Source organism: Electrona antarctica (assembly GCF_951216825.1).
Source record: "Electrona antarctica genome assembly, chromosome: 15".
Classification (NCBI taxonomy): Eukaryota; Metazoa; Chordata; class Actinopteri; order Myctophiformes; family Myctophidae; genus Electrona; species Electrona antarctica.
The window spans coordinates 13,581,481-13,725,659 of NC_136796.1; the positions used below are offsets into that span (position 1 = coordinate 13,581,481).

General features: G+C 41.9%; 3 protein-coding genes across 4 annotated transcripts in view; all 3 read left to right on the forward strand.

Moving 5' to 3' along the window:
• The window catches only part of prdm1b (PR domain containing 1b, with ZNF domain), a gene marked incomplete at its 5' end in the record, with an annotated part of 14,637 nt that extends 13,067 nt beyond the window's left edge, over positions 1-1,570 (forward strand). Inside the window, one exon of the mRNA XM_079522566.1 lies at positions 1-1,570. This exon is cut by the window's left edge and continues 459 nt beyond it. Within this exon, the coding sequence (XP_079378692.1) occupies positions 1-117 (117 nt within the window). The 3' untranslated portion in view covers positions 118-1,570.
• A 4,499-nt stretch (positions 1,571-6,069) lies between these two features.
• crybg2 (crystallin beta-gamma domain containing 2) lies at positions 6,070-80,027 on the forward strand. Its single transcript, XM_079521785.1, has 24 exons — positions 6,070-6,467; positions 17,357-17,462; positions 25,879-26,037; positions 26,271-29,557; positions 46,899-48,057; positions 48,710-49,567; positions 58,133-58,180; positions 66,349-66,467; positions 68,471-68,720; positions 69,207-69,346; positions 69,844-69,970; positions 70,105-70,140; positions 71,278-71,417; positions 71,874-72,000; positions 73,594-73,754; positions 74,335-74,461; positions 74,567-74,599; positions 74,798-74,904; positions 75,092-75,221; positions 76,404-76,543; positions 76,763-76,886; positions 77,246-77,404; positions 77,650-77,809; positions 78,829-80,027. The coding sequence occupies exons 1-24, from the start codon at positions 6,268-6,270 to the stop codon at positions 78,915-78,917; spliced, it is 7,986 nt and encodes a 2,661-aa protein (XP_079377911.1). The 5' UTR covers positions 6,070-6,267; the 3' UTR covers positions 78,918-80,027.
• A 1,207-nt stretch (positions 80,028-81,234) lies between these two features.
• Positions 81,235-108,659, forward strand: anxa14 (annexin A14). Of its 2 annotated transcripts, none has more exons than XM_079523462.1 (13): positions 81,235-81,352; positions 81,687-81,726; positions 83,325-83,421; positions 84,144-84,232; positions 86,684-86,797; positions 88,164-88,254; positions 88,630-88,709; positions 89,136-89,174; positions 89,613-89,703; positions 90,737-90,832; positions 91,633-91,688; positions 91,961-92,068; positions 108,587-108,659. In XM_079523462.1, the coding sequence occupies exons 2-13, from the start codon at positions 81,700-81,702 to the stop codon at positions 108,644-108,646; spliced, it is 948 nt and encodes a 315-aa protein (XP_079379588.1). In that variant the 5' UTR covers positions 81,235-81,352; positions 81,687-81,699; the 3' UTR covers positions 108,647-108,659. The 2 variants fall into 2 exon arrangements, with proteins under 2 accessions (XP_079379588.1, XP_079379587.1); XM_079523461.1 differs by lacking the exon at positions 108,587-108,659 and adding an exon at positions 92,268-92,423.
• The last annotated feature ends 35,520 nt before the right edge of the window (positions 108,660-144,179 follow it).

The following is a 144,179-nucleotide window of genomic DNA, read 5'->3' on the forward strand; positions in this document are numbered from 1 at the left end:
AATGCTCCGGCGGCGCCCGCCAGTTCACACCGTGGCCCACCGCCGCCGGTACACCAGGAGAGGGCCAGCGTGGTGCATCTGTACGGCAGGCCAACCGTGAAGACGGAAGGACAGTGAGGAGGAAGTGAAAGGACAGGAGAGAGAGGGGGAGGGGGCCAAGAAAGGAAAGGACATGTGAATTGTAGACAGAGCATACAGTAGCCATGCAGTCAACGGTTCAACAGACAGAAAAGAAAGAGAGACTACTTCGCCAAATACATCTTTCTGTTTTATCCAAATGGGACAAAGCAGGGAAGAGAGACAGAACATTATCCAATGAGCACAGCACCAAAAGAAGAGCATTCCAAAGACTGGGCTAGTGTATTGAGTGATTGCACTTCCACCTATAACTCTACTCATTTCCTGAAGAGAGAGAAAGGGTGTATTTTTATTTTTTGTAGTCTGTGAAATATCATTGTTTTTTACTCAGGTAGACAAGTGTTGTTTTTTGTGCTTTAACTTATTATGTGTTGTGAGACCTTGTGTCGTCTATATTTATGTAACAACTCTGTACTTCTTTTGTTCTTTTTTTCTCTCCCCACATGTCCAAGGATTTGCCACAGTACAGGAACACATTCAGGGTATTCATTTGTGGATGAATCTTTACTTTAGTGGCCATCTATTGTGTATTGTGCTACTTTGTGTGAGCACACAAATGTGTAAACCCGGGGTATGAAAGGGTGTACCAGAAGCAGTGCAGAATACCACTTTTGATGTTTTGCCATTTATGTGAAAAAGGGAAATGTTAAGTATCTTGAATTCATGTAAGCATTTGCCAAAAAGAGGAAATGAGGAAAACCTGAACATGGACCAATTGACTATATGTAGCACGACTTGTTTGGTCATAATGTTTACCAGTGTAATGTAACAAAGTGACGAATGCTTTATACACCTTTTGCTGCAATTATCCAATAACCTAATGACCTTTTAACTGCCAACTAGCTTCTTCTCTGCATTGCAATGTACTTCAACTTAATCCTGAGGTAGTTCAATGGTTTTTCTGCTGACCAAGCTTCACTGTTCATTCACCAAACTGTTTATATTTAACCAATAACATGAGCTTCATCCAAATCTTGATTGAGTCTTTCAGTGTACCACAGTACATTGAAAGACTCCATCAAGATTTTTCATTACTGTTTCATTACTGTTTCATCGCTTCAAGTAGGCCTACTGCTTCAAGTACTCAACTACTGTACACTTCCCACTTGGGTGACAATAGATTAGGTTGCTATGGGTTTATTCTGTCCAGCTACCACAGGCATCAGTTCATATTCCAAGGTTAAAAAAGGGAGCTAGACAGGCACTTGTTTTTGTTAACCATAAGTTATTATTTTCTCGTTGAGTAGCACTGGAAAAAGGCAGAACTATTTATAGTATTTCTTTCATCATATTTGTAGTTTCTTATTTGTACAGTATGCTTGTCTATGTAGTTTATTTTTTGATACAGTATGAAATGTTGATAATTTATGTGAGAGGCTACTTTGATGATACTTTTTATATTTCCACTATGTAGCATATTAAAGATATTGTTTCTCTACATTGGTGTTTTTCAATATTTTCAATGTTTTTGTTCCACTTTTTAAATGGTGGAGGATTCGAAAATCAAGATGTCAAAGTTAACGTATTCCTAGTTGATCAATTCCCAAGTCTTGGAAGGTCAGAGTAGCATACACTAGTCAACAAACGACAGTGTAAATGGTCATGTAAATCGTGAAAATAAAACAATTATGCAACAGGTAACTAGGATACCAGTTAAACATCACACTAGCATCTGTCTAAACAACATTCATAGCATTTGAGATCCCGACATGATCCACTCATGCAGTCGTACAGAAGATGTTGCCCGACCCTTAAGTGTCATAAGGCTCTTCTTCGCCCTGGCTCCCAACGTGCAGATTGACAGTCTAATAGTAAAAAGTATTGCAATCTGGAAACCAGATTGCAAGGTGCAGGGGGGAGGGGGGAGGGACGACAACGACAACAACAACAACAACACCTTGCCTGCCCAACATGTAATTCTTGGAAACGCCTCTGGATTAAAGGTGTTGTGGACACAGTAGTAAAAACATCCACCCACACACGCACTAGTAACTATTTATTATTGTTCACCCGGTGCGGACGCGGAGGAGAGAACACACCACCAGTGCCAGGAATCAGTGTGTGATCTCATGAGCCTCCCCTTCCCTTGAAATTCTGCTTTCACAAAGTTACTGTAAATATTGTCTGTCAGACAGACAGCAAAGGCAAAGCCTTGTTGTCTCTCACTTTCTCTCTCTCTCTCTCTCTCTCTCTCTCTCTCTTTCTCTATCTCTCTCCCTCTCTCTATCTCTCTCTCTCTTACTCTCTCTCTCTCTCTCTCTCTCTCTCTCTCTCTCTTACTCTCTCTCTCTCCCTCTCTCTCTCTCTCTCTCTCTTACTCTCTCTCTCTCTCTCTCACACACACGCGCGCGCATCAAGCACGCACACAGACAGAAGCCCTCTTTCTTTCTCGGTCTGCTGCTACTCCACTCTTCTGATGTCTGCTTTGGGGAGGACCTCTGTGACATTCACGCAGTCACCTCTGACCAGAACAATTACAGTACACCTCAAACCAGAGAGAGAGCCGCTGGTTTCTTGGATCTCTTTTAGGTGCTCGTCTGACACACTGCAAACAGAAAGTCCATTCTCAGGCTGCCAGCTAGTATATCTACATCTGCTCAGAAGTGTGTCTACGATTAGACAACCACTTTACAGTATAGCAAGTACTTGCAACTTGCTTAATAGTAGAATTAGCAAAGTTATTATTTATAGATTATTGCCTGGTGACATATTTAACCATTTTGTCATACTGAGTTAGTTTATACATCAGTGTAGATCAGTTCATTGATATAGAATAGTATAGAAAACAGTGGCACTTGTTAACTAAACGTCTTGTTAACCAGGTACAATCACCATGAAAGAAATAATGCTGGATGGATGGTTGGTTGGTTGGTTGGTTGGTTTAAGAGGAAGGGGCAGACATCCTGTTTACAGAACACGTAATTCCGGTTTGATTTATCTTGAAACTTGACTCGCTCTTTGAAAACCCACCACCGTACTTCCTGTTTGTACTATACCTGGACAGCTTCTGGTAACCCCCTGATTCACAGCAGGAAATCCATAGTCTAAACTGGATGGATGATATGAAGGCAATGTCCCTGCTAATATACGTCACGCCCAGCTGTCAACACATTGCGTTCCTGAGATTCCTCGTTGACGTAAGCTCAGCTGGTGGTGACTCGACTCGTACTAACCACGAAACATTAAATATCAATAAAATAAAAATAAAAATAAACGTAATTGACATTCAGTTGCTGTTGTGCGACGGACAGATGCAGCCACACGCATACCCGGAAATGTAGTCTCTGGGCATCATCACATGCATGAATGCAAAATTGTAAAAAGAAAAATTGATAATTTGGCAACACCATGAATTTCTTTTGAAATATAGTCATTGTTACATGGGTAATTGTTTGTGTGTGCCCTCTCCCACCTCCCTACCGCTATGGAATGTCAGAACAGGTCAGCTCCATATATGGAGATCTAAGGGTTTGAAGTCAGATGTAGAGTTGCTGGCCGGCCCCATGCAGATCTAGGTGATGATCCAGTCTTCTCCATGTATGGCTGTCAGTGTCGTGATCTTCATATATGGAGACAGCCATATATGGAGCATCGACCATGGTGGCGTGACCTGACGGACGGACGGACGGATGGTTGGACGATGGACGGACGGACATGTTTTGCAGGTTTTCATAGTAATCTGTGACCTATGGTCACAATCATTATGACTAGCCTACTGTGGTCAAATATAATGTAGGCTATGTTTGTTTTTGTTTTGTTTTCCTTTTTGGGCACTGATTCTGAAATTATTCAACAGGGGTGGACCTCTGTCATGGGACCACTAGTTGAAGATGCATGTCACTATATTTTGTGTATTGTATGAGTGGGAGTAAATGCCTCTTATAGTTTCATTTCAATGTAGTTTTCATTTTGACTGTTTATCTGAAGAGCAGTTGTTACGCGTTATTTGTTTTTCCATTGCTGTCACATAGCCACTTTAGCCAGGCCTAGAAAGGGAGTGGGTTATATAATAATAAACTTAAGGTGTGGTAATATCGAAACCTCATTTATGGACTGGTTTAATCCATAGACACAACATGCTGTAAAATACATTTTACAGTATTTTGGCGTGGCTTCATTTAATGAAGCCATTTCAATCAACTTGATTACATCACCTATATCCAAATAATAGTCTGACTCCCTAATACCCAAATGCATCATTACATAAAATATAATAATTGATAAGCAATTTATATATGACCATACTGTATAACTGTTTCCAATGTCATTGTTTCCAATGGTGCCTTTGATCCCTTTGTTGTAGATCTTCTGAGAATGTGTTTGTGGTTGTCCATTAAGAATCTTAAAAGGTTTGTCTTGTCCCACATTGTGGTATTATTATTTTTTATTTTATTCTGTTTGCCTTTGAATGGAAGTGTTCATTGTATCACAAGTAGCCTACCACTGCATTTGTTCCACTGCCTTTATCCGCTGTGCTTTTACCCCCTCTTGTGTCCATTCTGATCATTCACATAAGGTCCACCAGATGTCACCTCTCCACTGTGGGACCATAGAGTAATAGAGACTGAACTAGCGCGAAGCTCCGCCCCCCCAGCTATTCATGTCAGTGGAAGTTGCTCAGTGGCGTTTTGAAGCACCCGGAAGACTGCCGGAAGTCCCTCCCAGGACCTCAACTTTGAGGTCCTGAGTGACGTAGGGCAACCGAGCGCTCAACGTTAAAGCCCAGCTGCACGGGGTTTCCCGGTCATGAATCCACGGGTCCGCCTGTAGTCCCTCCTCCTACCACTAGGACCCAGAGCTTCAACGTTGGAAAGTCTGCCTGCCATAGATATATATAAACTCTAGATAGCTCACCCGCGCTGTTGGCCAATGGAGAGCGACGTCGTTACGTGGCGGCCATCTTACCTCGGGACACATAACATTGTGTCTATGGGGCATGTACTCTTAAATGACCATAACTTGCTCAATTTTCAACCGATTTTCAAACGGTTTGGTTTGTTATAAACGTCAGAGACGTCCGCATACGTATATGATTTTATACGACGTTCATATAAAAAACATAAATTAAGCAGATAAGCGTCCTGAATCATAGCCACGTTGACAACGTTTGTAATAAACCAACCCGTTTGTAAATCCGTCAAGATTTGAGCGAGTTATGACTGTTTATGTTTGAGCTGCCATTGAACATACTGTACTGTAGCCCCGAAGTAAGATGGCTGCCGGGTGAACGACGTCAGAAACTCCGCCTTGAGCCATCTAGTGTTTATATATATCTATGCTGCCTGCCCCCTTGTGTGGGACGCGTCTATATTGGGAAGCGACTGCAGCCAGACGCTTCTCCACCACTGACTCAGAGTACACAGGGAGGCCTACCTTTTTGTTACCCTCCTACCAGCTGGTAACCTGACTCCGCCAGATGGGGCAGCAGAGAGTACACTGGGTTCCCCCTCCTGGGAACCCAGTGTACTCTCTGCTGCCCCATCTGGCGGAGTCAGGTTAACTAGCTGGTGGACAGTAATAAAATACTGTAAATACATTTTGTATAGCCTAGTACTTTGAGTATTTGTATTTTTGGTTACTTTTACGACTTTTCATAAAAAGGGAGACATGACATTGTGTCAAATGTCATGTCTCACCCACAGGAAACAAAAACAACAACAACAACAACAACGACGACGACAACAAAAACTATGTATCCATCGAGCAAACAGGCAGGCTCTATTTAGCTCAATGGCACAGGAAACCAGGTTCAAATCCAGGGTAGAAGAGGAAAGTTACATTATACATCAAATAGAGAAAATAGTTGATAGCTAATTTTTAACAAAATAGATCACATTATTTTCTTTTTTTTCTTTCGTTTTTCGATTTTACAGCCTAGGCCAAGGTTCATTTGATGCTCTTCAACAGAGGGGGCGTGTCGCGCTCGTCTGCCACACCTGTGCTCTCTGTGCAGGGAAAATGAAGCAGCTGCAGGTTCAGGTTGCTGTCAACGAGGCACAGTCACACACTCAAGTGTTTTCTCCTCCTCTGAGGTTTTGCTGACAAGATTTATCAGCTCGTTATTAGGCCACCAACAGACCTCTCAACGTTTTAGTTTTTAGTGGTGTGAAATAATTTTAATTTGGAACCATGGCGAAAAAGAATAACCCCAGAAAGGCTCTGAAAAACTTCTTCTCCAAGAGCGAGGATAACCTGAAGGAGTCTGTTGTGATGGATAAAAACAGCAACGGAGGAGAGAAGAAGAAGTTCAAGTTGTTCAAATTCAAGTTGAAATCGAAACCCCACGCCGACCCTGAGAAGCCAGCTGATGGGGACCAGAAGGTGGCCAGGTATGCATGCTTGCTTGAGCCTTGAGTCAACACGTTTCTTTAAAAGATTGTCTTGTCTCCGCGTGGAACAGCAGCACTGCTGGCTATAATAATGCAATGCACTGGCTTAGCCATGGTTCACATGACGCTCGTATCATGACAGTCATGTTTCACTGCTTCTACCGTAGGCTTTTGTTGCCCGAATAGCCTACTACCCACATCACTCAATTGCTTTCCCCCTCTTGAACTCGTGTGAACTTACAGTATTGACGTTTATAGCCCTGTAGGCTAGCTCCTTTCGGAACCCTACGTTAAAGTTTCTGACATTTTGATGACTTTATGTAGGTGGTAGGTCCAAAGGAGCTCAACCCGGGGGGTCCGGAGACGGGCTACCCTGTAGGCTAGCCTATGGTTATCATGAGAGAGATGTTGGTTAATGGTTATGCTACAGAAACATAATATTTTTTATTCAACCTTTTTCATTTATTTTTTTAAATCTCTGACAGGGACTCCAATAATCTACAAAGTAAAATCTACATTTCAGTGTTCATTTAACTTAAAAATGGAAACAAATTGTTGCATTAGCTCATTTTGTTATGAAAACCCTTTGGTGTCTCACATTTTGTTTTAAAATCCTAATTTTGGTCATGGGTGGTATGGCTAACTTGGTACTGTAGCCTAGGGGATATTTCTCATGTTATAGGGTCTCAATTTGTGGGATGCCTGAAAAGTCTTGGAAATTAGGGACTGTCCCACGCAAAGGGGGACATCTGGTCACTATAGCTGTGGTGGTGTTGGATACGGGGCCCGCATACAGGTTTAGGATACAGCATCAGACTCTGCTCAATGCTCCCAGAATCAGATCCCATTCTCATACGAACAATGGCTAGACTAGGCTAACAGTGTGGTTTATTTGAGTATAGGCTATGGCCGCTTCACATTATCTAGAATTAAGTTGTTTGATGATTAAACACTTCTATATTTGTTTATTTGACTAGGCTCCCCCATGGCTCCTATGCTAGGTTTTGAGTCTTTTCCCCCTCTATATCAAATCTCTTCGCCTCAAATAGAAGATCTACAAGCTCACAATGTCTTGTGTACGTTGTGAGCTTGTAGATCTGCTATTCACCAAATGTTGACCCCTAAAATAGGGTCCAGGGTCCTTTTTTTAAATTCAGTGTTTGATTGCTCAACATCCTATAATAATTTCCTGTGACTCGTAGTGGAAGACTGGACATTTAAGCCAAGATCTACATGAAATGTTTTGCCATTTTAAGTTTTTAAGCACATTTTGAGAGCTACATTATTGTCCAAAGATGTGTTAAACAAGTGTTAAACTAGGAATCTGTATGATTACCAGTCATATCATGATTGTAGCCTACTTGACGAAACAACTTAACAACGAAAGCAATTTAAACTAAATTCATACAGTGTTGCTGATGAGTTCTTTGGAAATAATCTGTTAATTTGACATTTCCACACTAATGGTTGAATTGAAGAGAAACGGTTGAGCAAAGCTCATTCCTTAATGGCAACATACCCAGACATTATGTCCTGAAACATCTTAACGGTGAAGAAGAAGAAAAAGGCTGCACACTCGTAGCCACGATGCTGGAAATGTATTTAACAAGGTTTCTGTCAAATAAATGTACAGCATCGTGGCTACGAGTCTGCAGCCTTTTTCTTCTTCTTCATTGTTCTGATGTTCATCGCCTTGAGTCAACACGTTTCTTTAAAAGCTTGTGTCTTGTCTCCGCGTGGAACAGCAGCACTGCTGGCTATAATAATGCCATGCACTGGTTCACATGACGCTCGTATCATGACAGTCATGTTTCAGGGATAGCACTGGCTCAGTGGCTGGCATTACATATCTGCATTAACTGCACGTCGTCTTCCGTAGGCTTTTGTTGCTTGTGGGGTTTTTTGTAGTCTATAGGCTACTTGTCTTCTGTTCTGACCCGAATAGCCTACTACCCATATCACTCAATTGCTTTCCCTCTTGAACTCGTGTGAACTTACAGTATTGACGTTTATAGCCCTGTAGGCTAGCCTATAAAGGTTATCACGAGAGAGATGTTGGTTAGGCCTTTAGCACCTCCTCAATTCTGGTGTGCGCCCTTCTCCTGCTTGTTTATCTGAAACATCTTAACCACATGAACCCTAGCATCCCTAAACTTGTCAAAGTTTGTATTGTGAGCTTGCAGATCGGCTATTTTCAGTGAGGAGATTTGGTGTTGAGTGAACACCAAATCGACTATGCTAAGGATGCTGGCTAAGACATGTCTCAAGACCTGAGGCCGATTCTATAGAAATTCTTAAAAATGTTCAAAAACAGGAGATGTAGTACAAGCTGTGAGCTTGTACATCTGCTATTTTTCAATACCCATGGCTAAAATCTATGATCATACAGATGCGTTCCTGGTCTTAATGGGTTAACACATTAAAGCCCAAACCACACCAAAGGGTCGGGTTGGGACAAAACGTTTTTTAAGGTAGACCACACCAATGCAACTCATTGAGTTGCAATGAGTTGCATTGGTGTGGTCTACGTTAAATAGACTTGAGTCTGACTCTACAAAATGTGACCAGATTTGACTGAGAGCCTGCCATCGCACAAATTCCTCAATTTTCTCAAAATGAGGCAGACTCTACACATACTAGACTAGAGCATGTCTGAAATAAGTGTCAGAGCTGAAATCGACATGTAAATATGAAATAAATGCTTAAACATGTAGCTAGGTGTAATGTTAGAGACCACAGAAGTGAACCTTTCAAGCCTGTTTTCTCAACTCGCTGTTTTCTGCAAGACATTTACTCTATAAACCATATCTCCAAAACAGGTTTGACAAACTGATCAACCAATATGTCAATTTGAATCTATGATTCCCTGCTTTTATATGACGTGAAAAAAACGAATTAAAAAAAAAATCAATGGCAGTCCCTCAGTCAAATTTGGTCACAATCAGTTTTCTGAAAAACAATTATGTTGCTAGTGTATTATCAATCGTTCTCAAATGTTTTCATGTAGGATCCCCAAAACATTTATTTGGTCGCAGACCCCCCTCAAAATATTTTGTTCTAGGGACCCCCATCTGTGAGCTACTGTAGTTTTTTATACTGTATCTGCTATTTTTGAATAGCCAAAGTATTAAATAAAACTTTTAGAACGAATTGGTAGGCCTATAGTTTATTTTTACCTATGTATGTGTCATGAATTAAAATGGAAAAGTGTGTGGGTGGTGTGCGTGTGTTGGGCATGTAGCCTCATGTAGTGTTATTAAAAACATCTAATTTTTTCATACTTTTGCCAAAGGGTTCTGTTGCAAAACATCATCTGTGGAGTCTGTGGGAGAATGACATTTTGTTAAGACAGCTGTTCATCAACTGTAAATGTGGTTTGTCCTGACCTGTCCTTGTGAATTATCCCAAACTTGTCAGTATAGCCTGTTCTCTTTTGAAGGCATTTCCTGCCTGCTGCCCAGAGAGCCATGAGACTTGAATTATCATAGAGAGATGGCCTTCCACTAGTACCACCAGAGTGACCAAATGAAAACACCAAACCCAGACGGACACATTCTGCCTAGAGGTGCTCCGATCAGGTTTTTTTTGGACCGATCACTGATTGTTTTTCTCATGATCGGCTGATGGTGATCGATCGGAGCACTTCTAATTCTGCCCGATACTTTTGCCACTACACTGACTACAGCCACTACACTGACTACAGCCACTACACTACACTGACTACAGCCACTACACTGACTACAGCCACTACACTACACTGACTACAGCCACTACACTGACTACAGCCACTACACTGACTACAGCCACTACACTACACTGACTACAGCCACTACACTGACTACAGCCACTACACTGACTACAGCCACTACACTGACTACAGCCACTACACTACACTGACTACAGCCACTACACTGACTACAGCCACTACACTGACTACAGCCACTACACTACACTGACTACAGCCACTACACTGACTACAGCCACTACACTACACTGACTACAGCCACTACACTACAGCCACTACACTGACTACAGCCACTACACTGACTACAGCCACTACACTGACTACAGCCACTACACTACACTGACTACAGCCACTACACTACAGCCACTACACTGACTACAGCCACTACACTGACTACAGCCACTACACTGACTACAGCCACTACACTACACTGACTACAGCCACTACACTACACTGACTACAGCCACTACACTGACTACAGCCACTACACTGACTACAGCCACTACACTACACTGACTACAGCCACTACACTGACTACAGCCACTACACTGACTACAGCCACTACACTACACTGACTACAGCCACTACACTGACTACAGCCACTACACTGACTACAGCCACTACACTACACTGACTACAGCCACTACACTGACTACAGCCACTACACTGACTACAGCCACTACACTGACTACAGCCACTACACTACACTGACTACAGCCACTACACTGACTACAGCCACTACACTGACTACAGCCACTACACTACACTGACTATAGCCACTACACTGACTACAGCCACTACACTACACTGACTACAGCCACTACACTACAGCCACTACACTGACTACAGCCACTACACTGACTACAGCCACTACACTGACTACAGCCACTACACTACACTGACTACAGCCACTACACTACACTGACTACAGCCACTACACTACAGCCACTACACTGACTACAGCCACTACACTGACTACAGCCACTACACTGACTACAGCCACTACACTACACTGACTACAGCCACTACACTACACTGACTACAGCCACTACACTGACTACAGCCACTACACTGACTACAGCCACTACACTACACTGACTACAGCCACTACACTGACTACAGCCACTACACTGACTACAGCCACTACACTACACTGACTACAGCCACTACACTGACTACAGCCACTACACTGACTACAGCCACTACACTGACTACAGCCACTACACTGACTACAGCCACTACACTACAGCCACTACACTGACTACAGCCACTACACTGACTACAGCCACTACACTGACTACAGCCACTACACTACACTGACTACAGCCACTACACTACACTGACTACAGCCACTACACTGACTACAGCCACTACACTACACTGACTACAGCCACTACACTGACTACAGCCACTACACTGACTACAGCCACTACACTGACTACAGCCACTACACTGACTACAGCCACTACACTGACTACAGCCACTACACTGACTACAGCCACTACACTACACTGACTACAGCCACTACACTGACTACAGCCACTACACTGACTACAGCCACTACACTGACTACAGCCACTACACTACACTGACTACAGCCACTACACTGACTACAGCCACTACACTACAGCCACTACACTGACTACAGCCACTACACTGACTACAGCCACTACACTACAGCCACTACACTGACTACAGCCACTACACTACACTGACTACAGCGTGTACTGACTACAGCCACTACACTGACTACAGCCACTACACTACAGCCACTACACTGACTACAGCCACTACACTACAGCCACTACACTGACTACAGCCACTACACTGACTACAGCCACTACACTGACTACCGCCACTACACTGACTACAGCCACTACACTGACTACAGCCACTACACTGACTACAGCCACTACACTGACTACAGCCACTACACTACAGCCACTACACTACACTGACTACAGCCACTACACTGACTACAGCCACTACACTGACTACAGCCACTACACTACACTGACTACAGCCACTACACTACACTGACTACAGCCACTACACTACACTGACTACAGCCACTACACTGACTACAGCCACTACACTGACTACAGCCACAACAAAGTCACTGTGTGCATGTGCGACTATGCGTGTGCATACTATTCTCAACAATTTGCATAAGTGAGCTTGTAGATCAGCTAGCTCTGGTCCATAGCCTCCTGCACCTCCTACACTCAATGCCGTTGCATTGAGGCTATGCGACCGTTCTATTTCCTGGCTCGCATGAAACGCGGACCAACCTCTCCTCTGTTACGAAAATAAAAACAACGTTTCACCTATTCACCAATGGCGGTTTGTGTAATTCGAAAGCCTACTTTCCTTAATGGATGCACTCTGAGCCCCCCACCACAAGTATAAAATGTACTTTTTGGCCAGAAAGGGATTTCTTTTCACTGGAGGAAAAAAAGAAAATTCTTTGAGTGGAGTAACTAAAAGTATTTTTATCAAATCCCTTTCTGGACAAAAAGTACATTTTATACTTGTGGTGGGGGGCTCAGAGTGCGTCCACTAAGGAAAGTAGGCTTTCTAATGACACAAACCGCCTTTGTATTGGTGAGTAGGTGAAACATTATTTTTTTTTTCGTAAAAGAGGAGAGGTTGGTCCGTGTTTCATGCGAGCCAGGAAATGGAACGGTCGCATAGCCTCAATGCAACGGCAGTAAAGTGCAGGAGGCTATGGAGCTAAAGATCAGCTATTTTCACGTAAACAATTTATTATAATCTTTCATGAATTATAATCAAGGCAAAAGTTTGAAATAATTGTATGTAATATTGATTTGAAGTCATATCACCCAGCCCTAACTGAAAGTTCTAGATCTACTAGAATTGCTTGTTGGGTGCAGCTAGTGATACACATCATTGTATGGCATTTCTGATTGATTTCTTCATTGATCAATAACACGCCACAGGTACCGTTATACATCTGACCCACCATAATCAAAAGGCAACCACATCATGTGTCATTTTAGATTTTAACAACGTAAACCATTATTTTATACTTTGGCTATCAAATGGCCAAATTGCAGCAATAGCAGATCTACAAGCTCATAGCGGTATGAGCATAGATCTGCTATTTTTTAAATATAGTGAAAATATGTGCAAATCTTTGCATTTGCATTTTTTTTAAGTGAACATGCTTCTGGTGGCCCCTAGAACAAAATATTTTGAGATGGGGGTCCATGGACAAATTAGAATTTTGGGGGGGGTCCTTGATATGAAAAAGTTTGAGCACCACGTTTCAGAAAATTGTTAGGATTTAGAAGACATTTGTAGAAGAATCGGTCTTAATGGTTTAAGACTGTAGTCTCAGATGTTTTATTCAGTATTCTCTTACACAGAACACAGAAAGGAATGAGCTAATAGTCACATGACCGGGCAATCAAATCCTCTGGATCCTGTGGTTACAAATATCATTTGACACCTGTCGTTAAAGTAAAGAACAAACATGAAAGTTCAACGCACCTCCGCGGTTAGATAAACAAAGTAGTGGTACATGGTCCTGTAGCACTGCACGCACCTCCTGTATGCATCTTAACAATAGTTCTACTGTGGGCCAGTTATTGAAATTGACAATAGCAAGACATTTTATACAGTACTATTGCCTATACCTGGCACTGACAATCTGACATAGGATATTCATTATTCACAATATTTTCGAATGATCACTATTAGAGTCAAATTGTGTTTAATTGGTATGAATGATTCTCCTTCCCTCAAAAGAGACGATTCAGCCTGAAATACAACTTAAATCCAGTAAGGACCAGATTGTTTTGTTTGTGAAATACTTTTAATCTGGAATTTGCATCAGTTAAGGGCTTGCTTTTTCAATGTCTGGGGAAACAAGTCCATGGCTCCACCCAGACAGTATCTGCTTTTTTATGCTCCAGGTTAAGGTCAGTGTGTCTGTTTACCTTTCACATGCTGTCAGCGAGAATGTCTTATCTGTCATCACAAGAACGCACTGTGCTTCCACAGGAGGTTAAACACTGTTCTGTAGGCTATCCACTGTAGCTATCCCTTATTTAACCACTTTAACTCTGACATCCCAATTTCCAGCATGTCTTGTACTAGACAGCGAGACTGTGGTTTGATTCCTCAGCCTCCACTCCACAGTGCACATGGTTTGGTCGAACACAATTGGCTGCTATAGTATTTTTGCAGGGAAGCCAACGGGGGCAGGGCATTCACTTCACAGCATTCAACTCCTTCAAGCTGTCTGTTAAGCAGGGAGTGGAACTGGGGTCGATAGCATATTCTTACGCACATGTTACGCCTCCCGGTGAAACACCACACTGTCAGGTGAAAATAAGGGGTTGAAAACATCATGTGTGTTAGGGAAGACGTGGTTGCCCACACTCTCCCCAGACCAACAGTAAGGGTTGTTAGTGACAGGGTACACATGGGGGGGATTTGCATAACTAAATTGGGGAGGAAAAAAAGACTTGAGCATAATTTCTCATATCTCTATATCATCACTTTAGTTCCTTTCTTTGAACCCTTTTGTTTCATTGTTATTTCATTATGGATTAGAGAAGAATACGAGACAGTTCATTTGAGGTAAAATGCCTCCAAACCAAAAACCTCAGTATCTTCAGATTTATGCACTCTAGTGAGTGCACTGCAGTATCATAAGTTCAACACAGGGCCCTGAAAGGAACCTGTTAATCTACAGTGTGCCTACATGTCTGTGTGCATAATGAAACTATCAGTCAAATATGCCACACTAGCTAATTCTACAACTTGTTGTACATGATGGCAGTATATGTTAGAAGTCTCAGTCGGAAGTCAGTGAAACATACATTTTGTCCATCTGTCATCATCTCATGGAACAATGTGACTCGCAGTGGGTCTTTGTCTGTGTGGATAGTTGGATACTAAGTTAAAACTGTAACTACATGAACAGAGCTTGCTACATAATCCATGCACTCTGAAATCAACATTCAAGAGCCTCACAGATTGTCCTTGAGAATTCAAAGAGAAAGCACAAAGTATATGACCTGTCACAAAATGTATTTGGATTGAATAATTATCTCATGTGGAGGCTCAAAATATCACTATTTTTGACCAAATACCACCATCAATATTGCGAAGATGGCATTCAACCCTGGTTGGTATAACTCGTGCTTTAACATTGTCACAAGAAGTTTTATTGCTGATGGGGTTTCTTAAGTCCACACCTGGTGGAGGGGTCACATGAAAACTCTAATCAGTGAGTCGTACTGTACGTACACAGATGCTTGCTAAACCTCTTCTCAGGCCAAGCAGCTGCATATTTGTCTCGCCTTTGCGATGAGTGATGGGTGATGGTGGCCTTGATATGGTGTCATTGTACATTGTCCTGTAGTCATACATGTATAACAGTAATCCATTTTACAGTGTGCGTGTGCGTGTGCGCGTGCGTGCGTGCGCGTGTGTGTGCGCGCGCGGCATGCACATGGATGGATAAAGCTGGCACAGTTTATAATGGGAACGTAAATCATGTGGTTTCTGGTGGTTGATATTTCATTGTAATGATATATCACCCTCTCCCCTAAGGGTGCAAACATGCCATTAAAGGGTTCTCATCCGGCATGATGAGTCTGTGTCGTCTCCTCTGAGCTGCATGCAAATTGATGGCAGGCTGAAAGTGTTTAAACTAAAGTAAAGCATGTTCAGTCATACCCATGTTTGTTTGCCCTTTAACTCCCAAAGTGAGACAACCTGTTTGTATCGAGCACCTTTGTGCCACTCCTTTGAATACGATGACAGGTGAATGTATCTATTTACTCTGCACATGACAACTTTATGCATACAAGTGAGTTATTGTGCTCTTGGAGTTGCACTGCGACCCTTACAGGTCTTACCCTTTTCTCACTGTTTTTCTTTGGTTAAAAACGGGGAAACAGGGGATATAGGTTTTGGGAGTAACGTGCAGCAAAGGTATTGGGAATCAAAACCAGGACACTGCGTCGGGCATCAGAGTTTATGTAGTAGGTGGGTGCCTTAGTCACTCGGCTATCAGCACCCCTAACATTGAGGATTTTAATTGAATCATATAGCATTATTTATTTTCATTTAGCCCTCTAGATGCAGTTTATTTATTTCCGATAACATGCATGAAATGCTTTTTCCCCCCTTTTCTTTTTTTATCAGGTTGTGTCCATTGTCCATGCTCGTTTATTCAATTAGGTATTGTGTCATTGATTGCTACAGTATTTGCACTGCAGGTGCAAACACAGGACACGATGCATACTTGAACACCATCGCTGCAATCAAACACTTTTGTTGCCAGCTACAGTAACTTAGCTACTTATACTTTGTCTTCATCATCATCATTTTTCGACCGCGGTTTTCACAATATTACGCCAGACTTCCCGGTCCTTCATTGCCATCCCCAGTTCCTGCTTACTGATGCCTGTGTCCCTAGCGATGACATCAGGGAACGACAGTTTTCTACCTCTGGTCTGCTTTGAAGCAGGACTCCAGAGAAGAAGGGAAGATATAACCACATTGTCAGCTCTGTAGCAGTGGCCGGAAAACTGTGTTCTTCTGGATCGGACTAGTGAAGAAACACAGGGGAGGTTGCCGTATATTAGATTAGTCGATGGGTGGCTCTTCCAAGACAGATTTTGCGCTCTCATTAGAAGGCGGGTGTAAGGGTGTACTTTGTCTTACGATACTCTACTATGCTGAAAATAGCAGATCTACAATCATACATACATACATACATTAGAAGGCGGGTGTAAAGGTGTACTTTGTCTTACGATACTCTACTATGCTGAAAATAGCAGATCTACAATCATACAACGTGGTGCGTCACAACACGTTGTGATCTTGTAGAGCTGCTATTTTTGGCACAATATACTGAATATTAAGGATGGTGACAGAGTCAGTGATGCAGAATTATGCACAGTACTGGTACTGCATGAGGTCACACAGAGATCTGTTTCTGAAAGAAACAGATCTTTCCAGATAGTTTGACCAGCTTTATCAATAACCTCCATGATCATGTATACCAGTTACTTGTACAAAATAACAAGGCCTCATTTTTCTTTCAGGTTAATTTGTATATAGTCTTTTGCTGAATGTCTCTTTTGTACATGTGCTTCCACAGCGCTGCAGAGTCCCGTGGTGCAGCCAGTGATGGAGAGGCCTTGGATGATGTCCGCAGTCCTGACGGCAACAAGTCAAGTCTGTACGCTACTGCCCCTAGGTCAAAGGTCAGTTGGAGCCAGCTCTAAACATTATTGACCCCTGTCAGTTCACAGGGAGAAGATAAAAAAACGAGGGTTTGTGTATTTTTTCAAATGGAGTGGGCTGGCCCCACAGCCCACACCCCGCTTAACCTTCCCCCTTGTTTATTGACTTTATGACATATGAAATATTTCACATGCTGGTAAAGAGACACGTGATGGCGTGGCACAAACCGGCCTTATTTGAGTAAACCGTGGAACATGTGACGGGAGATGCAATAGTCAATAATATACAATACATACTTGGTGATTTGGATGCAGGCAAAAGCTGAAGCTGAGTGTCTTGGTTAATATGAAACTTGATAATCTGCGTCCAGTTCATCTTACTATTATTGGTGATATCACTAATGTTTACAAAAACAAATATATACAGTACACCTCTTCTCAGCTGCCTTCTAGTAGTTTTCTCTGCCAAATGGAGCCATTATTTCCTCCGTTTACTCCCACAGTGTGAGTGTAAAGCGGTGTATGCATAGGGGAGAGGGCGTGCCGTGTACACGATGAGACCCACACTCTACACTCTCACAATGCCTGAATGGTTTTCACAATCACCAGCAAAAGCAGACCTACTGACCCTTGTCAGTTCCCAGGGAGGCTGTCGCCATGAAAGGATTTTAGTGGACAATGTATTGATGCTATAGAAATATGGCATTTCTGTTAATTTCATCCAGATGTTTTTATACAGATCAATGGAAACAATTTCTAATTAGTATGCAAAGTCAATTCACTCCCCTTCACCAGCATCCCATGTTGTTCTGTAATCTACCATACACATGTTTTAGCTCACTGTTGCCTGGCCAGTTTGCTATATATGCTGTGATATACTGTATGCTGTGCGATTATGTACCTTGAAATACCATTATGTGTTAACTACAGTATGGCTTCATCAGGATACAGCAAATCATATTTTGTGATAAATTGATTTATTGACATTTTGTTTCTTTTTCAATGTTTTTCTTTTTCAATTTATTGACTTAAAACTGGCAGTTCTGATCCCGTTATAGTGATTTTAAGGCAACCATTTAACAACACGAAACCTATTATCTCTATTCTATAGCTCTACAAGCTACAAGCCCTACACTAATTTCAGCAAAGATATTTAGCTCCATGGACGGGGGCGCCATCTTGTGAGGAATGCCGCTGTTGCAATTCACCAATATATCACAACTATACAGTACATACATTATATATATATATATATATATATATCTATCTATATATATATATATATCTATATATATATATATATACTGTACACCTTATTCTTCAAGCAAAATCAATCACAGTAGTGCAAAACTTCAAATAAAATATTTTTGTGCCCAACATTTTTGAACACATTAAAAAGATGTCAAACAATCTATTGCTTGGACGCATATGATACAAATTCAAACGGAGAGCTGAATTATTAGGTCCCTCGGCGTTGTGTTGCAGGAGGCAACAGGCAGGCACACCTCCAATGTCATGCTATCCATTTTATAAATATTGATCCATGAACACCACACATTACCCTCTGAGGATACAGGATGGATTCCGACGTAGGACAGGATGTCTTCAATTAACTTTACAGATAAAAAAAGAAAATACAGTGGATCATCATATATGAAAAACTATGGAGAGATCAATACATCTATTACAAATTTACAATACACCTCAATATATTCAAAATAAAGCAGAATTCTTATTTTTTAAATGTCAAGTTTTGTTTCACTTCTCTACTCAGGCACTAGGACCTCCTGTCCGAACACAGCCTGATTGTATTATTTTATTTTTATGCTTGACATTTACGACCAGGTTAGTGAATGAGGCCCCATAAGAGATGATATGGGTAAATTAGGGACACGTTCGGTTCTTTAGCATCTGCCATTTTTGTGCCCTTGAGCAATGTACTTTGGAACCCAACCCCCACCTCTACCAGTAACTCAGGTTTGAATATGTGTAACTTCTACAGAATTACATGAAAAGAATACTAAATCCTACATCCTACTCAAGTAGAAGCACAGTTACTTTGCTTAAATATTACTCATGTAAAGTGGTAAGTGGTGCATTTATATACCGGCTGTATCCAAACGCTTTAATATGTGTATTACATTCACCCTTTCACACACAATCATTTACACACCGATGGCAGAGGAAACCATGCAAGGCACCAACCTGCTCATGGGCAGCAGTTAGGGGTTCAGTAGCCTCGGAAACCCGTTTTTATTTCCAGGGAGAAAAAAAAGTCTGGGACCGAGTCCACTTCAATTCGTCATAGAGTAGCGCAAACGTCGATCAGTCTCTGCTGATTTCTGATCGTCTGCACCTTTGTTAAATTGACGCACACCCGTACACACACACGCGCTCCGATCTCTCTCTGTCTCATGTCGCGCAGCTGCATCTAGATTCTCCCGGCGGATCCTGCCGGGAGCTGCCTATGCCATAGAAAGCATAGGTGGACCCCAGGCTAGGGGTTCAGTGTCTTGCTCAAGGACACTTCGATATGACCCAGGGGGAGCCGGGGACCGAACCGGGAACCTTCCAGAATGGATTATATCCTCCTCATCCTCATAATCTCCTATCTCTCTCTCTTGGTTTCTCTCTCAGGGTAGGCCGATACTTTAGGTCAGGGGTGCCAATATAAAATAATAAATACATTGTTTTATATCACTGTAAGTCTCAGCTACACAGTTATTTTTTTAATACATTCTAAGGATACTGATGTTCTCAACACGTACCCCCTGAACGTATGTTTTGAACTGTGCTGTGCACGTACATTTGAATGTTATGTTCATCGTCGTCTTATAATACTAATAATACTACTAATAATAGTGCTAATAATAATAATGATTAATGATAAATGTCGGAGTGGATATGTATGGTATAGGGGTGCCCCGAGCCCATATATTTTGAGAACCACTGCTTTAGATGTTCTTACCGTCAGTCGTTTAAAAGCTACTGGAGGCCTGTCAGAACAAGAATATTGCTTCCAGGAGATATTAGTTTGTGAGATGATGGCCCCCTGTGACTGTATGAGTTTGGTGTCATCTCCAACGGTAGTTGCATTCCTCCGTTGGTCTACGCACACCTCTCCCTGAGGCTCCTGCTTGCATAACTAGGACCTACCATACATCATACCTACACACATGAGCACACATGTATCCATATACTACTGTGGGATATGCACACAGTACTAAAGCCTCTGCCCGAGCTCTGGAGTCTGGACCTGATCACTCTATATCTCCATATATGGAGCTGGCTTGTTCTGACATCACCATGTGTTCTGACATCTGCATAGACTCCATATTTGGGCATGCCTGACAAATAACTCCATATATGGGCATAAAAGGGACACAGACATAACTGGGTAGGGCATGCATTTCCAACGTTCCAAGTAGGCCAGTGCCCAACGGGCACCACTCTAGCCTATAAAATAGACAGCTCTAGTTATGTAGATGATATGAAGCAGATGTTAATTGACCATCCGGTATAGTTTGGCATATAACTTGATCGCATTTTTTTAACACAATTTGGAAAATTGTCACCTACAGTATAACATGCCCAAAATAGGGATGCCAGGTTGAAAGTGATATTGAGTTTTCATTTTCAACACTAGAGGGTGCCAATTTGCAGCAAATCACATGGCACCTTGCATACATGACACCAGTGGAAGCTTGTGCCTTTTTCACCATTCAGGAAATGGAGTACTGAATTCTTGTCAAAGCCTGGGTCATAAAGAATTTATTTTAACAGCATGTCTCCTCCGAGGCGAGCCGTTTAAAAGATGGTCAGTCTGTGTCTCCAGAGCCAGCAAACTGCTGGATTGATCAGCACCAAATGTCTTGTGCACTTGTCAGTCACCGATTTGAAATAATCAATGTGGTATTGATTCCCACACATACTAGAGTTAAAGCCAGTGTGCTCATTTATTAACCTATGGACACTAATTTGAAAACCAATCCTTATACAATACCATATGAAGGACTACCCTAAAGTCTTTGCAATGCTACTATTGTTGAAGAAAAGCTCCAGCGCACACTCAAATCTGTGCACAATCAATATATTTTATTTGCAAGCTTTCGGTCTATACTGACCTTCATGCTGTTATTTTTAAAATGTCCTGATTGTTTCCACACAGTTTCACCAGACGTATCAGTATCAGATCAGTAGGCCAAGATATCTGATTGTTTAACTATGCAAGTCTGAGATCCACACCGTTCCCATGTCGCTTCTTTTTAATCGCTTATAAAAACAAGACTAGGCAAGCCTGGTTAAATGCCATAAATGCCATTGGGCATGCGTTGATGAATTATGTTTAATGTTTTTTATGTTTCATTTTAACCTGAATCACTTTGAGGCTGTGAATTAATAGGAAAGAATCATGGCCGTAACTTTATGGGCTTTCATTCAGGTGTTTCTCCTGTGACTTGCATCTGGGCATATTGCTACTGTAACTGGCTAGATAATGTACTCATGTCAAAAATATTGAAAATGGCCTGCAAGCTCAAATAGTGAAAATTGCCTACAAACTCGCAACACGCAATTCTTGTAGAATTGCTATTTCATGGTTTTGGAACATTTTTTTTAAAGATTCTGGAAATGTAATCCTTTTAAAAAGATTTCTGAATTTCTTGGATGTTTTTACATTTGTTTGACTATTAAATACTGTTTGGAAACACTGCTCTACACTGCATTTTGGTGTAATAACTGTAGTTTAACCCATTTTGACCTGAGATCAGATTCTAAAAATGTCTTCTACATCCTGACAGTTTTCTGAAAAAGCTATGTTTCTATGTCAGTCGTTCTTCGATATAAAACAAAATAGACCTACAAGCTCGTAGCACGTTGACGCTATGATCTTGTAGATCTGCTATTTTTCAATAGCTATAGCATAATGCTAACACCAAAAGGGGTTCCCGCCCAAAATGGGTTAAAAACAAGATGTAGGTATTCTTTGTGTAATTTTTACTTTACAACTTTACCCTAGTTTGCTAGATGAGCATAGTAATAGGATGTAAAGGATTAATAAGATAAAGTTGAAATGATCCCAGGTATTTGTCCCACCAGTAGAGGGAGCCAGTGCATTTCTCTTGGGCAGTGTCATGTTATGACAGCTTAATAGCTGTCATTTGTATAGCTGGCATGAAAAAAAAAAACATTTCTTCTCTACACTATTTATACATTTCTGTTCGCTAGAGGGAATTCGGAAGTGCAGTAAGCTAAACATAAGTGTATATGTTTGTCTGTGTGGATAGACCCGTGCAAGCACACATGAGCATGTACCGTACAATGCATGCCTGTGTACTGCGTGTTCATAGATAATAACGCCAGTGTATAGGCCGGGTCAGGGTGCCATTTGTTTACATATCTGTGAAGTTGTAAAGTCAGACGGTGAAGTAGTGAGGAAGGGTTGGACTTTAGTCAATAATTATCAATCATACACCACTGCTTACATAGTCCAGTAGTAAACCTTCTGCTTGGATTGAAACACTTCTAGTTTGATTGATTGATTGATTACTTTATTAGTTAGAAATGTAAACGGTACAGAGTACAGTCAAACACTTACTGTAGTCTAAAATGATATCACCGAAATAAGTCCTTGCGGTCTTGTTGCCTTGTTCCCTTACAATGTTATAGGCCACCAACCCAACCCTCAGCTAAACTCTGTAATTAACCTCATTGGAGATCTGATACTTATTCTATTATGACACGCCCTGTTCTGGGTGTGTAATAATAGGCAAACATTCGCCTATCTTCAGTAGCAGATCAGTGTGTCATGATGCGACACATTTTTTGCTTGATGTTGATCTTGTACATTTCCGGGTACAGGCTTTAGTTTAGTCATACTATTGGTCCGACTGTCATTAGACCGACAACCTACCTCAAACCCTAACCTAACCGCAAGCACAGGAGCAGCGCATGTTCGACCGCTGTTTCCGCATGTCGGTCTGTTGGTGTGTCTAATCTGTGTTTGCATGCCACATTTCCACTATTTGACATATAACAAAGTTCATAGGTTTTAAGTGGTTAAGAATAGATGATGGCTACCCGTGATCCAAGATGCTAAATCAGTTGGTCTAAAAGGCAACTGGACATGAACAAATATGATGTGTGTATGTATATGCGTCTGTGCCTGCCTGTCTCTGCTGTATGTAGTATCTGTCTGTCCTTGCATTGTTATGATTCCGTGTGTACGGGTTGGCAGAATGTGGTTTTCCATAATTCACAGTTTGTATAAGACACACAACGGAGTTACCCCGTCCATCCACTGCCACCTCGACTTGAATTCCACCACCATTGTTGTCTTACCTATTCATACTCTCCTAACTCTATCAATAAAGAAGGAATTCCTACCTGACACACCCAGATGAGTCTCTAATCTGCACTAACCAGCAACCTTATGTGCCATTGTCTATTCAAGGAAAAACATGTCGTTCAGCAGAATTCCATCACACTTATCTTTCTTATCGGTTACATGAACAATTTGTTTCATTAGTAATTGCTGTGTAGGAAATGTTGTATTGTGTGAAACCTCATTCCATGGGTGTACTCTTAACCGTGTCTCCCTCTCTCTCACGTACATGATCTCATTTTATCAGATTCAGACGGCATGCTTTTTATCTGTCAATCACCTTGTCTCTCAGGCTAAAAGGTAAATGAAGCTTGTACAGCCAAAGTTTAAAATGCCAGGTGCTGGGCAGAAACAAAACTCAATATAGATGAGAGTCTGCACACTGGATCAAGCTCCAGGGGTTTAATTGAAATTACCACACAGGTGACGTTTAGAGCCTGGTAGCTCTTCTCCAGACTCCTGAGAATTCTGAGGAAGAGCTACAGGCTCTTCTACCAGCTACCAGACTCAAAATGTCAAAAAATATCTGTTGAGCTTGATCCAGTGTGCAGACACTTGGCTGCATCTCATCAATTGAGATTGGGGAAGCCTGGTTGCGGGTCGAGGCTTGTGGACTATATACACTGTAGTCAATATTGTTAGTGTTGTCATTCTAGGTATTATTTGTGTTGCTGCCTCCCACACTCTTTCAACACCACACGGTAGAGGCAGATTGCCTTCCACCCTCGAACCTGATTCTGCTTGTGGTTTCCTCCTGTTAAACTGGAGTTTTTCTCAGGCCACTGTTGCCAATTGCTTGCTATGGGGGGAAAACATTGGGTCTCTGCTCTATAATGTAAAGTGTCTTGAGACTCCCTGTTATTTGACACTATAATACATTTATAATAAGCACTGTAGTTCAGTGATAATCACGTATATTACCCCTCCTAATATCAGACAAATTATCTCATACAGTTCTTTGAAATAACTTTCAAAGTTGATTATGTTTTATGACAGATTTTTAGTAGTGTTGAAAATGACAGTTTTGTACAGTTAATTTCTATGGTTGGCGCTTATTTGAATTCACACTGTAGTTCACCCACTGCTGTATTCCGTGCTACAGGGCAAAAACATTTCACCCAAATGATCTTTGGGTGGAGTCATTTCTGTTTGTTGAATTGGAAGCAGGGTGTCTCCCTGCTTCTATTCTAAAAATGCTGACACACAAACGCTTGTAGAATGTCCTTCCTCACCACATGTCCAGTTGTCCACAGTACATTCATGGTATAAAGAAATGCCTCAGATTTGGTTGTGTTTTTTCTCTCTAGTGGTAAGCACATTGTTTATAATAAGGTGGGGTTTTAGTATTATTCTGTTTCAATGTTTGCATTATGATTACGAAGAATATAGTGAGATTCCAATTCAATTATGGTAAATGGTGCATATAGCACTTTTATCCATAGCTACCCATTCTCACACACATTCATAGTTACACCCATGGTGGTGGAAACCATGCAAGGCACCAACCTGCACATCGGGAGCAATTAGGGGTTCAGTGTCTTGCTCAAGGACATTTCGACACCAACTCTGGGGGAGCCCGTGATCGAACTGGGAACCTCGCAGTTCCCATCTGGCTGTTCTACCGGCCCGAGCCACTGTTCTACCGGCCCGAGCCACTGTTCTACCGGCCTGAGCCACTGTTCTACCGGCCTGAGCCACTGTTCTACCGGCCTGAGCCACTGTTCTACCGGCCTGAGCCACTGTTCTACCGGCCCGAGCCACTGTTCTACCGGCCTGAGCCACTGTTCTACCGGCCTGAGCCACTGTTCTACCGGCCTGAGCCACTGTTCTACCGGCCCGAGCCACTGTTCTACCGGCCCGAGCCACTGTTCTACCGGCCTGAGCCACTGCCGCCCCGATTATTCATCCATTTCAGGTCTGAACAGTTTTGCATGCTGCACCCTTACTGTCACTCGCACTCATCCGTCTGTCTGTCTGTCTGTCTGTCTGTCTGTCTGTCTGTCTGTCTGTCTGTCTGTCTGTCTGTCTGTCTGTCTGTCTCTCTCATACTATCAGGGGAAACTCTTCAGCTACTCAGAGTTGGACCTCAGAAAGCCAAAAACGTTTGGTTCCTTCAGCTTTGGTCTTAGAAAGAAGAAGAAGAAGACAACAGGAGAAAACTTCTCCAAGAGCATCATTGGCCTCTACAGCCCTGCCACCAGAGAGCAAGACAAGGTTGTATAGTTGAGTTTTTAATATCATACTATAATGTATTATTTTGTATTCACAGGTGATTTGCAATCCTAAAACACTTTCTTGAAGCTTTTATCATCTTTTTTTCCAAGCATGACTAATAACTGTTTGCTTTATCCATCTGTAACACGATCCCAAGAAAAAAGAAACTGATGTATTTATAATAATCAATACATTTATTTCCTTTAGTTAATCATAATTATGTGATTTTACAGGCTGCTGTTGGCCTCAGTCAATGGGAATTGGATCAAGCGCATAAGGTGTTCACTAGTAAATCTCAATCGGAGCTGGACACCATCACCTCAGACTTTGACTCTCCATTTGACATCCCAACTCCTCCCCCCTTAGCCAACAATCACACACGACCATACAAACCTCTGACCAGACAGTGTGAATCCCCCGTCATTCTCAACCACCGAAATCTGAAATCCTGGGAAACCTCAGATGACGGCTTTGATCCTTTTGACGCGTTTGAGAAATTGGTGGGAAGAGCACCGATTGCCACCATTTCTGAGCTGCTATGGGATGAATCTGTGACGCCGTTCTCCTCGGAGATGGAGGTGGAGACCCATGTGGTCCAGCCACTCCACAATGCTGACTCGCCAACACAACAGATGGATGCCGAGCCTACCATGGATGCTCCTGCTACAACCGACGTTCTTCCCGTAACACCTTCAGCAACGCCTGGCATCACAGAACATGGGTCAGCAGCAACAATCGGTGCCTCAAACAACCACGCAGCAGTACTGGACTCTGATCGCCTGACTTCAGTATCTGTAAAGCTGGCTGATGCCGTCACCCCTGAGCAATCAGAGACCCAACCTGATGTGTCTGATAATGAACCCCCAAATATCACCCTCTCCGTTACACAGCCTCGTGCCCTCGAGATGGCGCACAACACTTATCCAAGTAATGACCCATCTCTGGTAACCTGTGACTCTGAAACCGACAACATCATTACTGAAGCAGACTCTGATGCTCACATGCACACATCTGATCTTAAAACGGAGACTAGTCATCCTCAAAACATCAGCGACAACTCAAATAATCACAAGGAAGCATCTGCTATTCTTGTTACCAGTAGTGAAAATGACATTCCGTCTGCCAACACAGATAGAGCTACATACGAGTCCATTTTCAATCAGTCTTTTGCTACTGAGGTATTACATTCTGTTGACCGTGACCGTACTGAGAAGATTTGTCATGATCCACCTACTGATAATTCAGACCATGCCCTTAATGAGGACCTGCAACTTATTAATTCCCATCATCAGGCTAATTCTGTGGCAACAGGAAGTGGTCATGAGGGGGTTGAAGATGCTTCGGGTCCCACAGAGACTATTAATAGTGATACCAGTCTGTTGAATGAGACTCCACTAAATTCTGCCCTTTCTGGTCACAGGACGGAGGCAAGTGATGCTGCATGTACCAACATGGATGTCAATAACACCTGTGCTGCTGAAGCGTCCAGTATTTATACTGGGCCTAAGGAACATGTGCCTAATGAAGCGTCCAGTATTGATACTGGGCCTAAGGAACATGTGCCTAATGAAGCGTCCAGTATTGATACTGGGTCTAAGGAACATGTGCCTAATGAAGCGTCCAGTATTGATACTGGGTCTAAGGAACATGTGCCTAATGCTCTCTATGACCATCCCTCCCCTCCAGGGTTCTCTTTCCACCCTACTCCCTATGAAACTGACTCAACTTGCCTCTATGCAACTTCCTCTTGCAATTCCTTAGTTTCCAATGGATTTGGCCAAGACGTTGATGAAACTCAGAATCCTTCGGTGATGACGCTCTCTCACACAGACAATCCTGACTCATTTAACTTTGTTCCCTACTTTGCCCATCCCCGTCCTGTCTATTTGAGCTCCCTCGAGACAACATCTCACACCGCAACGCTGAGCAATGATCCTGGCCGTCCCTCTCCGGCATTTGAAACAATGGCTGCTGCAAATGGTCAAGAGACAGAAGTCGAGGCAATAGAAAAGGGGACCTTGACCCAGCCTGAAGGAGGGGTGCGTGGGGGCTATGTTGTGCACTGTAACCCAGTACTCCGTAGAACTGGATCAGACGACAGCACCACGACGGAGGAAGGCAGCACCGTCTACTACAGTGCTGTGGAGGACAGCATGGAGGACAGCAGCTATGAAGACACAATGGATACTGCTGTGGAGGCCAACGAGTTGGACAGCAGCGATGAAGACACTGTGGAGGACAACATTGAGGACGGCAGCGATGAAGACACAGTCGAAGACGACAGAGTAGATGCATATGTGATGTTCATGGCGGAGCATTTGGACACGTCGCTCTCTGAGAGAAAAGACGAAACGTGTTCATTGAATGAGCAAACGTGTTTGTACGTGGAGTGTGAGAAGGATTCACAAGAAGAGCCTGGATTGGGTGCGATCGTGGTGGTGCAGCCGGAGAAGATGGAAGACATCTCTCAAACCAAGAGCGCAACGCCGGATTTGAGCTATGAGACGGAAGCGAATAACAAGAGAGGTGAAATATTGTGCGAGGATGAGCAGACGGAAAGGGAAGATCACATGGAAAAGCAGGAAAAATACAATTGTGAGGAGAATATTGCCACTTCTGTGTTTCCAGAAGACTGTGATGGAAGGAGGCAGGAGGAAGGAGAGAGACAGCAGAGAGAGCCACGGATGAAAGAGGAGGAATCCAAAGATGTTGGGGAAGAGGAGAGAAAGGAGGAGTTACCGGCCACACCGGTCCGGCAGGTGAACAACACACGGGTGGAATGCCAGGCGGCCCCGCCCTCCTCTCAGCCACATGGACGGGAGGAGGAGGAGGCTTCAGAGGGAAACCTGAGCATGGACACACAAACTGGCCTGGGAACACAGGCCTACCCCAGCATCCATACAGAGCTCCCAGGGCAGGGGATACAGTGTCACCTATACAAAGGTTCCCGCAGTACTGGGAACATACACACTCCCTCCCCCGCTGTTAATGCGGGGGAAAAGGAGGACACGCTCACTCACTCTCTCCTGCCTTCAGATAGCGAGAAAATAGGCTCGCACACGCTCATAGAGACAGAAGGGCTTGGCACGGCAGAGGGAGCGAGGGCAGGGAGCGCCGTTCAAACAACTGGCCACTCTGCCGATAGTGTCACAGCAACGGTCCAAGCCTCAAACATTGAGGAGCACAACAAAAGCATGGGCACCACGGCAGGAAGTCCGATATCGTCCACAGAGGGAGAAGAATATGGGGGTCAAGATCGGCCGATATGGTGTGTCGAGCTGCCTTCAGGCCATGTAGATATTGAACACAATACAGAAGCCCAGAGCTGTGAGTGGGCGGGCACTATGAGTCAGAGAGGAGACGGAGCGAGCGCCGTGTCAGACCAGATGGCAGACGACCAGGTGGCAGTCAACCTGTCAGTAACACCTGCAGGCACACACCAGCACAACACAGAGCCTCCTGTCACACGCAGCCAGAGAGACGACCGGCTGCCAGCCTCTCTTCCCAGCCTGTCTCAGAGGTATGCCATGAAGTTGATTTAGTTTGATCAAACACAATCCTAACATAAAGTATGCAAAAAAGAGAAAACAATGGTAAACTTTTATTTTAAAGTGATAGCATATGACATGATGCAGATGAACTCTGAGTGAGACTATGGCAATGCAGCTGTGAGATGAAGTATTGCTCCAATTTAGGACTGCTTTTATATGGGAAATGTTTAGATATCAGAGCTGCTTTTGCTGGCCTCCATGGAGCAGTATGGAGCCATAAGTGTACATTACAGTAGCTGTATACTAGCTGCTCTATTGTAGTTACAAAGACAAACGTACAGCCTAGGGTAGACTTAATGTTCTCACTGCACACTTATCTGATAAAGCACTCGACTGTGTGAAGACTAAACAGTTTCTGACAGTAATCCTCAGGTCAGCATTGGGTCAGGTTTACCAACAGCACTGTGTGTACTCTACCAACCGGCTTGATGAATAGGCGTACACATTCTATCACGTAACGTCATACATTATGCACTTGGACAGGTAATTGGTGCGTAACATGGGCTCACTGCATTAGGTGAGGTCGATCAGTGCCTGCTTACACTGTTTTCAAATACAAATGGTAGCCTCTCCTTCTCAGACGTGTTTGAGAGATGTATTATTTGGAAGCGTGGGTTGTCTCCTTTTATAACGCAATGTACTGTTGGGCGTCCTCATTCTATACAGTTACTGCAGAGCACATAATGGAAGCTGCCATGGAATCTATGTTTTGTCAGACATGGTGGCGACTGGCGAGAACATGAGAGAAGTTCTGTCCTTTTATTTAAATCCATGTGCCTCTCTCCTCTCATCGGTGATACAGAAACTCTTGGTTAAACCCAAGAATTGTCAAATTGGTTTTCACTCCTGTGCTTAGTCTGTCATCTGTCATCATGTGCGTGCGTGCGTGCGTGCGTGCGTGCGTGCGTGCCTGCGTCATCCCCATGCCAGATGATGCTTCTCTTAAAACAAGACCTTGTTGTATATGCAGACAGACATTTGAATACGGTGCAATGTGAATAAACTTAATCTGAATGCAATGTAATCTGCATACAATGTGAATCCAGCGATGGTATTTGAAGTAATGCTGTCTTTTAGCCCACACTTTTGGATAGATTTGTATGAGGTTTTTTTTGTAGATTATTGAGCAAGCTACATTAGGGTTTACATATACATATACTTAAGGGACCCTTAAGTATACTGCACATCAACTTGCATACACACACAGTCGCACCCATGTGCTTATGGACGTATTACATGCCCTAGGTGTTTTCATCAAGATAGGGGACAGTTATTTCAGGGCTTAGCAGACGTACATTACCGAGCACACCTTTCAACACTTTCTAATGTTGAAGAACGGCATTGTGATAGCTTCAATAGACACATGTATAGAGGGAGCCAATTACAGAGGAAATCATAATAGCGTAACAAGCAATAAACCTAAAGAGTTGATTCGATGAACACTTTTTATGATAGTCCGGCAGTAGAGGTGGACGGGTGGGAAAATTTCGTATATGGTCTTTTTTTATTGGCCTAAAATATTGTCTATATATTCATGAGTCCATTGCTGACCGGCTGTCACTTTTCTTGTTTCTTGTGACCATTAACATCCTATGGCTGTCAAATGTCAAACTTTCCTTTTGCTTTAAGTAGCATGTGACATGTCAAACTAGGGGGTTTTCATGATTCTGAATCCATTCCAAGCATTAGTTTTGCACAAAATACACTCCTTGGGCTAAAAACAGCCATAGCCACTTGCCCTTAATGTGCTGACCTCATCACATTTGTCATGACGTCTATGGCCGTTTTAGCCCAAGGAGTGTTTTTTGTGCAAAACGAATGCTTGGAATGGATTCACAATCATGAAAACCCCCTAGTTTGACATGTCACATGCTACTTAAAGCATAAGGAAAGTTTGATATTTTTTATATATATATTTATATATATATATATATTTATTATTTATTTGAATTAAAAAAATTGCCCAATAGTGACAGCCGTTCGGCAAGTGGATTCATGAATGTATGTATATAGACAATATTTTAGGCCAATAAAAAATACTATATAGGCCTACCAATTTCCCACTTTAAACAAAAGAAGTCTGTCTGCTGCCGGACTATGACATGTTTTTTATCATTTGGGGTTGTGGAGTATCTTATGAACTCGTATGAAGACTTGAAGCTGCTATAAACAATCTTTTTTTCATTATTTCTCAAAAATGTAATGACCTTTTTTGTTTTATTTTTTGGTATTCAGACAGCCAGCAAACTGTCATTTCTGAAGGTTATTTTTTTTCGACCAATGACAAAGCTTCTAGGAAGATCTTTCAATGCAGATTGTGGCCCCTAGATGTGTCACAGAGACAAAACATGTTTGGGAGCGTTTTACTCATTGCTGGCTGTCTGAATACCAAAAAAGAAAGGTAATTCAAATCTGGACATACTGTATATATTGCTTATAGCTACTTTAAATCCAACATTATTTTAAGTGTGGTGAGAATAAAAAAGAATATCAGAGCTGCTTTTGCTGGCCTCTATGGAGCAGCATAGAGCTGTAAATTGAATGAATTAATGGTTTATTTTGGTGCTTTACATGTACAGTTGTGTTTGCATAATCAGGGGTGGCACTGAAAAGCTGAAGCCAAAGCTTATTTTGCCTACCCTTTAACCTGTAACTTAGTTTCTGACAAAACAGAGAAAAAAACAAAACTGAGAAGAAAACGAAACATTTTTTTTAGAACTTAGTTTAACAAAATGAAACAAACAAATTGAAAACAAAAAGCTGAGAGCTCTAATCAAAGCTCAATCCATACGGGGAATAAAGGTCCAGTATTGCAGTTACAATCATGTTATGCCTACAATAGGGTGTTATTATTTTCACACCTTAAAGGACCACTTCACCACTTTTCAACATCTCTTCATATAATTGGTCCTCACTAATGTTCATGATAAAACACCACCATTTTTTCCTACTCAGTCTGTGTCTCATAGGAGGGCTTTGGGCAGTTAGGACACCCGTCCACCAGTGACATCATCATTAGGCAGATTTTTTTTAAACAAGATTTGTTTTAAAATATATTTAGATTTGTATTATCGTGAGAACGATGGCTTCAACTTTTGCATTGCAACTTTTCAGGAAAAGAAAGCCTGTCGTTTCTATTAGCTTGGATTCACCATCGATGATGTCACTGGTGGACGGGTTTCTGAACTGCCCACAGCCTTCCTATGAGACACAGACCAAAAAATGGTGGTATTTTATCATGAACATTAGTTAGGACCAATTATAGGAAGAGAAGTTGAAAAGTGGTGAAGTGGTCCTTTAAGGCTACTGTACTTGCATGTGTTTTATAGATATTTTTCATGAGTATTCACATGAATGCTTGAAAATGGGACTAGTACCGGAATGACTGGTCACCATAGTGAATACTATAACTATGCACGGTATAGTAGTAGTGTGTATCAGCTCCTAATCCAGCTCCTAATCCAGACAACAGTCTTGTCAAAACTTTACTATTGTAACTCCCTCCTTACCGGCCTACCGGCATGTGCACTTAAGACCCTCCAACTGATCCAAAATGCCGCAGCCCGCTTGGTCTTCAACCAGCCAAAATTCTCACACGTCACCCCCCTTCTCCGCTCCCTCCATTGGCTCCCGGTCGCTGCCCGCACAGAATACAAAACTCTGATGCTGGCATTCAAAGCAACCAAAGGCATGGCCCCCCCATATCTCACAAGTATGATCGTACCCTACAAACCCTCCCGCGCACTCAGATCAGCCAACGCAGGGAAGCTGGAGGTACCTTCACTAAAAACACCGGGACAACGCTCCACACGTCCCAAACTCTTCTCCCTTCTGGCTCCAAAACTATGGAATGCACTTCCCATCACAGTCAGAACTGCAGCCTCACTCCCAATCTTCCGCCGTAGTCTGAAAACCCACCTGTTCAGACTCCACCATGGCCCGTAGCACTTGCCCTAGCCTAGCCCCTTAGATAGCACATTATGTAGACTTAGATAGTATTTTAAACAGACCTATAGCTTGTTACGTAGACAGCTCTAGAATTGCACTTTATGTAGTCATAGCACTTTATAGTACACATGTATAATATATTATATAGTATAGTATGTATAGTTAACATAGATACTCCACTGTTACGTTCTTAGTTTATGATTCATGATAACTACTTTTTATATATGTGATGTATGCCATGCTTTTGTTATTGCTTAATGTAAGTCGCTCTGGATTAAGAGCGTCTGCTAAATGCCTAAATTGTAAATTGTAAATTGTATCACGGTTTAGAACACTGGTCAAATATTTGTCCTTGTTCAAGTTTTCACGTAAAGCATGTAATGTTGTTTATTTGGATTGTTGGAATTGGTTATCTGGCTTGTTGTGCATCCGGCTTGTTGTTGCTGAGCTAGCGAACATCATAATCATAATAATAATAATTGTCCATTTTATTATTGATCTTAATTATGGCCCATTTTCCACCATGGGCCCATTCAGACATGGGTAGAAGCAATGCTGGAGAAAACTATTTGGGACTAAAAGCAGTGGCACATTATGCAATTTCCACCTGGCTGCTACACCACGTCCACTAAATCACCAGTCGTCTGAATCACTGTGTTGTTGTTTTGCTTTGTTGCCTGGACCACTAGGTGGCAGCATAGGTGTATGCTTCCTACATAGAGTGCTTCTCCTGTTTATTGATTTGAAACAAGTTTAAGGCAGCTGTTTAACCAAGAGCAGTGCACACATGTATTGTGGATTTGGGTTCTGTGGAGGTTATTACATGACATATATATAAGTGCCAGTCTCAATATGCAATGCAATTCTTATTGAATCAAATGTATTTGTAACTCTGAGAGTGTACAAAAGTAACCAAATGGAGCACCCTTGGTATTACAGTATTTGTACACAGAAAAGCAGTTGACCCTCACCCTACAGTAATCGTCCTACTTTGTCCCCGTAGAATTTATAATAATCAATTAGTGTGGAGTTTAGCCTTTTTTACAGGATAGCCAAAGACCAAGACATCTAACAGGGTTTGTTTGTTTGTGTTTGTATGAATGTGGCCTCAAAAGTAAACCAATCACCGCTAATCCTCGCATAACGGCACAAATCATAACTGCTACGGGCCTAGACAGAGCGAGACAGACAAACTGGCTACACAAACAGGAGGAAATGCCTGCAGCAGTGAAAGTCAAACTGAAACTCGTGAAGTGTGTGTAAGTTGAATAGTTAATCTATGCATATTTGAGCATAATCCACCCACCAGCAGCACGTTCATATTTGGGCATTATCCCGCCACAATTTGAACATTACATAGTAGATTGGCGTTCTCCACTGCTTTTGTTCAACACTCATTAATCTATGGAGGAAAGAAAGATGAAATATGGTGGTTTCTGCCCAACTGCGACGATTTATTGTTTGAGCTGTACCTGTTCACCTTGATTTAGTTTTCTTGTGCTTTCACCAATTAATTCCTCCCCACACACATTTGTGTGTTGTCACTGATGTTGTGTCCAACTGACGCAACCGGCCAGTGAGGAGCCCCCACTGGGAGGACATGGGGCCGCCGTCCTAGTCCTCCCGCCCAACATGCCCCAGCCCGTAGGAGTACGTACGTGTAAAATATCACCCTTGCCGTCCGGCTTCCATGCCCGAACAACACGGGCCAATCCTGTTCGTATATATAGACGCTCGTCAAAGCCGGATGCACCACGGTGGATTTGAACCCCCAGTCTGTCAGCGGTGGTGTGCAAGCATTTTTACCACTGTGCCACCCTCATCTTTTTTTTTTTAACAATATATTTATTGCATTTTTCTTTTTTTAAACAAACAGACAATACAACAGACCAATACACAATACATAATACAGACAGTACAATTACTTAAAAAAAACAAACAAAAACAAAACAAACATACAGTACATACATATAAATACAGTATATTAAAACAAAATAAGGGCACTTAGACTGGTAACAACAACAAGACCAAATAGCTGCATAGAGTACAATTAAACATTTTCAGTTTCAACCATTAAATAAGACAAATCATTAACCGTAATATACTGGATAAACCGTCCCCATATCCTATCAAACATCTCTTGTTTATTTTTCAGCGTATAAGTGATTCTTTCCAGAGGAAGACACAATGACAGTTCCCTAAACCACTGAGCAATACTGGGTTTGCCTACCTTTTTCCACGATAAAGCTATAGCCCTTTTGGCTTGTAGTAAACATAAATCTAGAAATCTTTGTTCGCTACTCTGAATCTTATGGCCAGGTGGATAAAGACCTAATAGAAACAGTTTCGGGTCAAGCTCAATATTTATCAACAATATCTTCTGAATCTCCCTCCTTACTTCTCCCCAGAATTCTTTCACTCTTGGGCATGCCCACAGACAATGGAAAAGTGTACCTTTGTCTTTACCACATCTGATACAAGTATCTGGAATATCTGCACTAAATTTATTTAATTTCTCTGGAGTGATATACACCCTCATCAGCCAATTATATTGCAATAGTTTTAACCGAGTGTTACCCGTCTGGGATTGAGCCTCCGTACAGGCCGTGCTCCACTCTTCCAGTGTCAATTCCTCTTGCAGATCAGCCTTCCATGCATTATATTTGGATTCAGAGGATTCGGGAGAGAATTCTACTAACATAGAGTATAAGTCAGAAATGATGCCCTTATTAAAGGGGTTTCTGATAAGCTCTTTCTCTATTATTGACAAGGGAGGGAGTGTCAGAGAGTTCACCTGTTTAACCCCTATAAAGCTTCTGAGTTGTAAATACTTAAAGAAGTGTGTACGAGGTAAATTGTATTTAGCAGCTAGTTCATCAAAAGAGAGTAGATTCCCCCTTTTGTCAAAAACATCCTTCCATTGTTTGATCCCTTTCTCAGCCCATATCTTGAAGCCCCCATCCGCCCTACCTGGGGTGAAATGTTCATTTCCCCAAATTGGGCTGAATCGAAAACTGGGTTGGATATCCAAAAGATACAGTCTGACATCCTGCCAAACTTTAATCATGTTTTTAACAATAGGATTAGCGGTATATCTTTTCAGTTTTTTACTCGAATTAGAGTAGAGATATTCGGGCAGCGGGAGCTTCAAAGAGTATGATTCAATGTTCCTCCACGTAGGGGATCCCCTTTCTGTATAATAGAACATTATAGTTCTCAACTGAGCTGCCCAATAGTACCATAACACATTAGGGCACTTTAGCCCTCCTCTATCATAAGGTAGATATAACAGCGATAAACGGAGCCTGGGGCGTCGGTTGCCACCCTCATCTTGATGTTTGATCATATATTCTGTTGTTCCATTATCATTGCAACCGATTCCTTGGTACAACGATATTGTAAACTAAATTCAATATCTTCATAAAACTCAAATGGGTTAAGCCTATCTATCCCTTATATTCCCGTGTGAAGAATTTGCCTCTAATGTTCTATTCATCTTAGAGAAACCACCTCAAGTGACAGTTTGAAATTAATCTGTGGTAATGGTTTAAATGTCAAACATTGTGTTAGATGCTTCAAATATTGTGCAACATGCTTAACAGATAAACGGCTATTTAAACGGGGTTAGAAGGACTTAATATTTGTTGGTGCAACCTTGTTTTTTCATGAGCCATGAATAACGCAGAACCCAGACTCATGAAAACATAGTTTTTGTGTCTCAGTGGAACACAATAAAAAAGTCTTCCAGCTATTTGTGTGGGGGATATCATTTAAGAAACCAGGATTTGGAGAGAGTTGATGGTGTATATGAGGATATAGCTGGTCTACATTTCCTACAGTCTACTATCTTGTCTCTATAAGTTATGTTTTAGTTTTTCATGACAAATGCTTACAAGAAAATCTAATTCTATTGTGCCATGCATGAGACAAATCCAGCCCCTCCTTGTACATGTCAGTAATGACATGGCCTTTGTTACAGCCTCCATTTCTGACATTGTTTTCATACAAGTTTGTCACTGAACCTGTCAGCAGCTCTATAGTTAAGCAGTCTGCTTGTGACAGCAGTGGAATGGAAAAACTGTCAAGAATGGCACTAATTTGCATGGTATTATCATTCCTGACACCAAAAATTTTACCTCAAATCTCACCTTAACTCCATTTGCGTCCACCATCCACGCAGAAGGGGTAACGGGTTACATAATATTACACTAAACCAGTATGTGTAGGATACCGGTTATATACAGTAGGCAGGGCCAGAATAATGCCTACAGCACATTTTTCCTCCAATACATTTTCTTTTTTCACACGGGTTTCCTGTGTGAAAAAGGCAGGCTTCTGTATGTCTGTCTATATATGTATGAGACAGGCTTCTGTCTCATACATATTACATCCATCCATCTTCAACCGCTTATCCTTGGTCGGGTCACGGGGGCAACAGCTCCACCAGAGAGCTCCAGACTTCCCTCTCCATAGCAACATTAGTAACTTCATTCTGGGCAACCCCGGGCATTCTGGCAGATTTTGGAGATATAAACCCTCTAACTCATCCTTGGTCTGCCCGGGGGTCTCCTTCCAGCAAGACGTGCATCGAGGATCTCCCTAGGGAGACGCTCGAGAGGCATCCTAACCAGATGCCCGAACCACCTAAGCTGGCTCCTTTCCAAGCGAAGAAGCAGCAACTATACTCAGTCTCTCTCGGGTGACTTGTCTGAGAAACCAGCCACCTGTCTGAGAAAACTCATTTCGGCTGCTTGTATCCACAACCTTATTCTTTCGGTCATGACCCACACTTTCACGTTACACGTTCATGATCATACAGTAGGTGAGAGTATGATCGAAGATTGCTCGATAGACGGAGAGCTTTTGGCTCAGCTCTTTTCGTCACAACAGTGCGTCTCCGTCCTCCCCTCACTCGTGAACAAGACCCAGAGATGCTTAAAGGTGTAGTGAAATGAAAAACGTTTTTCACACTTTTAGACCATATCCGTGGTCATCATATGGGCATACCTAACAATGGATGCCAAAAACATGGGAAAATTCTCATTTTTGTGTGTTTTTATATCAAAAGAATATTTTTTATTACTTCCTGAAAACGAAAACGTGCTGCGTGATGACGTGTCGAGGCCAACATCGATAAAAGCCAATAAAAATGAAGCTCACCAGTTTAATTCCCCCTATCTCCGCATCCGTCCAGCACAGGCTGCACAGCTGCTACTGATTACAGAAATCTTCCGTTTTTATTCCCATTCAAGATAACATCCAGAGAGTGTATTACTCGGTTTCAACTTAATCATCACGCTAAAAATGTATCTGAAAACATTATAGGGTAGAAATAAGCCACATTAAGAGTAAACTGGTAAAGGTTGCCGACTATCTGATTTGTAAACAAACATCCACACGCTGTCCTGCGTAGCATAGCTACCCGTCCCTAGCTACCGTCCCATCCCCTGAAGGGATGCGACGCTCTGATTGGTTCAGAAACTTCATAGCGGTGTTTCAACTTGAGACCGTCTGAAACTTCAAAATAAAATGTCCACCATTTCCGTTTCACTACACCTTTAAACTCCTTCACATGGGGCAATGTTTACTTGGACTGCACAATCCATCGGTTTCCTGCTGAGAACCATGGCCTCAGATTTGGAGATGCTGATCCTCATCCCAGCCGCCGTACTCTCGACTGTGAACTAGTCCAGTGAGAGCTTTCTTTCAAAATAACAGCTCTGGGTGCCGCGCAGATACGGCCGCTTTTACTCTGCAAGCCCCCCCCCCCCTTCCGTTCCGGACAACAAACGGGAGAAATATTTTTGCTTGCTTACCTCGCTATCATTACGATGAAGTCGCTGAATAATCCCTCGCGTTCATATTTTGAACGAGAGGCATGTTGAAGTCAGACATGAAGAGCTTAGTATATCCATCTGGTCAAAACCACGGAGAGCTCCCTAGATTAGGAGATACGAGGCATTCTTTCTGAGTCGTAAACGGGGAAGTGAATGCCAACGCACATGCGCGAAGAGCAAGGAGTATGGTGCAGAAGGAGAGGCCAACCCCCCCCCCCAAAAAAGAAAAAGAAAACAGAATATTTTTCTCTCGTTTGATATCAATGAAAATGCGCTAGGACGTGTGTACACTGTACACGTCCTAGCAATCCGTCGGTTGGATTAGTTACGGCGTTTCCACACGTCGTCCTACGGTTTAAATGGGTTAAAAGCCAGTATTGCATAAAGATGTGTTGAGTGTACATAGGCTTTCTGAAAACAGTGAAAAGAGTTGTTGCATTGGAGTGTATCTGGATTCTGGAGGAGGTGTTAACCTGATTAGACCTGGGTATTATGTTAAATCAAGAAAACACACGATGTACCGATGCTCAGACTTTTTCTCATGACTGTACATGTAACGGCGGTGCACTCAGTCATTTAATCATGTTGTACATGTGCCAAAGTACATTCTGTATGTTCGCTGTTCCTACACATCTCAGGTTGCTCTCTATGGCGTGATGTGTTGACATCGATGTATATTATGATTGATTTGATTTAACTATAATGGACAGGTTGTGATATAATTCCATATAAAGGAGGGGCACCCAGTTATTGTTCCTACACATCTCATGTGGTTGCTCTATATGGTGTGATGTGTTGACATCGATATATTATGATTGATTTGATTTAACTATAATGGACAGGTTGTGATATAATTCCATATAAAGGAGGGGCACCCAGTTATTTAATTGTGTTGTGCATGTGCCAAAGCACATTCTGTATGTCCACTGTTCCTACACATGTCATGTGGTTGCTCTATGGTGTCATCAATGTATATTAGGATTGATTTGACTATAGTTGACAGGTTGAGATCATGGGTAAACCATAAGATACTAAACCGGTTTGTAATATGCCAACATAAGCAGCAATGTTTCATTGGCGGCCATCATCTCACATACAGTACACAAACTAAAGCTAAACTATCTTTCACAGTCATCTCTTTCTGTCCAATAAAGGATACTTTACTTTGTTTTATCTCTCTCTCACACACACACACACACACACACACACACACACACACACACACACACACACACACACACACACACACACACACACACACACACACACACACACACACACACACACACACACACACACACACACACAGAGAGAGAGAGGCTGGAGTACAGGCTGTACCCCTTAGTTTTTATACTTCTATTTTCGTGCTGTACTCATATTCTGTGCAGTTTCCTTGTCTAATCTATAAAGCATGTTTTCTTTTTTTCTTAGACAAAGAACATATTTGGTTAAAGAAAATCTGTTTCTAATCAATTTCACAATTCCCTGAGAAGCAGAGTTGAGTCATATAAATGCTTAAAGGGAACACCCTGCCCATTATTGAATTCAAATCATGTGTTCTTGCATAATCATTAAATCACTAAATCTAAACTTGTTTTTGTTTAGCTAGCACAGCGAGTACTATGTGGACATTATAAAGAGACTGTTCAGCCACTGGTTAGTGGTTACCCTGCAGAATGGTGCATGTATATATATATATACGTACATTATATCTACAGTAGTATAGTTCAATGTTTGCCAAGCCACAACAAACTAATTTGATTAATTTACAGATGGGGTGGCGGCGGTGGCTCGCCGCTCAGGGGTAGAGTTGCCGGATGGTAACCGCAAGGTTGCCAGTTCGATCCCGGGCTCCCCCAGAGTTGATGTCGAAATGTCCTTGAGCAAGACACTGAACCCCTAATTGCTCCTGATATGCTGGTTGGTGCCTTGAATGGTTTCCGCTGCCATCAGTGTATGAATGTGTGAATGTAATGCACAATCTACGTAAAGCGCCTTGGATAAAGGCGCTATATAAATGCACCATTTACCATTTACCAGATGTGCCATTTGAGAACATAAGTGCCATTGGCAAGAAAACAAGTATTTCCAGAAAACAAATCCAGGAAACGTACAGGAAAGCCTGAAGTGTTGGAATGGCACATCTGTATTTTATAAGTTAACGCTTGGGTTGGAGTGAGCTCAGTAGCATCACTGCTCTGTGTGGACAGTGCACTAATAAATATCTTAGGCATCCTGCTACGGCTATTGCAACAGGTGTCTGCTTACTGTAACAAGTAATGCCCTGTATGCCCTGTACGTAAAGAAAAACGGAATATACATAATACCATACTATATCATCTATTGCACACATTATAAATGTATTTCATACTAGATAGCTGTTGGGGACGTTATCCAAAGTTATATGTGAGATACTTGGCAGATGATACAAATTGTGCCGTTGAAAAATATAACTGTGGGAAGGAAGTTGAATTCCTTTGTTTGTGCTAAGCTCCCTAAATTGCATCTCACTGCCTGCTCCAATGTCTTTGATACGTTATGTTGGCATATGTTCAAGAGAGGCTCTTGTCAGCTCATTGTGTGTAGCGTCTCTCCAGTTAGAGCGAGCCAGCGAGCAGACCTGTGTTTGTCTTGGATTCTAGTGTAAATTGAACTCTTTGAGTTAAATTGAACTCTGAGTAAAATTTGCAATGAGGATTTTACTGTGGAATACGGTATGTGAGTTTTTGCTTGTGGGTGCCACTGCCATCAGGGACAAGTGTGGTGCTGAGGTTAATGCTGAAAGAATTTAAGGATGAAAAAGCAATCAAAGTTGTCCAAGAATAAGAAACGCTGTCATATCATGATAAAAGAGTTGAGTTGAGAGGAGGGGCTGTGTTTTGGCTATGAAAATACTAGTTGTGTTAAGATAATGTAATAGATAAGAAAACATTGACACCTTCAGGTGTGCATCAACAGCAGTGTAACACATGAGAGGTACAGACGAGTGTAAGAGTCAAGAACCCAACCAAGAGAAATAAGAATACAATTATAAACAAAAACAACTATCAAAAATAGTAGTATAAGAATGATGTTGAGTGAAGTGGCGCTACCCAAAACGAACACTTACAAAAAATCATGGCTGCTTGTAGTTTATTGACAAAAAGTTAAAATGTCATTGGTGGATTTATTTTAAACAAAGCATTGACAGAGACGATGAGGATTACCCAAGTCATTGTGAGTTTATCGTGTTAGTTTATCAGAATTTAATACAATCAGATGTATGTGTAATCACAACTTTTTTAAGCGGTTATGTTATGGATACCTTCTACTGTAATTGCTTGCAGCTAGATTATTATGCACAATCAGTCCAACAGTCTATGAATGAATATAATTATTCTCTCACCAATTATTCTTAGCAGCATCAGTTAAAGTTCTCCTAGTAGTATTTTAGTTTTGTGGAAGGAATGCCACTTGGCCTCAGAATTAAAGACTGGTCTCAAGGGTGGTTTTCTGGCTCTCAGATGAGCTCACAGCCCTGCCCTTCATCCTCGTTGGTCCAGCCACATTCTACAGGGGAAATTGACTTTTATGTTGTTCTGAGTTGATAAACAAGTTTATTTTTTTCTTTCCCATGAGCAATTTGCATCGTATAAGAAGTGAATCATTCTTTGTGGTCACTGTGAAGAGCACATCATGGATACGTCCATACAAATATTAGGGGCACTAGGAAATCTAAGAGGCGGTATTTTAGATTAAAAGTTCACCAGAGTGAATATTAATATGGATACCACTGTGGACAACTCTTTAATTTGAGGCTGACCGAAGCCCCATTTTTGGGCTGGACCACCAATTACTGACGTTTTTTAAGGGTTAAGGGAATTTGTAAAATCAACGTCATACATTTGATTATATTATTAATTAATTATTAATTATTAATTATAAAATGTCTATGTTGGACAGGTTTGATATCATATGATTTATTTGACAAAATTAACATAACCTTTTTATAAGAAGTTTGGGGTTGGGAGTGGCTTATTGTCTGTATCAGCCGGTAACGGTCTGTATCAGCCGGTAATGGTCTGTCCCTGTAAAACAAAGCGCTAGACCAGGGGTTCTCAACGTTTTTGGCTGGGCCCCCACCCTAAAATGCTTTATGGCCATGTCTTGTGAGTCGAGACCCCCGCCCCCCTCTCCACCACCAATACAAATTGGCCGCTACAATAACCTTAATAATAGAGAAAATACATCATAAATAAATACTGAAACCAGATATAATCATTAAGGAAAGTTTTTTTTAAGAGCGAGAGCTCTTCCGACTGAGCTACCCGGACACAAATAAATACAATTTTGATAAAGTTTAGCCTAATAGTTTCTAGTCTAATTTGAATCCACAAGGACTTGAATCATGGATTCAAAGACCATGAGCCATATTCAAATACACAGACAGTGTAGTAGTTAGTGTTGCCATGGAGATATGATCTTATTTAAATATCTAGGCTAGATATTCACTGCACAAGTTCACTCTGCTGTGTTTTATAGTGTTAACATTGATCTATACATATTCCAGTTTTGTCTTTTTTTATGCTGTACTTTAATCTATTCTTGTATTGTAGTACAGTATATCTGTATGTGTGCAAAGTGCAAACTAAGCACAAAGTTAAATTCAACAGCACAACATAATCAGGTGCACATGTAGTGTAGTGGAAAGATGATAGCCAAACAAGAAAAGTCCAGGCACTAAAACAACAGTATCAGGAATGGAGGAACAAATATATACATATAAAAATATATTTATATAATATTCTAAGGTGGCTAGTTGGCTACCAAGTTAAGAAGATGCCAACATGGTTTTGACTAGAAGATATGGTCAGGGCATGAATCATCATTGCCACCTTACAATAAAGACATATTTGCCCCTTCCTGCTACTAATTAATGTGCCTGTGAGGACTTGTTGGTTTGTTTTAGTCATATGTCACAGTGTCATGTTACTGTAACTGTAACTTGGAATATAGCCATGAACCTTGTTTTTCCTGTACATATTGTCCTGCCTTGTATACGGTATACTGTTTTTCTCTCATGGGCTCCTGTATTACATATTTTCCCTCAGTGGACCAATAAAGTACATGCCTTTATTTTACAGAATTGCCATCACCGTAGAGTCACCCACAACTGAGCAATTCTGAAACGAGTGCAGCCATATGGCACATCGCCCGTCCCGAGACAATCAATCAATCAGTCTCATCCTTACTGTATGTGACAAATACTTGGAACTGAAGTTCCATACTGTATGTGACAAATACTTGGAACTGAAGTTCCATACTGTATGTGACAAATACTTGGAACTGAAGTTCCATACTGTATGTGTCCAATATATATATATATATATATACACACACAAAACTGGTAAAACAGAAGGCAGACAAGAAAAACTAAAAACAAACCAACAAAATAGGTCATGTGATGTATGGTACCAAATAGCAACAACACATTTTACAGGATTTTGGATTCATTACAATCATTAATAACATGAAGGATGTAACCCTTATTCACAGTAGATCAGCCCCGCTATCTAAATTTGTCCATTTCTTCTTTCACCCAGTTCTTTTTGGAGTCTTAATGAATAGGTCATCTGTTCTAGGAGATGCAATTGTTTCACAATATTGACAAATAGGCCAACAGTAGGACCATTTTTCTGTAACCAGTTTCTTGTAATAGCTTGTTTTGCTTGCTGCAAGTAAAGTCTTAAGCAAGCTTTGAACATCAAATTGCACTCTGTCAGATACTTTAATACATGGCCTTGTGTTCGTGTTGTGATTTGATAATGAGACTGCAGTGTATTCGGGGACGATAATTTCACAGTCACTTTGCAACTCAACTAAAGCAGGTTTCTCAACGTTTCACATTGTGATTTTATAATAGTCATTAAGAATGATCTACAGTAGAGGAGGCTACAGAGGTTATGGAAATCGTGACGATGACAAATTCACACTGCTGTCTGTTTTGCATGCTATAATATATTTATATATTTGTTGTCTAATACATACACAGGTGGTGTGTACAGTAAACAACACACCACGTAATATTACACATGCAACTATTGTACATAAAACATGATTAACCTTTTAAAAGTTGAATGATTCATACATTGGGTATGGATTCAAAATTACCCTTTTGCTTGTGACTCACATGCAGTCGGTTAAATGTCAGTATTCGTGTAATCTTTGTAAGAAATCTGTAACCAACATCTGTTGTTTGATTTGTTTGTGTGATTAAGTGATTTAGAATCAAGTCTTTGTTAATGCCTTAGTGAGAAGTACTTGAGTGAAGGGTTGGGCAGTGTACGGCAGTATTTAAGAAGTGTTATTGTCATTTTGAGTTGTCAGTTGACAGCAGTTGGCAATGCATGATTAAAGGGCTAGAACTTTGGTAGAGGTTTGGGTTGTGTAGTTACCTTGCCATGATGTAACTCCAAAGGTGGACAAGAAATCAAAAATATTTGCTCCATTGATTAGAAATGAATAACTCAAAATATATCTTACATTGTACAGTGAAACAGCCCTCAAAGTCACTCTTTTAACCCTGTAGTGTAAACATGCAATCACAAACAAAACTGATTCAGATAATATAGATTATAGAACATCACAAAACCACAACCCAGTACCTTTTTTTTGGGGGGGGGGGGGGGGGGGGGACCCGGATCTGCGGATTCGGATCCTCAAAGACAACATTTAGAAATGGTATTAGACAGTAGTGTTGCTGCACAGCAACATCTGTGTGAATGTCGCATTGAATAAGTCCATGAGTTAACATCCTCGCTGGGCGTTTTTACAGAAGTTGAATGAAAACTTAATAATGTGTTATTATTTTTACTCCACTTATTTTTACTTTCTTCGCAGGTTTATAGACCTTTTGACTAATAAACATGTCCTAGTCATAGCCAGCCACCTGTTACTCACTGTGTGACAATGTTCCTGTTGTGTTGGGCCTCTGTAAACATTCCTCTGCAGCTAGTGCATGCAAGGCATGTCTGCAGGATGCTCAAGGTTTACCTGTGTCATTTGCATAGTTGGTATATGATCACCACACCTCAAAAGGACTGCTTTAAGTACACTTGTGGCATGTGGGCCACAAGCAAACTTTAGCTCCGCCAAATGAAAATATGCTCAAAGATTGTAGGCCAAACCCATTAGAAAAACAACCTTGTCTCTGACCCCATCCATGTCCTGAACAGTGAATGCAAATTGTTACCATCCAACCAGTTCCACAGTTATGTAGGGTTAGACTGAAGCAGTGTTATTTTCCCCAGTCAATCCTAAAATGAAATGCAAAAAAAAAGCTTAATCTCGGACAAAATGTACAATGAAGGCCCTTGAATATTGTCTCATGTGGTTGTAATGTGTTAAATGTATACATCATTGTTTCGTGTTTAATTATATTTCCGTCATGTTGCAAATGGTGCTGCTGCGATACAAGATCAATTTCAGACCAATCTAACAGTAAAGTAGTATCATTCAATACATCTCTCTCTCTTTCTTGTTGTAGGTTTCTGACAGCCTCAGCTGTTTCCAGGCCAGCTCTATACGTCCCTGCGTCAATGATCCAGCAGGATATAACTGACCCTGAATCTGCCAATGAGATGAATTCAGGCTACAGTACCCTGAGCACCGTCTTAACGCTAAAGCCCCCGTCTCCCCCACATGAGGGCAGGGATGAATCCAAGCAGCGCTTTCGCAAAGTGTCCCTGGTCAACAGTGATGCCGATAACTGCCCTGATACGGTGGACCACTGTGGAACGAGCACCACTGCAGTCGAGTTCAATGGGATCGATACGGCCTCGTCGGAACCTGAGTATAAGTGGAGAAACTGCTTTGAAGGGGTTGTACAGTATAAACCTGACCCAACACTGGAGTCGTCTCTTTCAGACAGTCTGGATTCCAGTGTGACAAACACCTCCCCTCGATCCTCCTCCCCCCTCCCCGAGGCTCCAGTGTACATACGACACCTCACCTCCTCCTCCTCCCCCTCCACCCTTTGCCCAGAGACACCCAGTTCCCCCAGCAGCACGCTGAGTGACAGGAGCGACGTTTATCTGAGCTGTGAGAGCTCCGAGGTAGGAGAGGCAGCAAGAGGAGGAGTGGGAGGAGAGGCCGAGTGGAGGGGGAGTGTCGTCAGGAGCTGGGAGGAGCCTGCTGCACCTGCAGGTGATAGAGAGAGACGGAGAGAGAGAGAGGCCGTGCCAGAGAAGATAAAGTCTAGCTGGGAGTCGCAGCCGCTTTCGCTCTCCGGTTTCCCTCTGTCTCTTCAAACCAGTGGCAACAACACAGACACAGCAGCAGACAGCAGCAACGACGACGACACTGTTTTCCTGGCCACGCGTGTGGAGCTGGGCCCCGACTCCCCCGCCTCCCCGGACCTAGATTCCCCCTGCCAAAGTGAAATGGACAGCCTTGTGGACACCTTGAGGAGCATGCAGGGACCCCCCCAGAGAGTACGGGGTATGCGTGGGGTACCACAGGCCCTTTTCAACTCCCTGCCCCCTATTGTCGAGGACACCCCCAGCCATGGCGCCGCCGACAAATCACTCCACTCTCTCAAGTCCCCTCCGGCTCCAGGGGCCCCGGCAGAGGCCTCCAACATGGGGTTCAGATGGACTCCGAAGGAGTCACTTAGCCCTATGGAAATGATGAAGCTGAAACAGCAGGTACGGCATGTGTACACACAGATAATGCAAATGTTTTTAAAAAAAATATTATTTGCTTAACTGCAGGGAACGGTATACGTTGACATAATGTGGCATATCTTTGATAATAAAAGCTAAAAAGAAAGTATAAAGGCATTGTGCACATGGTGTGCAGACCTTACAAAGTACATGTTGTTAGAATTTAATTTGGCAGGGGAAATCTTCAGACTCCACCATGGCCCGTAGCACTTGCCCTAGCCTAGCCCCCTTAGATAGCACTTTATGTAGACTTAGGTAGTATTTCTAAACAGACTTATAGCTTGTTACGTAGACAGCACTAGAATTGCATTTTTATGTAGTCATAGCACTTTATACTGTAGTACACATGTATAATATATAATATAGTATGTATAGTTCACATAGATACTCCACTGTTACGTTCTTAGTTTACGCTTGAGTCATGAGAACTACTTTTTATATATGTGATGTATGCCATGCTTTTGTTATTTGTTTTTGTTATTGCTTAATGTAAATCTCTCTGGATTAAGAGCGTCTGCTAAATGCCTAAATTGTAAATTGTAATTATAATATAAAAAGATAAGAATAATGCTTAGAATATCTGTCTTTCACAATAGTTATTGCGTGTTACTAATACTAGTGCTTTTGCTCATAGTTGCAAGAGCAGTTTGGGAGCAGAGGCCAGACCCTCCCCCCCAGAGCATCTACTGCTAACAGCATTGTAATGAGGCAATCCTCAGAGACTGAAACGCTTCTGAACGGGAACAGCGGTTTTCAGATGCCCAACACTGGCTCCCGTCTGGACAACAGTGTCCTCTTCTCCAGCTACCGGTCAGCTTCTGTTGATCAGCCCCTGGAAAATGGCAAGGCAAACTCCCAGGCCCATCGGTCGCTCTTCCGTACTAGCTCGCTACCGGAAACGGGGTTAACAAATGACCGCATAAGCACGGGACCGAGGGAGCTCGGCGGCGGACGCAACACTGGAAATGATCAGATGGCATCCCGCTACGAGCGGTTCTCCTTCCTCCTGAACAACTCTGGTGGTTCCTTGACCGGTGCTGATGATCCCAACACTCGTATGAGCAGACCCTTTCATCTCAATCTGGACTCGACCAATTCCAGCAACAGCCCCACAGGACAGTACAGTCCCACCGGCTCCATTGATCACCACAGGCACTTCAGTTCCCCGGACTCCCCCCTCTCTAAGTTTGGCCAGACCCAGGGGATGGGAATGGGCATGGGGTTGGGGATGGGTGTCGGTGCTGGAGCAGTGAGCACACAGGTCCTACAGAGGAGCTTCAGCAGCGAGGGGAACTTCAGTAACGAGGGGAACTTCAGTAATGAGGGGTTCCAGGGGAACTTCAGTAACGAGGGGTTCCAGGGGAACTTCAGTAACGAGGGGTTCCATCAGACCCCGCTCTTCAATAGTGTCCACGGAGGTCACTTCCAGAAGCCAGAGCCTGAACCAGAGAAAGTTGTGGTGCCCAAATACAGAGCCTTTCCTGATGCTTATGTGAGTATTTTTTCTTCTTTTCCATAGAGTATAAGACATTGTGGATAGGTCTCAGAAGGTGTTTCAGCTTGAGCAGGCCCCAGGGGAGGAGAGAGAGAGAGCAGCCTGTGAATAATTCATTTTGGATCAGGTCCCATGCAAAGATAGGTGCAAAAGTTCAGGATATAGCTGATGATAGTTTAATGACGTGGGACGGAAATTATGTGTTGCAGGTATACATACACACAAAAGTATGACTTAAGTTCCCAATTAAACTTTTAATATACTTTTTTCAATGTATTTACATTAAGAAATGTCCAGCTTTGACAAAACAAAATCCTTGCAGTGACTGGGATGACTTGAAATGGTATCCTGGTCTACAGTGACAAAACACAATAGATTCTTCTCCATATATCTCTCACAAACCTGTACACATTGTTGAAGTTTCCTCTTGTGTAGCCCAAGCTCAACACTACCCAACACTGACCCCCCATGACGCCCCATGTAAACTTTGCATTGGAGAGAAAGATGACTTCATACTATTGTGTGTCTCTGTGCACGTTTGTGGCCTGTGCTCATGTATGCTTTCAGGTGTAGTTAGCAAAATGTTGTGTGCATGTACTCATGTATGTTCATGAGTATGTGTGCTAGTAGGGACTCGGCAGGATCTGTAAAAAATAGTAGTTTTCTGCAGTAATGGCAACTCGGATAAGAAATATAATACACATACACGGCAGCTCAATAATTCTCAAACTTCTCGCCTTTTGTTATGCCCAAGTCCGATAATAATTTGGTGAATTTGTGATATGCCTTTAATCGATGCAAAGAAAAGTTATTGACTCTTTTAATGCAGTACAGTTATGTGCCCTACATAAAAGATGTACAGTATGTCGGTCTGATCACGCATCGTTCTGATTCTATGGCCCATTTTACTGCCAGGTACTGTAGTTCTGACTGTTAGACGGTGTAGTAGCTGTTCCCCTACCCAGTTCTATTGAGGCCTCCCCTCCTCATGTACTGTAGTTCTGACTGTTAGACAGTGTAGTAGCTGTTCCCCTACCCAGTTCTATTGAGGCCTCCCCTCCTTGTGTACAGTACTGTAGTTCTGACTGTTAGACGGTGTAGTAGCTGTTCCCCTACCCAGTTCTATTGAGGCCTCCCCTCCTTGTGTACAGTACATAGCCGATGGTCTCTATATTTAATTTTAAGCTCTGTTGCTCCAGTAAAAAACAGAAGATCTCAGCCCAAAAGTCACCTGTGCCCTTAGGCGGGAGTGCAGGAAATCTGAACTTTAATGGAAGAAAGCTACAGAGACTGCTTACATACCAGCTCTGAGGGCCAAATATTTGAATGTGTAAAATATTTCTCATAGATCCCAGAGTTAATTTTAGCAGCATTTGCACAGCTATTAACCCTGTTCTCACTGCCTCATTTCTCATCTCTCCTCTGAATTCCTCCATGTTTGGATTTTTATTTAGAAATGTAGCTGTCTGTCTTCATTTGCTAGATACAGTCTCACACATAAATCCTATTACCTACCCTTTGAACATTGTTCCCTCGTGTCTCCTTGGAGAAGTGCTGAACAGTGGGGCCTAGTAATATCCTATCAATAATAAATAGGGGTACCTGGTGGCTCAGTGCACACACTATGCTCTGGCGACCTGGGTTCAAATCCAACCCCAGGCTTGTGTCTCATGAGTCATGACAGTTTTTAAGTTGCTCGATTCAGTATATTTAGATATTCATTTTATCAGACATGCCCCCTTCCTACTGTCCACCTATACAAACCCATTGTAACTTCAAACTCCATTTTAACCATGATGATAGATTCATTGAAGTTACAAGAATATCAAATATCTAAATACTGAATCAAGCAACATAGAAACTGTCTGCGGTGTTCACAAAAGCCAGCGTAGATGATGAAATTACCCAACAAATCTACATACTCGTGCAAAGAAAGTTGTCTTAGAAATTTGACAAACAAATCAACTATGTTGTGGGTGGAAGCTTCATCTAGCCATTGCTAAATTTAAATTGTTAAATTTAAGTTAAACATTTCGTAGTCTTATCTAAGGATCTTCAGATCGATTGTGTCACACCTCGCATGCCTTCATTTCCTTCGGTGTCTTCTGCAGTTGGTTCACAATGCAGCTGCTAGGCTTTATTTTAGTACTTTTTCTTTACTGAAGTGATTCATTGTACAGCACTTTGGACAACTGCTTTTGGTTTTATTTTATTTGTATTGATTTTTGTAAAATTAACATAACTGTGGATCTCAACTACCGTCTGAGAACCAAAGTCATTACTTAGTCAGTTCGTTTTCATGCCTTAATAAACATCATACAAAAACGACTAATGACTATTCCAGGCTGTCAGTGCAGTTTTCACTGACAGCCACAAGACATGCAGGTGTGCCTTAGGGGAGATTGGTGGAGAAGTTATGACATGTAATGAGGCCAGATCTCTATGTACTTTTTGTAAAGCAAGGAACATTAAATGTTCCCTGCTAAAACAGTCATGTGAAAGCATTATCTAGCAGCGATATGGTTGAATTAAACACACACAGCGGGAATTATCGATTAAGTCATAAATTGATAATAAGTTTTGACACTTATCGATCGATTAACCGTTTAGTTGATAAGCACAGGGTTTCTTTTTATTGTATTTGAGAATCTTAATTTCCCTCAATGTCTAACATAATAATCTACACTTTGCTGATATACGGAAAGAATACAAAAGGCATATTATATTCCTTAATCAAATATGTATTTGACCATTTGCTCATCTTTGTATGAGGAATACAATGAAATGAAAATTGCACTGTGATCATCACATGCAAAAGCAGTGTGGTTACCAAGGTGGGAGGACCTTTTTTTTACCGGCCCACATGTGCGTTCCTTGGCCAAGCGTTACGCACGCAGACAGCACAGAAAACTACCCAATGATACAACCGCAGAATTTTTGATTAATTATTAACTGTTAAGTGTAATTGTTTAATTTCTTAACGGCGATTAATCGATTAACATCCCTAATTCATGTATATTTTTGCGCACATGTGGGAAAACGTGTGTCCACTATTGAAACTGGTAAAATACACATCAGTCGCAGTCTGGCAAAATTCCACTGGCCCAGATAGCAACTCAATTCAGGTCACAGCACATAGAAGCTAGACCTGGGCTCATGTTACTGACTGCGACTCATTGACACTGACTGTTGTAAAATCCTCAGTGTTCAATTTACTCTATGAGAGTGTACAAAATGTAAGCAAATGAATCAACCCTCTTATGGCTCCATTTACTTACATTTGTGTAGTTAAACAAACACTGTAGATTTTACAGTGTAGGAACCTCAACATGAGTCAGGACCCCTGCAAAGCAAGCGGATATACTATGCTCTATTTTGTGGCCAGTATTTTTCAGTCTGGGGCTAGATTGTTTTCTTCCTCACTGTAAATTGAGGAATTGTATTGTTTGTGAGGCCAACAAATTTCCTGAGTATTTATGTTGAATTGACTCACTCCAGTCACCTAGTGCTCCACAGAAGCATCTTCCAGCTTTAGCTCACAAGAGGTTGCTATCCATACATAAAATGGATTCTCATGACGTGAACCTTGTTAGAGTGGGTTATGCCACCGATGTAAGAGAAAAATGGCCACCGTGTGAATATGGCCCCCAAGTCTCCCAAGAAGGTGATCAGGAATACGTCATCGGAAAGGTTCCTGCGTGAGAATTGCGCTCCAACGTCAGGGCGCCTGTTCAGCAGGAATAACCGGGAAATCCGAACTAGGTCTTACTTCTTACCGTTACTTACCGCTGTAATTGTAGGTGCTTGTATTACCATAATGACAAGCTTCTTGAACCATTACACATATATGCACATGATTAGAAGGTCAGATGGACAAATATAAATGGTCATTGTTGTAGCTTTAGTAAGCATAACATAAATATTTAAACTTACATTGACTGTATATTAATGCGTGGTAAAATGGTGTTGTGTTGAAAAGCTTTTAACAATAAGTAGGGAAAAAGACTGCATTGCAATACTATATCATCATTTGGAACAGTAAATTCAGACCTACAGTATAGCCTTGGCATCAGAACAGTTTACCACAGAGACTCGGCCATATGCTGTTTGCAGCATTCTGAACTGTTGACCTCTTATCTCTAGTACAGTATATTGACTTTATCACAATAGTCTAAGCTGGGTTGACTTTTATTGCTTTATCCTTCTTCCGCTTTGTCAGCAGAGTGGAAAGAAAAGTTCATGGAGGAATTAGTTTTCAGATATGAGAGATGGAGGCACTACATTTTGGAATGAGATGCGACAGAATTTAGGCCATGTGTGTGTGTGTGTGTGTGTGTGCACGGCTGCACGCGTACACTCTGTTGTATACTCAATGGGACTTTTACATTGCACCTCCTCTTCCCAAACTATTAGGATGCAGATTAGCGCCTCACACTAAAACGCTCCTGGCAAGCATTAGGAATCTATAAATCACCGCTTGACACATTTCTTCTCCTCTGTTATTTTCTAAGTTTCTGTTGAGCTCCCGGCCCATCCCAGCTATCTGTCTGGTCCTGCAGAGACAGAGAGAGAGACACACCCCACCTTTTGTATTTATCTACACATCCCTCCTCCTCCTTCGTTTGATATCTGACGAAAACAACATCGATTGGGCGAATCGTGGGGAGAGGTTGAGGAGGTAATGATAATAAGAGAGCATGAAGAAAGGGATTAACTCTTCCTTTCTCTGCCCCAGTGCCCAATACAAGAGAGTCTCACTTTGGACCTCCCATCTGTCACCACATGTCTGCGCATATTTTTGAATTAGTGATTTGCTGAGACTGCATGTTCTCTAACCGCATGCACGAACAGCCCTAAGAAGTGGCCAGCTGCAGCCTGTAGGGAGGGAAGGGTGTACTGTACAGTATGTGACTAAATTTGGCTGAGAGACTGCCATTGGATTTTTTGGATTTTTCATTTTTTCATGTCCTATGAAAGCAGGGAATCATAGCTTCAAATGGACATATTGATTGTTCAGTTTGACCCACCAGTTTTGGAGATATGGCTTATAGAGTAATGTCTTGCAGAAAACAACAAGTTGAGAAAACAGGCTTGAAAGGTTCACTTTTGTGGTCTCTAACATTACACCTAGCTACATGTTTAAGCATTTATTTCATATTTACATGCCGATTTCAGCTCTGACACTTATTTCAGACATGCTCTAGTATGTGAAGAGTCTGCCTGTGCTATTAACTCATTTTGAAAAAAAAACAGTTTTCCATTATAAATGAGTATGGATGGATGGATGGATTGATAGATTGGTTTGGTGAAGCAGGGCGATAGTGTGTTACTAGTTCCTCAGGGACCAAGAGTGACATCAGAGAGAGGAAACGGGTATTTGGTTAAGAAAGGTCATGAGCATGACAGTGCTTGAAGTAGAGAAATCAAAATGAATGATAAAGAGAAAGTAAATTGTGTAGCTCATGGCTGAAAGATAAAAGCTAATTCATACTTTCTGTGTTCCCCTGGGCAAAAAAATATATATTTTGACTTTAGGCTAAATGTAAATTAGCCTAAAGACAAGAAAGTTTTCATTGATGCTCTTCATTCCACAACTGTTCAACATTTGGGTTTCCTTTCCTTTAATGCTATTGTGTATAACATTGTTATATACTTCTAATTTTAATAATAACCAGTAAGACCCCTGACGGCGAGAAGCGACCTCACCCTAGGTGACAGCAGACTGCTGGGCGAGCACTGGCGCTTTGGCGTGGGGGGTCAGATCAACATATTGAATTAATTATGTACTGTCAATATATGGAGTGTGTCTTGAGTGTACAGGGTTTGATGTGGATCAACATATGGAATGTCAGAACAGGTCAGCTCCATATATGGAGATCTAAGGGTGGTAGCGGGGGCAGTGTCTTGAGTGTACAGGGTTTGATGAGGGCCCAGTTAGGGCCGGGCCTTAATTTTCAGGCCTGATGAGAACTCTAGTGTGGCAGCGGGGGCAGTGTCTTGAGTGTACAGGGTTTGATGAGGACCCAGGTAGGGCCGGGCCTTAATTTTCGGGCCTGTTGAGAACTCTAGTTTTCGCCGGCTGCCAGGCGGGGCTGCACTAATAACTTTGGGGCAGGCCCATCTAGAGTTTAAATGGACAGGTATCAGTCAAAAGGGAGACATGGATGGGGAAGGATCAACACATGGAATGTCAGAACAGGTCAGCTCCATATATGGAGATCTAATGGTTTGAGGTCAGATGTAGTTGCTGGTTGCTGGCCAATATTGATTATCAGGATCTCCATATATGGGTATTCCCATATTTTTCATAGTAAATAATAACTTTATTTATATAGCACTTTTTAAAACATGCTTTACAAAGTGCTTACACAGTGCTGGAAAGAGTATCTGCTCGTTGTTTTTGTCTATTCTCGGTAACTTATCTTTCATGACCCACCGTCTGAAATAACACGCATCCAAGCAACAGTGTTTTTTCTAAATGCGGTCTTCTCTGTCAGCGTCTAATGGTCTAGATGTACAGTCATTTAAACCTCAGCACTTAAGATATGAACGTTAAATTACAAAGATTATACTGTATGAAACTGGATTCTCATAGTTCACTTGTAAGGACACGTACTTGTTGGTGTTTTGCTTTCACTCACAGCCCCTAATTATATTTATTACAACAATACACTGGATTCAAGTTATAAGTCAATGGCATCTTGGCAGGAGCTTGAGATTTTACAGACAAATACCTCTAATCCTCGCCTAGATCCAACTAGGCACAGAGGTCAACAACACATACCATAGAGACCAGAAGAAAACAAAGAAACCAACTAGTAATGTTGCAATCATGTGAGGACTGAGGACTACCCTGTCAGGATGTCTCTATTGTTTTTTTAACGGCTCGATTCAGGTTCTGCTGCCACAAACAAATGACAGGTAGCCACAAAGGATGCTCAGCAATGTTGACTTTAGATCTCAGACCGTGCAATAGGGTCATTGTTTAGTATTGGCAGTATTATCCGTGGTTAAGTGAGAAAGAAAAGCTGCATCCACCAAAATAAGTCAAGTAGTAAGAGTAACAATGTGTTGTAATAGTACTCCCAGCATGGTATATAATATGATACAGTATATGGCCTATAGCTATGCAGCTCCATTGTGCGGGTATGCTGTTTTTGACATGCTACACAATGTGTTGTAGCACATCTTAGTAACCTGGCTAGAGACTTTGATATTCATGGGATTGTTTTGAGTGGATGACTTGAAAATTAACGAGAATAAAAAAACCCAATATGTAACTCTTTATTTATTTATTAATTAATTAGACCCATGAACCCTTAAAATAGACCCATGCACCCTTGCAGACATGCAAGCCAGTCAATTATACTGCTATATGATGGTCTACTCTATAAAGGCACAGGAGGTCTATTGAACCGCTCATCTCATTTTCCCAAAGAATGTGAAAAGGTGTTGTGTTGCTGTTTAGAAAGGTCAAGATGCAACACTATTTTCTCAGCGAGCTGTAGTAATATCTTCCCACGTCGGCTCTCTGGAGTGTCTTGGCAAACTTTGAAAATAAACAGCCGTGCATTTTCAAATATGTGACGCTGTGATGTTGATAAAAGAAAGACCCCTTTGAAGTACTAGATCTCTTTTAGCGTGTATGGAAAGATGATATGGAAGATAACCCGTTTACTAAAGAGATCAGAGTCCGGCTGATATCTGAGACCGAGGAAACACACGGTCTGGTTTAAATCAGTACACTGATGACAGGGTGCGGGCACATTCCAACTCTCACAGGCAAACATCCAGAAACACACACACACACACACACACACACACACACACACACACACACACACACACACACACACACACACACACACACACACACACAGTGACAGTAGATTGGCTCAACTCGATATATTTGTCAAACTTCAACCACATACCATAGCACAACGGTCTAATCATTGCACCAACCTCAAGGATGAGCACACAGAAAGCCTGCTGACCTTTCCTGCTGTGCAACTCGGCTGACCTAACATACTTATTATATGATGAAATGCATCAGCAGCAGCACACTATTAACCACTTTAAAAAGTCAATATAGGCAGACGGGGAAATTAGCTAAAATTACAGATCTCCAAACTCACTGTGTTATGAGCTTGTAGATTGGCTATTTTTGCAGTGCGACACCGTCTTATGACAAAGTATGAAACGTGGTTTAAGTTTAACAGGTTGAGCAGGTACGAGAAGCCATTGCTTCTGTTTAAAGAGATCTCTGTTCGGTTCAAAATGGACGCTTTTCTCTCTCCTCCCCTCCCTGGCGTCTCCAGAACCCGTCGAGCAGCGTGACTTAATCCAATGTTCAGACTGTTAGTGATTCCCTGTCATCTTCATTCACACCTTCCTAAATAAGGATGAGATAAATGTAATATTCGTTTTTTTGATTTAGTGAATTAAGGTGTCTTGACCCCAAAGCTGCGTATATTTTAGTTTCTCTTGTTTGATAATTATTTATCATTCACAACGTTTTGCTTTTTGCTTAGTTTGGTGACATTTTCTTTTCTGTGTGTGTAGCTCACCAAGGAGAAGGAACATGGAAAACTCAACCCTCGCCCTGGAAAGGTGAGTCTACATCCAACAACACTTTTCACTGAACCTCACACATGTTACAATATGGTCTGAATTTCTATAGAGCCTTTATCCAACACGCGTACGTTCAATGCATCACTCACTCACACACGCAAACGGAGGAGGCAACCATGCAAGGAGCCACCTCATCGACAAGAGCAGTGCGGCATTCAATGTCTTGCTCAAGAGCACCCCAACACAAAGTCAGGAAGAGACGGGTCAAACTGGGAAGCTCCCCGTTCCCAAATGGCTTCTCTGCCTCTTGAGCCACATCCGCTACATTGCAGATGACCCAAAGGAAAGACAGGAAAAAAGGCTCTAAAAGAAGAATTTACTTAATTATGTAAAAAAACGATTTAAGAGCTGTTCCTCCATTTGCACTAAGAGAGTGACTTTGTGGAGACATGGATGATTTGCCATATGCACATATTTTGTTTAGTTTAGGCTATTGCTACAGATTTCTAGATTGTTCTAGTCTACAGTCTCAAAAATGTGCCTTAAATGAACTTGGACAGCTTTCAAAAGTGTCACCTAGTAGCAAGGCAGACTTTTCTCTTTCTGACTTTTCTCTGAGTTGTGTGTGCATCATAATAATAGGAAAACTCATTGAGTTTACTCAAGAACTATAAGGCTAATTAGCCCAATATTGTAGCGAATATGAATGGGATGCACATATGTCACTTGCATGCATGATTTCCTTCAGCTTACGTCATCAGCCTTTGTTTTGTTTTGTTACTGTTAAGATTTATTTATTTATTCCACACTTTGCTCCACTGCTCTTTCCATTGCAATAACTGTGCTTGCTTGTATAATATCCATGACCCATACGACTTCTGGTCCCTGTTTATTAATTATCATCAATTGGGTTCCCGGATCTGTTTATCATGTGTAATATCCCGAGCTAATAGACACCCATGTTACCAGGACAGCCCATTTCAAGGATGATGTAGTAGGCTAGCGCGTACCGCACATTAAAACTGGTATCAGATGTGGGGTTCACTGCACATGCACGTATCTGCAAACACGCATGTGATGTTTATTATATCATATGGTAAATTAATTTATCATCTGGCCAGAAAAAAAATCTTGCGGCCAAATAATTGCCTAGCGGAAACAGTGCTGGTAACTCAATCTGATCATTTGGATGTTACCTGACACATGACAACATGAAACCAAATCTTGACGGGGATTGTGATGTCAAACCTCCTTCCATCCAATTTATTATCTCTCTACACTGCAGCACTGGATATCAAGGGTTCTTAAGGGGAGTTAGGAACCAAATGGACCCTTACAGCTCTATAACTCATACATGGAAGCAAATTGACACATAGACAATTAGACATACAGTAAGTGTAATGTAATGCAGGGGTTCTCAACGTTTTTGGCCGGGGACCCCCGGAAATGCTTTGGCAATGTCTCGGGACCCCCGCCCCGCCCCCTCCCGACCCCCAATATAAATTGACTGCTACAATAACCTTAAACCATTTTGGGCGGGAACCCCTTTTGGTGTTTTAAGCATTGTTATAATTTAGCTATTGAAAAATAGCAGATCTACAAGCTCATAGCGCGCCACCGAGTGGCGCGCTACGAGCTTGTAGGTCTGCTATTTTTGAAAAATCGTGAAAATAAAATTTTGGGGACCCCCCAAAATAATTTGGCGACCCCCCGAGGGGTCGCGACCCACGGGTTGAGAACCCCTGATGTAATGTACCGGTATAGGCTATTGGAGGCAAATTGAGGATCATTTACAATTTAGGCATTTGGCAGATGCTCTTAATCCAGATCTGCTTACATTAGGCAAGCACAAAAAGCATGGCAATACATCACATACATAAAAAGTAGTATTCAAGAAACATGCGTAAGCTAAGAACGTAACAGTGGAATCTCTATATAATGAAACTATACATATAAACTATACATATATACTATACTATACTTATATACTATAAAGTGCTATGACTACATACAATGCAATTCTAGTGCTGTCTACATCACATGCTATAAGTCTGTATAAAATGCTATCTAAGTCTACAAAAGTGCTATCTAAGGGGCATGAGAATCAATGTTCTAAATTACTGCTTTATGTTAATTTCTTGTTTTTTTGCCACCTCTGAGTCTGTAGTGATATGGAGGCTACCCTGCTGTCAGTGGCTGTTATTTGATTTTTGATTTTTTTTTACTGGCTGAACAGGTTCCAATTGTTCAGGATTAAGAATTAATCCACCATCTTTGTCTCTCTTGAAGGCTTTGCATTTACCAAACCATAAATGTTCTTTATCCAATTAATCAAAACTTCGCAAAGGTGTGCTCAGTAGAGTGTAAATCCCTGACTAGACCGTATGTCTCTGTCAGTCAATTTGAAGTAAATACACAAATAGGGAAAAAACTCGTATAAACTATACCTTTAGAATTGTGACTAGTATCCCTGCCTACTTTAAAGTACATGCATACATGTATTATTATATTGCCGTTTCAAAAAAGGTCATAGAAACAACTATTTTAGTAAAACACATTTTACTGCATCTGTCACTGAGCAATCCTTTGCAACGCGTGTATCTATTCTACGTCCGAGCATAGACATGGTAACGCCCCGCCTGCCTCTGATTGGCCTACCGACACTGCCCGTCTTGCCTGTCCTCCAAGATGCAAGGGTACTCCGTGGTGGGAAATAATACAAGTACAAGAGAGTGGCAACACGCGACAGCAACTTGTAACTTACATTTTTGTAGAAAAGGCAAACTAATATTGTTTGTGCCGTTTGCTTTGATTGAATAATTGATTGAACACGTATGTACTATCATTTGATTTGGCTGTGTTCTAAATTAAAGTGTTAGTGTTTATTATCATGTATTAATCTTAATTATAGTAAACTAATACTATACTAAAAAAGATAAATATCAATGTATTAATCTAATTATAGTAAACTAATACTATTATACTAAAAACGATAAAGATCAAGGGAAAAGAGAACTTTTTACAGTACAATAAATAAACAGGCCAACGGCCTAACGATGTTAGTTTGCCTCTTCTACAAAAATAAAAGTTACTGTTGCGCGTGCCAAGCTGTCATTCTCGTGTATTATATCGTACTTGTATTATTTATTTATTTCCCACCACTGAGTAACCTCGTGGCAGACTATCCAGCATGTATCTTCCACCTCGGAGGAAACTCTGGTAAGGCCGGCAGTGTCGGTAGGCCAATCAGAGGCATGCGGGGCGTTACCATGTCTATGCTCGGACGTAGAAAAGATATACGCCTTTGCAACTAGTGCCTTGAGCTAGCGGGGAAAAAATCCTTTGGGTCCAATTGAGATAGCAAATTGTCTGCCACTTTCATACTATCATACTACATTGTTGCCGACATTATGCCAACAGTAAATTCCTTCCAAGATCAACACTTATACTTTGGCTAGTTTTGGTGCTTGACAATAAACAACAATTTATAAGCTGACACATTGCAACTTGTTGGTCTGCCATATGTTCACCTATGACTTGCCCAGACTAGGCACACTATTTCTAACCTATTTGTCACCAACACCTTTGTTTGCGTGGAGTGAAAGACAAATGCTTGCTATAGTCTCACATGATGTGGGGTTTGTGGATTTTTTAAGCTGGTTTGACGGAGATCCTGTGTTGAGTGTTGACAGAGGACTTTACTGCATACCTCTAGGCTGACTGTTTGATAGCTGTCAGATTCACGTCAGGCAGTGGAAGGGTACTGGGTGGGAGGGGCTGTGTGCGTGTGTGGAGTTTTCAACCCCTTATTATGTATACTATATAATTGTGTTGGTTTCGGGATTACATTTGACGTCGGCTTACGTAGGCAAATTTGCATGTCTGTGTTTGGCAAACACAAATTGGCTAGAAGCAGAACATTTATCCCATAGCCCAGAGGGATGATTGCGCTGCGATTATAAATTCAAACACAATCGTTGTTGATCGACTGAAAAGATATTTTGAGAATTGAGGTCCTTGACTTTGAATTTACAAGCAAGTGTGACCCTGATCGACCCATTTTTGAACTGGTGAAGATAATTACAGAGGAATGTCAGCTGTGACTGGCATACAATGCCTGTGCATTTACCGTTTGTTTTAAAGGTCAGGCCTGCTTCTGCATGCAACGAAGCATCTATGAAGGTTAAGAGGATGGAGGAACAATGGTCCCTCCCCTGGGTGTCATATTCCATATTTCCAGTGTAATACGTTGAAGATTTAGATTACGTGGGTGGCACTGACTGTACTCAAGTCCAGACATGACTTTCACTTAACATCCCTGCAGGTATAGTTGGCATTTAGGTCAGATATCTCCCCGTAGAGTACTCTTCCATGCTTCAGGGTCCTTCACATGAATGAAGTTACTTTTGATTACAGTAGTTCCACACCTTTTAGAATTATTATGAAAGGATAGCCGTGACCTGATGCTGACCGGGATTTCCTCCATTATTACCTCCAGATCCAACTATTGATCTTATGCACACACCGCTGCCATCTTGCCAGCAAGGTGACACATAGGTGCAACTTCCCATTGACAGCCCATGAATTGAAACCGAAAAGTCCTATCTAATTGTATTAAACAACATCAAACTCACCAACATTGTAGCTGTACGGAAAGCTTGAATTATCCTCTTTCAATCTGTAAAGTTTTTGTTTCATAAAAAAATCACCGTAGACAAGTTATGAGCTAATTCCTGTCAAGAAATTCTGTGCAGATTATTTTTTTCCTAAGTGTCAGAGTTTGAAATCACTCAACAGCTTCCAAACTCCAATACTTGTGGAGTTTGTGCTTCCAAACTCCAATACTTGTGGAGTTTGTGCTTCCAAACTCCAATACTCACCTGCAAGGAATTTCTTGACAGGAAGTAGCTCATAACAAGTCTACAGTGGATTTGTATTAAATAAACACTTTTGATTCCCGATGACCTTTGCTGTGTGTCACTCCCCATATCTCTCTCTCTACATTTACTGTCAGTCTACTATCTCCATCAATAAAGGCAGAAAAAGCCCCAAAAATATGTAAGAAAAAAAGGATTACGTATATTAAAGTGTACATGATTTGCATCAGGCCCGCCAGCCTGCAGCCATAACATGCTCAAACTGGAACTTGGTCCTCTGTGTAAATCAGTGTCAGATTTTTCATGCATAGATTCGCATGTCTTAATGACTGTTGGTAGGGCGTTCCACATTTTGGTGGCATAGGAGCGAAAATAATTTAGTCCCTTGTTTGTGCCGAATCTGGGTTGTACATGGTTCGTTCCTCTGGTGTTGTGGGTGTGGACTTCGTTAACATTAAGGAAGTATCTAGACAGGTACATGGGTATCTTGGTGGTGTATCGAATCTTGTGGACCAGACCCATTGCAAGATGCTGTACTCTGTCGTCGACCCTAAGCCATTCCAGCCTGTCAAAGTGGGCAGGGGTGAGGTGGGTTCGGGGGGTGAGGCCAAGTAGGAGCCTGACCAGTTTGTTTTGGGAAGTCTGGAGCCTAGTTTTAAGGGCATCAAAGGCCCTTAAAACTGTGCTGTGGTACTGTGCTGTGGTACCAGGAGGTGCATGCATAGTCAAAGAAACCTTGTACAAGGGCTCCTGTTAAGGTCTTCAAGGTGTTTTTGTTGACCAGTGAGGAGATCCTGTAAACATAGGTGCAACTTCCCATTGACAGCCCTTTCATTGAAACCGAAAAGTCCTATCTAATTGTATTAAACATCAAACTCACCAACATTGTAGCTGTACGGAAAGCTTGAATTATCCTCATTCAATCTGTAAAGTTTTTGTTTCATAAAAATTCACCGTAGACATGTTATGAGCTACTTCCTGTCGACATTCTGTGCAGATTATTTTTTTCCTAAGTGTCAGAGTTTGAAATCAGCCCTGCGTACCACCTGTTTTGAATTTGCACATTCTGTTTGGATGAATGGGCTATCAATGGGGAATTGCATCTAGTTGGCACCTTGCTGGCAAGAAGGCCGCAGTCTGCATAAGGTCAATTCCTCCTGTTACCAATGTTGGGAATCTTAACCACTCGAACACTATTATTCTCAGTAAAATTTGGACCACTTTTTTTTTCGATTTACACCAAATTTCTTTGATAAGAATCTGCCTTTTTTGGCAACTGTTTCCCCAGAACAGGCATATACTGGGATTCAAGTGGTTGTACAGCACAGGCCAGAGTGCTGGAGTAGCTGCACCTGGTGCTAATGCCGCCTGACAGCGGGTCGCGGGTTCGACTCCCGATGACCTTTGCTGTGTGTCACTCCCCATCTCTCTCTCTCTACATTTACTGTCAGTCTACGATCTCCATCAATAAAGGCAGAAAAAGACCCAAAAATATGTAAGAAAAAAAGGATTACGTATATTAAAGTGTACATGATTTGCATCAGGCCCACCAGCCTGCAGCCATAACATGCTCAAACTGGAACTTGGTTCTCTAAATCAGTGTCAGATTTTTCATGCATAGACGTGAAACTTGGTTTCCTCCTTGATAGAGAAAATGATTAAGATGAGTCGGGGTGAAGTAATCCTTTATTCAAGACTTGTTAGACTCTTTAGCCTCTGGACGTATTTTTATGCAGATTTTCAACAGTTGTGCTGGTGTTCTGTATACCAGTTCAAGGTTGTACATTATTGTTACATCTTGTGTCAACACAGCAAGCAAAGGGATAGAATAAAGAGCAATCAAGGAGTAAAGAAGTAGTAACATGTCATGTCCATGTTTTCCCTGTAGTTAGGTAAGTTAGGTACTGTAAATGTTTTTGTGAACAGCTTCACAGTAGGTTATGTTCCATATGTACAACACAATGTGAGGCTATGTTCCATATAACATTAGTTTAGAAAAGTGCAATTTGAGCATGATAGTGCAAGAAGATAGTGCTAGCGTCTTCCTTTGCCCGGTTTCGCTCTGGTTCTTATCAATCATTCATGTATCTGATTGTTCAGGGGAAGAAGCTTTTTCCAGTGGCTTTGAGACTGCGAAAGTGGTTCTCATCCTTTTTCATTTCAAGGAGACCCAGTTTCATATGCAGTAGGCCACGAACATACTATACAATTTGTAACCCTGGGACCCAAATCTACACAGTAATAATCCTGTGTCATTTTAACTTTGACAGTGTACAAATGGAACACATATTTAGGGTCTATTTGGACCTACACACCTGTGACTAATATTTCACTCTATAGAACTTTTTTTCCTTCAGTACTGGTTCACTTCTTACATTCGCTAATCATTGTTATTGTCATTATTTGAATTACCTGTGACCTTAAAGGGGGTGTAAGAGATATTTCTATCTCTGTATTCTGATACTAATTATTGCTATAGGGTGTTTGTTCAATAACACAGGTCTACTGTACCTGTCTCTCCAGCTCTTCAGTAAACAGAAAATACAGGGGTTTTCTTATCTCTCCTCATTGGATAATATTGGTATCCTGACCTGAAAGGAACATTTCTGTTTAAGAGCTGAGAAACGGGGAGACCCTGTTACAAAACAAACACTCTTGAGTCTATCTATACCAATGATTACTTTTGGAATATAGAGCGGCATGACATTTTAACTAAACCATATCACTTACTGACTGCACCACCTTTAGCCTGCCTTTGTTTTGTGCTCAATAGAGTGTCATCCTGTTCCACTTCTATTCCTGTAGCTTTCATGTTTTAATGCAGGGGTTCTCAACCTGTGGGTCACGACCCCTCGGGAGGCCCCGAAATTATTTGGGGGGTACCCAGAGGATTTTTAAAAAAAAAAGAAAAACAATTTTTATTTTTTTATTTTTTTGCAACTGAATGGCTGGAAAATGGAAATTAAGATTCTACATAGTAAACATAGTGCATGCATACATTTTCCTTAATGATTATATCTGGTTTTAATATATGATGTATTTTCTCTATTATTTATTAAGGTTATTGTAGCGGTCAATTTGTATTGGGGGTGGGGAGGGGCTGGGGGGCGCGAGAGGCGGCGAGACATGGCCAAAGAATTTCCGGGTGTCCCCAAAACGTTGAGGTCCCCAAAACGTTGAGAACCCTGTTATAATGTTTCTACCGTCCCAGGCTGTATAATTTCTCATGGTTAAACTCCACCCAGAGGTATATACTGTACTGTATGGTTGTACCTCCTGCATTTTACGTCTGCATTGTGACCTGACCTTGTATGCCCTCCCCATGTATAGATGTATATCTTTGACCGGCCAGGAATGCACGGACAGAGGTACGAGGTACGCAGTGATGTTGTCGATGCCACGCCTTGGGAACTGCAGGAGACCATCTCCATCAGGGTCATCCGAGGAGGGTGAGACCAATGCTCACTCACTCACTCACTCACTCACTCACTCACAGATTGTTCAAAAGATAATAATATTCCTATCTGCAGCATACAACAACAACCACAGCTAGCAATGAGGACCCAGCCCTAATCGCTGTAGGCTCTATTACACAAAGATGTTTATACAGTGGTATTTATCCAACACATAACTAGTACACCACTAAGCATACAGACAGTAACACCGATAATCCTGCAACTGAAGAGCTTTCAAGTACCACATGTGTCCCTCTATCACCTCTGTCTGTAGCTAATAATAATAATAATAATAAAACTTTATTTGTATAGCACCTTTCATGACATGAAATGCAGCTCAAAGTGCTTTACACAAAAAAGAAAAGAAAGGCAGGGCATAAACAATACAGTGAGGACATGAATAAAACATTTTTTTTAAAAGACAAATAAATCAATATGCTATGATCTGATGATATGAAGCTATGATCTGCATTCATTCATCATGAACAGCCAGGCCAGAGTTGTGATTTCAAGAGGGTTTAACACTCAATTAATAGAAGTACAAACAGCAAAATGTCGGTGTGGCATGGTTTTGGTTAAAACAAGTTCTTTGTTAAGGTTTTAAAGCTCTATATCTTCTGATCATTGCTGTTTTCCCCCTCTACACCAAATCTCTGATCGACCTATTTTGGCAAATGTTATTTTCGCTGATTGATCAGTGTTCACCTACTGTATTATTAAATGCACAGAATATGGATGCTAGGGTTCAGGTGCTCTAAGATGTACTCTGGAGCTACTGTGTATAATTATGTTCTTCATTTGGATTTGTAGGTAGAGGGTAAATGTTCATCATAACTTAAAATGTAGATCTGTTTCACTGTATGGTTCTAACCTGTCATATACTTCTAAACAGCTCTCTTGCCATATATTCAAGTGATTGCATTACACAATATAACCAAAGCTAGTGGAGCTACTGTGCGTTTACACGTGACAGGAGGCCCCGATGCTGCAATCATGGCCTTTGTTCTCTGTCACTGTGCTCATGTCAGTCATTTGTCATCTGTCATCGTTTTGATCATCTGGATTGTCAGCTATGTTTTTAATTCTTGACATGTGGACACACCCTACCTCTGAAACCTACCAAACTCCATGGTACTACCGTATATACACTGCACTACAACTCATGGAACATTACATGTACATAAATCTACTGCACTTCTACTCCTGTCCCTGTTTTCTCCATAACATACTGTACAGTAGATAAGAATTTATGCTATACCCCCCTCAGGGTACCGCGTTAGGCATGTGAAAAACTGTTATGATTATGGTGTTGGTCTTGACACCGATGGTGTCTCGCCACAGTTCAAAAGGACACAGAGTTCTTAGCAGGGAGTAATTTGGTGGCTGTTCTGCTGTTTGGGATTCTTGGCTTGATGCTGCTCTCAGAGTAACTGTACAATGAAGGCAATGAGATGGAAAACAAGTAAACATTTGCCAACAAACTCAGGACAGTTTTTCTGAGTTGGTATAACAAGTTAATGGTCTCTATATTATAGAGACAAATTCATACACCATTGAATTAGCAGTTTAAGGAATGTAATGTGTAGAGTTAGAACTCTGGTTTGACATTGATCATTGGTATGGCCGAAAGTATATCGAAACTGAAACTTAGAACCTCTAACCGACTTAATCGAGAAGAAGGGTTTTTTGTGATAATTTATTTTACATTTCTTATATACATCAATGAAACAACACAAATATTTGAATAGATGTTTTCTAATCAACTAATTTGATTAGTCTGATCAACCACTTATTATGCACTACTTCGTTTGTAGCGTGGGAAAATAGTGAAAATAGCCGATGTTGTGAGCTCGTAAAACTGCTATTTTTCTTTTTTATAATTCATTATTCGTAATCGAGCCAAAGGAGTTTTCATCGTAATATTGATTTGAAGTCATATCACCCAGCTCCAGACCATTGTATTCATTACTGTTGTACTTCTCTGCACTCTTCTGCAGTTGGGTGTTGTATGAAAAACCTGACTTTAAAGGGGAGAAGATCGCTCTGGATGAAGGAGATATAGAGCTCACCAACCCCTTCAGCCATCCCGAAGAGGACCAACAACCCAATGTAAAGAAGGAGAGCGGAGGAGAGGGTGGAGAGCAGAAAGAGAATGGACAGCAGGATGGAGAACAGAAGGATGAGAAGGCGGACGAGAGCGTACCAGCCAGAAAGTTCATCATTGGCTCTATCCGAAGAGCTGTCAGGGTAAGAGTCAGAGAAGGGTTTGGCATTAGCCTACATTTGCTTGTTAGTGGGGGAGAGTTCTTAATTATGCACCTGTAATACCTGCTGGTTTGTGTGGTAACATCAAGCAAGTCAAATGCAGACTGATGCTTGCCAAAAGAACATATTGCTGTGCTGTACAGCTATGTTGACTTTTGAATGTGTGACACTGCCCTCTAGTGTCAGAAATGAGTTCAGAGTTATTTCAAGTTAGTTCAAAACTTTTGAACAAAATTATGAAAAAAATATAATAATAATTCAGGGCATAAAGATATAAAAACATAAAAAACACGTATCAGCAGACACATTGAATCTGTTTAATGTAATGTATCAGTATAATGTAACTACAGTGTATATAAATGGTTCAGGCAAATTAAATGGTTGCAACATTGGAGAAGTGAACTATGTACTTTTCACAACGTCTCTCTCTCTCGCTCTCTCTCTTTCTCTTTCTCTCCCCCTCCTCAGGACTACAGTGTGCCAGAGATCAGTCTTTTCCCAGAAGAAAATGCTGAAGGGAAGAAGGTCATCTTCAGAGACACCTCAGAGGACGCCCGGATCTTTGGTTTCCCCATTAAAGCCAACTCCATTATCATCAATGCTGGGCTGTGAGTGTAAACTGTAAACTGCTGTACAGTACTTTTATACACCACAAACTACTCTATAAAATCCATCCATCCATCTTCAACATTCTGGGGTATCCTGAGGCGTTCCGGGCAGATTTTGGAGATATAAAAACCCTCCATCTCATCCTTGGTCTGCCCGGGGGTCTCCTTCTAGTTGGACGTGCATCGAGGACCTCCCTAGGGAGACGCTCGCATCCTTAGATGCCCGAACCACCTAAGCTCGCTCCTTTCCAAGCGAAGAAGCAGCGGTTCTACTCCGAGTCTCTCTCGTGTGACTGAACTTCTCACCCTATCTCTGAGGGAGATGCCAGCTATACAATATAACCCGTCTGAGAAAACTCATTCCAGCCGTTAATTTAGCCCTCTTTACATATGGGTAATGGGTAAATTATCATGGATAATTTTACTGTGAAACATTCCCCCATTATTATTGTATAATATTATAGGAGAATATGGTAAAAGATGTGTTGTTTTTGCAGGTGGCTGGTGTATGCTGAGCCCTTCTTCCAGGGCGTACCACGTGTCCTGGAGGTAGGGGGTTACTCCACCGCCGCTGCCTGGGGAGTGGAACAGCCCTATGTGGCTTCAGTTCACCCGCTCAAAATAGTAAGACAAGTTTTGTCCTGTCCTACCAAAGTATAACTGTTCTGCATTCCAGACTAATATGTTATGGAAAATACAATACTGATGACGTTTTGGAACTAAATGCACTGCATTTGTTTTTATTATTATTATTACAGGGTGAACCAAGAGTAGAAAGGGCAAGTGAACCAAAGGTAAGAAAAAGAAATGGTCGCTGTTATTAGTAGTGCTGCTACTACTAGAAATAAAGCTATTACAATTACTGCAATTACTAAAACTAAAACTAATATGGTGTCCAATACTATTACTATTAGTTAAAGATTTTTCCTTTTCCTTTTCCTATGTTCTCTCCCCTGCCGGTAAAGCGTCTTTGAGTACTCATGAAAAGCGCTATATGAATCCCAGATATTATTATTATTACTATTAAAGCGGCACATGGTGGTGCAGTGGTTAGCACTGGTTCCTCACGCCAAGATGGTCCTCGGTTCAATCACCGGCAGGTAATTGAATAATACAAGGAGAACCCTTGTGTTATTTGTGTGGGTTTCCTCCTCCAGGTACTCTGATTTCCTCCCACACTGACAGACATGCTTACTAGGTATACACTACTGCCATTGTCCTTGACTGAGATAATTGGTCCCCAGGCACTGCACTGTGGTTATATACTCTCACTTTATCCTAAGTAGTCAGGTCGGTGGTTGGGTCAAATACAGACTTGCAGAGGACACATTTCTGGGAATAATGAGTTTTTTTTATTTGAATAGAAGGCCCGTTAAGATTGTACTCCAAGATTCAAAGATCTTGGAGTACAAGATTCAAAATTGCTTAGTCTTTTTTTTCTGCAAGCAGCAAACAATAAAATGAAATTAATTTATAACATTAAAAAACAACATATGCATAAATGCTGAATGCATTCTATATAGTTCTTCTCATTTAATACATAGGAATGCATACTTCCCAAGTTCATACAATATACTACCCAGTGGGGGGGATTAAGGAGAGAGAGCAGGGTTTTTCTTATTTGAGTTAAAGAGTCTGACTGCCTGGGGAAATGAACTGTTTCACATCCTTCCGGTCCTGGCACGGATGCTCCTATACCATATTCTCCAACCACAGAAGGGAGAAAAGGCCGTGAAAGAGATGGTGCAGGGGAGAAAGTTCCTGCCCTCCACCACGGAGGCTAGTGGTCAAATCCTCCCAAAGGGGAGGGCATCGCTCTGCACTAGCGATTGGTCAGGGCACCTGTCCAGCAGGGACGAAAACTACAGTAGGTTGTATAGCATTTTTTTAAACTTAACCAAACGTGTACATCTCTGTTGTGTGTTGACCAGATGATCATCTACGAAAAGGCTTACTTCACTGGTAAAACCAGGACCATCTACAACACCATGAAGGACTTCATGACGAGGATGGACAGACAGCAGACGGCCTTTATGTACAGCGTCGGCTCACTCAAAGTTATTGGAGGAATGTGAGTTGTGTACTATTTAAATGGGTGGAGGTTGGAATGCAGGTACCAAACAAATGCTGACAGGATATTGCTGTCATTGCTTGCTACAGGTGGATGTGTCCTCCCCAGGGGCATTCCTTTGTATTTTATCTATCATCAGATTCAGTGCGTTCTATTGTCCCAGGCACAGAAAGAAGCAACATTCCAGGCACGTGAAATCCTCCAAAGGATCAAAGGATTAGTTCAAAAGTGTTGAACAAAATTATGATTAAGAAATATAATAATAAATAAGGGCATAAAGATAAAAACATAAAAAACACGTGTCGGCGGACACATTGAATTTGTTCAATGTAATGTGTCAGTATAGTATAACTACAGTGTATATAAATAGTGCAGGCAAATTAAGTGATTGCAACATTGGAGAATTGAAGTGAAGTATGTACTTTTCGCAACGCCTCTCTCTCTCTCTCCCCTAAGGTGGGTGGGCTTTGAGAAAGAGGGTTTCCGAGGCCACCAGTACCTGTTAGAAGAAGGAGAGTACCATGACTGGAGGGTGTGGGGAGGCTGTGATGCTGAGATGCGTTCTGTCAGGGTCACACGAGCGGTAAGGAAAAAGTAGTCAGTGGTGGAAAGAAGTACTCAAATGTTTTACTTAAGTAAAAGTATCAATACTGCAATGGAGAATGTCTGGAATTCAAATTGTACTTGAGTAAAAGTACAAAAGTATTGGCTTCAAAATGTACTTTAATGTACCAAAAGTACTCATTATGCAGAATGTCCCATTTAAAAATTTCAAATGTCTAAAAATCCTTTGAAAATAGCAGATCTATATATGTAGATCTGCTATTTAAAATGGTCAAAGTGTATATAGGGCTGAAGTGTTTAATGTATGTAATTTGTAATAATTATGAAAATCTACAAGGTACAGTAACTAACTATACAAAAAGGTATTCATTTTTTTAATTTACTGTATTCGTATTTTGTGTGCATTCCTTTCCCAATACAGAGGGAAATAATATATAAAGTAGATATATTTCAACCTGGCGTCTCCATTTTTAATGTCATTATAGGGACAATATATAAATGTATTTCTTTATAATTAAAGGACCACTTCACCACTTTTCAACATCTCTTCATATAATTGGTCCTCACTAATGTTCATGATAAAACACCACCATTTTTTCCTACTCAGTCTGTGTCTCATAGGAGGGCTTTCGGCAGTTCGGACACCCGTCCACCAGTGACATCATCATTAGGCAGATTATTTTTTAAACAAGATTTGTTTTAAAATATATTTAGATTTTTATTATCGTGAGAACGATGGCTTCAACTTTTGCATTGCAACTTTTCAGGAAAAGAAAGCCTGCCGTTTCTATTAGCTTGGATTCACCATCGATGATGTCACTGGTGGACGGGTTTCTGAACTGCCCACAGCCTTCCTATGAGACACAGACTGAGTAGGAAAAAATTGTGGTATTTTATCATGAACATTAGTTAGGACCAATTATAGGAAGAGAAGTTGAAAAGTGGTGAAGTGGTCCTTTAACTAAAAAAAATAGCAGAACCACTGTATAAGCTCACGGTGTCACATTATTATTAAAAAAGTGGCAAATTTCATAATTTGTGCTGGTATAATTTTTTTGATATTTTAAGTTGTATGTTTGCTGAGCCTTGCACAACCCATTTCATGGGTCCAAATTGAACAAAAATGGTCTTATTCTTTACTCTTTAGTGCTTTTGTTCTCCATTTTTTTATTTGTGCAGTTGAAATCAACAATTGTGCTATTTTGATTTTTTTAATATAACTTTATGTTATACTGTCATTATGGGGCCTGTCCAAGAGGGGGCACAAGTACACCAGATGCGATTAGGAAGCTCATAAACACTTAAAATATCTCAAAATTAATACCCGCTTAAATTATGAAATTTACGGCACAATTCAGCACAAATTCAGCACTAAAGAATGATGACACAATTTGTATTCAGGTTTTCATCATATGGGGAATAATGGGGTGCCAACTTCAGAGGTTATGATGTGAACTGAATTGACTTGTTATTGTCACTGAGTGGCGTTCCAACTGAAGAGTAGCAACCACAGAGCCATGAATAAAACCACAGCGGATGAGTCATTGTGGTTTGTTTTGGTTTGTTTTGCTCTAAACTCTGGCCGGCCCTGTCTCCATGGTGCCCTCTGCAGGACATGACAGACCCCATGCTGGTGATGTATGAGCAGCCAGAGGAGGAGATGGAGGGGGAGGAACAGGAGGAGAACACCTTTGAGGTGACGGAAGCCATTCCTGACGTGGAGCTGTTTGGCTACAAGACCAACACGCGCTCCATTCATGTGCTCAGTGGCGCGTAAGTTGATCAACAGCAGTCAACTGAGTGAAAAAAAATGCATGTGTGCAACATTTTAGCTTGTTTTCTTTCTACCATTGCTTGTTCTTCTTTTCATCTTCGCTCTTTTCGACTTTCCTGAAAATTGCAAACTTGGACAATGAAGTTGAAGTTGAAGAACTGAGGCTCAGTTGAAGAATTGTGTATGAACCCTAGCATCCCTAATTAGCAATGTCCTAATAGGTGAACATTCAGTGAAAATAGAGCTACAAGATACAAGTTGTGAGCTAGCCATTTTCAGTGAAGAGATATAGGGCTCCATCTTTCGCCACCCCTTACCCCTTATCCCTAAACTTATTTGCCATTTTTTACTATTTTAAAACATTTAAAAATAGTTCAACTAGCCAATCTACATCGACACGTTGTGAGCTTGTAGATCGGCTATTTGTACTATTTTAAAATGTTTTAAAATAGTAAATAATGGCAAATAGGGATAAGGGGTAAGGGGTAAGGGGGGTGCAAGATATAGGGCTTAGTGGAGTTGTTTGGTTGGTGTGTTACTGTTAATGAGTGGTTATTGATGTGTTGTCTCTCTCTCCAGGTGGATAGCCTACTCCCATGTGGACTTCTCTGGTAACCAGTACATCTTAGAGAGAGGTTTCTATAGTAACTCTGCTGACTGGGGCGCTCCAGACAACCAGATCTGCTCCATCCAGCCCATCCTTCTGGTGAGGAGCATAGAGAATTCCATTCATTCGGATTCAGAGAGGAAACGATTGTCAGAATGTAAAAGTAATCACTGCAGTTAATGTATCATCTCTGTCTGCCTTTAGGCTCCAACTGAAAACTCCAAAGCCAGGAATGAGGTGAGATACTGTAATTTCTGCCAACAAGTCTGTTGTTCTAAACTACGATGCTTGACTCCTCTCGTGTACAGTGTGTTTTATCCATTGAGCACCAAGTGTAGATCATGTTAAAAAAAAATGTAACATTTGGCCATAATATGTATACCAGGGTTAACATGCTTAACATAATTGTTTGTCCCCATTCTCTGTCTGTCTCAGGTGTTGTTGTACCCTGAGCAAGACTTCCAGGGGGAGTGTCGTGTGTTCAACAAGAACCAGGAGACCCTAGCTGTGCTGGCCAAGTCCTGCAAAGTAGTTGGGGGAAGGTGAGGTGTTTATAATGCATTATGACCAGCAACATATTTTCAGATGGGGGTTCAGTGGCCAAATACATATACATTTTCGGGTCCTTGACATGAAAATGTTAGAGCACCACTGAACGTAGACGTAAATGTTTTTTTCAAAAAGCTGTCTTACTGTACCAAAATGAGTGACTTTATGGCTGCATTCCAGCTGGGTGATCTGTGAGAACAAGCAGTACGCAGGGAGCCAGTATGTCCTGTCAGAGGGGGACTATCCCAACTTCACCAGCATGGGCTGTCCCAGCAGCTTCACCATCCGCTCAATCAAAGCTGTGCCAACGGTGAGAGAGATCGTCTAAAGTCTGCTTTATATTGTCTGAAACTATATTCTGACACTTGTTTCTCAGGGGGCTGCCCCGTGGTTCGACCATGCATTAAGGTTGGCGACCATGCATTAAGGTTGGCGAACATGCATTAAGGTTGGCGAACATGCATTAAGGTTGGCGAACATGCATTAAGGTTGGCGAACATGCGCTGCTCCCGTGCTTGCGGTTATGTTTAGGTTAGAGATAGGGTTAGTAAGGTTAGTAATGGTTGAACTAACGGGAGTTCGAACCAATGCCACGCAGCCGTTTCTCAAACCCAGCATTACAGCAGCAATGGGCTCTATATGCACACAGAATAACTCTTCCTACTTCCGGGCCGCTTCCCTACTTCCTTCACAGGTGTTACCGATGATACTAATTATTAAGGCTCTGTTCCATTTAGTGTGCTGTGGTTCTCAAACTTTTTCTTTTTAAGGACCCCCATAACTCACACCCGTACAGGGACATTTGGAACCCACTCAAGGACTCTTTGAGACCCACTGGTGTAGCAGAGTGTTTCCAGTGAGCCAACATGCACAATAGCAGAACCCTGACTCTGTTTGACCAGAATAGAACAGAGCCTTCATTAGTATCGTCTGTAACACATTTGAAGGAAGTAGGGAAGGGGCCCCAAGTTCTTTCCAAAAGGGCGTGTGTGCATATAGCCCATTAAACCCTACATGCTTTGTCGACCGCTGGTATATTCTGTACTTGGCCACCTCCTTTTTTCCCTCTAGCCCTCACGCTAGTTACGCCCCTGAGGGGCCCAGAGTATTTTAGGGCACACGGCCGCCCACCCGTGCTACCAGTAAAATAAGATTATACAGAGATGCAATGACAGTTGAGTTGACCAAAGTTTGGTGGAGCCCAATTTTTGAGCCCCGAAAATAGTTATAGATATATACGCTCACAACCCATCTTCAAGTGCAAGTGTTGCAGATCTGCTATTTTCACAGAATGTTGACCAATTTTCAGCGAATGTTCTCCTACTGTGGAGCAGTGTGAACACGCCCAGTATATGGACTCTAGGGTTCATGTAGTTAAACTATCTAACTTTATTTCTTTCATGCTTTCCGTACTTCCTTCCACTTGTTTGTGCCATTAATTTAGTTTGGCTTCCTCTGATATACCCTCTGTTTTCTCTGTTCCCCTCCTCAGTTGTTCTCCATTCCTTCCATCTCGTTGTTTGGCGGCGAGTGTATGGAGGGTCGAGAAATCACCACAGATGTGGAAGTCCTCAGCCTGGTGGAAGAGGGCTTCAACAACCACATCCTCTCTGTCAGGGTCAACAGCGGCTGGTAAGAGTGTGTCCGAGTGTCAGTCTGTCAGTCTGTCCCTCTCTGTCTCTCTGTCCTTGGTTGTGCCACTTTCAATCTGTGTTTACAGTGGAATTTGACTTGAGTGTAGGCCGGGTGTTTTGCATGTCTGTTTAAAATTGATCTTTATGGTTTAGTGATGGCGTGTGATTCTAAAGCACCAAAGAACCTGCTAATTTCTGCTCCCTTGCCTCTCTGCAGCTGGGTGATATGTGAACACAGTAACTATAGGGGGCGACAGTTCCTACTGGAGCCCATTGAAATCACCAACTGGCCCAAGTTCAGCTCACTACACACGATCGGCTCTATATACCCAGTCAGACAGGTACGACCACCAGTTCCTTTCTTTGCCTCCAATTGTAGCACTGCCTTCAGCATTCAACTTTCAAGACTTGCTTTTCATCAAAATAATGTGTGTTAGCCTCACTTCAAGATATATGTATAAAATCAATTTTGTAATGTGGCAGATTTATATTATTTCATGGCTGGTTGTTCTACTGACCTTGGACAGCTGAGTTTAAGTTTGTCCACACTATCGTCCTGCATAGAGCTTCCAGTACATAGATCATCCTACACACAGCATACTGCACACATCATACTACGTACATGAGCATAGATTGCAGACGTGACTGCATCTTGCGTTTTGATTCTGACATCACTATGTCGATCGTTTCTTCCCCGCAGAAGCGGCAGTTCTTCCGCATCAAGAACAAAGAGCGAGGTCACTACCTGTCCATCCAGGGCGGGGTGGAGGAGATGAAGACGGGACGGGTTGTGGTGACGCCGGAGGTGGAGGCCATGAGTGACGTCTGGTTCTACCAAGACGGGCTGATCAAGGGCAAGGTAATGAAAGCTCAGTTAAAGTGTTCACGGTCAACATTATGGATTTATGAAGGGTAATATAACTCGGAAAGATGTCGATAAGCTGCCGAATGTTTTGAGGTTATTTAAAATGCATATATTTTGTTACAATATATATTTGACTAAATACTACAATAAGTATTTAAATTTGATTGAAGTAAATAAATGTATTGAAATATGCTGTAGCGGAACATTTGGTTAACAATGCATATCTCCTTTGGTTCTAGTTGGCCCCCACTATGAGCCTCCAGGTGATGGGTAACATGGAGCCAGGAGCCAAGGTGCTTTTGTGGTCAGAGAGCCGTCAGCCCATCCAGACCTGGTCATCTAAGATGAGTGGCTTCATCTCCAGCCTTACTTTCCCTGGCATGGTTCTGGATATGAAAGGTACCTTTCATGGTAGAAACTAGAAATTCAGGCATGTTGGGGTTTAAGATCTTTCCTTGATGTGATTTTCAAAGATACGAGTTCAGTTATCTTCAGTAAATGGGTTACAAATGTGAGAATTATGTATTTGCGTTTCTCCAAAATAAAGTAGCATCTGAAGTTATAGCTATAGCTACAGTGTGCAACCATGGTTTAGCAAAAAAAAAGAATCTAAGCGGTGCACTTTAAAGTATTCTTTAAAGAAACTGTAACAGCCTCAAATGCTGTACACTGTACAGATATTACAAGTACAGTTTCAAAACGGTTACCTCTCGCCGCCACTTGAGTCCGCCAAAATGTGGAAAACTCTCCAGTGCCAACTTGACACAATGAGAGTCAGAATCAAAATGAATCAGACTGATATTTATTGTCACATCACATCATCACAACATTTAGAAGCTCGTTCCACACACAAACCGCACACTCATAGGGTCTCTCTGAGATAATTTACAATACAAGTAAGGGGTTTCCAGATATTTACAAGCTTGTTTCACCAACAGTAGAGTCTCTCTTATCTTATTTATAAGCTGTACAGCCGTACAACCAAGGGGTCCCTTTTCCCCAAGAAAATGTACACATAGTGCCTGAGATATTACATATTAGAGTTGTCCCGATTGTCCCAGACAGAGTACGAGTACAAGTACTTAATTTGTAATACTTGCCGATACAGAGTACCGATTTGAGTACTTTATTTGTGTTGGGTAAACACTTATTTGAACCCCTTTTTCTCATTGATGCAGATGGATCTCCAATCTACACTTGTCAGTTGTCATTTATGCTTGTAGATCGGCTGTTTTTGGTGATTTGCTAGTGCCTAGTGACTCGGGTCATAGTATCAGGGTCAGTTCCGAGTAAGAGTACTTGAGGGTGGTATCGGCCTGAGTAACCGATACCATTATCGGAACAACTCTAATATATATATATATATATATATATATATATATATATATATATAAAACCTGGTTTTCTTTCCTCTCCAGGTGGTAAAACCTATGACAAGGATCACGTGGTGCTTATGCCAGAGAGTGAAGAGAAGGCCACCCAACAGTGGGAGATACAGATACTGTAAACTGTAACCCACACATCAACATTCCTTCAACGTCATCGCCTTAAGGACAAGTCGTTGTATCTGTACCATCCATGAAGACATTTGGCTTTTAGAATCTTGGTTTCCTTCATCCCTCGGACTTCACAACAGCTAAAGACGCTATACGGCTACAGTATGAAAGCTTGGTGCCTTGAGACCATGTGCCTTAAAGGGGATCTTCTGAAGAGAATGGGAAGTAAAAAAGGACCAGTTTAACCACTTAAACCGTAGAGTCCCTCAGGGGTCTATACTAGTTCCACTAGTATTCCTATCTACACCATATCTCTTCGCTGATTATAACCGATCTAGAAGCCCAACTGTTGATCGGTGAGCTTGTAGATCTGCTATTTTTCTGTGAATATTTGTCCCAGAATAGTGATGCTAGGGTTCAAGTGGTTGAACTTTTATTCTGAACAGTTACTGATAAATCCAAGTCTTACAGTTTCATTGGGTGAACTTGTTTCTTAATTCGGGTTTGAAAGGAGATTCCTGTATTGAATGACCCTTATTTGTTTTATTCCAGGGAGGTGCAAATTCTGTCAAGAAGCACTTGCAGGTGATACTTAAAAACAACTTTGTTTACAATGGAAGAACTAGAGTTTGAACTGCTTCTCTTGATTGCAAGCACATTATGGCACATCCTGTTTGGCTATGTGGACATTCTGCATGGCCAGGAGTATATTTAAGATTGATGGATGAATGAAGCCAAAAATAATGTGTACTGTAGTGTTTGTGCTACAAGATGAATTTTGTGTGTGTAATAATCAGTGTTTTATAAGTCTTGTTTTTTATCTGTGTAATTTTGGTCAATGTACTTGTGTTTTTGGATGGGAAATGTTGCTGTTCTAATATGCTGTATATCACATTGTATAGTATGGATTCTGTTAAATGTTATGCTGTTCCTGTCAGAGGCTATTTTCTTAAAGGCGCTTTCTTGTTTCTTGAGGCATTTTATAGGTAAGAGACTCATATTGACATTCAAATGTACACTACTCACTTCATATAATTTGATACTAAAATTTTTAATGTGAAATGTAATATAAACGGGAGTGGTTTTAGAATACTAAATAAAAAGAATTGTGATACCAAAAATGGTTTGTTAATTATGAAGGTGTTGTATTCAAAATGACACGATAACGATGGGTGCATTTACAACAAGCATTGTTTTAGATAGCTGTTATAACGATACAAATACCGGTACTTAACTGTTTTCCATTCCAAAATAAATGCTGTCATAGTAATCCCTGCAATGTCATGAAAAATGCCAACATCAGTTACTGTTTATAGTTACGACAACCCACCGTATTCCCTGTGCTCTGCTGGTGTGTGTTAGATAGCTGACGACATACCTCGGGTTTAGCAGAAGGTGAAAAACTAATATGGAAAGGTATAACCAATATGATAATCTAAGATAAACTAAACTTTTACCTCTTAAACTAGACCCTATAACCCTAATCCCTCCAGGGGTCTACCCTTGGCCTTCTCCTTCTTTCTATTTCCCCCAAATGTTTGTGACAAATGTTTATTACTTATTATGACATGCCCAAAAAAAGAGATGCTACGGTTCACAAGGTTAATTGATCTGGAAGGACATTAACGTGTCATAGCACCAGCAGGAACGGTAAAGTACAAGCCATAATGTGTGTGTGTGCGTGTGTTTTGGGGTACAGTTCCAGTCAGTTGGATCAGATCCACCTTACCACTGACCGCCACTGTGGATTAAAACTACGGCTAAATTGTTGAATGGACATCTGATCTTTATCAGGGCGTTCACAAAATCTGTCTGTTGAAAAGCCTCTTTGTTGGGGCTTATTTTGTCTTCACTGAAATTCACCTTTCAGGTTTCAGACATTCCATTTGTTTTTTAAGTCGGGGTGTAGAGAGAGATGAGAGCATGTGATGGAGAGTTATTTCACCCTGAAACCATAAGATTGGCTCCTCGCATATTTGCAGGAATGGGATGACATGTTGCAAGACATCCATCTGGCTTATTTGATCTACAGTACTGTATAGTACTGAAACAGCCAAAAGCTGACTTAAAACTAATCAAACTTCAGGATGTTGTATACAGAAACAATACATAATTTTCATTTATTCTATTCAATGTTTACATTTTGCAGTCACTTCAGAACAAGCGTTTTTGTGTCACCTGTAAACAAACCCGTTTGTCTGGATTCTTCCTCTGCTTGGAATGTCAAATATTTTGCATGTCAGTTACCATAGTAATGGTAGAGGCCAATAGTAATGACAGGTGGGCAGATACTGAGAACCGATTGGTCAGATGTTTGGATTGACACAGCGGTGGGTGTAGCATAACAGGTGTGGTGTAGCAAAGGTGGGACACTAAATGCAAGGCTGATTAAAGGTTGACGGAAGCTACTCGCCTCTACGGAACTGCCACAAGACTCCAGTTACAGGTAGGTTTGACTAATAGTATTATCACTGTTGTATTTACTTATAATATACCTGGGAATAGTTTTAGAAATTCAAGAATCTTGTTTGGTGGGTGTATTTGCTGAGTGTATCACCACAGCTGTTAAAGTGTGTAAGTCAATAAGTAAGTCAATCTTCTGGAAAGGAATGGATTCAAACCAAATTGTTGCATGCAATCCACTCCTACCTGTAAGAGGGCACACCAATGTGTGCATGTTATTACTTGTTTTCATTTGTGTGTTCATGTTTCCGCGTGTACTTTGCGGTACAGTGTGTGGAATGTGTCTGTCCCTTACACGCCTGTATTCACTATTGCAGGTTAAAAAAGGCCATGGATCCAGAGTACTTCAAATCACATGTAAGTTGGCATCCTCTTTCCTCTGCATTCCTCCGTTTCCTATCGAGTTCCTATCGTGTCTAAATGGACACGCTCTGTGCTTTGTTTCCTCTGATTCTTTACATTCCCTCTGTTGTTATTTCTGTTGTTACACCAAGCTTTTCTAAACAGTGCTGTATTACAAGTAACAAAGGCATGTGGTGTCAAATACTGTATGACTGATTTACAAATGATGTACGACTGATTACCAAATGTATGAGAAGACCAATTGTATAATTCCATAATTAGTATTTTCCCTTCAACACTTTAAAAAAAAAAAGTTTTTGCCTTTATTTTATATTTTTTATGGAGGGACAGACAGTAGGCTGACAGGAAATGGGGAGTCAGATGGGGGGGAAGACATGCAGTAAAGGCCGTCGGGATCGGGAGTCGAACCCGCGGCACACTGCCTGGACCACTGAACTATGGCCCAGGCCCCTTAAACAAGAGCCAAATTTTGACAAAATTTCCCTTCAAAAAGTGTTGAATGCTTCTCGTCTTAATGTGGTATTTTGATAATGTAACTGAACTGTGAACTGTGTTTTCACACAAGTGCCGCAACATACTGTAAAGGTGGACATGCTTTTCATTCTCTGAATTCATCTTGATGAAAAGTGATTGATGGTGATGATTTGTTTCTCTGTGTGACACCCACAATGTATGTCATCCAATCTCTGTCAAGATTATGACAGAGATTAGATTACATACATTGTGGGTGTCACATCAATCACTTTTCATCAAGATGAATTCAGAGAATTCGTACTATACATTCCACCTGGTTCCTGTCATTATCACATTCCACATTATAGTACTCGTACAGTACAGTAGGCTATGCATGCATACACAATATACTGTACAGTGCCTCTAGCCCTCTATTGTTGCGACTGTAGGTCACAGTTTACTATGACATTTCCAGCAATTCTTGGAAATTTGACCTCAAACCCTTAGATCTCCATATATGGAGCTGACCTGTTCTGACATTCCATATGTAGATCCTTCGCTGTCCTTCCTCTTCGATGTCTCCCTTTTGCCTGATACCTGTTCATTCAAACTCTAGACGGGCCTGCCCAAAAGTTATTAGTAGAGTTCTCAACAGGCCCGAAAATTAAACCTCATCAAACCCTGTACACTCAAGACCCCCACTGCCCCCACTGCCACCTTTAGATCTCCATATATGAAGCTGAACTGTTCTGACATTCCATATGTTGATCTGACCTCATCAAACCCTGTAAACTCAAGACACGCTCCATATATGGCCAGTACAGAATTAATTCATTCCATATGTTGATCTGACCCCCCCATGCCAAAGCGCCAGCGCTCGCCCAGCAGTCTGCTGTCACCCAGGCGGATGCGTGCACGCGACCTCGCCCTTTAGGACGAGGTCGCTTCTCGCCTTACTGGTCTATATTCTTTTATTTTGGTTTTCATCATACAACAATGAAATATAGGGCTTATGTTGATAACAAAGTCTCACTTCTACAGTACACCACCTTATTTGTGATATCAGACCAACACTGCTATTGATATCTCTCTCTCTCTCTCTCTCTCTCTCTCTCTCTCTCTCTCTCTCTATCCATTAGGACATGGCGTGGGGTACCTTGGGCACGGTGCGTCCATTCCCTAACTTCCACCCTGATAGGGATGCTCAGGAGATCGAGACTGCACTGGGGAAGAAAGGTACCTCCTCAGATGATAGACTTGGTAGTGCTGTCGCCTCACGGCTAGAAGGTCCTGGGTTCGATTCCCGCTGGGGGCGCTGGGGGCGTGTTAAGTGCACATACCCAAGGCGGGGTTTGAGAAATGGCCTTTCTGTGTGGAGTTTGCATGTTCTCCTGTGTCCCCTAGGGTAGGTACCCTCACAAAAAACATGCAGTAATCCTGGTCTCTAAACTACCTCCCCCTGGCCAGCCGGGGCGCCTGATGGAGGGGAAAGGAACTGGCCGGAATAACGTGTGAAAAGAAGCAGCTTGGACTACTCATGCATAGAAGGAAGCATGAGGTCAGTCCGCTGCCCCCCCAGGTTGGCAGAGGAAGTTTAGCGCCCAGGATTACATTAGATAATTGACACTGGGTGAAAAAAATGGGTTACAAAAATCGTGGTATAAAAATTATATATATACAAAAAAGATGATAGACGTGGTGATAACACCTGCTTTAGGAGTAGAACGCTTACAGATACATTCTTACACTCTCAGAGTTAAATTAACACTCAGGATTTTGCCCTGTACAGATACAATGGCATTTGAATGGTGCTGATTATACCTCTTAATATGTCTTACCAAGACAGTCAACCAAAGAAAAGGACTTTAATAGTACAATAAAATAGCATAACTCAGAAGCCATTGCTCAGTGTTGAGACAGATGCTGTCATTGTAATCTGAATATTTCCTCTGGATCAGATGCTGTGACTCTGGTGAGAATCCTGACCAACCGGAACAACCATCAGAGACAGGTCATCGCCCAGACCTACCAGGAAATAATAGAGAAGGTAAACTAATGCATGATCTTGCCACTATTAGTATTTTATGCTTCTACACTTCATCCATCCATCCATCTTCAACCGCTTATCCGTAGTCGGGTCGCGGGGGCAACAGCTCCACCAGAGTGCTCCAGACTTCCCTCTCCAGAGCAACATTAGTGACTTCCTCCTGGGGGATTCCGAGACGTTCCAAGGCCAGTGAGTCGATGTGTTTCCTCCAACTGCGCCTTGGTCTGCCCCGGGGTCTCCTCCCAGTGGGACGTGCGTCGAGGATGCCCGAACCAACTCAGCTGGCTCCTTTCCAGGCGTAGGAGCAGCGGTTCTACTCCGAGTCTTTCTCGTGTGACTGAACTTCTCACCCTATCTCTAAGGGAGATGCCAGCCACCCGTCGAAGAAAACTCATTTTGGCCGCTTGTATTCGCGACCTTATTCTTTCGGTCATGACCCACACTTCATGACCATAGGTGAGAGTAGGAACGAAGATTGCTTGGTAGACGGAGAGCTTTGCCTCTACACTTTCTACACTTCATTGTGTTGGTAATGGCTCTCATTCCGCAGTAAAAACAAGCCTGATGGTGTCACGTGCCGAAAGTAGCTGCTCTACAAACCCACAACGCGTCCAGTGGTGTAAAGCAACTAAGTACATATGTAATATAATACGTATTTCCAATGTTCTCTACGTTTACTCCACTACATCTCAGAGGCAAATATTGTACTTATACTTATTAATTCTTTTGAAAACTTGATTTTTATTATTAATACAAACATACAGTACAGAATACCACTTCAGCCCTGTAGCCTATACATTTCTGCCATTTTAAAATAGCCGATCCAAAAGATCACAATGTGTCGTGATGCGACGCATTGTGAGTATGTCGATCTGCGATTTCTTTGAAAACTTGTGCTTTAATGACTCTTACTTTTGGTACTTTAAGTACATTTTGATGCCAATACTTTTGTACTTTTCTCAAGTAAATTTTCAATTCCTGGCTTTTACTTGTAAGTTGTAAGTATTTCTACAGTATTGATATATTTCAGTAAAAAGAATACTTATTCCACCACATCATCGGGACTCTTTTTGAGCTTGTAGATCGGTTATTTCCTTGCATTTTTTAGCATACCTCAAGAAAGTCCCTATACCAGGAACATGTACATGACTTGTTGTTCAGGGTTACCTGTTATTTCCTATGAGTAGATCCATCCATGCACAGCCACGTCAGGCATGCATTGCTGTGATAGTTCAGGTGAATCTCATTGTGAATGTCTGTCTGGGACATTTGTTGACATTAACAATGTGCGTGTGATCCATAGCATGTTGTTAGCTCCAGGTGTTTGCAGAGTGAACTGGTCTTTCACTCTGCAAACACTGGCTTTGAACACACCTTTATTTAAAGAGAAGGTTTAGCAACATCATGAACTCTTTATAACCTAACAAAGAGTTCGGGATTGGGATTGGGAGGACTAAAAGGGCTTAGTTGGTATTATAAATATAATTTAGCTGTAATTTTTGTCAAATGCATGTCAACATGCAAAATGTTATGACTAGGAGGAGCATGGCATTTCCCACAATGTTGCTGGGAATATTGCATAATATTATAGATATAGATAGATCCAGGCTTAAATTGTAGATCATGACAGTAACAACAGGCAGGTGCACTTTTACTATCTTCAAGGCCTAAATGACCCATTACCATAGCATGGAACCATACTCGGGCCAGTGTTTCTATATACCTTTCTATCCCCCCCAGGTGTCTGTAGTCTGTGCTTCGGCCCCCTCCTTCTTTCCTCCTATACCAAATTCCTTTGGCAAAAAAAGCTCACAAGATCACAGCATTATTATGACATGCCCATAAATTGGTTAGAATAATGATAATATAAAGAATGATGCAGTTGATCACGTAAACCCTCAGCTTTTTCAGAAAAAGCCAATCATAAGCTCACAATGCGCCACAATGCTCTACGTTGTGTATTAATCTGCTAAATGACACACCCAGGATATGGACCCAGGATATGCTTGCGTTCTAGTGGTTTAACCCTAGAACACTAAACATCCTTTTTGTCAAACCATCACTAAACACCGGTATATTTTACCCAATGTAAAATATTCCATACAAGGTATTTCTCATCTAAATATATTGTACAGCAAAAGAAAAGTACATGGCAACTTGAGGTACTCTTCTTTAATATTTCATCATGACATCATTTCAACAACAAACAGCGATAATGGAGCTGGGAACTCCTTTGGTCCACTAATCACGGGTGAAATTCACCCTAACACCTGCCTGTAGAAAAAACCAGGGATGTGGGCAGAGAAACAACCCTACCTTCTATGAGACCCACCCACCTCAGACATCAGCAACATTATGAAAATTACAAAAATATAATTGTCCGGGTGAAAATCACCCGTGTTTAGTGTTCTAGGCTTAATGTGATGGTGTGATGTGATGGTTGTGTTCCAGGACCTGCTGACTGGTGTGAAGAAGGCTCTGTCTGGAGAACTAGAGAACCTCTTGTTGGCTCTGATGATGAAGCCCATGCAACATGAGGCTCATCGCCTACGACAAGCCATGGAGGTATGTCTGTCTGTCTGTCTGTCTGTCTGTTAATTTAGGGAAGATACGTCATCCCGATTGGAGCCACTAGAGGCGACATGGTACACAAATCCTACAAATGGTCTCCTAAGTGGGCAAATCTCACAGACGTCCTATAATGGTTATGGTGCTAGATCCCACAAGAGTGTATTGCTGGGACAGAGAAAGGTTGATAATAAAGTACATTTTCTCCTGATTTTTCTCTCTGAAAAAAGCCATTTGCCATTTGGGGATATTGTGTGGCTCGTGGTGATTGTGTCCAATATTTATATCTAAAACGGCATCCACCCACTTTACGCAGATACGGTAATCCGGAGATGGCATGTCTTGCTATTTCCGTCTTGGGCTCTTGTGCAAAACTGTAGTCCCAGTTTCCAGAAGGTGACACACCTGTTTCCTGTTCTAGTTTATTTTGTCAGCAGCTGGTTTCAAATCTGCTGCTGAGCCAATCAATTGAAGCGATGGGAAAACACAGGTGTGCCACTTACCTTCCGAAAACAGTTTGGGACCACAGTTATGTGCATGAGAACCCTATTACTGTAGGTTACTTGTATAGATGTAGTAGGCCTAACGTTTATCTAAAAATAATAATAAATAAAATAAAAATAAAATACTGGCTGTATTGCCATTGAATTTGTTGTGCTCTCGGGCAGATGGGCCATTCTGATTTTGGTGATTCTCTGGTGCCACCCTTAGGCCAAAAGGTCCACTTGCACACAAGAAATCTCAAAATGTAGGCTAGTGGGAGGATTGCCATCTAGAGGCCAGTATCGGGGCTTTTACAATACATTTGAGGCCTGTAGTTTGAGGTAAAGTAAATGATCTACAGTGCAGTTGGTGTAGCCTCATCTGACTGCACTGCATTGCCCCCACGCAGTGCAGCGCAGTGGGATATTAGTATCGCAACGCGAGGCTACAGTTGGTGTGTGTGGAAGTTGGAAAGACATCAGCTAGCCGGTGCTAGAAAAAGATGGACAGTTGAGCAGTTTAGAGTTGAGACGAATAACCGTTTAAGTCCACAATTTATTCTGACCCCTCCCCGAAAAGGGGCAATCTGCCCTGACCCCTTATCCATGATTTATACATTATTATGGATAATTAGTATGGACTTATACAGTCTCATTGTCTAATTTGTCTCAACTGTGTGTGTGTGTGTGTGTGTGTGTGTGTGTGTGTGTGTGTGTGTGTGTGTGTGTGTGTGTGTGTGTGTGTGTGTGTGTGTGTGTGTGTGTGTGTGTGTGTGTGTGTGTGTGTGTGTGTGTGTGTGTGTGTGTGTGTGTGTGTGTGTGTGTGTGACTGTGTGTGTGTGTGTGTGTGTGTGTGTGTGTGTGTGTGTGTGCTCACACAGGGTTTAGGTACCGATGAGGAGACACTCTTGGAGATCCTGTGTACAAGATCCGGACAGCAACTCAGAGACGCCTCTACTGCCTACAGTGAAAGTAATTCATGTTGATCACAGTCATTGTATTTACTCACGTCACAGTACTTTTGGCAGCCTTTTCCAAAGTCTTGCTTCATCTTCCAATGCTCACAAGTTCACCCAATGGCCAACTTGCAGAGCTATTGAATTATTCAACTATTGCATTGGTTCTCAAAGTGGGGTCCTTGGGGAGGTTCCAGGGGGTCACCAGCTAAATTAGTTAATATATCGTCGCAATCATTTTAAACACTTAATCCATATTTCATACTTTTGCGTTGACCATTTCTGCTGGAAGCCTTTTCCAAACCTGTGTGAACTATATTGTTGTTATTCGATTTACAGCAGGATTGAGGACCTCCCACGTGACCTTTGGCTGTTTCTCTCTGTGTTTCAGTGTACAAGAAGGAGCTGGAGAAGGACCTGAAAGGAGAAACCAGTGGAGACTTTGCTAAGCTCATTGTGGCTTTGCTAAATGTAACAGTAAAACCCTTTTCTATACCTATTTCCACCAGTTTAGTTTAGTTTATTTGATCATCTTCACAATATCAAGTACAAACTTATACATCAACAAAAGAAAGAAAACAGCCATAGACTGAAGCTAAAAGTGTATAAGTGCCCACCAAATGGGAGATTACTATGCCATAAAATCAGCAGTGTTCATTTTTGTGCAAATATATACCCACAAGGCCAAGGGCCCAGAATGCACACATTAAAACAAGGATTTTACTTTGTAGTACTAAAGGTGTCTGACCTTTAGTACCGCCCCCTCCCCCCAAAAAATGACATTTATTTATTAATTTAGCACCTGCATTATGAAATCCATTCCATATCCATTCCATGGGTTACTGTATGTTATGCTGTTGTTTATAATCAGAATTCTTCTCTCCTCTCTCCCAACAGAAGGAAAATGTTGCTGGATGTGTTCAGACAGATACTGAGGTACAGTTTAAGGGAATGCCTTGTGTTAAATCACATTACTTATTACCATGTATCAATACGGTGTCATTCTTGTGTTTTACTGCAGTTGATATTTTCCAACATTATATTATATTATTATATTATATATTATATTATTAATACTTAAAACCACTCACACCCAGTGCTTAGTTGACCGTGAACCCCCCGCAGCTCACAACATGTCACACTGTGTTGTGAGCTTGTAGATTGGCTCATATGGGCCAATGCTCGCCCCCAGAATAAAGATTCTAGATTGGCGTGGATAATTAGTGAAAATGTAGGATGTGATTTGTGCTATTTAGCTTTTCAAAAAGCGTATAATATCTCAAATATAAGGGAATTGTATGTACTATGTTTATTTAATATGTTTCATGGACGATTTCTTTTGACTGTTTTGTGTGGTTTATAATGAAATATCAGACTTTGTCTGCATCGCTGAATGGGAAGAAAGCAGAAGCTGGACCCTGGATTAATATACTGACCTCAAGAAACTCAGGCCATCTTAATAACGGTACGTGTCTGTGTGAGGATGTGTGTTTATTGTCTCCACCAGGCCGAAGGCATGGGGAGAGTATGTTTTGCACTCCGTCCGTGTCCGCGTACAGCTAATCTCCGGCACCGTTGGCCCGGGTGATGCCAAACTGTGCACACTGCTCCAATTTATCCACAACGGCTTGTTATAGCACCACCATGAGGCCAACTTTTGCAAAACACATTTCTTTATATTACTTGTATGCACATATGATCCAAAAATCACACAAATCGGTATACACTATCTCTACAGTCATGTGATCAACACGGACCTGTCCACTTCCCCATATTCAATCCCCATTGGCTAAGATTGCCTTCCAAAGTTTGCAGGATTGGTCAGTTTTGAACAAAAAATGCCTCAGATCATGAACACAGCATGCGATTTCCGTGAAACTTCTAAACCTTATGTATACACTGAACTTTTTATATTACTCCTACACATTTTGTCCAAACATCTAAATGACCTGGGCCCCGAGGAGGGGCACACACACCCCCCGCCCCTCCCAAAAAAACTAAAAACTAAACAAAAACAAAATTGCAACTGAATGGCTGGAAAATAGAAATTAAGAGTCTACATAGTACATATAGTGGTGCATGCATAAACTTTCCCTAATCATTATATCTGGTTTCTGTATTTATTTATGATGTATTTTCTCTATTATTAATGTTATTGTAGAGGTCAATTTGTATAGGTGGTGGGGAGGGGGCGGGGCAGGGGTCGCGAGACATGGCCAAAGCATTTCCGGGTGTCCCCAGCCAAAAACATTGAGAACCCCTGTGTTATGTGGAAAGATAACAAAGTGGGTTAGTGTGCCAACTGCCAAGCATGTGATGTCAGTGAGTTATAAACCCATAAACAAAGCCTTCAAGGTGTACCATTCATTACACTCTTTGCTTATCTGTCCATCTGTCCATCTGAAAGCTTACTACTACTCATGTCTTTGTGTCCTTGTTGCTGTTTATTGGAGCATGTTGTTGACACATGTATATATTTGCTACTACTGTATGTGCAGTGCTGATGAGACTGGAGCTGGAGCAGGGACAGACACTGGAGCCCATCCTGGAAAAGCGATTCTCAGGAGACATTAGACGGGGATTGAAAGTATTAGGTGTGTGTGTGTGTGTGTGTGTGTGTGTGTGTGTGTGTGTGTGTGTGTGTGTGTGTGTGTGTGTGTGTGTGTGTGTGTGTGTGTGTGTGTGTGTGTGTGTGTGTGTGTGTGTGTGTGTGTGTGTGTGTGTGTGTGTGTGTGTGTGTGTGTGTGTGTTAAAGGTTTACATTCATTTTGCCTCGAGGCTCTGTCTCACTTCATTCATTCTCTGAAAGCATGAACATATTATAATAAATAAATGATCTGTCAGGAATAAAATTGAGGGAATTGTACAGAAACATAGCCCACATGCTGTATGCTGGGATGGTGGTCAGAGCACAGGCTAGCAGCATAGCAGAGCTATGGTCAGAGCACAGGCTAGCAGCACCACATGTATGCTGGGATGGTGGTCAGAGCACAGGCTAGCAGCATAGCAGAGCATCAGCAAAAATAATTAGCAGTAAGCAGTAGAGTTCTCAACGGGCCTGAAATTTTAGACCAGGCCCTAACTGGGCCGGCCTGACGCTCGTCCAGGCCCGGCTAATTAGTATAACGTTAGGCCCGAAAACCTGAAAAAAACAGAAGCCTCGGGTTTCATGGATTTTTGGCCCCAGCCTGGCCCGTCCCGAAAACGTCTGTTCAGGCAGAATTTGAGAACTCCAGCAAGCAGGGCGGTTTAAATGGCCCAGATTAGATGCAGTGAGCATGACCGATCTCCTGATCAGAAGTATAGGTGATGCTCTGATCGGCCATCTGCCTGAACTAGCTCTGCAGGCTTCGTCTGCTAAATGACTCATTTGTAAATCCTCTTGTAATTTCAGTGCAATGCATTTTAAATCCCTATCTGTACCTGGCACAAAGACTAGAGACCATGAAGGTAAGGTCCTGATCATCTCTCTAATAAAATCCAATCTTGGGTGTGGGTGGTTGAGCATTGTCACTGATGAATGCATCATTTTATTCATTCAATCGTAAACTGTGCCCATTTATTTACTGATGAATGGAATCATCAATATCGAAGCAACACATGAAGATGATGGACAATATTTAGATATAATCATGTTCAGATAGATATTTACACACCCCAAACATTGCAGTAACATGTAGTTAGTAATTTCCTCCCGTCCAATTGGCTCTCTTTTCTTTTAGCCTGCTGTAGTCCAAGGGATCCTGGTATCTCACTGTGAAGAAGATTTGCTGTGTGTCAGAGTGACCTACCTTCAACAGACAGGCACATCACTCTACACAGCTCTACAGGTACTGTAGATCTCGCACGCACGCACACAGACCCAAGTTATGTTACGTGAGACTGTTCAAACACTGTTCTAAAATAATGCTTGAAAATAGACATAAACTCATTAATGTCACATTATGTTTTGAGTGAAGTACTATTACTCATACAAGAGAAGTTTATTGTATTCTTTATTTTACAGTTTTTCTATTCTTTTTTCCACAGAAACCATTCAAAGGAGATTATCTACAGGCGCTCCTGGCTCTCTGTCGATCTGAAGACTGATCTACGAATCACACGAATATACACACCTCTGTGATTTAGAAATGATTACAATTTCTTTCCTGTTTCAGCAATTAAATAGTAAAAAGAAATAAAGATATCTACTGTATATAAGTCACACGTTTCATAATGATTAAGAACATTCACTGGAGTGGCGTATAAATAGCTGTCATAATCGGTTACATATTGTAATCAGTGTGGGTTTCTGGTCCAATGTAATTAGTCATGACAACACTTTTTATATTTATTGTGACAGTTGTGAGCTGTCACAATAAAGATAATATAAAAAGCACCAAAATCAACTCAGTCACTCACTCGCTCGCTCGCTCGCTCGCTCGCTCACTCACTCACTCAAAGGGCACAGAATGTAGGTGCGTGCCCTTAGCCAAAAACACACAGTAAATGTAATGTAAATGTAAATTATAATAACACAACATCAGAATTGTACCGTTCCCGAGGCATATGCTAGGAAGTCCCTCCCTTGTTCATTGCACAACCCGGGAGTCGGGACACTACAATATTTTTTCAAAGATTGATGGTTTTAATAGGGTCCGTCATACTTAGTCGCTGTTGTTGTTTCAAGCTAATGTATGTCGATTATTCTATTTTCTAAGTAAGTCAAGCTTCAGGGTTTAGACTGGTTTCATTGTTCTGCAATTATTATTGTGTTTCATTCATTCTGAAGAGATGCCAGCTCCTTCAGAATGTCAACACACCTGCACAGCCACACGCATCTCTATCTATTCAGTGTGCCACAACATAAAGCAGCAACGTGACCGCAAAGCTCAAAAGAGATGCTCTAATTGAAGGGCTTCCACTGTGTGTCGTATTTGTTGTTGCTGCAGTCGTGGGTGCTGCCGTCGTGGGAGCTGCAGTCGTGGGTGCTGCCGTCGTAGGAGCTGCAGTCGTGGCTGCTGCAGGCGTGGGAGCTGCAGTCGTGGCTGCTGCAGGCGTGGGAGCTGCAGTCGTGGCTGCTGCAGGCGTGGGAGCTGCAGTCGTGGCTGCTGCAGGCGTGGGAGCTGCAGTCGTGGCTGCTGCAGGCGTGGGAGCTGCAGTCGTGGCTGCTGCAGGCGTGGGAGCTGCGGTCGTGGCTGCTGCAGGCGTGGGTGCTGCGGTTGTTGGAGCTGCGGTGATGGGTGCTGCAGTCGCGGGTGCTGCAGTTGTGGGTCCTACTGCTACTGTCGTGGGCGCTGCTGTCGTGGGAGCCTCTGTGACACTCTGGATGGGGAGGAAGAGATTAGTCAGTGTATTGTATGGCATTGTGTGCCATGCAAGAAATGCCTCACTTACTGTACAAGCGTCAGTCTGGGCCATATGCGTCATCGAGGCACGCTACATCCCAATCTATCTACATGCTCAATCAACCTGATTTGAGAGCAGTTTAGTTGCGTGGGCCCGCTGAGAGCCACACCCAAACATAAAAGCGCTGCCTCAGTACTCACTGGCCCCTTTTTTGCACCAGGGTTGAACCAGTTTGGTTATTTTTTCCCACCTAATATTGAACCAGTACAGATTGTTTCCACTGAATAGTTGGTTCAGAACTGGAACCAATTGGGAATAGGTTATGTTGTTTTACAAACTTACTTTATATGGACTTGCCCTCCATTGCCTTTGTTCTTACCTGATGAACTTACCTTATATGGAATTACGCTCCATTGCCTCTGCTCTGTACCTCACTTCTGTACCACTGCCTCTTCACTATATAATCATCATACTATAATTCACTCAATGTCTGAATGAATGTCTGTCTGAAACACTGTCTTAGCTCCTCACTGGCTGCACCAATCGCTCCAAGTTTTCACACGGGCATGTGTGAAAAGTCTTAACGAAGCCCTTTTTTCAATTTTACAAATTATTTATTAATAATTAATTTATTAGTGAATAAAAATGTCCCATCGACTTACATGGGACAATGCGAAAACTCACATCAAGTATTTTTCTCTCAGAAACCGTCGGACCTACAGTTACAACACTTGGAGGGGAGGTTCATAAAATTAACGTAATAAATAATTACATCAGCCGGCCTCATGGTGGCGCTATAAAAGCCCACTTTCCGCCTTATAACACTTGAACCGTAGGTCGGAAAATCAAAATTTCACTTTCCCTGGATTCCTTGGATCACGCCCATTTGTGTCAGGATAGATGTTCCGCCATTTTGCCTTTTCTTCAAAACACACTTTTTGCTCTTCCACCTACAGCTTTTGTGCAAATCTCACAAAACACGGTACACATGATCTCTGGACCTATCCGATTAAAACACCACAGGCAGAATTTTCATAGTCCATATCGTTCGGCTGTAATCGGCGTCCAAAGTTAGTGGAAGGGGCCTGTTTTACAAAAAATGATACAAATCACCAACGGAATGTCCAATCCACCCCAAATTTCATTCACATGTCGAGGGTGGTTTAATCAACGGAGAGCCAAAAGCAATTCCATTTTCAGCCATAGGGGGCGCAGCAAATGTGGAATTTTTAAACGTTTGTTGCAAAAACATTCTTTTGGGAAAATAAGGAGCCGCGGGTGATTTTAAACTCGCAACATGGCTTAGTTTAAACCTGCAACACATGTTGGGAGCCACGGGTAATTTAAAACATCGCATGTCGGGAGCGACGGTGTTGTCAGACTAATGACTGGAGGACTGTTGGTATGTCTGACCAACATATGTTCCCCACGGGTCTGACACCAGACTGATTACACCTCAAAATACATACATCAATTATAGGATCTATTACATCGCTGTACCCACACTGTACATCATTTGGTGTTCATATATTTGAACGGGTATAAGGACTAGTATATATAAATCTCATGTGGCAGATTATATGAACAGTTAATTGATTTGTAGAAGTACAAATAAGATTGGTACCGTTGAGATTGAGCTCTGGCACAACTAACTTCACTTACTTTATGGAATTCATTGTTAATATACAGGAATAAGACCAAAGCCACACTTAACTTGCTTGTACTGTAGATCTTCTATTTAGTTTTTTGCATATAGGCTATAATATTTCCTCCCAGCCGAGACTATACACAGTATAGTATGTGAATAAGTTACAAAATAATGTGCCACAATTTAAGGCAGTAAATACAACACTAGCTGCTGTCATTCAATGCAACAGAAAGAGGACTGTGGCCCTATTGTACACTGTCACCTGTCCCGAATCATTGGTAGATCTGTTACTCTTAGCTAAAAACATTGTTATAACCCTATATACAAAACAAAATACTGTCATTTGTATTATTTGTATTTATTGAAGATGTCAAGTAAATGCTAATAAATAGGGACACCTGGTTGACTGATGACCATTACGCCCCCCCCAAAACAAACCACTACAACTCTAATACCAAACTCACTACAACTCTAATACCAAGCATTGGTGAGATCATTATGTCATGAACAATGTGTCAAGTGAGATTCACAACAACAAGAATACTTTATATAGTTGAATATTTACCTGCACTGAAGCCAGAAGAGTCAGCGCACACAGTACCAGAGTCTTCATGGTGTCAAGAAGTATGCAAGGTGTATCCCTGGAATAGTTATAACAACACAATGTTCAAACCACAGACGTACGTATACGGTCAAAGTATTTCTATTTTCTGACGTCGTTCAAGCCTTTAATGTGTCAGTCTGTCCACACGTCTGTCCTGTCCAATGAGAAATATTTGGAGTACTGTTTTTTTGCAACAGCTTTATAGAGCATTACACAGAGTGTGTGTGTGTGTGTGTGTGTGTGTGTGTGTGTGTGTGTGTGTGTGTGTGTGTGTGTGTGTGTGTGTGTGTGTGTGTGTGTGTGTGTGTGTGTGTGTGTGTGTGTGTGTGTGTGTGTGTGTGTGTGTGTGTGTGTGTGTGTGTGTGTGTGTGTGTGTGTGTGTGTGTGTGTGTGTGTCCGTGTCCGTGTCCGTGTCCGTGTCCGTGTGTGCACACGTGTGTGTGTGGTGGAGCATGAATTGATGTCATTTGTTGACATTGACAATGTGTGTTAGCATGTTAGCTCCAGGTGTTTGCAGAGTGAACTGGTCTTAGGCCCCGTCGGCCTTGAACACACCTGTTTGTTTATTAGTTTCTATCCCCCCAGGTATTTGTACTTAGATATAGGTATTTGCAGGGACCCCCCCCCCCCTTCCTCCTACACCAAATTCCTTTGCGACAAAAAAGATGAGAGATCTACATCATTTTCTCCTATTATTATTATGACAGGCCCAGAAATTGGATAGAATAATGATAATATAAAGAAGAATGTAGTTGAATTGATCACGTAAACCCTCAGCTTTTTCAGAAACACTAAACATCCTTTTAGTTATACCATCACTAAACACCGGTATATTTTACCCAATGTAAAATATTCCATAAACCTTTCTCATCAAAATATATTGAAGTAGGCCTACAGCAATACATGGCAAATGGTTAATGTGATGGTGTGATGTGATGGTTGTGTTCCAGGACCTGCTGACTGGTGTGAAGAAGGCTCTGTCTGGAGAACTAGAGAACCTCTTGTTGGCTCTGATGATGAAGCCGATGCAACATGAGGCTCATCGCCTACGACAAGCCATGGAGGTCTGTCTGTCTGTCTGTCTGTCTGTCTGTCTGTCTGTCTGTCTGTCTGTCTGTCTGTCTGTCTGCCTGCCTGCCTGCCTGCCTGTTAATTTAGGTAAGATACACCATACCGATTGGAGCCACTAGAGGCGATATGGTCCTACAAATGTGTGTGTGTGTGTGTGTGTGTGTGTGTGTGTGTGTGTGTGTGTGTGTGTGTGTGTGTGTGTGTGTGTGTGTGTGTGTGTGTGTGTGTGTGTGTGTGTGTGTGTGTGTGTGTGTGTGTGTGTGTGTGTGTGTGTGTGTGTGTGTGTGTGTGTGTGTGTGTGTGTGTGTGTGTGTTAAAGGGTTGCATTAATTTGGCCTCGAGGCTCTGTCTCATTTCATTCATTCTCTGAAAGCATGAACATAATAATAAATAAATGATCTGTCAGGACTGAAATGGAGGGGATTGTACAGAAACTAAGCCCACATGTGTATGCTGGGATGGTGGTCAGAGCACAGGCTAGCAGCATAGCAGAGCTATGGTCGGAGCACAGGCTAGCAGCACCACATGTGTATGCTGAGATGGTGGTCAGAGCACAGGCTAGCAGCATAGCAGAGCATCAGCAAAAAGAATGAGCAGTAGAGTTCTCAACCGGCCTGAAAATTTAGGCCAGGCCCTATAAACTGGGCCGGCCTGAAGCTCGGCCAGGCCCGGCTAATTAGTATAACGTTAGGCCCGGAAACCCCCAAAACACAGAAACCTCGAGTTTCATGGATGTTTGGCCCAGCCTGGCCTGCCCCGAAAACATCTGGTCATCAATATTTTACATTGGGTTACCTCATCAGGTAAGGTTGGGTTCGGGTAGAATTTGAGAACTCTAGCAAGCAGGGCGGTTTAAATGGCCCCAATTAGATGCAGTGAGCATGTGACCGATCTCCTGATCAGAAGTATAGGTGCTGCTCTGAGTCATCTGCCTGAACTAGCTCTGCAGGCTCCGCATCACATGTAGTGGCGATGGTTACGTTACTGTACGTAATGTTGTAAATCAGTTATTAAAGGTCCTTGTGGTGTGTGTGTGTGTGTGTGTGTGTGTGTGTGTGTGTGTGTGTGTGTGTGTGTGTGTGTGTGTGTGTGTGTGTGTGTGTGTGTGTGTGTGTGTGTGTGTGTGTGTGTGTGTGTGTGTGTGTGTGTGTGTGTCAATTCTCGCTTGCACGCAGGTGGGGGTATGTGCAAAGTTTGAAGTCTAAACCAGCAGTTTACTCTTTATGTAAGTGCACAATTATGTGCACAATAAAATGTGTGCAGTACCCATTAAATAAGGATTTTGCAGTGTATGCCAGTGCTGAGTTCTCATTTCCCCTGTTGTTGTTAACTAGTGTAGGGCTCATGCTCATTACTCTGATCTCACACTTTCTTGTAAGTAACTCTGGTTCAGAGGTACTGTCTGCTAAATGACTCACTTGTAAATCCTCTTGTAATTTCAGTGCAATGCATTTTAAATCCTTATCTGTACCTGGCACAAAGACTAGAGACCATGAAGGTAAGGTCCTGATCATCTCTCTAATAAAATCTAATCTTGAGGGGGCACAGTTGGTAGTGCTGTCGCCTCACAGCTAGAAGGTCCTGGGTTCGATTCCCGCTCGGGACGCTTTGGGTGCTGGCGGTGTGTTTCCTCCTCTGCGTCATCAGTGCCCATACCCGAGGCGGGGTTAGCGAAAAGACCTTTCTGTGTGGAGTTTGCATGTTCTGCCCGTGCCCCCTAGGGTAGGTACCCTCACAAAAAACATGCAGTAATCCTGCCCTGGTAATCCTAAACCGCCTCCCCCTGGCCAGCCGGGGCGCCTGATGGAGGGAAAAGGAACTGGTTGGAATAATGTGTTCCTTCCACGCGCTACGTCCAACCAGGGAAACTCCCCCCTGTCAGGTGTAAAGGAGCAACTTGGACACTCAGGCATGAAGGAAGCATGAGTTCAAGTCCGTTGCTCTCCCCATGTCCCCCATATATGGGGACTAGGTTGGCGGAGGGTGTGCAGAGCCCAGGATCACATTAGATAATTGACACAGGGGTGAAAAATGGGTTACAAAATCGTGGGATAAAAAGTAAAAAATAAAAAATAAATCTAATCTTGTCTGGATGTGCGTGTGGGTGTGAGCATTGTCAAATTTGTCACTGATGAATGCATCATTTTATTCATTAATTCATTCAATTGTGAACATTAAAATCCTCAGTGTCCATTTATTTATTAATGAATGGAATTGTCTCTCTCTTGCGCTTCCTCTGTTGCAGGGCACAGAAGCAACAGATGAAGATGTTCGACAACATTTAGACATAATCATGTTCAGATAGATATTCACACACCCCAAACATTGCCCCTCACATCCTATTGGCTCTCTTTTCTTTTAGCCTGCTGTATTCCAAGGGATCCTGGTATCTCACTGTGAAGAAGATTTGCTGTGTGTCAGAGTGACCTACCTTCAACAGACACATCACTCTACACAGCTCTACAGGTAGCCTACTGTAAATCTTGCACGCATGCACACAGACCCAAGTTATGTTTATGCATGAGACTGTTCAAACACATGTATTTAAAATAATACAGTTACATAGTTTGTTTAATTAGACATAAAATCATTAATGTCAACATTATGTTTTGAGTGAAGTACTATTACTCATACAAGAGACGTTATTCTATTTACCAAGTATAAATCAAGCTTGGTTTAGACAGGTTTCATGGTTCTGCAGTTATTATTGTGTTTCATTAATTCTGAAGAGATGCCAGCTCCTTCAGAATATCAACACATGCACCTGCACAGCCACATCTCTATCTATTCAGTGTGCCACAACATACAGCAGCAATGTGGCCGCAAAGCTCAACAGAGATGCTTTAATTGAAGGGCTTCCATTGTGCGTCGTAGTGGACACAGTTGTCGGTGCTGCAGTCGTGGGAGCTGCAGTCGTGGGAGCTGCAGTCGTGGGAGCTGCAGTTGTGGGTGCTGCGGTGGTGGGTGCTGCAGTGGTGGGTGCTGCCGTCGTGGGTGCTGCGGTTGTTGGAGCTGCAGTAGTGGGTGCTGCCGTCGTGGGTGCTACCGTTGTGTTCTGGACGGAGAGGAAGAGATTAGTCAGTGTATTGTATGGCATTGTGTGCAATACAAGAAATGCCTCATTTACAAGGGTTGTTATCAGAGAGAGAGCTAGAGCGCGTTATGGTAAAAGGATGGCCCGTCCCAAACAGACAAAATCCAGGTCACACTGGCCTATCAGTATATATATATATATATATATATATATATATATATATATATATGCAGGCCAAAGATAACTTCCCCAGTGAAAGGCACACTCCAGAGACTCAGCACAAGATTATTTATGCTTCTTTTTTTTTATTGCACGACGCGTTTGCCGTTTGACATAATTGTCAGTGTATTGTATGGCATTGTGTGCAATACAAAAAAAAATATATATATATATATATATATATATATATATATATATATATATATATATAGGCAGATTATATGAACAGTTAATTGACTTAATTGTAGAAGTACAAATAAGATTGGTACAGCTCTGGCACAACTAACTTCACTTACTTTATGGAATTAATTCTTAATATACAGGAATAAGACCAAAGCCACACTTAACTTGCTTTTACTGTAGATTGTTTTTTGCATATAGGCTATAATATTTCCTACCAGCAGAGACTATAGATACACAGTATAGTAGGCTACGTGAATAACTATGTATCTAGAGTTACAAAATAACGCACCACAATTTACTGCAGTAAATTCAACACTAGCTGCTGTCATTCAACAGAAAGAGGACTGTGGCCCCATTGTCACCTGTCCCGAATCATTGGTAGAGCTGTTACTCTTAGCTAAAAACATTGTTATAACCACTTAAGCCCTATATACATGCAGCACAAAATATTGTCATTTTTATTATTTGTATTTATTGAAGATGTCAATTCAATGCCAATAAATAGGGACACCTGATTGACTGATGACCATTACGCCCCCCCAAAAAACAAACCACTACAACTCTAATATACCAAGCATTGGTGAGATCATTTTGAAGAACTGTTATCATGAACAATGTGTCAAGTGAGATGCACAACGACAAGAATACAATATAGTTGAATATTTACCTGCCCTGCAGCTGCAGTAGTGGGTGCTGCCGTCGTGGGTGCTACCGTTGTGTTCTGGACGGAGAGGAAGAGATTAGTCAGTGTATTGTATGGCATTGTGTGCAATACAAGAAATGCCTCATTTACAAGGGTTGTTATCAGAGAGAGAGCTAGAGCGCGTTATGGTAAAAGGATGGCCCGTCCCAAACAGACAAAATCCAGGTCACACTGGCCTATCAGTATATATATATATATATATATATATATATATATATATATGCAGGCCAAAGATAACTTCCCCAGTGAAAGGCACACTCCAGAGACTCAGCACAAGATTATTTATGCTTCTTTTTTTTTATTGCACGACGCGTTTGCCGTTTGACATAATTGTCAGTGTATTGTATGGCATTGTGTGCAATACAAAAAAAAAATATATATATATATATATATATATATATATATATATATATATATATATATATATATATAGGCAGATTATATGAACAGTTAATTGACTTAATTGTAGAAGTACAAATAAGATTGGTACAGCTCTGGCACAACTAACTTCACTTACTTTATGGAATTAATTCTTAATATACAGGAATAAGACCAAAGCCACACTTAACTTGCTTTTACTGTAGATTGTTTTTTGCATATAGGCTATAATATTTCCTACCAGCAGAGACTATAGATACACAGTATAGTAGGCTACGTGAATAACTATGTATCTAGAGTTACAAAATAACGCACCACAATTTACTGCAGTAAATTCAACACTAGCTGCTGTCATTCAACAGAAAGAGGACTGTGGCCCCATTGTCACCTGTCCCGAATCATTGGTAGAGCTGTTACTCTTAGCTAAAAACATTGTTATAACCACTTAAGCCCTTTATACATGCAGCACAAAAAATTGTATTTATTGAAGATGTCAATTCAATGCCAATAAATAGGGACACCTGATTGACTGATGACCATTACGCCCCCCCAAAAAACAAACCACTACAACTCTAATATACCAAGCATTGGTGAGATCATTTTGAAGAACTGTTATCATGAACAATGTGTCAAGTGAGATGCACAACGACAAGAATACAATATAGTTGAATATTTACCTGCCCTGCAGCTGAAGCTAGAAGAGCCAGCGCACATAGTACCAGAGTCTTCATGGTGTCAAGAAGTATGCAAGGTGTATCCCTGGAATAGTTATAACAACACAATGTTCAAACCACAGACGTACATATACGGTCAAAGTATTTCTGACGTCGTTCAAGCCTTTAATGTGTCAGTCTGTCCACAAGTCTGTCCTGTCCTACTGAGAAATGCTTAGAGTACTATTTTTATTTTGCTTTATATAGCTGTGTGTGTGTGTGTGTGTGTGTGTGTGTGTGTGTGTGTGTGTGTGTGTGTGTGTGTGTGTGTGTGTGTGTGTGTGTGTGTGTGTGTGTGTGTGTGTGTGTGTGTGTGTGTGTGTGTGTGTGTGTGTGTGGTGGGGGGAGCATGTATTTATGACATACACCTTGGACCAGGAACCTGGCTCAATAACAAGATATCTAACAATGAAATCAAATTAACAAATGATGTCTTATATAGAACAGATAGAGGTACAAGGGCCAGTGGTGTTGTCACATATGTCTCATCTAATCTAGCTTCTGAACTAGTTGTACCCACAGTTGGGCCTGTACACTTCGAAAGTATTTTCGTGAAAGTCATCCTACATGAGAGCAAATATATCACAATTGGAAACATTTATAGACCTCCTTCAGCTCCTGCTGAATCCTTTAATTGCATTGTATCCACTATTAACTCTCTCAAGGATAAAAACGAGGTGGCACTTCTGGGAGATTGGACTGGGCAGATAGATCTTCGAATACTGCTAAGAATACTATTAGGAATCTGAATTTAACACAGCTAATTAGTGAGCCCACTCGGGTCACGCCCACAAGTCAATCCTTGCTTGACTGGATTCTGGTCTCACATCCGAACAGATACATTAAATCAGGGATTATGTCTGACTGCTTCAGTGACCATTGCACCATATTTTGCATTTGGAAAATTAAGTTACCCAAACTAAATTAATCCAAATTAGACAAGATAAGAAAATCAATGTTGACGCATTTATTAATGATTTAATTTCAATTAACTGGGACAGGTACCAAATAATTTCAAATGTTCACGACGCATGGACATTCTTACACTCAGAACTCACGAAAACTATCCATAAACATGCCCCTTTCAAAACTATTAAAGTCAAGGGTAGCCATCTTCCATGGATAACTGATCTTATAAGCACCTTCAGGCAGAGAGATAAAGCATGGGCTGTGTATCGTAGGACAAGAGATCCTTCTGACTGGGAGAAATACAGACTTCTGAGAAATAAAAGTAAAATCATGACTAGAAACTCAAAATCTAAATATTACAATGAATCCCTTACCAATGACTTTAAAAATCCTAAACAATTTTGGAAAAAAATTAAAACATTAACCAATGCACCTGACAACCATGACTCAGCATAATCAGTTAAAAGTCAATAACACCATACTACATAATCCCCTTTTAGTAGCTCAAGCTTTCAACCAACATTTCTCCTCAGTCTGTGCTCCTACAACTGATCCCTATGTTCTCACCAATACACCACCTTGCCATAGCACATTCTCTTTCAGGAGAATTACTCCTGTTGAAGTCCTGAATGCAATTAAGGACCTCAAAGTCTGCAGCAGTCCTGGCTTAGATGGCGTCGAAGCCAAATTTCTCAAACTTGCTCAACACATTCTCATGTACCCTCTCTGCGACCTTTTTAATTTATCTCTTTCAACCCATGACATACCCTCCATCTGGAAATGGTCACGTATCACCCCACTCTACAAAGCAGGTAATAAACTTGATCCCAACAACTACAGACCAATTTCAATTATCTGTTCAATAGCAAAAGTTTTCGAAAGATTAATTTACAATCAACTGTCCAATTATCTTTCCAAATACAGCATTCTCTCACCTGTTCAATCTGGTTTTCGTCCAAATCATTCTACAACTACTGCTCTATTGAAACTCACCAATGACATACACTCTGCCTCTGCTAATCGGAAACTTACTGGTGCAATCTTTATTGATTTAACCAAGGCATTTGATCTAGTTGACCACTACCTCCTATTAGACAAACTCCACTCTATTGGCATGTCACGTAATGCCTTACTCTGGTTCAACTCCTATTTGCAAAATAGAAAACACTGCGTTGTCATTCAGGGCAGTAAATCGGATCTAGCAGTACAGGAACGTGGTGTGCCACAGGGCTCAACCCTAGGCCCACTTCTATTCTCCATCTTTATTAATGATCTTCCCTCAATTTTCTCTGGTTGTAACGTTCAACTCTACGCTGATGATACTGTCATATACACTTCACAAACTAACCTTTCACAAACTCAGTCGACATTGCAACTACATTTTAATTATCTTGAATCATGGCTTATATCTAATAAATTACTTATCAACAAAACCAAAACAAACACTATGCTCTTCGGGACTAATCAAAACATTAAAGCACAAACTAACAATCATTCATTCAATATATCCTGTCTTGATGGTACACAACTGGACAGAGTTGAACAATGCAAATATCTTGGTCTCTGGCTCGATTCAAATCTATCATTTAAATGTCATATAGATAACATAGTCCGGAAAATCAACTTTAGTACTGGTGTTCTATATCGTAATAGAAACTGTTTTTCTTTTACAGTAAGAAAAAAACTAGTTCAACAACTCATACTACCAATTCTTGACTATGCAGATGTAGTTTATGACAGAGACTGCCCTGCTGGCAGTGACGGAGTCGCTCCATGCCGCTAGAGCGAACTCTCTCTCCTCCGTCCTGATACTCCTGGACCTGTCTGCAGCGTTCGACACGGTGAACCATCAGATCCTCCTCTCCACCCTCGAGGGGATGGGTGTCTCAGGCTCTGCACTCTCCCTGTTTGCATCCTACCTGACAGGTCGCTCCTACCAGGTGATGCTGAGAGGGTCTGTGTCAGAACCACACAGGCTCACAACTGGGGTTCCCCAAGGCTCGGTTCTGGGTCCTCTTCTTTTCTCTCTCTACACTACATCTCTGGGTGCTGTCATCCACTCCCATGGCTTTTCCTACCACTGCTATGCCGATGACACCCAGCTGATCCTCTCATTCCCCCCCTCTGATACCCAAGTGGAGGCACGCATTGCTGCTTGTCTGGCTGACATCTCGGCGTGGATGTCGACAAACCACCTGAAGCTCAACCTGGACAAGACCGAGCTGATGTTCCTCCCGGGGAAGGGCTGTCCGCACCGAGACATGGCCATCACCATTGATAATGCTGTGGTGACCTCAACTCGGACTGCGAAGAATCTGGGTGTGACCCTGGACGATCAACTGACGTTCTCGGCAAACATCGCATCAGTGACAAGGTCCTGCAGATTCCTCCTCTACAACATCAGGAGGATTCGCCCCTTCCTCACGGAGAAGGCAGCCCAGGTGCTCATCCAGGCTCTCGTCATCTCCCGCCTGGACTACTGCAACTCCCTCCTTGCTGGTGCTCCGGCATCTGCCGTCAGACCTCTGGAGCTTGTTCAGAAAGCTGCGGCTCGTCTGGTGTTCAACCGCCCCAAGTTCTCCCACACAACCATCCTTCTCCGTTCTCTACACTGGCTCCCCGTAGCGGCTCGCATCCAGTTCAAAACCCTGGTGTTAGCCTATAGGGCAGTGAAAGGAACAGCTCCTTCCTACCTCCGGGCTATGGTCGATGCCTACACCCCTGCCCGACCACTTCGGTCTGCCACCTCGGGGCGACTGATTGCCTCGTCACTCAAGGGTCCTTCTGGCCGATCCACACGGTCACGACTCTTTTCTGTTCTGGCCCCACAGTGGTGGAATGAACTTCCCACTGATGTTAGGACAGCAGAGTCACTGCCCATATTTCGCCGCAGGTTGAAAACCCACCTCTTCAGGAAACACTACCCTTCCTCTCTGCCTGACCTACTTGTTGTTAACTAGTTGTACGAACGCTTGTTTTCTATTGTTGTTTTGTTTATTGGATCTTGTTTAGTCGATACACTTAATTGTTTTAGCTCATGCTCATTTGATTTAGCTATTTTGTCTCATCTGTTTAAGGAAATAGGTAGCTGATATATTGCACTTTTACCTTAGCGCTATAGGTATACTCTTGGTTGCTTGTTTTTGCAGAAAATGCACTAAAGACTTCTGGTGATTAGTAGTTTTTGTTCCCTACCTATGTTGAAAACACTTATTGTAAGTCGCTTTGGATAAAAGCGTCTGCTAAAAAAAAAATGACTGTAATGTATCAGACTGCCACTAAAACAAACCTTCTTCCCCTGAACTCAGTATATAACCGCTTATGCAGATTTGTCCTTGACTGCCCATATTTGACCCACCACTGTACCTTGTACGAAAACCTCAACTTACCATCTCCCACCTCAAGAAGACACCAGCACTGGCTGCAGTTCATCTTTAAATGCATTCATTTCAATTATCCACAGTATTTAAAACAGCTTATGATACCATACACTTCTACACATCAACTTAGACATTGCTCACAGATTTACTTTAACATACCCACATCAGTTGGCAAAACATCATTCATGTTCAAAGCTCCTTGTGACTGGAACAATCTACCTGTCCATATACGTTCAATAACATCTTTTCATTTGTTTAAAACTATGCTGTCCTCATCTTGAGACTACCTGTTCATGCTTTCACTAATCATCACTGTAATAGATCCATGATGCAATGATCCATGTGTTATGTCCTACGTTATGTCCATGTTATGTGAAATGTTGTTTTGTTTTTGTTTTTTGTTTTTCCTGTTTGTTTATTTATGAATTGTATTGTTTTGTCTTGTCTTGTTTTTGTCTGGTTGAATTGTCTGTAAAAAGTGTCTTTATGTATGAAGTGTACTTTGTGGACATACCGTTACAGTTACAGTAAGTTAATTGTGTGTGTTAACACTAACAAACACACCTTGCAGTGTGTGTGTGTGTGTGTGTGTGTGTGTGTGTGTGTGTGTGTGTGTGTGTGTGTGTGTGTGTGTGTGTGTGTGTGTGTGTGTGTGTGTGTGTGTGTGTGTGTGTGTGTGTGTGTGTGTGTGTGTGTGTGTGGAAAATGTATGTACAGATGATCAAGAAAGAGGAAAGCGTCTTGTGTCATCCTTTGTTGACCAACAGCTGAATGATGTTAGGAGAGTCTGTTGTGGAGAAGAGGCAACATTTGTATTGGGGGTGGACAGAACTTTTCATTTAGGACCCTGTTTTTTTCCACACGTTTGTAAAAAGTCAGTGGCAAATAAACAGAGATGGCATGAATGAGGAAATAGCTATAGGGTATAAAGATCAAGCTGTGTGTGTGTGTGTGTGTGTGTGTGTGTGTGTGTGTGTGTGTGTGTGTGTGTGTGTGTGTGTGTGTGTGTGTGTGTGTGTGTGTGTGTGTGTGTGTGTGTGTGTGTGGAAAAACATAAAGTGGGTTAGTGTGTCACTCATCATTCATGACATGTCAGTAAACCCATAAACAAAGCCTTCAAGCTGTACCATTCATTACACTGCTTACTTGTCCATCTGTCTTCAAATATCTGATATATTTTTAAAGCTTACTACTACTCATGTCTTTGTGTCCTTGTACTGGAGCTGTTTATTGGAGCATGTTGTTGACATATATATTTGCTACTACTGTATGTGCAGTGCTGATGAGACTGTGTCTGTGACTGTGTGTGTGTGTGTAATCCTGGTCTAAACTGCCTCCCCCTGGCCAGCCGGGGCGCCTGATGGAGGGGAAATTAACTGGTTGGAATAACGTGTTCCTTCCACGCGCTACGTCCAACAAGGGAAACTCCCCCCTGTCAGGTGTAAAGGATCAACTTGGACACTCAGGCATGAAGGAAGCATGAGTTCAAGTCCGTTGCTCTCCCCATGTCCCCCATATATGGCGGAGGGTGTGCAGAACCCAGGAGCACATTAGATAATTGACACAGGGGTGAAAAATGGGTTACAAAATCGTGGGATAAAAAGTAATAAAAAAAAAAAATCGAATCTTGGCTGTGGCTGTGGGTGTGAGCATTGTCACTGATGAATGCATCATTTTATTCATTGATTCATTCAATCATGAACATTAAAATCCTCAGTGTCCATTTATTTATTAATGAATGGAATTGTCTCTTGCGCTTCCTCTGTTGCAGGGAAGCAACAGATGAAGATGTTCGACAACATTTAGACATAATCATGTTCAGATAGATATTCACACACCCCAAACATTGCCCCTCACATCCTATTGGCTCTCTTTTCTTTTAGCCTGCTGTATTCCAAGGGATCCTGGTATCTCACGTACTGTGAAGAAGATTTGCTGTGTGTCAGAGCTCTACAGGTAGCCTACTGTAAATCTCGCACGCATGCACACTGACCCAAGTTATGTATATGCATGAGACTGTTCAAACACATGTATTTAAAATAATACAGTTACATAGTTTGTTTAATTAGACATAAAATCATTAATGTCACATTATGTTTTGAGTGAAGTACTATTACTCATACAAGAGACGTTTATTTTATTCTTTATTTTACAGTTTTTCTATAATTTTTTCCACAGAAACCATTCAAAGGAGATTATCTACAGGCGCTCCTTGCTCTCTGTCGATCTGAAGACTGATGTGCTCTCTGTCCAAAGTCAAAGAATCACACAAATATGTGATTTAGAAATGACAATTGAAATGACAATTCCTTTCCTGTTTCAGCATTTAAATAGTAAAAAGAAATAAAGATATCTACTATATATCAGTCACACGTTTCACACGATTAAGAACATTCACTATAGAGTTGCGTATAAATAGCTGTCACAATCGGTTACATATTGTAATCAGTGTGGGTTTCTGGTCCAAAGTAATAGGTCATAACAACATTATGTTATGACATAATGTTGTTATGACCTATTACTTTGGACCTTGGAAGATAATTTTATTATCTTTATTGCTGTGACAGCTCACAAAAACACCAAAACCAACTCAGTCAGTCAGTCAGTCAGTCAGTCACTCACTCACTCAGTGACTCAGTGACTCACTCACTCACTCACTCACTCACTCACTCAGCACAGAATGGAGGTGCATATCCTTAGCCAAAAACACACAGTACATGTAAATTGTAATAACCCAACATCAGAATTGTACCGTGCCTGAGGCATATGTTAGGAAGGCCCTCCCGTGTTAATTGCACAACCCCAGACACTACAATATCTTTTCAAAGATTGATGGTTTTAATAGGGTCCGTCATACTTAGTCGCTGTTGTTGTTTCAAGCTACAGTATGTCGACTATTCTATTTACCAAGTATAAATCAAGCTTCATGGTTTAGACAGGTTTCATGGTTCTGCAGTTATTATTGTGTTTCATTCATTCTGAAGAGATGCCAGCTCCTTCAGAATGTCAACACACCTGCACAGCCACATCTCTAGCTATTCAGTGTGCCACAACATACAGCAGCAACGTGACCGCAAAGCTCAACAGAGATGCTTTAATTGAAGGGCTTCCATTGTGCGTCGTAGTGGACACAGTTGTCGGTGCTGCAGTCGTGGGAGCTGCAGTCGTGGGAGCTGCAGTTGTGGGTGCTGCGGTGGTGGGTGCTGCAGTGGTGGGTGCTGCGGTGGTGGGTGCTGCCGTCGTGGGTGCTGCGGTTGTTGGAGCTGCAGTAGTGGGTGCTGCCGTCGTGGGTGCTGCGGTGGTGGGTGCTGCAGTCGTGGGTGCTGCGGTTGTTGGAGCTGCAGTGGTGGGTGCTGCCGTCGTGGGAGCTGCGGTGGTGGGTGCTGCAGTCGTGGGTGCTGCGGTTGTTGGAGCTGCAGTGGTGGGTGCTGCAGTCGTGGGTGCTGCGGTTGTTGGAGCTGCAGTGGTGGGTGCTGCAGTCGTGGGTGCTGCGGTTGTTGGAGCTGCAGTCGTGGGTGCTGCGGTGGTGGGTGCTGCTGTCGTGGGTGCTTCCGTCGTGGGTGCTTCCGTCGTGGGGGCCGCTGTTGTTGGTGGTGCTGCTGTTGTTGGTGCTGTTGTTGATGGAGCTGCGGTGGTGGGTGTGGGTGCTACCGTTGTGGTTGTTACACTCTGGACGGAGAGGAAGAGATTAGTCAGTGTATTGCATGGCATTGTGTGCAATACAAGAAATGCCTCATTTACAAGGGTTGTTATCAGAGAGAGAGAGAGCTAGAGCGCGTTATGGTAAAAGGATGACAGGCCCGTCCCAAACAGACAAAATCTATCAGAATATATATATATATATGTTGTAGCGACTACTTCTTCCCATTGAATCATAGAAGTAGTGCTATGAGGCTGAGCTGTCGGCAGGAACTGTGTGACGCGTTTGAATCAAATCCAGAAACTTCTTATTGTAGTTAAGGTGATTTATTGACAAAATAAACAAGGTCCAAAACTGTACTGAAAATGTTGATAAATGAAAAGGTATGTAACGTAGATAACGATTAAACGGTCAACAGAAAATATTGAGCCTAGAGCTCACCCCCATTCTCTCACTGAATGCCACTGCCCAGACACACAGCTGACATAAGTAAAGTGATTAGCAGACACGCAGCAGGAGCTCATCAATCAGGTAAGGGAAGTGGAACATCAAAACCAAGTGTGGGGAAAAATAAACAATAAATAGAAACAAACAACAAAATGTATATTTTGGCTCCTACAATATATATATATATATATATATATATATATATATATATTATATATATATATATATGCGCAGGCCAAAGATAACTTCCCCAGTGAAAGGCAGGGACCGCACACTCCAGAGACTCAGCACAAGATTATTTATGCTTTTCGCCGTTTGACATATTATATATATATATATATAAATATATATATATATATATATATGAGGCAGATTATATGAACAGTTAATTGACTTAATTGTACAAATAAGATTGGTACAGTTGAGATTGAGCTCTGGCACAACTAACTTCACTTACTTTATGGAATTCATTCTTAATATACAGGAATAAGACCAAAGCCACACTTAACTTGCTTGTACTGTAGATCTTCTATTTCGTTTTTTGCATATAGGCTATAATGTTTCCTCCCAGCAGAGACTAGATACACAGTATAGTAGGCTACGTGAATAACTATGTATCTAGAGTTACAAAATAACGTACCACAATTTACTGCAGTAAATTCAACACTAGCTGCTGTCATTCAACAGAAAGAGGACTGTGGCCCTATTGTCACCTGTCCCGAATCATTGGTAGATCTGTTACTCTTAGCTAAAAACATTGTTATAACCACTTAAGCCCTATACATACAGCACAAAATATTGTCATTTGTATTATTTGTATTTATTGAAGATGTCAATTCAATGCCAATAAATAGATTGACTGATGACCATTATGCCCCCCCAAAACAAACCACTACGACTCTATTACCAAGCATTGGTGAGATCTGAACTGTTATCATGAACAATGTGTCAAGTGAGATGCACAACGACAAGAATACAATATAGTTGAATATTTACCTGCCCTGCAGCTGAAGCCAGAAGAGTCAGCGCACATAGTACCAGAGTCTTCATGGTGTCAAGAAGTATGCAAGGTGTATCCCTGGAATAGTTATAACAACACAATGTTCAAACCACAGACGTACGTATACGGTCAAAGTATTTCTGACGTCGTTCAAGCCTTTAATGTGTCAGTCTGTCCACACGTCTGTCCTGTCCTACTGAGAAATGCTTAGAGTACTGTTTTATTTTTGCTTTATATAGCAATGTGTGTGTGTGTGTGTGTGTGTGTGTGTGTGTGTGTGTGTGTGTGTGTGTGTGTGTGTGTGTGTGTGTGTGTGTGTGTGTGTGTGTGTGTGTGTGTGTGTGTGTGGTGGGGGGAGCATGTATTTATGACATACACCTTGGCCCTGGTACCAGGAACATACAGTTACAGTAAGTTAATTGTGTGTGTTAACACTAACAAACACACCTTGCTGTGTGTGTGTGTGTGTGTGTGTGTGTGTGTGTGTGTGTGTGTGTGTGTGTGTGTGTGTGTGTGTGTGTGTGTGTGTGTGTGGAAAATGTATGTACAAATGATCAAGAAAGAGGAAAGCGTCTTGTGTCATCCTTTGTTGACCAACAGCTGAATGATAGGAGAGTCTGTTGTGGAGAAGAGGCAACATTTGTATTAGGCCGTGCTGCGACCCAAGAAAAAGTGCCTAGAAAATGATTTTCGTTCCCGCGTATTTGGCACTGCGATTTCAATGCATATTTCCATAGACAATACCCTTCTGGACTCAGGGTTAAAAGTTCTCCGCATAATATCCTGCAGTATTTTGTCACAAGCCAGAAATGTATATACAAGTGTATAACCAAAAAACGAAAATCTTGTGCTGCTGTTTCTTCTTGTAAAATGTGTTATATTGATTGTGGCAACACAAACTATTTCTCAAATGTCATAATTACATATACCTAACATCTGAAACAAGTATTGGTGCCTTTGTTTAATCATGTGAATTTAGATCATGAAATGTAGCAAATTTGTTAAAGAAAACTCTTCAACTTAAGTGATGGCACCTAGCTCAATGAAACATACACAATAGTTAATTTAGCCAAAAGCTTATGTTTCATACATAAAGAATGTCACAATCTACTGTGTAATGAAAGGTAGAAAAGAAAAGCAGCCCACCTTGGCCCAAAATGGCTGAAAATCTATCAAAATGTTACCACGCCCCCTAAATTGGAATAATGCAAAAGAATGGACAAGACTAAAAATAAATGCGCTAAAGGTCAGAATTATTACAACATATGGTATGAAACATTTATTCAAGTATCACAAAGTGTCACAGAATCTGGATTTAGCTAGGGCGCCCAAGCTGGCAACCTTTGGGGTTGCCATAGCGGCCAAATCCATGGCTGCTATACCTAAAATGGTTTTGCTGCAATATTTGAACCAGATGAGCTACAAATGCAAACATTGTGTCTATGTCATGTTTTTTGACCATTACAAACACATTGGAATGCTTATAATTATGATTGAGTGTGTCTGGAACCTTAATTTGCATATTTACAAGATGGCACTAAGTGAAAACGAATGCTCCGATTTATGAGTACATCTATCCAGAAAACTCTAATATATATGTTTTTATATATATGGCCACTATACCCAAAACATTTATTCAACATTTTCACCCAGAACACCTTTAGGAACAGCCTAAAAAAAGCAACCTTTGTATGTTACACATTTAATTTATTTAAAACAATACAAAATGAAAGTAATGGAGTTCAGTACATTCCTATTGATAGAGTATGAGTAGGAGTAGGACCAACTAACTGTTGCTGCTGACCCCAGCACAGGGACATTTATATGTCCGGTGTCGAGTTGATTGGATAGGCGGTTGTCCAGAACTACTTACAGTATATAATATGCCCATGCATGGGTATGGGCGTATCAGTATTGTGTAGTGTAGTGTGTAGTGTTAGTGTAGTCATATATGGAGATCCGGTTGTCCAGAACCGCTGATTCAAACACAGTATGTACACCCATACATAGATATTGGCATATCAGTATAGTATAGTATAGTATAGTATAGTATAGTATAGTGTATATAGTATAGCATATACCAGTAAGTCTGAGGGCGAGAAGCGACCTCACCCTAACGGGCTGCATTAATAACTTTGGGGCAGGCCCATCTAGAGTTTACACGGACAGGTATCAGTCAAAAGGGAGACATCGAAGAGGAAGGATGGATGGGGAAGGATCAACATATGGAATGTCAGAACAGGTTCTGACATCATCAGGGATCTCCATCCCTGATGATGTCACATGATGTCACTCACAAGACCTGGGCACCATATATGGGGGCTTTCCCCATGTATGGGGATTTTGAGTGATACACTGACTGACTGACGGAAAATGCGCAATTTCATAGTAAATGCGACCTGTGGTCGCAATAATATAGTATAGGCATATTATGGAGATCAGGTTGTCCAGAACTGCTGATCCAAACGATATGTCCCTCCCTGATGACAGGGAGGAACTGTGGAAATCTTGCTGCATTGTGACCGATGGTGAGTGACTACGTCGGCCCCCTTCAGTTTTTACATACCAGGTGGACATTGGGTTTGATGATGTCATCATCTGCATGCTAAACAGGGCATTCACACACCTTGGCACCATGGGCAACGCAGTTAGAATCATGCTTTTTGACTTCTCCAGAGTCTTCAGAACTATCCAGTCACAACTGCTTACAGAAGCTTGCGTTGATGGGGGTGGACCATGGTTTGGTGGCATGGATCTCAGACTATCTCTCGGGCAGACCGCAGTATGTGAGACTGCAGGGTTGTCTGTTCGGAGGTGCTGGTGAACATCACGGGCGCTCCCCAGGGCACAGTGCTGTCACCTGTTCACCCTATAAACATCTGACTTCCACTTCAACTACAAGACATGTCAGTTGTCACCTGCATCTCAGGTAACAACACTGTTGAGCACGCATGGTTACGGAGGTTGTGCACTGGAGCAAGGCAAATAGCCTCTGGCTCAATGCTAGCAAGACAAGGAAGATGGTGGTGGACTATGGCACGACCAAGAGTGTACCTCCGGTTCCCAGCAACATATTAAGGTAGTGGAGAATGTAGACAACTACAAGTTTCTAGGAGTGCACCTGAGCAGGTCGTTGGACTGGTCTGACTACTCTGGTCTTCTGTTCTTCTCAAGAAGGCTCAGATATTTTAGTGTGTGCAACAGGATGCTGCAAATGGCTGGGGAGGAAGGCGTTTTATGTGGCGGCCATATTGGATTTGGCCGCCATGGCGACCCCGAAGGTAACTGGCTCGGGTTCCCTAGCTAAATCATTAGAGCAGGACTACATCTGGGCCAAATTTAGTCCTTTTAATATTGATTGGTGCAGAAAAATTCATAAGGCCCGTGACTATTGCTGAAATCTTGTCCATATACATTAGGTGATTATGATCATTAAAGGTAATTATAATTGTTCAACATATGCAAGTTAGCATCCGGCGGTTTCTACATGCTGGGGACCCATACATACTCAACATTTGTACTATATAACTTTGGTGTACTCAACATGTCTAGGTTCACAATGGGACTCTATGGGCTGGCAAATAGACTGACTAACTGCACTTGAGCTGGGGGGGGGGGGGGGGGGGGGGGTGATGTGCAAATGTCAGATGCTGTGACACTTTGTGGTACTTGTATAAATGTTTCATGCCATATGTTGTAATAATTCTGACCTTTAGTGCATTTATTTTTAGTCTTGTCCATTTTTTTCATTATTCCAATTTAGGGGGCGTGGTAACATTTTGATAGATTTTCAGCCATTTTGGGCCAAGGTGGGCTGCTTTTCTTTTCTACCTTTCATTACCCAGTAGGTTGTGACATTTTTTATGTATGAAACATAAGCTTTTGGCTACATTTTCTATGTGTATGTTTCATTGTGCTAGGTGCCAATCACTTAAGTTGAAGCGTTTTCTATAACAAATTTGCTACATTTCATGATCTAGATTCACATATGAGTAAACTAAGGCACCAATACTTGTTTCAGATGTTAGGTATATGTATTTATGACATTTGAGAAAGATTTGGTGTTGCCAAAATCAATATAACACATTTTACAAGCAAAAACAGCAGCACAAGATTTTCGTTTTTTGGTTATACACTTGTATATACATTTCTGGCTTGTGACAAAATACTGCAGGATATTATGCGGAGAACTTTTAACCCTGAGTCCAGAAGGGTATTGTCTATGGAAATATGCATTGAAATCGTAGTGCCAAAGACGCGGGAACGAAACCGAACAAAAAGGGACCTCGCAGCACGGCCTATATTGGGGGTGGACAGAACTTTTCATTTAGGACCCTGTTTTTCCACACGTTTGTAAAAAGGGCCTTTGTATTTACACTGGGATGGCAGCTGGGACATACTATGACTATTTGCCCACCTGAAGTCAAAGTTGTCAGTGGCAAATAAACAGAGATGGCATGAATGAGGAAATAGCTATAGGGTAAAGATCAAGCACAACAAGCCATAAATAAAGCCAGCAGTGGAAGACCTTAGGGGCGGTTTGGGACATATTTCGGCAGGCAGTCATGTAGGTAGGAAGGTGCGAGACCATTGAGAGCTTTATAAACAAGTAAAAGAATTTTCAAATCAATCCTAAAAACAACCGGAAGCCAGTGCAATGAGGCCAAGACTGGAGTAATATGTTCTCTCATCTTAGTTCTAGTTAAGACTCTGGCTGCTGCATTTTGGACAAGTTGTAATCTGTCAGTTGTTTTCTTAGGCAATCCAGAAAAAAGTGCATTGCAGTAATCAAGCCGAGAAAAAACAAAGGCGCGGATTAGCGTTTTTGCATCGTCCAGTGACAAATAGGCTCTGATTCGTGCAATATTTCTAAGATGAAAAAAGGCAATCTTGGTAACATGATTAATGTGTGAATTAAAATTCAATTCAGAATCAATAATGATCCCCAAGTTCTTTACTGTACTGTTACTTTCTACAGTCAGGTTGCCAAGTCTGCTTATTATCGATTCTTTCTGCTCACTAGAACCGATTATGAGAACTTCTGTCTTATCCTCATTTAGCTTGAGAAAGTTCTCACTCATCCAGCATTTGATGCTAGACAGACAGGTCAACAGCGGGTCTAAGGCACAGAGATCATCTGGAGCTACAGAAAGATATAGTTGGGTATCATCAGCATAGAAATGAAAATTGACTCCGTGATTGGTAATGAGTTCTCCCAATGGCAGTATGTACAGGGAGAATAACAGAGGACCAAGAATCGAGCCCTGTGGAATACCAGAACCGATGTTGTGTTTGTCTGAGTCAAACTCAGCTAGATTGACAAAATAGCTTCTGTTTGTTAGGTAGGAGGAAAACCAGGAGAGGGCCGTGCCAGACAGGCCTATCCAGTGCTCCAGACGCTGTATTAAAATTGAATGGTCAATCGTGTCAAATGCTAGTTAGATCTAGAAGTAAAAGAACGGAAACATGTTTCTTGTCAGCAGACACCCTAAGATCATTAATTACTTTTACAAGTGCTGTTTCTGTGCTGTGGCCTTTCCTAAAGCCAGATTGGAATTTGTTATGCACATTGTTCTGTAGAAACACATCCAATTGATGAAAGATGCATTTTTCTAAAACCTTGCCCAGAAAGGGCAGATTAGAAATGGGTCGATAGTTACCCAGCACAGAGGGATCAAGATTGTGTTTCTTGAGTAAGGGCCTAACTACAGCCGTCTTCAGTGAGTCTGGAAAGACGCCTGATTGTAGAGAGCTGTTTACAATTTTTAGGATATCTCCAATCACACTGTCTAAAACCTCTTTGAGAAAGGTGGTGGGAATTGTGTCCAATGAACAGGAGGATGATGTCATCTGAGATATGGTTTTTCGGAGTTCGTCTTCATCAATTGTGCAGAAAGACAATAGGCTCCCCCTGGAGAGATCAACCCTGGCACCATTAGCTGCTGTTTGAGGGCTTGAGCTAGCAGCAGCACCATTCATAATATCAGCTCTAATGTTACAAATTTTGTTATCAAAAAAGCATGCAAACTCATTACACTTAGCTTTAGAAGCCGGGAACGACTGCTTGTAGGACTGGGGGGGGTTTAAAAGTCGTTCAATGGTAGAGAATAAGACTCTGGCATTTTTCTTGTTCTCATTAATAATGCCAGAGAAATAAGCCTGCCTTGCCAGACGCAGGGCTTTGTTATAGGCGACTGTTGACTTTTTAAGAATCTCTAGGTGGATGGTGAGTTTGTTTTTTCTCCAAGCTCGCTCAGCTCTACGACAATCTTGCTTCAGTGAACGTGTATGCTCATTTATCCAGGGTGTTACTCTGGTGTTCTGTTTCTTTTTAGTTTTCATAGGAGCCACTATGTCAAGAGCTGACTCTAGTTTAAGATTAAACATTTGGACCATATCATTCACTGGGGGAGTATCGGACAAGGGGGGGCCCAGATGACGAGAGAACTCGTTGGCTGCAGATGAGCTAAAAAAACGCTTTTTTATAGTATATTCAGTGATGTTTTTCTCTAGATCAGAGACAGTCATATTAAAACACAGCAAATAGTGGTCTGATAGCTCAGGCATTTCAATAGTCCTTTCAACAGTGATGTTCAGACCTCTAGAAATCACCAGGTCCAGAGTGTGCCCCTGTTTATGTGTAGGCCCAACAACATGTTGGATAAACTCAAAGGAGTGCAATAACTCTAAGAAACCCAGAGCCACCGCATTTGAAGCATCGTCCAGGTGAAGATTAAGAACACCTGAGATAAGAGTTCTGTCATAGTTAGTGGAACAGATAGATAAAAGTTCTGATATTTCTGTTAGAAATACAGCTTTGCTGCACTTTGGAGGACTGACCCTGCAGTATTGTGGCCTGGTATTCAAAGGATGAAAAGCTGCCGAGAGTCAGAGCCTTGAATTTTAAAGTGTCTGAAAAAGTTATTGCCAGTCCACCTCCTTTCTTAGCCTCGCGAACAGAGTGGATGAAACTGTAGTTTGCGGGACAGGCTGGCGCTAGGAGAACAGCTCCATCCGAGCCAAGCCATGTCTCTGTTAGAAAGATAATATCTAGCTTCTCTTTACATATTATATCATTTACAGAGGAGGACTTATTTGTTAATGACCTGATGTTAAACAAGGCAAGGTTTAGCTTGTTATCAGATTTTTGGGGACTGTGATGCCTGTGAGGTACATTAACCAAGCAGCATTCTCTCTTCAGGCTACTCCTTGTCTTGGACAATCTATTTGAAATAACAGTGGAAATATTGTGAACCTCAACCTGTACGGTGATTGAAACACCAGGCTTTCTAGAAGCAAGGGGTCCATACATGTTTGTTGCTACGCATAATGGACCCTGTTCATATCAGTGATCAAATGTATTTTCTAGGCTATATGGGCGTGGCATATAATCACGTGGGATTAACTCTGGCCATGGTACCTCTCCCCATGATAGCATTTTTTGGGGCTGTGGGGCTGGCCGTCTGGTAAGGGGGGTCAGCCTTACTCCAACGTTTATCAGGTCCATCATGCCCGGAGTGAATTTGAGGAGATGTATTGGTGAAGGAGTTTGAAATTCCTCCATTCGACTGTCATTGATGGACCTCTCGGCGGCCTCAGTATCTTCTCCACCAGGGGACCCTTTGACTTCACGCTCTGTGAGTTTAGCTCCACCAGGGGGCGCTGTGACTCCACGCTCTGTGAGTTTTCCTCCACCAGGGGGCGCTGTGACTTCACGCTCTGTGAGTTTTTCTCCACCAGGGGGCGCTGTGACTCCATGCTCTGTGCGTTTTTCTCCACCAGGGGGCGCTGTGACTTCACGCTCTGTGCGTTTTTCTCCACCAGGGGGCGCTGTGACTTCACGCCCTGTGAGTTTTTCATCTCCAGGGGGCGCTGTGACTTTACGCTCTGTGCATTTCTCTCCACCAGGGGGCGCTGTGACTTTACGCTCTGTGCGTTTTTCTCCACCAGGGGGCGCTGTGACTTTATGCTCTGTGCGTTTTTCTCCACTAGGGGGCGCTGTGACTTCACGCTCTGTGCGTTTTTTTCCACTAGGGGGCGCTGTGACTTCACGCTCTGTGCGTTTTTCTCCACCAGGGGGCGCTGTGACTTCACGCTCTGTGCGTTTTTTTCCACCAGGGGGCGCTGTGACTTCACGCTCTGTGCGTTTTTCTCCACCAGGGGGTGCTGTGACTTCACGCTCTGTGAGTTTTTCAGGGGGCCATGCATCACCAGGGGACCATGCATCACGCTCTATGAAGTCACAGCAGATGCACAGATACCAGGGGGGATGCACTGTGGGTTCCTCTTCTCCATCAGAGGAGGACCACTCTTCTGCATCAGTCCAGAACACATCAGCAGGAGCTGTGTGTTCACTTGATTTGACTTCTCCACCAGGAGGAGCTGTGGGTTCACTATCTGTGATATTCCTTGTTTTGAGAACATCCTTGGCGAGGGGGAGAAGCTTGGCACCCGCCGCCACAATATTATCTGTTTTGGCTAGGGCGCTATCTCTTGACTCTATGTTGTGGAACAAGTTGCTGAAGAATAATTTAACCCCCAGCTTGTTTAGGTGTATTCCGTCTACAAAGAGGTGCCTTCGGTCAAAGAAAAAATTGAAATTGTCAATGAAATTGAATGATTCTTCTGTGCATGCCGTTGAGAGCCATTTGCTGAGTGCATACAGTCTGCTAAAACGCTCACAACCCGTCATCGGAGGTAGTGGCCCGCTGATCCACACGTCTAAATCTAGGGAGCTGAGGGTGTGGAATAGGGCTCTGAAATCGTTTTTTAGGATTTCTGACTGTTGTTTTTCTGTATCACGTGTACCGATGTGCAGTATCAGTGTTTTCACCATAGGGTGTGGAGCAACAACATCAGAGATTCTGTCATTCAAATCAGAGACTGTGTATTTGGGAAAGCATAGAACTTTTGCTTTTCTCTTTTTGTTACTTTTAACATATTTCACAGCCTGATCACCAACAATCAGGAATTCATTCATTTGGTCTCCATTAGCTCGCCTTTCATTTTCTGTGTTGTTGGTTCTTACCCTGCTCGGTGTGGCGATATCTCCACCTGCACATTCTCCATTTGGGGAGATATGATTTTTGATCTGCCTTTCACAGTTTTCCATTTTTGAAGGGGGGTGGACGAGGCTCTGAGTCGGGCTGGGAGCGTAGGCCAGCTGGTCTTATCGGGGCTCCGAGCTCTTCCAGTTAGTCGTCCTTTCAAGTCCTGTACGCCGTTCTCTCTGTTTGTAATCACAGTGGATATAACAGGGGGGAAAACACCCCCAGTTTTTCGTCCTTTCATGTCCTTTGGCCTTGCGCCGAGAGAACTCCAGGCGAATGTCTTATCCTGCGCGCGGTTCTCCTGATTCCCATGTTGTTGTTTTACTTCCAAATTTACTTTTAAATAGTGTAATTCCACTTCCAGCACTGCAATCTTTTGAAGCAGTTTTTGAAAGTCCTTTGAAGAAATGACAGGGAGCATCGCGGTGCTGGCTATTTGCCAAGTATCCAGTGCTAGTTAGCTATAGCTATGTGCCACGTACCCAGTCACTGGAGGTAAAAAAAGAGTATTTTGCAGTATGGCAAAAGCTTCGATCTATAGAAGAAATACAGTCCCATCGGTTTACAAGTATCGAGGATCCACTTGTAGTTTCTCAAAGAAAAATAAAACATTGATATCAGTTGAAGAATGCAAGCATAGGCGAGAGCAGCGGAGCGAAGCGTCCTCAGTGTACGAGAGCAAGCAAGCAAAAAAGATACAAAACAGTAGCCTGGTAAACCATCCCAGTCACGTTAATTCAGTTGACTGTTTGTGTCCAGGTAGCTCACTCGGTAGAACTCTCGGCTTTGGACCATAAGTTCATGGGTTCGATCCCGGGCACCGCCAACTCAGCGTATGAGTAGCACGGCTTGGGTGTGGCAAGTCGTGCGGGAAGTACTGGGAGCTGATGGTATGTAGGTGTGGCACTCCACCTCAGCAACCCAGGGTTATAGCGCATTGTAGGCCACCCTCGATCTATACTTCAAACATCTTAACATTTGTTGTCAAGTGAAAACAAATAACAATTAAGTCACCAAACAAATAACAAGTCACCAAGATATCTGGATATAAACTACCATTTTTTTGACAAAGGTGACAAGAAGGTATACAAGGAGAGAGAAGTGCTATAGAGCGTCGCAGTCCCGCCCCCTACCAGGGTCCTAGCCAGGGCCCAGGAAATGATTCTCTGTTCATTTTCCTCATAGACATTTCAGAAAGTATTTATTTAAAGACGTTTACGCTGCGGACAAAGCCAACTCTTGTTGTGACAAATCATGACAACAAACACAATTTTTCGGGACAAACAAAGAATTAGAAAGTAGGAAAAAAAAAAAAACGGCAGGTTACAACACTTTTTTTGTTGTTTTTGTAATGTAATTATTTTTTTGGTCCAAAATATTGTGTGTGTTGTCATGATTTGTCACGACTCGAGTTGGCTTCGTACGACGCTTAAATATCTCTATGGGAAAAATCTTAGAGTATAAGGGAAAAATGCATTGTGATTCATTTCCTGGGCCTGGCGTCGTCATGAAAGGGGGCGGGACTGCGACGCTCTATGGGGTGAGTGCAAATAATACAGGTAATTATTTGGTGTTGTTGTAGCCCAATAGCACAATCCTCTCGCCTAAGTTATATGATGCAAATTTTATCATTAAACTAAAGTAACCATGAACAGTTGAAAGATAATTGGGGACGTTTCTATCAATATGATAAGATGATGATATCATTTATGAACAGTAAAATCTTGCAGGTGTACCACTAGAACCAAATGTATTCTCAGGGTTAAATGAACACTCTGGATGTCATGGTGGTGAAGGTCCTTGATCATGGGTGCGTTCGGAAATGCACTGGTGTGCTCTCTTGTCGTTCGTTTATTCAGTGCACTCGGTGCGTTGTCGTTCGAAAATCCAGTGCGCTGCGCACCGGGTGTGCCGAGTACGCTGCCCGCACTGAGCGACCCTACCCTGAAGCTGGGGTTGTCCGGTGTCGGCGGTGTGAATGCGTCACAGCTGTGGTCGTTCGTAAATAAGGCACACTGTGACATCACTGCCCACCACACTCAACAAACTGACCACATTCCCGGTGAATGTGTGCAGTACCCATTAAATAAGGCTTTTGCAGTGTATGCCAGTGCTGAGTTCTCATTTCCCCTGTTGTTGTTAACTAGTGTAGGGCTCATGCTCATTACTCTGATCTCACACTTTCTTGTAAGTAACTCTGGATCAGTACTGTCTGCTAAAAAATGACTCACTTGTAAATCCTCTTGTAATTTCAGTGCAATGCATTTTAAATCCTTATCTGTACCTGGCACAAAGACTAGAGACCATGAAGGTAAGGTCCTGATCATCTCTCTAATAAAATCTAATCTTGAGGGGGCACAGTTGGTAGTGCTGTCGCCTCACAGCTATAAGATCCTGGGTTCGATTCCCGCTCGGGACGCTGTGGGTGCTGGCGGCGTGTTTCCTCCTCTGCGTCATCAGTGCCCATACCCGAGGCGGGGTTGGCGAAAGGGCCTTTCTGTGTGGAGTTTGCATGTTCTCCCCGTGCCCCCAGGGTAGGTACCCTCACAAAAAACATGCAGTAATCATGGTCTAAACTGCCTCCCCCTGGCCAGCCGGGGCGCCTGATGGAGGGGAAAGGAACTGGTTGGAATAACGTGTTCCTTCCACACGCTACGTCCAACCTGCAGGGAAACTCCCCCCTGTCAGGTGTAAAGGAGCAACTCAGGCATGAAGGAAGCATGAGTTCAAGTCCGTTGCTCTCCCCATGTCCCCCATATATGGGGACTAGGTTGGCGGAGGGTGTGCAGAGCCCAGGATCACATTAGATAATTGACACAGGGGTGAAAATGGGTTACAAAATCGTGGGATAAAAAGTAATACAAAATACAAATAAATCTAATCTTGGCTGTGGCTGTGGGTGTGAGCATTGTCACTGATGAATGCATAATTTTATTCATTGATTCATTCAATCGTGAACATTAAAATCCTCAGTGTCCATTTATTTATTAATGAATGGAATTGTCTCTTGCGCTTCCTCTGTTGCAGGGCACAGAAGCAACAGATGAAGATGTTCGACAACATTTAGACATAATCATGTTCAGATAGATATTCACACACCGCAAACATTGCCCCTCACATGGTAACAAGACAACTCACCCCTTTTGCCACTTTTGGTGAACTGACCCCGAGATGTCTTCACTTTCGGCCACTTTCGGGGTGAGTTGTCTTCACTTTCGGGGGGGTTGTCTGACTGAATATGTAGCCTTTGAGCTCTTTTATATACTTTACTGAACTAATGGTGACATAGTTCCTATTGGATATTGAAGTAGTCTATTTTCAGAACTTTACAACAACAACAATTTCTACAATAATATACAAGTATAATTAAGTCAAGGCATGATAGCACAATCACAATATAGGCTACAGATGTAAATATATTTATGACACAGTAAAATGTCGAAAATGAGTGCTATTCCCCTTTAAGTATGTCAAGGTCAAATTCATACATTTAATAAACCTTACAAATACAAACATTATTGTTTGTATGTAGGCTACCCAGTAGCCTACCCATATGATTAGATGAATGTGCAACATTGTTTCCATCTTCCAAGCATATTCCTGCCAAAATGGAGATCTTAAATAGTTGAAAATGTCTTTAAACCTCTGATTCCACTCATTTCCTTGTATAATCTGAATGATTTATCCCATGTATCCTTAATATAATCTAGATTCATTCAACCTTATCTTCCTGAATTAAAGTGTGTGTGTGTGTGTGTGTGTGTGTGTGTGTGTGTGTGTGTGTGTGTGTGTGTGTGTGTGTGTGTGTGTGTGTGTGTGTGTGTGTGTGTGTGTGTGTGTGTGTGTGTGTGTGTGTGTGTGTGTGTGTGTGTGTGTGTGTGTGTGTGTGTGTGTGTGTGTGTGTGTGTTTTAAACTTCTGAAGAAATGTGAACTGAACCCCTCCTAATTTGGTTACTCCAGATGGCTGAATGGTTATATAAGGTCACTTGTAATTTCTCACATGCTAATGTATAACTAGCAGTAGCCATATCATCATCGTTGTTGGGGTGGGGGTCAATATTGCTTTGCTATTCAGATGTAATTCAGTCAGTATAAGTAGGCCTATTAGAACTGTGATTGATTGATCATGCGTCCGTTGGGAGTGCAGTCTAATTAGCAACTTTGTACAGCCGTGAGACTCTGCCTTTGAAGCGCAAACATTATCCACAAACGACCCCCCCCCCCCTCAATGCTGCATAGAGAGTGAGACAGAGAGACGCTCTACTCCTTACTTACAAGTGTAAGTAAGGAGTAGTGAGTTGTCCAGTATTCCCTCACATCCTATTGGCTCTCTTTTTTTCTCACGTACTGTGAAGAAGATTTGCTGTGTGTCAGAGTGACCTGCCTTCAACAGACAGGCACATCACTCTACACAGCTCTACAGGTAGCCTACTGTAAATCTCACATGCATGCACACTGACCCAAGTTATGTTTATGCATGAGACTGTTCAAACACATGTATTTAAAATAATACAGTTACATAGTTTGTTTAATTAGACATAAAATCATTAATGTCACATTATGTTTTGAGTGAAGTACTATTACTCATACAAGAGACGTTTATTTTATTCTTTATTTTACAGTTTTTCTATTCTTTTTTCCACAGAAACCATTCAAAGGAGATTATCTACAGGCGCTCCTGGCTCTCTGTCGATCTGAAGACTGATGTGCTCTCTGTCCAAAGTCTAAGAATCACACAAATTATGTGATTTAGAAATGACAATTGAAATGACAATTCCTTTCAGCATTTAAATAGTAAAAAGAAATAAAGATATCTACTATATATCAGTCACACGATTAAGAACATTCACTAGAGTTGCGTATAAATAGCTGTCACAATCGGTTACATATTGTAATCAGTGTGGGTTTCTGGTCCAAAGTAATAGGTCATAACAACACTTTTTATTATCTTTATTGTGACAGCTCACAAAAACACCAAAACCAACTCAGTCAGTCAGTCAGTCAGTCAGTGACTCAGTGACTCACTCACTCACTCACTCACTGACTGACTGACTGACTGACTGACTGACTGACTGACTGACTGACTGACTGACTGACTCACTCACTCACTCACTCACTCACTCACTCAAAGAGCACAGAATGGAGGTGCATATCCTTAGCCAAAAACACACAGTACATGTAAATTGTAATAACCCAACATCAGAATTGTACCGTGCCTGAGGCATATGTTAGGAAGGACCTCCCTTGTTAATTGCGCAACCCCAGACACTACAATATCTTTTCAAACATTGATGGTTTTAATAGGGTCCGTCATACTTAGTCGCTGTTGTTGTTTCAAGCTAAAGTATGTCGATTATTCTATTTACCAAGTATAAATCAAGCTTCATGGTTTAGACTGGTTTCATGGTTCTGCAATTATTATTGTGTTTCATTCATTCTGAAGAGATGCCAGCTCCTTCAGAATGTCAACACACCTGCACAGCCACATCTCTATCTATTCAGTGTGCCACAACATACAGCAGCAACGTGACCGCAAAGCTCAACAGAGATGCTTTAATTGAAGGGCTTCCATTGTGCGTCGTAGTGGACACAGTTGTCGGTGCTGCAGTAGTGGGAGCTGCAGTCGTGGGAGCTGCAGTTGTGGGTGCTGCGGTGTTGGGTGCTGCAGTTGTGGGTGCTGCGGTGTTGGGTGCTGCCGTCGTGGGTGCTGCGGTTGTTGGAGCTGCAGTAGTGGGTGCTGCGGTTGTTGGAGCTGCAGTAGTGGGTGCTGCGGTTGTTGGAGCTGCAGTAGTGGGTGCTGCCGCTGTGGGTGCTGCGGTGGTGGGTGCTGCAGTCGTGGGTGCTGCGGTTGTTGGAGCTGCAGTGGTGGGTGCTGCAGTCGTGGGTGCTGCGGTTGTTGGAGCTGCAGTGGTGGGTGCTGCAGTCGTGGGTGCTGCGGTTGTTGGAGCTGCAGTCGTGGGTGCTGCGGTGGTGGGTGCTTCAGTCGTGGGTGCTGCTGTCGTGGGTGCTTCCGTCGTGGGTGCTTCCGTCGTGGGGGCCGCTGTTGTTGGTGGTGCTGCTGTTGTTGGTGCTGCTGTTGATGGAGCTGCGGTGGTGGGTGCTGCCGTTGTGGGTGCTTCCGTCGTGGGGGCCGCCGCTGTTGTTGGTGGTGCTGCTGTTGTTGGTGCTGCTGTTGATGGAGCTGCGGTGGTGGGTGCTGCCGTTGTGGGTGCTACCGCTGTGGGTGCTACCGCTGTGGGTGCTACCGTTGTGTTCTGGACGGAGAGGAAGAGATTAGTCAGTGTATTGCATGGCATTGTGTGCAATACAAGAAATGCCTCATTTACAAGGGTTGTTATCAGAGAGAGAGAGCTAGAGCACGTTATGGTAAAAGGATGACAGGCCCGTCCCAAACAGACAAAATCCAGGTCACACTGGCCTATCAGAATATATATATATATATATATATATATATATATATATATATATATATATTCTGATTGTCTGTTTGGGACGGGCCTGTCATCCTTTTACCATAACGCGCCCTAGCTCTCTCTCTCTCTCTCTCTCTCTCTCTCTCTCTCTCTCTCTCTATATATATATATGCAGGCCAAAGAGAACTTCCCCAGTGAAAGGCAGGGACCGCACACTCCAGAGACTCAGCACAAGATTATTTATGCTTTTCGCCGTTTGACATATTTTATATATATATATATATATATATATATATATATATATGAGGCAGATTATATGAACAGTTAATTGACTTAATTGTAGAAGTACAAATAAGATTGGTACAGTTGAGATTGAGCTCTGGCACAACTAACTTCACTTACTTTATGGAATTAATTCTTAATATACAGGAATAAGACCAAAGCCACACTTAACTTGCTTGTACTGTAGATCTTCTATTTAGTTTTTTGCATATAGGCTATAATGTTTCCTCCCAGAAGAGACTATACACAGTATAGTAGGCTACGTGAATAACTATGTATCTAGAGTTACAAAATAACGTACCACAATTTACTGCAGTAAATACAACACTAGCTGCTGTCATTCAACAGAAAGAGGACTGTGGCCCTATTGTCACCTGTCCCGAATCATTGGTAGATCTGTTACTCTTAGCTAAAAACATTGTTATAACCACTTAAGCCCTATATACATGCAGCACAAAATATTGTCATTTGTATTATTTGTATTTATTGAAGATGTCAATTCAATGCCAATAAATAGATTGACTGATGACCATTATGCCCCCCCAAAACAAACCACTACAACTCTAATACCAAGCATTGGTGAGATCATTTTGAAGAACTGTTATCATGAACAATGTGTCAAGTGAGATGCACAACGACAAGAATACAATATAGTTGAATATTTACCTGCCCTGCAGCTGAAGCTAGAAGAGCCAGCGCACATAGTACCAGAGTCTTCATGGTGTCAAGAAGTATGCAAGGTGTATCCCTGGAATAGTTATAACAATACAATGTTCAAACCACAGACGTACGTATACGGTCAAAGTATTTCTGACGTCGTTCAAGCCTTTAATGTGTCAGTCTGTCCACACGTCTGTCCTGTCCTACTGAGAAATGCTTGAGTACTGTTTTTGTTTGCTTTATATAGCAATACGTGTGTGTGTGTGTGTGTGTGTGTGTGTGTGTGTGTGTGTGTGTGTGTGTGTGTGTGTGTGTGTGTGTGTGTGTGTGTGTGTGTGTGTGTGTGTGTGTGTGTGTGTGTGTGTGTGTGTGTGTGTGTGTGTGTGTGTGTGTGTGTGTGTGTGTGTGTGTGTGTGTGTGTGTGTGTGTGTGTGTGTGTGGTGGGGGGAGCATGTATTTATGACATACACCTTGGCCCTGGTACCAGGAACATACCGTTACAGTAAGTTAAATGTGTGCGTGCGTGCGTGCGTGCGTGCGGAAAATGTATCAGATGATCAAGAAAGAGGAAAGCGTCTTGTGTCATCCTGTGTTGACCAACCAAGAAGGTATACAAGGAGAGAGAAGTGCTATAGGGGGTGAGTTGGAATCTGAAGAGATGGCAAATAATACAGGTAATTATTTGGTGTTGTTGTAGCCCAATAGCACAATCATCTCGCCTAATCAGTTATATGATGCAAATTTTGTCATTAAACTAAAGTAACCATGAACAGTTGAAAGCTAATTGGGGACGTTTCTATCAATATGATAAGATGATGATATCATTTATGAACAGTAAAATCTTGCAGGTGAACCACTAGAAGCAAATATATTATAAATAACTAAAATAACTAAAAATATTCTCAGGGTTAAATGAACACTCTGGATGTCATGGTGGTGAAGGTCCTTGATCAGATGAGAAACCTGTCGTGGCCGTTTCCCTGCCTGTCAAAAGGTTGTTTATGTGTCTTGTAACTTCCCCTGCTGTACTTCCCTGTCTGCAGTTAGTTGTCCGTGCCATTATAAATAAAAAGCATCTGAGGAACATTTCATTGAGTGTTGTCATTCTTCTACTGTCGGTCATTGAACTGTCTTCTGAGCCATGTAGGACTACCCTGTACATTTGTTTTATTTGTTAGTTCTTTCAAGTTTAGTTGGTTCATGCTGGATAAGCTCACGTTGCTGGTTTGTGATATTGTTGGTCAGCGTATTGCAGCTGTTCACCCAGATAAATCTGTTGGTCAAGTAGGCTGGACTGCAGGCCTTCATTAAAAATTCTGCTTCTGGAATCACGGCTGTTAGATTTTAAACTCCAGCACACAGACAGGTGGGGTACTGGGTCTTGCAGCACACAGACATACAGGTGGGGTACTGGGTTCTCCAGCACACAGACAGACAGGTGGGGTACTGGGTTCTCCAGCACACAGACAGACAGGTGGGGTACTGGGTTCTCCAGCACACAGACAGACAGGTGGGGTACTGGGTTATGCAGCACACAGGCAGACAGGTGGGGTACTGGGTTCTCCAGCACACAGACAGACAGGTAGGGTACTGGGTTATGCAGCACACAGACAGGTGGGATACTTGGTTATCCAGCACACAGACAGACAGGTGGGGTACTGGGTTCTCCAGCACACAGACAGACAGGTGGGGTACTGGGTTCTCCAGCACACAGACAGACAGGTGGGGTACTGGGTTCTCCAGCACACAGACAGACAGGTGGGGTACTGGGTTCTCCAGCACACAGACAGACAGGTGGGGTACTGGGTTCTCCAGCACACAGACAGACAGGTGGGGTACTGGGTTATGCAGCACACAGACAGACAGGTGGGGTACTGGGTTATACAGCACACAGACAGACAGGTGGGGTACTGGGTTCTCCAGCACACAGACATACAGGTGGGGTACTGGGTTATGCAGCACACAGACAGACAGGTGGGGTACTGGGTTATGCAGCACACAGACAGGTGGGGTACTGGGTTCTCCAGCACACAGACAGACAGGTGGGGTACTGGGTTCTCCAGCACACAGACAGACAGGTGGGGTACTGGGTTATGCAGCACACAGACATACAGGTGGGGTACTGGGTTCTCCAGCACACAGACAGACAGGTGGGGTACTGGGTTATGCAGCACACAGACAGACAGGTGGGGTACTGGGTTATGCAGCACACATCACAGAGAAGATTGTGTGCACATATCTCAATGCCTATATTTAGGCCAGGTGCTGGATGTGTCAGGCATCAAGGCAAACATCAAGGTTTCAAGGAAGAAGACCTGAACAAGGAAGTGAACGACAAGGAGATTGCTGATGAAGGAAAGGCCAAAAAAAAGATTTTTTATAATATAGTTTGATATCAATAAAAAAAGACTCGTATACACGATCTTGGCACCCCGTGTTTTTTTCCCTAAAGACGAGTATACACGTCCTTAGCACAAAAGGTGTTAAACAGCAAACAGCTCTGGTAGTATGGTACTCCTGGTTTACCGGGACGGGGTTCAACTCCTTGCGGTGCACTGCTGGCTTTTTCACCTTTTGTCCTTTTGTATGTTTACTTGAACCCACAAACACGTACAGTTATACATGTTTCAACTATAAACTTTTTAGCATTTGTTTTACATTAGTGATAACTTAATTCATCATGAATACATTGTTTGTAAAGCATTATTCATACATTATAAATCATTAGTAGACAGAGTTATAACTCTACTTACTTTATTCCGACACTTTTCTTTGGCATTCTACTACTTCCACATACTTTATGCTATAAATTTCGTTCAAACTTCAACATGTTCAGCTTTATGCAGTTATTTATGCTTTTACTTTTCTTTTTACAAAAGTTAAACTATCTTAAACTTTTTGTAATTTTTCTTCAGCTTTAATACATTTTCTACTGTACATCATATACATTATGGGTTTTCAGCGAGCCCACGCAGTTTCAGCAGGAACTGCTTTTCTAGTTTAACTTAAATGCCCAATAAAATCTTAATGGCAATAGCACAAGCTTTGGCATGCTACTAGTCCTACATACTTACACTTAGAAACCCCATTCAAACTTTAAAATGTTCATCTTACGGTGGACATGTTTGCCTGAAAATTAATCTTTGAAATGTTTTGTCAAAAAATCACTTTCACCTAGAAACTCCATTCAAACTTTTTATAATTCAGCTTACTGTGGAGACACATGCTGGAACTTTTTACTTTGAAATGTTTTGTAGTTTCTGAGTTATTTAACTTAAACGCCCAATGCATTCTCAATGGCAATAGCACAAACTTTGGCATGCTACTAGTTCTACATACTTACACCTAGAAACCCCATTCAAACCTAGGTTCATTTTACGGTGGACATGTTTGCCTGAAAAGGAATCTTTGAAATGTTTTATAGTTTTAGAAATATAGTGCTTTCAAATTTGAGAAATTTACAATGGGGCTCAATGGCAGATATTGGCACGTCAAAAAATCACTTTCACCTAGAAACTCCATTCACACCACTTACTGTGGAGACACATGCTGGAACTTTTTACTTTGAAATGTTTTGTAGTTTCTGTTTTGTAGTTTCCGAGACCATGGACTGACTATAGCCCATGGTCTCGGAGTGATTTTCGTCTTTTTTTCAAATCATTTTTGACCATGGGCTATAGTTCTAGCATGTGTCTCCACAGTAAGCTGAATTATAAAAAGTGTGAATGGAGTTTCTAGGTGAAAGTGATTTTTTTGACGTGCCAATATCTGCCATTGAGCCCCATTGTAAATTTCTCAAATTTGAAAGCACTATATTTCTAAAACTATGAAACATTTCAAAGATTACTTTTCAGGCAAACATGTCCACCGTAAGATGAACCTAAATAGGTTTGAATGGGGTTTCTAGGTGTAAGTATGTAGGACTAGTAGCATGCCAAAGTTTGTGCTATTGCCATTGAGAATGCATTGGGCGTTTAAGTTAAATAACTCAGAAACTACAAAACATTTGACAAAAATGTAGAAAAACGGCATACTATAGCACGCCATTTTTCATCATTTTTGAGGATTTGAAAAAAAAGACGAAAATCACTCCGAGACCATGGGCTATAGCCCATCGTCTCGGAGTCATTTTCTTCTTTTTTTCAAATCCTCGTTTTTCATCATTTATGACCATGGGCTATAGCCCATATCGGACGGCATACTATAGCATGCCGTTTTGCATCATTTTTTTCAAATCATCAGAAATGATGAAAAATGACATGCTATAGCATGCCGTCTGAGGCCATGGGCTGAACTTGAACCCACGATCTGTGGCTCACATAGACAGCAGCTTATCACAGAGTGCCACCATGCTCTCTGTCGAGAATCTCCTCAGCTTTCCATCTCTTTCCAGTTCTCTTCTGGATGTTATTCTCCAAAACATGCAGAGTGAATGTAGGAGGAACTCAGCTGGATTTGAACTCACAACCTCTGGCTCACATGGACGTCATCTTAACAAGGGTGCCACTGAGCTCTCAGTGATTTTTAGGTTGTAAGTTGTTCTTCTTGGTGTCACTTTTCAAATGGGGCCTTGGGATCATGTACAGAGCATTTGAATGGTGCTGTGCATCAAAGGTGTCTTTAGTGCTTTTAAGTGTTATCGTGGATGTTAATCAGATAATACAGAGGAGAAACCATGACAGGACACAGACAGCCTCCCCATTGGTGGATGTGATCCTGGCAGCCAGCCCAGGTGTGTTCTGGTCCTGCTGATTGAGCTGAGAAGGACCTAGGTTTATAGGTCCTGCTCTGCTCTGCTCAACAGGACCAGAACACACTCGTTACTTTTCTTCCAGTTTAATATACTCGTCGTCACGCTACTAGTCCTACATACTTACACCTAGAAACCGCATTCAAACCTACTTAGGTTCATCTTACGGTGGACATGTTTGCCTGAAAAGGAATCTTTGAAATGTTTCATAGTTTTAGAAATATAGTGCTTTCAAATTTGAGAAATCTACAATGGGGCTCAATGGCAGATATTGGCACGTCAAAAAAGCACTTTCACCTAGAAACTGCATTCACACTGTTTCAAATTTAGCTTACTGTGGAGACACATGCTGGAACTTTTTACTTTGAAATGTTTTGTAGTTTCTGAGTTATTTAACTTAAACGCCCAATGCATTCTCAATGGCAATAGCACAAACTTTGGCATGCTACTAGTCCTACATACTTACACCTAGAAACCCCATTCAAACCTATTTAGGTTCATCTTACGGTGGACATGTTTGCCTGAAAAGGAATCTTTGAAATGTTTCATAGTTTTAGCATGCCGTTTTTCATCATTTTTGAGGATTTGAAAAAAAGACGAAAACGAGGATTTAAAAAAAAGACGAAAATCACTCCGAGACGATGGGCTATAGCCCATGGTCTCGAACGGCATACTATAGCATGCCGTTTTCCATCATTTTTGAGGATTTGAAAAAAAGACGAAAATGACTGCGAGACGATGGGCTATAGCCCATGGTCTCGGAGTGATTTTTGTCTTTTTTTCAAATCCTCGTTTTTCATCATTTATGACCATGGGCTATAGCCCATATCGGACGGCATACTATAGCATGCCGTTTTTCATAATTTTTGAGGATTTGAAAAAAAGACGAAAATCACTCCGAGATGATGGGCTAGCCCATGGTCTCGAACGGCATACTAGCATGCCGTTTTCCATCATTTTTGAGGATTTGAAAAAAAGACGAAAATCACTCCGAGACCATCGTCTCGGAGTCATTTTCGTCTTTTTTTCAAATCCTCGTTTTTTATCCTTTATGACCATGGGCTATAGCCCATATCGGACGGCATACTATAGCATGCCGTTTTTCATCATTTTTGAGGATTTCAAAAAAAGACGAAAATCACTCCGAGACCATGGGCTATAGCCCATCGTCTCGGAGTCATTTTCGTCTTTTTTTCAAATCCTCGTTTTTTATCCTTTATGACCATGGGCTATAGCCCATATCGGACGGCATACTATAGCATGCCGTTTTTCATCATTTTTGAGGATTTCAAAAAAAGACGAAAATCACTCCGAGACCATGGGCTATAGCCCATCGTCTCGGAGTCATTTTCGTCTTTTTTTCAAATCCTCGTTTTTCATAATTTATGACCATGGGCTATAGCCCATAATGGACGGCATACTATAGCATGCCGTTTTTCATCATTTTTGAGGATTTCAAAAAAAGACAAAAATCACTCCGAGACCATGGGCTATAGCCCATCGTCTCGGAGTAATTTTCGTCTTTTTTTCAAATCCTCGTTTTTCATCATTTATGACCATGGGCTATAGCCCATATCGGACGGCATACTATAGCATGCCGTTTTTCATCATTTTTGAGGATTTGAAAAAAAGACGAAAATCACTCCGAGACGATGGGCTATAGCCCATGGTCTCGAACGGCATACTAGCATGCCGTTTTTCATCATTTTTGAGGATTTCAAAAAAAGACGAAAATAACTCCGAGACCATGGGCTATAGCCCATCGTCTCGGAGTCATTTTCGTCTTTTTTTTCAAATCCTCGTTTTTCATCATTTATGACCATGGGCTATAGCCCATAACGGACGGCATACTATAGCATGCCGTTTTTCATCATTTTTGAGGATTTGAAAAAAAGACGAAAATGACTCCAAGACGATGGGCTATAGCCCATGGTCTCGGAGTGATTTTTGTCTTTTTTTCAAATCCTCGTTTTTCATCATTTATGACCATGGGCTATAGCCCATATCGGACGGCATACCGTTTTCCATCATTTTTGAGGATTTCAAAAAAAGACAAAAATCACTCCGAGACCATGGGCTATAGCCCATCGTCTCGGAGTCATTTTCGTCTTTTTTTCAAATCCTCGTTTTTCATCATTTATGACCATGGGCTATAGCCCATATCGGACGGCATACTATAGCATGCAGTTTTTCATCATTTTTGAGGATTTTGAAAAAAAGACGAAAATCACTCCGAGACGATGGGCTATAGCCCATGGTCTCGAACGGCATACTATAGCATGCCGTTTTGCATCATTTTTGAGGATTTGAAAAAAAGACGAAAATGACTCCGAGACGATGGGCTATAGCCCATGGTCTCGGAGTGATTTTTGTCTCTTTTTTCAAATCCTCGTTTTTCATCATTTATGACCATGGGCTATAGCCCATATCGGACGGCATACCGTTTTCCATAATTTTTGAGGATTTGAAAAAAATACAAAAATCACTCCGAGTCATTTTCGTCTTTTTTTCAAATCCTCTTTTTTCATCATTTATGACCATGGGCTATAGCCCATATCGGACGGCATACTATAGCATGCCGTTTTTCATCATTTTTGAGGATTTGAAAAAAAGACGATAATCACTCCGAGACGATGGGCTACAGCCCATGGTCTCGAACGGCATACTAGCATGCCGTTTTTCATCATTTTTGAGGATTTGAAAAAAAGACGAAAATGACTCCGAGACGATGGGCTATAGCCCATGGTCTCGGAGTGATTTGTCTCTTTTTTCAAATCCTCGTTTTTCATCATTTATGACCATGGGCTATAGCCCATATCGGACGGCATACCGTTTTCCATAATTTTTGAGGATTTAAAAAAGAGACAAAAATCACTCAGAAGACCATGGGCTATAGCCCATCGTCTCGGAGTCATTTTCGTCATTTTTTTCAAATCCTCGTTTTTCATCATTTATGACCATGGGCTATAGCCCATATCGGACGGCATACTATAGCATGCCGTTTTTCATCATTTTTGAGGATTTGAAAAAAAGACGATAATCACTCCGAGACGATGGGCTATAGCCCATGGTCTCGAACGGCATACTAGCATGCCGTTTTTCATCATTTTTGAGGATTTGAAAAAAAGACGAAAATCACTCCGAGACGATGGGCTATAGCCAATGGTCTCGAACGGCATACTAGCATGCCGTTTTTCATCATTTTTGAGGATTTCAAAAAAAGACAAAAATCACTCCGAGACCATGGGCTATAGCCCATGGTCTCGGAGTCATTTTCGTCTTTTTTTCAAATCCTTGTTTTTCATCATTTATGACCATGGGCTATAGCCCATATCGGACGGCATACTATAGCATGCCGTTTTGCATAATTTTTGAGGATTTGAAAAAAAGACGAAAATGACTCCGAGACGATGGGCTATAGCCCATGGTCTCGGAGTGATTTTTGTCTTTTTTTCAAATCCTCGTTTTTCATCATTTATGACCATGGGCTATAGCCCATATCGGACGGCATACCGTTTTCCATCATTTTTGAGGATTTCAAAAAAAGACAAAAATCACTCCGAGACCATGGGCTATAGCCCATGGTCTCGGGGTCATTTTCGTCTTTTTTTCAAATCCTCGTTTTTCATCATTTATGACCATGGGCTATAGCCCATATCGGACGGCATACCGTTTTCCATCATTTTTGAGGATTTCAAAAAAAGACAAAAATCACTCCGAGACCATGGGCTATAGCCCATGGTCTCGGAGTCATTTTCGTCTTTTTTTCAAATCCTCGTTTTTCATCATTTATGACCATGGGCTATAGCCCATATCGGACGGCATACTATAGCATGCAGTTTTTCATCATTTTTGAGGATTTGAAAAAAAGACGTAAATCACTCCGAGACGATGGGCTATAGCCCATAATCTCGAACGGCATACTATAGCATGCCGTTTTGCATCATTTTTGAGGATTTGAAAAAAAGACGAAAATGACTCCGAGACGATGGGCTATAGCCAATGGTCTCGAACGGCATACTAGCATGCCGGTTTCCATCATTTTTGAGGATTTGAAAAAAAGACGAAAATCACTCCGAGACCATGGGCTATAGCCCATCGTCTCGGAGTCATTTTCGTCTTTTTTTCAAATCCTCGTTTTTCATCATTTATGACCATGGGCTATAGCCCATATCGGACGGCATACTATAGCATGCAGTTTTTCATCATTTTTGAGGATTTGAAAAAAAGACGAAAATCACTCCGAGACGATGGGTTATAGCCCATGGTCTCGAACGGCATACTATAGCATGCCGTTTTGCATAATTTTTGAGGATTTGAAAAAAAGACGAAAATGACTCCGAGACGATGGGCTATAGCCCATGGTCTCGGAGTGATTTTTGTCTTTTTTTCAAATCCTCGTTTTTCATCATTTATGACCATGGGCTATAGCCCATATCGGACGGCATACCGTTTTCCATCATTTTTGAGGATTTAAAAAAAAGACAAAAATCACTCCGAGACCATGGGCTATAGCCCATGGTCTCGGAGTCATTTTCGTCTTTTTTTCAAATCCTCGTTTTTCATCATTTATGACCATGGGCTATAGCCCATATCGGACGGCATACTATAGCATGCAGTTTTTCATCATTTTTGAGGATTTGAAAAAAAGACGAAAATCACTCCGAGACGATGGGCTATAGCCCATGGTCTCGGAGTGATTTTTGTCTTTTTTTCAAATCCTCGTTTTTCATCATTTATGACCATGGGCTATAGCCCATATCGGACGGCATACTATAGCATGCCGTTTTTCATAATTTTTGAGGATTTGAAAAAAAGACGAAAATCACTCCGAAACGATGGGCTATAGCCCATGGTCTCGAACGGCATACTATAGCATGCCGTTTTCCATCATTTTTGAGGATTTGAAAAAAAGACGAAAATGACTCCGAGACGATGGGCTATAGCCCATGGTCTCGGAGTGATTTTTGTCTTTTTTTCAAATCCTCGTTTTTCATCATTTATGACCATGGGCTATAGCCCATGGTCTCGAACGGCATACTAGCATGCCGTTTTCCATCATTTTTGAGGATTTGCAAAAAAGACGAAAATGACTCCGAGACCATGGGCTATAGCCCATGGTCTCGAACGGCATACTATAGCATGCCGTTTTGCATCATTTTTGAGGATTTGAAAAAAAGACGAAAATGACTCCGAGACGATGGGCTATAGCCCATCGTCTCGGAGTCATTTTCGTCTTTTTTTCAAATCCTCGTTTTTCATCCTTTATGACCATGGGCTATAGCCCACATCGGACGGCATACTATAGCATGCCGTTTTTCATCATTTTTGAGGATTTGAAAAAAAGACGAAAATCACTCCGAGACGATGGGCTATAGCCCATGGTCTCGAACGGCATACTATAGCATGCCGTTTTGCATCATTTTTGAGGATTTGAAAAAAAAACGAAAATGACTCCGAGACGATGGGCTATTGCCCATCGTCTCGGGGTGATTTTTGTCTTTTTTCAAATCCTCGGAAATGATAAAAAACGGCATGCTATAGTATGCCGTCTGAGGCCATGGGCTGAACTTGAACCCACGACCTGTGGCTCACATAGACAGCAGCTTATCACAGAGTGCCACCATGCTCTCTGAGAATCTCCTCAGCTTTCCATCTCTTTCCAGTTCTCTTCTGGATGTTATTCTCCAAAACATGCTGCAGAGTGAAAGTAGGAGGAACTCAGCTGGATTTGAACTGACAACCTCTGGCTCACATGGACGTCATCTTAACAAGGGTGCCACTGAGCTCTCAGTGATTTTTAGGTTGTAAGTTGTTCTTCTTGGTGTCACTTTTCAAATGGGGCCTTGGGATCATTACAGAGCATTTGAATGGTGCTGTGCATCAAAGGTGTCTTTAGTGCTTTTAAGTGTTATCGTGGATGTTAATCAGATAATACAGAGGAGAAACCATGACAGGACACAGACAGCCTCCCCATTGGTGGATGTGATCCTGGCAGCCAGCCCAGGTGTGTTCTGGTCCTGCTGATTGAGCTGAGAAGGACCTAGGTTTATAGGTCCTGCTCTGCTCTGCTCAACAGGACCAGAACACACACTCGTTACTTTTCTTCCAGTTTAATATACTCGTCGTCACGCTACTAGTCCTACATACTTACACATAGAAACCCCATTCAAACCTACTTAGGTTCATCTTATGGTGGACATGTTTGCCTGAAAAGGAATCTTTGAAATGTTTCATAGTTTTAGAAATATAGTGCTTTCAAATTTGAGAAATCTACAATGGGGCTCAATGGCAGATATTGGCACGTCAAAAAAGCACTTTCACCTAGAAACTGCATTCACACTGTTTCAAATTCAGCTTACTGTGGAGACACATGCTGGAACTTTTTACTTTGAAATGTTTTGTAGTTTCTGAGTTATTTAACTTAAACGCCCAATGCATTCTCAATGGCAATAGCACAAACTTTGGCATGCTACTAGTCCTACATACTTACACCTAGAAACCCCATTCAAACCTATTTAGGTTCATCTTACGGTGGACATGTTTGCCTGAAAAGGAATCTTTGAAATGTTTCATAGTTTTAGCATGCCGTTTTTCATCATTTTTGAGGATTTGAAAAAAAGACGAAAACGAGGATTTGAAAAAAAGACGAAAATCACTCCGAGACCATGGGCTATAGCCCATCGTCTCGGAGTCATTTTCGTCTTTTTTTCAAATCCTCGTTTTTCATCCTTTATGACCATGGGCTATAGCCCATATTGGACGGCAAACTATAGCATGCCGTTTTTCATCATTTTTGAGGATTTGAAAAAAAGACGAAAATCACTCCGAGACGATGGGCTATAGCCCATGGTCTCGAACGGCATACTATAGCATGCCGTTTTGCATCATTTTTGAGGATTTGAAAAAAAGACGAAAATGACTCCGAGACCATGGGCTATAGCCCATGGTCTCGAACGGCATACTATAGCATGCCGTTTTGCATCATTTTTGAGGATTTAAAAAAAAGACGAAAATCACTCCGAGACGATGGGCTATAGCCCATGGTCTCGAACGGCATACTATAGCATGCCGTTTTGCATCATTTTTGAGGATTTGAAAAAAAGACGAAAATGACTCCGAGACGATGGGCTATAGCCCATGGTCTCGGAGTGATTTTTGTCTTTTTTTCAAATCCTCGTTTTTCATCATTTATGACCATGGGATATAGCCCATATAGGACGGCATACTATAGCATGCCGTTTTCCATCATTTTTGAGGATTTCAAAAAAAGACGAAAATCACTCCGAGACCATGGGCTATAGCCCATGGTCTCGGAGTCATTTTCGTCTTTTTTTCAAATCCTCGTTTTTCATAATTTAAGACCATGGGCTATAGCCCATATCGGACGGCATACTATAGCATGCCGTTTTTCATCATTTTTGAGGATTTGAAAAAAAAGACGAAAACGAGGATTTGAAAAAAGACGAAAATCACTCCGAGACGATGGGCTATAGCCCATGGTCTCGAACGGCATACTATAGCATGCCGTTTTCCATCATTTTTGAGGATTTGAAAAAAAGACGAAAATAACTCCGAGACCATGGGCTATAGCCCATCGTCTCGGATTCATTTTCGTATTTTTTTCAAATCCTCGTTTTTCATCATTTATGACCATGGGCTATAGCCCATATCGGACGGCATACTATAGCATGCCGTTTTTCATAATTTTTGAGGATTTGAAAAAAAGACGAAAATCACTCCGAGATGATGGGCTAGCCCATGGTCTCGAACGGCATACTAGCATGCCGTTTTCCATCATTTTTGAGGATTTGAAAAAAAGACGAAAATCACTCCGAGACCATCGTCTCGGAGTCATTTTCGTCTTTTTTTCAAATCCTCGTTTTTTATCCTTTATGACCATGGGCTATAGCCCATATCGGACGGCATACTATAGCATGCCGTTTTTCATCATTTTTGAGGATTTCAAAAAAAGACGAAAATCACTCCGAGACCATGGGCTATAGCCCATCGTCTCGGAGTCATTTTCGTCTTTTTTTCAAATCCTCGTTTTTTATCCTTTATGACCATGGGCTATAGCCCATATCGGACGGCATACTATAGCATGCCGTTTTTCATCATTTTTGAGGATTTCAAAAAAAGACGAAAATCACTCCGAGACCATGGGCTATAGCCCATCGTCTCGGAGTCATTTTCGTCTTTTTTTCAAATCCTCGTTTTTCATAATTTATGACCATGGGCTATAGCCCATAATGGACGGCATACTATAGCATGCCGTTTTTCATCATTTTTGAGGATTTCAAAAAAAGACAAAAATCACTCCGAGACCATGGGCTATAGCCCATCGTCTCGGAGTCATTTTCGTCTTTTTTTTCAAATCCTCGTTTTTCATCATTTATGACCATGGGCTATAGCCCATAACGGACGGCATACTATAGCATGCCGTTTTTCATCATTTTTGAGGATTTGAAAAAAAGACGAAAATGACTCCAAGACGATGGGCTATAGCCCATGGTCTCGGAGTGATTTTTGTCTTTTTTTCAAATCCTCGTTTTTCATCATTTATGACCATGGGCTATAGCCCATATCGGACGGCATACCGTTTTCCATCATTTTTGAGGATTTCAAAAAAAGACAAAAATCACTCCGAGACCATGGGCTATAGCCCATCGTCTCGGAGTCATTTTCGTCTTTTTTTCAAATCCTCGTTTTTCATCATTTATGACCATGGGCTATAGCCCATATCGGACGGCATACTATAGCATGCAGTTTTTCATCATTTTTGAGGATTTTGAAAAAAAGACGAAAATCACTCCGAGACGATGGGCTATAGCCCATGGTCTCGAACGGCATACTATAGCATGCCGTTTTGCATCATTTTTGAGGATTTGAAAAAAAGACGAAAATGACTCCGAGACGATGGGCTATAGCCCATGGTCTCGGAGTGATTTTTGTCTCTTTTTTCAAATCCTCGTTTTTCATCATTTATGACCATGGGCTATAGCCCATATCGGACGGCATACCGTTTTCCATAATTTTTGAGGATTTGAAAAAAATACAAAAATCACTCCGAGACCATGGGCTATAGCCCATCGTCTCGGAGTCATTTTCGTCTTTTTTTCAAATCCTCTTTTTTCATCATTTATGACCATGGGCTATAGCCCATATCGGACGGCATACTATAGCATGCCGTTTTTCATCATTTTTGAGGATTTGAAAAAAAGACGATAATCACTCCGAGACGATGGGCTACAGCCCATGGTCTCGAACGGCATACTAGCATGCCGTTTTTCATCATTTTTGAGGATTTGAAAAAAAGACGAAAATGACTCCGAGACGATGGGCTATAGCCCATGGTCTCGGAGTGATTTGTCTCTTTTTTCAAATCCTCGTTTTTCATCATTTATGACCATGGGCTATAGCCCATATCGGACGGCATACCGTTTTCCATAATTTTTGAGGATTTAAAAAAGAGACAAAAATCACTCAGAAGACCATGGGCTATAGCCCATCGTCTCGGAGTCATTTTCGTCATTTTTTTCAAATCCTCGTTTTTCATCATTTATGACCATGGGCTATAGCCCATATCGGACGGCATACTATAGCATGCCGTTTTTCATCATTTTTGAGGATTTGAAAAAAAGACGATAATCACTCCGAGACGATGGGCTATAGCCCATGGTCTCGAACGGCATACTAGCATGCCGTTTTTCATCATTTTTGAGGATTTGAAAAAAAGACGAAAATCACTCCGAGACGATGGGCTATAGCCAATGGTCTCGAACGGCATACTAGCATGCCGTTTTTCATCATTTTTGAGGATTTCAAAAAAAGACAAAAATCACTCCGAGACCATGGGCTATAGCCCATGGTCTCGGAGTCATTTTCGTCTTTTTTTCAAATCCTTGTTTTTCATCATTTATGACCATGGGCTATAGCCCATATCGGACGGCATACTATAGCATGCCGTTTTGCATAATTTTTGAGGATTTGAAAAAAAGACGAAAATGACTCCGAGACGATGGGCTATAGCCCATGGTCTCGGAGTGATTTTTGTCTTTTTTTCAAATCCTCGTTTTTCATCATTTATGACCATGGGCTATAGCCCATATCGGACGGCATACCGTTTTCCATCATTTTTGAGGATTTCAAAAAAAGACAAAAATCACTCCGAGACCATGGGCTATAGCCCATGGTCTCGGGGTCATTTTCGTCTTTTTTTCAAATCCTCGTTTTTCATCATTTATGACCATGGGCTATAGCCCATATCGGACGGCATACCGTTTTCCATCATTTTTGAGGATTTCAAAAAAAGACAAAAATCACTCCGAGACCATGGGCTATAGCCCATGGTCTCGGAGTCATTTTCGTCTTTTTTTCAAATCCTCGTTTTTCATCATTTATGACCATGGGCTATAGCCCATATCGGACGGCATACTATAGCATGCAGTTTTTCATCATTTTTGAGGATTTGAAAAAAAGACGTAAATCACTCCGAGACGATGGGCTATAGCCCATAATCTCGAACGGCATACTATAGCATGCCGTTTTGCATCATTTTTGAGGATTTGAAAAAAAGACGAAAATGACTCCGAGACGATGGGCTATAGCCAATGGTCTCGAACGGCATACTAGCATGCCGTTTTCCATCATTTTTGAGGATTTGAAAAAAAGACGAAAATCACTCCGAGACCATGGGCTATAGCCCATCGTCTCGGAGTCATTTTCGTCTTTTTTTCAAATCCTCGTTTTTCATCATTTATGACCATGGGCTATAGCCCATATCGGACGGCATACTATAGCATGCAGTTTTTCATCATTTTTGAGGATTCGAAAAAAAGACGAAAATCACTCCGAGACGATGGGTTATAGCCCATGGTCTCGAACGGCATACTATAGCATGCCGTTTTGCATAATTTTTGAGGATTTGAAAAAAAGACGAAAATGACTCCGAGACGATGGGCTATAGCCCATGGTCTCGGAGTGATTTTTGTCTTTTTTTCAAATCCTCGTTTTTCATCATTTATGACCATGGGCTATAGCCCATATCGGACGGCATACCGTTTTCCATCATTTTTGAGGATTTAAAAAAAAGACAAAAATCACTCCGAGACCATGGGCTATAGCCCATGGTCTCGGAGTCATTTTCGTCTTTTTTTCAAATCCTCGTTTTTCATCATTTATGACCATGGGCTATAGCCCATATCGGACGGCATACTATAGCATGCAGTTTTTCATCATTTTTGAGGATTTGAAAAAAAGACGAAAATCACTCCGAGACGATGGGCTATAGCCCATGGTCTCGGAGTGATTTTTGTCTTTTTTTCAAATCCTCGTTTTTCATCATTTATGACCATGGGCTATAGCCCATATCGGACGGCATACTATAGCATGCCGTTTTTCATAATTTTTGAGGATTTGAAAAAAAGACGAAAATCACTCCGAAACGATGGGCTATAGCCCATGGTCTCGAACGGCATACTATAGCATGCCGTTTTCCATCATTTTTGAGGATTTGAAAAAAAGAC

Excerpts from the sequence above, each read along its gene's own strand:
- crybg2 (XM_079521785.1), top strand. The coding sequence starts at position 6,268 with ATGGCGAAAAAGAATAACCCCAGAAAGGCTCTGAAAAACTTCTTCTCC. Across the intron at positions 17,463-25,878 it reads CTACTGCCCCTAGGTCAAAG|GGGAAACTCTTCAGCTACTC; the intron begins GTCAGTTGGAGC and ends TCATACTATCAG. Across the intron at positions 77,405-77,649 it reads ACGGGCTGATCAAGGGCAAG|TTGGCCCCCACTATGAGCCT; the intron begins GTAATGAAAGCT and ends CTTTGGTTCTAG.
- anxa14 (XM_079523462.1), top strand. The coding sequence starts at position 81,700 with ATGGATCCAGAGTACTTCAAATCACAT. Across the intron at positions 86,798-88,163 it reads GCCTACGACAAGCCATGGAG|GGTTTAGGTACCGATGAGGA; the intron begins GTATGTCTGTCT and ends GTGCTCACACAG. Across the intron at positions 92,069-108,586 it reads CACTCTACACAGCTCTACAG|AAACCATTCAAAGGAGATTA; the intron begins GTACTGTAGATC and ends TTTTTTCCACAG.